The following is a 144,179-nucleotide window of genomic DNA, read 5'->3' as shown; positions in this document are numbered from 1 at the left end:
GGCATCAAAAAAACAGACAAAAGTATCCCCCTGAAGGAGCCTACATTCTATTTGGAAGAAGAAAATGAACAAATGAATGGATAAGTATATAACAGGGCAGGCAGTGATAAGTATTAATGAAACTAAGTAGTCTGAACAAGATAATGATATGGTAAAAGACACAAGAAAAAGGCCTCTCTGATAATGACCCCATTAGCTGAATTCTAAAGAGGTGAAGGCATCAGCCATGTAGTTACCTAACATGCAGCGCACACACGAGCTTGAGCAGGACACTGTGGATGGAGGGAAGGGACTGAGAAAAGCAAAGGTTAAAGGTTATATTGGGGAGATTGCATTTGACCAGGTTGTGTAGAATCTTGTAGAGTTTTATTGTACAGTTTTGAAATTTTATTCTCCTTTAAGTGGGAAGACATTGGAATGTTTTTGGTAAAAGAGTCAGGCCTGATTTGCATTTTATTAAAGTTGAGCTGATGTACTAAATAGAATAGGCTTGATACAAGTAGAGATTACTTGAACACTCAGGTGCTGATGTAGTCTGGGAATAGAGTTGATGGCAGGAGGTTGATAGCAAGTTTGTTTTCTGATTAATTTTTTCTGAGAGTCTGTGAAAAAAGGTCTATGGAAAAAAAAAAGTCGAAGACGAGTTCAAAATTTTGGTCAACTGTGAGACAGAGGGCCCCTGAGATAGAGAAGACTGTCCGAAGCAGACATCTGGGAAAAACAGTGGGAGCCCAGTCTGGGACATAGGAAATTTGCAATGCTTATCAGAAGTCCAGGGAGAGCTATCAAATACACAGTTGGATACAGGAATCACTAGTGAATATGTGTGATAATTAAAGCCACATTTCTAGATACAGTCACCAAGAAAATGAGAGCAAATAGAAAGAAGACAACCAAGAACTTACTCTGCTTCTGGTTCCCTCCCAACAATGTCAACCCCAAAGGCAGTAAAAAGGGAGACAGAAGTTTGAGAACATTTTCTCCAACAATGGGATATGCAGATACTGCCTTGAATCCCTTTGTGTGTTAGGGTATGGGGAAGCCAATTTTGAGGGTTGGAAGAATAAAAATAGAAAGGGAGATGTCAGAATTCTGCTCTTAATTTTCATCCAGTCCTGCCTTGGATGTCAGTGTGTTGTCGCTACACAGGAACAATTCCTCAATTCCCCTTCCTCCTCTTCTTGTTCTTGATAAACGTCCTAGAGCTGTCACTTAAATGTCTGGTGCAAATGAGGCTGTCTGAAAAACAGGTACGGACCACCAGACTTGGAGAGGTTTTTGCCTACCCTCCATTCCAAATCTAAAAGGTTGGTAGAATATGATTAAAGTAAAACTTTGAAGCATATTATTGTTATTCATTGTTATGTTATTTTTATTATATTTAATGTTTTATTTCCCCACATTTTTGTTTTAATGTAATTTTTCTGAAAAAAATATGTAGGTATATATTACTTCATTGTGATTTTTCTAAATTGCATTCTTCTTAGAAAGGCATTTCTATTCAGAAATTAAATGAAATCTTCATGTGTACCTATATTTTTTGCTTCCATTTTATGCATTTAAATCTTTAATCCTTTTGAAATTTATTTTCACACAAAGTACAACGTGAGATGTAGACTGAATTTTTTTTCCCATACAGCTTCCAAGTTTTTCCAGTACTATTTGAAAATACTCTAATCTCCAGTTTCTTATGGAGATTGTTGCTTTATCAAACATTATGTCCCAATTATACTAGAATTTCTACTTTGTTTCATTGATTACACCAGTTTTTATGTGTACCTACAAAACTGTTTTAATGATTACATTTCTTTGTATTTCCATATCCAGCCAAGATCCAGCCTCATTATTGTTTTTATGAAATGTTTGTTATTCTTGCCTGTATTTGTTTCCAAATTTATTGTCAAGTTTCTGATAAATAATTTTTGAAGTTCTGATTATGATTTTATTACAATCATTTGGAAAGAATCAACAGCCTGGACCATAGTTAACTGTTAACTGGTACAACAGAAACACAAATCAATTAGAATAGACAGGGAAAGTACCGTCTGGAAGCAGTTACCACTCTGTCTCAATGAAGTTAGGTAGTTTTCCTCACAGCTCCTTCACTTTTCTTTTTAAGATACCCCTTCTTTCCTCTACATGTTAAACAGTTTGTTATTTTTCACTCATGATATCTCCTGTTTGTTGCTTCCAGTAATTTTTGTGTATTTATCCTATGTCTAGTTTCTTGATGTCTCTTATTAATTCTAAGCATCCTTTACTTAATTTTCCATAGATTTATCTGTTTCTTTCTTTTACATAAAAAACTGCTTCATTTTGCATTTTAATTATCTAAACAGAACTTCCAGAATAGTGTTAAGTTCATGTATACTTTTAAATGGATATATGGGGATACAAGTGTAGCTGGTAATTTTTTGCTGAATAGAAAAGTAGAAGAGAATGGGATTCAGACTGCAGAAGGGAAATATTCCAGATCACTCAGACAGTTAGACCTTGACCTTGCTGTCCTAAGCCAGCCTCTGAGTGAAATAAACTAATCTCTATATTATTCTTCAACCCAGCAATTTAGGAATCACTCCAGAATCTTTGTATCTACCCAGTTTCAATCTGTCATCAATTTTTGTTTACTGTTATTTCCTAAATATTTTCCTCCTGACCTACCGGATTTCAACTAGATTCTCAACATATGTAATTAAAGTTATCACAATAGCTTCCTAACTAGTTTCACTATTTCCAATGAAAAATTTTCCTCCCTTCATCTTACACATTTCCAGTGTGGTATTCTTGCTAAGAGTCCTGACCTGTACATCAGTCTCTTGCTTAAAATCTCCAGTGGTATTCAAACACATACAGAGTAGCTCATCCTTAAACATAAACATCCTAAGTTCTGTAAGACTGGATTCATTTATCTCTTAACTCTCAGTTTCCCAACTTCTTCCCCTCTTTACCCTGTTCTTGTCATAATAAATTTACTGCACTTTCATGAAGACATGTGCTTTATCATACCAAAGCTTTTGAATATCCTTTTTCCCCTTCCTGGAATGCCTTCTATATATCTTCTCTATATTATAATAGCTCGTTTTTAGAGATGTAGGTTAAACATCATTGTAACAGGGAAGTATTTCCAGAAATCCTCCAGGCTGTATTAACAAGCCTCTTCAGGGCTCCGGCCATTCCCTCTCTGCTCTTTGGTCACAGCATTTATCACACTGTGTAAGAAAACTGCAGACTGGAAAGTTATTTTCTTTATTTCTCTCTCTCTCTTCCTCCCTCCAACCTCTCTGTCTTTCTGTCTCTCCCATGCTGTTTAGGACTTTACCTAACATCATTATTCTCAAAAAAGGTTTAGTTATTAGATATGATTCTCCATAATGTAGATTAAAAACTTGAGTTAAAAGAAGAGTAGGAATATGGTGGAAATCTAAACCATACACATAAATAAGAGTATAATTATGTATAACTATGTTGAGTTAGTAATTTGGTGTCCAATAATTTTGAACCAATAAGGAATTAACTATCCTAGCCTTAAAAGTGGTAGAAATGAAGACATTTGAAAATAAAGCAATGACATAAAATTAGGCAAATATGATTATACAACCACAGAGATGAGAAATCCCAAGGAAGAGACCCAGCACATTCAGTCATGTATCCTGGGATTTTGAAAAGCAGAAATTAAAAAGTTAAAATATAAGCAAAAACTTATATTTACATGAATTCACTTTGTCCTACTCTAAATTTCTTTCTTCTAGGTAAATGTTTATTTTAATCAATTACATTTTGTTTCATGTTTAATACAGATTAAACACACAAAAAAAATATGTTGAAAGGAGTCCTGCCATCAATAAACTCCAAATAAAATATGAAAATGGGAAATATTAATATCTGAGATGGATATTTTGAGATATTTAGATAATCTCTTTGTTTTATAAGCCCAAAAGGGAACAAAAATCATACTGGGGATACAAAACATGGAATAGCAAAGTTTATTTCCTTTTCTTTCCCAATTTCAACTTCCAATAGGATCTTAACCTCCCTTTAATGGAGTATCCAGAACAGTGCCTAATATATAGTAGACATTCAGTATATTCCATTGAATGAATACATGAATGATTGTTACTTTTTTTTTTCCTATTTTGGCCTTATTACTATTGAGAAAAATGGTACAATGGCCCAACTACTGACAGCCATGGTGCAGATTTAATTGCACAATATGTTGTAATTTTTTACTAATATTAATTCAAATGTCAGAGTTTTAAAGGAATCTCCTTCATATAAAATTCAGTGAATTACTGAATGTTTTCTTGAATAACAAAAAAAAATGGAGTTACACTATTGCTTTGAACTGGTGTATAACTGAATACAATGGGATTGATGGGATTAATACATAAATCAAGTAATATAGAAATCAAATGTACAAATGCATACAACCTGATTGTTTCTCCTACAACTCCTGAGTCATGATTAATAGCAAAATGAGTAAAGACAAAACAGTTCCTACAATTCGTGCCCACCCTCACATGGTTTCGGTGTCCTTGAGGAGCATCATGCCCTAGGGCTGGACTCAAGGTCAGATAGTGATTGTGTGTTGATCATGTGTTGAACCCCCTACTCAAAATTCTTTGGATGTTTGGGTTCATTTGCTCAATAAATATGAAGAGTGTCTTTTCAGCATTACTCTTGCGCTGTTACACCTTGAATCCCCTGTCTGGCCCTTCAGATTTTCCAGATGTCATCGCGTCTCCTCCCTTATCTGCGGGACAGAGGCAGGAAGGGGACCGACATGTGGCGCCCAAACAGGGACCCTTGAAACAGAGCAGAGAAGCTCCGAAAATCATCGATTCGGTAAGACTCCTGGGAAAGTGTATGTAGGGATAGGATCGAGACGTCAGGGACACTATAATGGACCAACATGAAACTAAAGCAGATAAACTGGAGGATTACTTAAAATTACTCCATGCCTTCCTAAAAACATCAGGAGTGAAAACTTCTAAAAAAGATTTTGCTCAGCTTCATAAATACATTAAAAAACATTGTTATTTGTTGCCGCCACAAGGAACCCTAAGACAGGCTGACTGGAGTAATGTATTAAGAGATTTCAAAAAGGCTCACAGACAGGGAAACATTACCCTGTACCTGTTTGGGTGGATCCATGGCCCCTCAATAAAGAAAAACTGGCAGCTTTACACACATTAGTTCAAGAACAGCTTCAGCTAGATAGATTAGAATTTTCCACAAACCCGCAGAATTCCCCTGTATTTGTTACAAAACAGAGTCCGGAAAATGGAGACTCTTGTATTACTTAAGACAAATTAATGCAGTCCTTAAACCTATGGGTCTTTTTCAAGAAGGCCTCCCTTCTCCAACTATGATTCTGAAAGACTGGGACATGGTTATCATTGATCTTAAAGATTGTTTTTCTTTACAATTCCTTTAACTGTGGCAGATAAGGAAAAGTTTGCTTTTACTGTACCCTCCTTAAATTTAGAAGCTCCTTCAGAAGGATTCCAATAGAAAGTACTTCCTCAAGGAATGTTAAACAGCCTACAGTTCCTCAAAATTATGTGCACAGGGCTCTCTTGTCCCCTCCTGGCATAAGCCAGGAGCTGTATGTCCTCTCACTGTATCTCTAAATAAAAGCCTCCCCTTAGCTCTCCTACCTTGACTGTTTGCTAAGTTCATTTATCAGCTCTGCAAACAAGAACCCCGGCATCATCTTTAGGGGTTCATCCAGGATAATTTCGAAGGTGAGTATCAGTACCCAAACCTGCCTTTTCTCTTGCTGTCCTTACAGAAGGAAGCCGTCTATGGCACACAGCATCGGGCGCTCGTCAGCCACTTAAATGGTACTAGCCCAGCTGCCAATCTCAGTCTTGAGCGACAGTGGATCCCCGGTCTCCCTTGGGAGCCGGGAAAGTCACCTGAGTGGAGGCCAGGATTCCCTTTCAGAGGCATCTCCTCGGATGCGAGGGACTGAAGAAGGTCATGGGCACCTGCGAGAGTCCAGGCTGAGGCTGCCCTTCAGCAGCTTCTCAAAGGGCTGCAGTCTGGATCAGGCCCGACAGCCCTTCTGGGTATCCACGAGGAGTGTCTGTCTCTCTGACTCCCAGCCTGCTGCTTCAGGCTGCCCTGGCCTGAAGTATACAGTATAATAAGATTATGCAGCTAAATATATTGTGATGCAAAGAAGGGAAATGGTCAAAAATCCCATAGACTACAATATGGAACTAGTTTTCTAAATTATTTTGGTGGAAATCTATTCTTATTGAGTTCATTATCTTCAAAAATTGGGAGGTTTTTAAACTAGACTCCCTGAAACAGAAGAAATTTATCTTCTGCAATACAGCCTGGCTTTAAATAACTAGTGCTAGAATTGTCCTTGCATTTCATTTCCAGCCCCCTGGACACACACAGTCCCTATCAGTTCAGAGCCTTTATCAGCCCTGTTAGTCTGGGGCCGTCTAAACCTTAACCCAGTGATGCAAACTGCTCTCCTTAAGAGTGTATTCTTGAAAACTGAGATACTTGTAGTGAAATAAGCTAAAAAGAAAGAAGGCAATTGGATATCAGTAACTCAAATCTCTGTATCAGTTTGTCTGTGTATATGTTCTTTTATGAAAAGTGATGCTAACTGCAATCATTATGTCTCAATCTGTATGTTTGTGTAAGTGTGTAAATGAAAAATATTTTTCTACCTCTGGATGGTACTATTAAAAATTGATTTAAAGACAAGTGTTTGTAAAAATTGGACATTCTAAAACTTCCAGAAAATTCTAATAAAAGATACTAAGCATTAATACTAATTTAAGTTAAACTGAAATGGACATGTCCTTATGGTTATCAGCTGCCTAGTTTACCTAAAATCATTGAAGTTGATGTTATCTGTTAAATCTTTCAAGAAAAAATGCTTAAAGAGAGTCTTGACTTTGTCTATTGTTTGGTAAAAGTTTTGTGAGCATACTTAGGAATAAGTAAACTAAATAAGTGTAGCAAGTAAACATCTTAGTAATAGTATGTTAATGTATTACAGTGTGTTACAGTGTGTATACCTACAAACAGCCTGAGAATCTTTGTAGTAACCTAAAACCTTTAAGTTTTGCTAAGTAGACACACTTTGTGCTTAGTGAGAGATTGTGCTGTAAAGCTCATAGTTACAGAAATTACAAAATGTGTTAATAAATTTGTCATTCTAAAGAATGGTAGTGTAACAGTTTACAATAGCCTACTTCTCAGTGTTCACTGAAACTTAAAGTTCCTAATGAATTTAAATTTTAATTAAAACTACTTGAAGTAATAAGGAAAACATTTCTGTCTGCTAAAAAATGTGTCTTTTGATAAAAGAAAGTAATTTTGTTCTAAAGTACAGCTATTTATTTAAAGAGGGAGAACACTGAATGTAAAAGGAAAGTTGTAGGAAGCTTGTGGAAAAATTGATACAGTCATGCTATGTGAAATTAAAGTAAAGGAGTCTCGATATCAAGTACACAGCAAAATTAGTATTTTGTTTTCAGTTAAAAAGACAAAGTTTTCTTAAACTGTTAAGAAGGCTTTTAATGTTGAAAGATTGCAAAAGGTTTTCTAATTGTTTTATCAAAGCAGTTTCTCATTCTTAAAGTCTCAGTGAATTATCTTGAGTATTTAAGAAAATAAGATCTTAATATTAAAAGGACTAAAAGCTCAACTTTGCTGACAACTGTGTAACCTTCTGTATTTGCCTTTGAGGTATTTTGTTGTCATTCTGGTTAAATGGATAAGTTGCTTCATGGCGACCTATAATCTTATTTAAGCAAGTGCCAAAGAAACTTTCTCATGACAACTTGCCAAAATCAAATTCAAAAAGGTACTTTTACCTCTAGTTAACTCTGATATTTTCCAGAGGGCCTCTGGAACATGTCAGAGAAATTTTTTCTCCTCATCAGGGAAAATATTTGGCTAATTTGGCTTATTTATCTCATATATATTTACCTGGAAAGCACTGTCAAAGGGAATGATGCTAAACTTTGTTACTGAATGTTTTGTGTTACAAAAATATCCAAATTTCCTTATGTCAACTGTCTTATAGTAAGCTCTCATCAGTTCTTTAACCATTGTCATTTGTAAGTCTTTTGTCATTTATAGTCACTGTTTTATTACTCCTAACTAGTAAAGAACTAGATTTCAGCAGAATAAGTATTGGTTACATAAGATTAAGTAAACTAAGGAAGATGATTTTGTGGCTTTTTGTTTCAAATGTTGCTGATGAGCTGACAACATTTAGTAAATGACTATCTTTATAAACAGATTTGAAACATTTATCTTTCTCTGTACCTGATCCCTCCAGAATTTAAAAACTTTCAGTGAATATTTTTATATTTCATGTTAGTATGTTTATTTGCATAAGTTCAATAAGAATCTGCTTTCCTTATAAGAGGATCAATTAAAAACACGGGTTATATTACCAAGGCTTTGACTGGAATGTCATACCTGAGAGACCCACGCATAAACTCAGATATAACCAGACAGCTTTAAAGAACTAAGGTTGACTTTATAAAGCCAACAAAACCCCTTTGAAGAACTGGCCTGGTACCTTGCTTACAGGGTTCCCAGCAGCCTTACCAGGTGAGTAAGGAAGGTCATTTTCTGGCAGGTGCAAGAACCTCCAGATGTCTTGCAGACCTTGAGAAGAGAGGAATTCACCCAAATCTACAGGTATGCAGGCAAAACCTGATGGCAAGTCTGGCTTGGCTTTCTGGCCTCAAGAGGCCTTTAAAAGTCCAATATGAAATTCCTTACAAAAGGTTCCAGCAAAGTACATTTAAAAGAGCCTATGTAATCAATTGCTCTTCTTGCTGCACTTATGCAAATAGTCAAGCCAAGTGTTCATTATTTTCTTAATCTAGTTACTTCTAATAAAAATGAGGATGATTTTAGAGAAAAGTATTGTTTCAATAATGCAGCCTTATCTATACTAAATCCCAATACTAGTCATTGGAACGTAGACTAGATCCAGAATTCTAGTTTCCCCAAAATACCTAGCTATGATTCTCCAGATGTTTTAGTTTTCTCCCATTATTTCAATTAAAATTTTACTGTTTCTAGTCCTCATATTCAGCCATACTTTCTTAATCTTGTCAAGTTGCTCCAAAAAGGAAAATTCAACTCCAGATGTTGCTTTAACCTAATATGATTTGTCCCATCTTGCCTAAAAGCCATAAAACTGCAAATAGAAATAGAAATGGAACCTGGAATAGAAGTACTAATCTTCCAAGGCCCTCTCAACTGACCAGTGATGGAGACCTAACTACGCTCCCTCTCAGCATGAAGCAGCCAGAATGGTCATCACCCCTTTTCCCTAGCAGCAGCTAGGGTCTCCATCTGTAGAGAGGGGAATGAGACAGGGACCATGGGCTTAGACAGAGTAGGGTGAGGGCCTCTGGATAAAGCAAGGCAGGATATATGCAGTCAGAGCAATGTAACTACATGCAAGAAGACCCCCTACCAAAACTCTGTTAAACATTAAGCTCTAGAGTCATTCTTCAGTGAGATCAGTTAAAGCTCAAAAGGTCAGGAGCAGCCTGGCCTAGAATGTTTGAGTGTTCTGCAAATAAAGAAGGGTATCTCAGCATAACCCATGACTTCACTGTAAACAGCCCTAGTAAACAGACAACCACCCAGCCCACCTTAGGGGCAGGGCAGGTGGTGCAAGTCCACACCCTAAGCCCTCTCTTCACATTATCAAGGTATACGTGGCATGGGATGCATCCTTCCTGCTGTAATAGATTAACCCGGAAATAGTCATGAAAGATTTCTCCGAGCTCTGCCTTCCGATTGTGTCGATAAATTGGAGCTTCTAGATCCCACCTCTGTTGCAGTTGCAGCTGCATTCATCCTGCCGGTTCCTGGACTTGTCGGTGGAATGCAAAAAGAGATATCTAAGCTGGCCTGTGTATACAATAAGACAATGAATCTGACTGCTTCTGCATTATCTGAACTCAGTCAAGAGCTATGAGAAGTGCGAGTTGCAGTGCTTCAGAATCGCTTTACTATAGACTGTCTGCTGTTAAAAGACCATATGGGATGTGAACAGTTTCCAGGAATGTGTTATTTTAATTTGTCTGATTTTCCTCAAACTATTCAAAATCAATTAGACAATATTCATCATCATATTATTAATAAGTTTTCACCAATGCCTGGGTTACCTAACTGGTTTTCTTGGTTTCATTGGATATGGCCAGTAATTGTAGGTCTGCTTTTGTTATATATCTGTATTCCTGTTCTGTTAATGTGTGTACATAATTTAATTAGTAGTTTGTTAAAACCTATACATGCTTACATTACTCTACAAGAAGTTGTGTCAAAGAGATAATCTCACATTTTCTTCCTTTGCTACTCTGTAGCTTTCCTTTTTCCTTCCTAATTATAGCCCTTTACTAGAATTCGTGCCTCATACTTGAGATTACAGTATATCATAATCCTTCCAGCTGGTAAAGATACCTCAAGATGTGCTGGGCATAGGAGCCACGGGGCATAAATCTGCAAAGAAGTAAAAAGCTAGCCTTTTCAAAGAATATTGCTTCTCTCTCACTTACCAACTTTACATCTCCCTGTATGGTCCTGGAAGATGGTTGGTTAGCCAGAGACGGGTAAGATTTCCTCAAGGGAGGAACAACCTAAGACAGGCACAGTTACAGGGGTGCCATCAGGTGAGAAATTGGAGGTCAACAGAAGTGAGGCTTATAACCTCACCACCCCCCACCAGTTTTGAGAGAAATCTTCTGCACCAGTGGCTGTTTTGTTTTCCTTGTCTAGCTCGGATCAATACCTTGTCTATAGGCACCTAATTGCCTACACTTGCTTTTCCACTACACTAAACTCTACTTTCCATTTTTATTTTACACCATGAGATTTAAAAGATAGAACTTTTAGTGGGAGGATACCTGTAGGAGGTCAACACCCTCCTAGTTCAGGAGTGGGGGCTAGACTTGAATGGTAGAATGCTCAGAAAAAGCCAGCGAAAAAGAATACTTCTGAGATGATAAATAAGATTATGCCATATATTATGCCATATAATCCAAGTCCTTTTTGGACTGTAGGTGTATGGTGGCCTTGAAAGGTACTTTCTCATACAATATCACATCATCATTGATATATTGTTAAAAAAATTTGTTGTTAATCCTAAGGATAATTAGATTATGGAGTTAAAGTGGAATCATATTGCTAGGCCTGATGACATTAAGAGGGTGGATAGGGCTCTGGTTAAAGGTCAAGAGCTTGGATTTACTATGTGGTAAGAGTGAGTTTGGTGGGTCATTATGTGTTGTCATGTAAGTAAAGGCTAACTAGTAGAGTAAATACGTATGCTTGAATGAGTGTGACTGTGAATTCAAGAATTGTAAGTAGGACTAAGATAATAAAAGTAGTTGTTGCTACAGTGAGATTAATTGATATTAGGGCTAGAGTTGTGCTTCCAATTAGATGTATTAGTAAATGACCTACAGTAATATTGGCAGTTAGTCGTACTGTGAGTGTTACAGGTTGAATAAATAGACTGATTGTTTCGATAATTACTAGCATGGGGATAAGGAGGGTTGGTGTACCTTGGGGTAGAAAGTGGGCTAGAGATGCTTTTGTTTTGTGCCAGAAGCCTGTAATTATGGTGGCTGCTCATAGGGGGACAGCTACGCCTAGGTTTATTGATAATTGGGTTGTAGCTGTGAATGAATGGGGTAGTAGGCCTAGAAGATTTGTGAATGCAATGAAGATAATTAGCGTTGTTAGTATTAGGGTTCAAGTTTGTCCTTTGTAGTTGTGGATGATTATTATTTGTTTAGATGTTTGTTGTAAAATTCATTGTTGAATAGATACGACATGATTATTAATCAATCATTTTGATGTTGGGAAAAGGATTATTGGGAATATAATAATTGTGACAATAGGGATTCCTATTATCACTGAGGTAATAAAAGAGGCAAATAGATTTTCATTCATTTCTTTTCTCAGGGGGTATAAATTTTATAATGTGATTTTATCATAGTTTCTGTATTATGGAGATAGTGGTGTTTAGAGATTTTTAATTGAAGTAGGATGAAGAGAGTTAGAATTATGGATGTAATTGTGGTAAATCATGTTGTGGTGTCTAATTGGGGCATATCATTAAGGTGAAGCATGTTTTCTGTCTCAAACTTAAAAGGTTAGTGCCACTAGCTTCTTAATGACTTACTGTATAGATGTAGTTTAGTTTTCGAATGTTTTTAGAGGTACTAGTTCAAGAAAGATTGGTATAAAGCTATGATTTGAACCACAGATTTCTGAGCATTGTCCATAGAATGGGCCTGGTCGGGTTGATTATTAAAGTTGTTTAATTTAGACATCCAGGAATAGTGTCTGTTTTTAGACCTAGAGATGGGACAGCTCAAGAGTGTAGAATGTCTTCAGATGAAATAAATATTCGGATAGTTATTTCTATGGGTAATACAAGTCAATTATCCACCTCTAAAAGTCGAAGTTCACCAGGCTTTAAGTCTTGGGTGGGAATTATATATGAGCCAAAACTTAGGTCTTCGTAGTCTGTGTACTCGTAGCTTCAGTACCATTGATAGTCCATTGTTTTTATGGTTAAAGAGGGGTTATTGATTTCATCTATTATGTAAAGGATGCATAAGGAGGGTAGGGCAATAAGGATTAAGATAATTGCAGGTAGGATGATTCAGATAGTTTCTACCTCTTGAGCATCTATTGTGTTTGTATGGGTAAGTTTAGTTGTTAGTATGAGAGAAATAATATATAGGACCAAGGAGCTAATTAAGAAGATGATTATTAGTGTGTGATCATGAAAATGAAACAGTTCTTCTATAATTGGGGATATGGCATCTTGAAAGCCTAGTTGGAGTGGATATGCCATAGAAGTATAAAGGATTTAAACCTATAACTTAACTTTGACAAAGTTATATAAATTTTACTAATACTTCAGTGATTGAGAGAGACATAAAGGTTATGATATTGGCTTGAAACCATTATTTGGGGTTCGATTCCTTCCTTGTTTTAACTAGGTTTACAAAAGTAGGCTCTTCAAATGTGTGTTAGGGTGGTGGACAATCATGTAGTCATTCGAGATTGGTATTTGTTGATTCTACTATGAGAACTTCTTGTTTAGAGGCAAATGCTTCTCAGACTATAAAAGCTACGAGTATAACAGCAGTTATTAAAATAAAAGATCCTATGGAAGACACAGTGTTTCATATTGTGTAAGCATCTGGGTAGTCAGAGTAACGTCCAGGTATTCCTGAGAGTCCAAGGAAATGTTGAGGAAAAAAGGTTATATTCATGCCTACAAACATAATTGTAAAGTGAATTATTGCTCATGTGCTGTTGAGAGTGTATCCTGAGAATAGTGGCAATCAGTGTACAAAGCCTCCTATGATAGCAAAAACTGCACCTATAGAGAGGACGTAGTGAAAGTGGGCTACTACGTAGTAGGTATCGTGAAGGACAATGTCTAGTGACGAGTTGGCTAATACAATGCCAGTTAAACCCCCTACTGTGAATAAAAAGATAAAGCCCAAAACTCATAATATAGCTGGGGCTCATTTTACTTTTCCTCCATGTAGAGTTGCCAGTCAACTAAATACTTTTACGCCTGTTGGGGTTGCAATAATCATAGTAGTTGACATAAAGTAGGCTTGTGTATCGACGTCTATTCCAACTGTAAATATACGGTGTGCTTATACAATAAAGCCTAGAAAATAAATGAATATTATTGCTCAAACTATGCCCATATATCCAAAAGGCTCTTTTTTTTTCCCGAGTAGTAAGTTACAATATGGAAGATTATTCCAAAGCCAGGGAGAATTAGAATGCATACTTCAGGATGACCAAAAAATCAGAATAAGTGTTGATGTAAGATAGGATCCCCTCCTCCGGCAGGGTCAAAAAAGGTTGTATTTAGATTGCGATCTGTTAAAAGTATAGTAATGCCAGCGGCTAGTACAGGCAGGGACAATAGTAGAAGTACGGCTGTGATTAGGACTGATCATACAAATAGTGGAATTTGATGTTGATTTATTGCAGGGGTTTTTATGTTAATAATGGTTGTAATAAAATTAATAGCTCCCAGAATTGATGAAATACATGCTAAGTGGAGAGAAAAAATAGTCAGATCTACTGATGCTCCAGTATGTGCTAGATTACCTGCTAAAGGAGGATATGCAGTTCAGCCAGTTCCAGCTCCAGCCTCGATTATGGAAGATGCTAGAAGTAGAAAGGAGGGGGGAAGCAGTCAGAAGCTTATATTGTTCGTACAAGGAAATGCTATATCAGGAACTCCAATTATTAAGGGCACTAGCCAACTTCCAAAGCCTCCAATTATGGTTGGTATTACTATAAAAAAGATTATCATGAATGCGTGTGTGGTGACAATTACATTATAGATTTGGTCGTTGCCTAGAAGGGTTCCCAGGTTGGCCTAGTTCAGCACAAAGTAGAAGGCTTAATGCAGTACCTACTATTCTGGCCCAAGCACCAAATAGGAGGTATAGTGTGCCAATATCTTTGTGATTTGTTGAAAACAATCAACGGTCAATGAACATAGGTAAGGTGGATGAGTAAGCATTAGACTAAATCTGAAGACAGGGGTAGAATCCTCTTCTTGCCAGGTTCTGAGGTGATTACTTATTGAATTGCAAATTCAAAGAAGCTGCTTCAACTCTGCTGAAACTTCTCCAGCCACTTTTTCTTTATGGCGGGAGAAGTAGATTGAAGCCAGTTGATTAGGGTTTTTAGCTGTTAACTAAAGTTTTGTGGGCTCATACCCCACCAGTCTAGCAAGGATTTAGCTTAATAAAAGTGCTGATTTGCATTTAGGTGATGTGGATTAAATTTCTACAGTCCTTAGCTCAAGGACTAAATAATTAATATTTGCTTAGAGCTTTGAAGGCTCTTGATCTGTGTAACCTAAGTCCCTAGTTTAGAACCGATATAATAGGGGTAACTGGTAATATCATTGTGGATAGAATGATTAGGGGTGAAGTTAGTTTTATAATTTTTGCTGTTTCAAATTGTCATTTTATTTTTGTGTTGTTAGTAGTTGGAAATATTGTTAGTGTGGAGTAGGCTAGGCGTACATAAAAATATAAGTTTAGTAGTGCTATTACTGCCATTATTGTTGGTAGTATTACCATGTTGTTTTTAGTGAGTTCTTGGATAATCATTCATTTGGGCATAAATCTGGTTAATGGGGGGAGGCCTCCGAGTGACAGTAGAATTAGGAGTGCAAAGACCGTGATTAGTGGTATTTTATTTGACAGGTGGGATAGGCATGGGTTGTTGTTGATGTATAATGGTATAATAGTACTGTAAACATGGATAGTGTTATTATAATGTAGATTAGAAGGTTTAGGATGGCAATGTCTGGGTTGTATGCTATAATTATTGTTATTCAGCCTATATGAGCAATTGAGGAATATGCTATGCTATGATTTTCCTTAGTTGGGTCTGATTTAAACGTCCTCAGTCCCCAATTAGGATTAAAAGTGTAGCTATGGTTGTAAGTATATTTATGTTGATTGTGGGTGTAATTTGATATAGAACTGAGATAGGTGCGATTTTTTGTCAGGTTAGAAGTAGTATGCCTGATGATAATGGGCTTCCTTGTGTTACTTCTGGCACTCAGATGTGGAATGGGGCTGTTCCTAATTTTATGGCTATGGCCACAGTGATAATGATCGATGGTATAGTATTGTATGCTTTTGTGATGGCCCATTGTCCAGAAGATATTAGATTAATGGTGATAGTTAATATTAGTAGCATAGATGCAGTGGCTTGAATTAGAAAATATTTTGTAGCTCCTTCTATGGCTCGTGGGTTAAAATTTTTTATTAAAATGGGAATTATGACTAGTATATTTATCTCAAAGCTGATTCAAATTATTAGTCAGTGAGAGCTAATTAGGACAAGTATAGTCCCTAGGAATAGGGTTATTAGTATAACGAATATAATGGGATTTATTAGTATGGATTTATTTTTGGGGTATGGGCTTGATAGCTTATTTAGCTGACCTTACTGTAGATTATGGTGTAATTTGGTAGCACAGAGATTTTTGAGTTCTCAGGTGTAGGTTCAATGCCTGTTTTTCTAGAAATAAGAGGATTTAAACCTCTATTGTTTACTCTATCAAAGTAATTCTTTTATCAGACATATTTCTTATGATTGAGGGGGGATGCTTGATATGGTGATTGGTATTGATATGTATAATGTCAGTGTCGATGGTAGAAAACTTTTTCATAATAAGTATATTAGTTGATCGTAGCGTAATCATGGGTAGGATGCTCGGATTCATAGGAATATGGTGGTTAGGGTGAGTGTTTTTACTACAAAGTTAGTTGTGTAAAGGCTTGGAGTACAGGGATCGTGAAAGGCTCCTATAAAAAGTGTTACTGAGAGGATATATTTATTATGATGATATTTGCATACTCAATTAAGAAGAAAAGTGCAAATGGGCCTGCTGCGTATTCTACATTCAAGCCTGAGACAAGTTCTGATTCTCCTTCTGTTAGGTCGAAGGGTGCTCAATTGGTTTCGGCTAGGGTTGAGATAAATCTCATTATGGCTAAAGGTCATGCGGGTACTAGTAACCATAATTTCTCTTGGGTAGTGATCAGGGTGGAGAGTGTAAAGGATCCACTTATTAATAGCAAAGATAATAAGATAATTGCTAGTGTTACTTCATATGAAATAGTTTGAGCTACTGTGCATAGCACCCCAATGAGGGCGTATTTAGAGTTGGAAGCTCATCCTGATCATAAAATAGAGTATACAGCAAGGCTTGATATAGCTAATATAAATAATACCCCTAGATTTATGTTAACTAGGGGGTGTGGTATTGGTAGTGGTACTCACATAGTTAGGGCACGTGCTAGTACTAGAATAGGTGCTATAATAAATATTGCAATTGAAGATGTTAGAGGTTGCACTAGTTCTTTAGTAAATAGTTTTACTGCATCAGCGATTGGTTGAAGTAGACCTCAAGGGCCTACAATGTTTGGGCCTTTTCGTAGTTGTATATAGCCTAGTATTTTACATTTTACTAGTGATAAGAAGGCGACAGCTAAGAGGATTGGGATAACTATTAGTAATATGTTGATGATGTACGTTAGTGCTAGGGAGAGGAGTTGAACCTCTGGTTATAAAAGTTTAAGTTTTATGCAATTACCATACTTTGCTACCTTAGCCAATCCTGAGCCTAGGACTGAAAGTTGTTGTGAATTAGCTAAATTGAGAAGGATCATTTATTAATTCGAGGGCATCTGTGTAAGCTAGGCCCTACTTCTCTTGTCCTTTCTTACTGGGAGAAGTGTATAAATAGATAGAAACTGACCTGGATTACTCCTGTCTGAACTCAGATCAAGTAGGACTTTAATCGTTGAACAAACCAACCATTAATAGCAGTTGCACCATTGGGATGTACTGATCCAACATCGAGGTCATAAACCCTATTTGTCGATATGGACTCTTGAATAGGATTGCGCTGTTATCCCTAGGTAACTTATTCCATTGATCAAGTGATTGGATCAATTAACGGATTATCTAGATTTGTTAGTCTGGATTTGACCACTCGTAGGTTGTTCTTTGTTCTGAGGTCACCCCAACCAAAACTGACAGCTTAGGTTATTAATTTTTATCTCTTTTAGAGTGGTATTGAATTAATTTTAAGCTGGTTAATTAAAGCTCCATAGGGTCTTCTCGTTTTATTATGTTATCCCCGCCTCTTCACAGGGAGGTCAATTTCACTGGTCACAGATGAGAGACAGTAAAGCCCTCGTTTAGCCATTCATACTAGTCCTTATTTAGAGAACAAGTGATTATGCTACCTTTGCAAGGTCAGGATACCACGGCCGTTTAATGTGGGTCACTGGGCAGGCAGTGCCTCTGATACTAGTTATGCCAGAGGTGATGTTTTTGGTAAACAGGTGGGGCTTGTGTTTGCCGAGTTCCTTTCATTTGTTTCAACCTTTCCTTTAAGTATGCACACCTGTGTTGGGTTAACAGTTCATTAAACAAAGTTTTATTTTTGAATTTAGTTTGTTTTGTTGTTAATTATCAGTGGATTATCTGTTCTGATACAAACTTGTGCAAGGCGATTTGTTTCTTGTTTCTCATACTAACAGTATTTCTTCTATTTGTTAATAGATTAGTCCAATATTAATTTAGGAGTTGATTTTGATTTTTGGTATTAGTCATGTTTTATTATTGAGCTTGGATGCTTTCTTAATTGGTGGCTGCTTTTAAGCCAACTATGGTTATTCTATTATTTACTCTCTAATTAAGATTTAATTCTGTTTCTAAAAAGCTGTACCTTTTTAGACTATACTTGAAAGTTACATTATAGTTTTTAGTCCTTTAGGTATATTTCAAGTTGAACTTAAATTCATTTTTTGGACAACCAGCTATCACCAGGCTCATTAGGCTTTTCATCTCAACCTGTAAGTCTTGTCACTATTTTACCACATAGATGAGTAGGTGATTTAAACTGCTCGCAGGTGTCTCGTCTGGTTATGGGGTTTCCGGCTTAAGTTCTCTTTGTTGGAGGTTTTTCTAGTTAGTTCATTATGCAAAAGGTATAGGTGGTAATCTTTGCTATTTTATACTGCAAATATATCTTTCATCTTACCCTTATGGTACTTCTTGTATAGCGCCACAGTACAATTTCTATCACCTATATTTTGATTTAGTAAATGCTTTGGTTTATAGATTTTTTAATTTTATATTTAATGTTAGGCTAGCGTTTGTTCAAAGTGAACATATTATTGAGATCTCCTGGGTGTAGACCAGATGCTTTATTTAAGCTACACTTTGATTGTCCAAGCACACTTTCCAGTATGCTTACCTTGTTGTGACTTGTCTCTTCTTATGCTTTAATATTTGCTTAATACGTTTAGTTGTATTTAAGGATTTGAAGAGGGTGATGGGCGGTGTGTGTGTGCTTTAGGGCTGGGATCCATTGAGTTTTCTATTCTTAGCTTACTACTAAATCCTTCTTTGGCCCTCATTTTCATGAGGGCATTCATTTGTATTCTATTTTAGAAAATGTAGCCCATTTCTTTCCAATCCATAGGCTACACCTTGACCTAACGTATTTATATTTTAATAGTCTTGCTTACTGTGCTTCCTTTTTAGGGTTTGCTGAAGATGGCGGTATATAGACTGTATTAGCGAGGATTGGTGAGGTTTATCGGGGTTTATCGATTATAGACAAGGCTCCTCTAGAAGGGTGTAAAGCACCACCAAGTCCTTTGAGTTTCAGGCTGTTGCTAGTAGTACTCTGGCAAATAATTTTGTTTGATGAATTATTTAAGTTTAGGGCTAAGCATAGTGGGTTATCTAATCCCAGTTTGGACCTTAGCTATCGTGTGTCAGTTTGATTAAAGTTACCTTCGTAATTTATTTTTACTATAACCATGGCTTTTTACAGTTTGGTCAAGGCTTAACTTTATTTAAGTTGAATGCAACTTAGCACGTTTTATGCCGATTTTTTATTAATCAGGGTCAATCGTATGACCACAGTGGCTGGCATGAAATTTACCAACCCAGCACAATATGACTAAGTCGAACTTTCATTTATGGCTTAATTTTTATCACTGCTGTCTCCAGTAGGGGTGTGGCTAAGCAAGGTGTTGTTAGCTACCTTATTGGCATGCTTGATACCAGCTCCTTTTGGTTTTATGTAACTTGAAGGGCATTTTCACTGGAAGGCGGATACTTGCCTGTGTAATTCTATTGAAAATTAATAAAAAGGCTGGGACCAAACCTATGTGTTTATGGAGTGTATGGACTCATCTAAGCACTTTCAGTGCTTTGCTTTAATTTTAAGCTACATTAACTTTAGTTTTAAAGTCTTTTATGAAAAGGTAAACTGTGTTAAAAAGCTTTCTGTTAGAAACTATCTGCTTGCTATAAAGAAAAGGGGGAAATGTGGGATTGATGGGATTAATACATAAATCAAGTAATATAGAATTCAGATGTACAAATGCATTTGATTTTTCTCCTACAACTCCTGAGGCATGGTCAATAACAGAATGAGTAAAGACAAAACAGTTCCTACAACTCGTGCCGGCCCTCACATGGTTTCGGTGTCCTTGAGGAGCATCACGTCCTAGGGCTGGACTCAACGTCAGATAATAACTGTGTGTTGGTCATGTGTTGAAACCCCTACTCAAAATTCTTTGGATGTTTGGGTTCATTTGCTTAATAAATATGGAGTGCCTTTTCGGCATGACTCTTGTGCTGTTACTCCGTGAGCCCCCCGGCTGGCCCTTTCAGGTAGGTCTTCGATGTCTCATCGCGTCTCCTCCCTTATCTGCAGGACAGAGGCAGGGAGGGGACCGACAGAATACACAAACACATATGTATCTACAATTTCAAAAATCACTTATTTGTACTATTTATCATTTTTTTAAATTCACTGCCCACTCATCAATTTTTTCCCTTGCACTTTATTCTTCTGTATTTTTATTTATGCTACTTTCCCTTCTTTCTGAAATGCTGTTTATAACCAAGCAGATTGGCATATTTCTACTTAAAGTTTCATCTCAACTATCACATCTCTGTGAAACTTGTCTTTCTTCTTGATTGCATAGCATTTTGTACTGCCTCTATAATATGAGTAATTATCTCAAAATCATATAAGTACTTTTCTATATATTTTACTATTCTTTGAGGGCAGAGAAAACAAAGTCTAGTACAAATAATGTTAACACTTCTAAATCCTTGATGAATGAAAAGTCTTAAAAAAATGCTTAGAACACTTACATGAACTACTTTCTGATGCTTGTTTGAATATCTGCTGTAGTATCTTAATGTAATTATCCAAACTTTTAGTTGAAATACCAGTTACTCAATCCTTCTTAACACAGCTCTTTCATAGTTATGCAGATTATAATAATTTTACCCATTTGAACCATGTTTCCCATTATTGTTTATTTTCTATCCTAACATAATCTTTGGGGTACTGGAATAAGTTTAACTCACCTTTTGAATGGATGTCTTTAAATATGTAAAGACAATTACACATATGCTACCAAAGTCTAGTTCCCTACTAATCTATAATTTCTAAATTAAAATCATTATCCCATTGCTCTTATTGAAACAAAAACCATAAAGCAACCTTAACCATTAAATAAGGCAGTTGTAAACCTACCAATTTGAATAACATAGATTGCACAATGAATATTTCTTTTAGCATCTGAACTGAATTAGACCCTGAAAACTTTGAGTGTGGCTCAGAGAACACATTTCTCTGCTAATACAGAAAAATACAATTATTTTCATGTCCCTCCACATGCTAACATGCAACTTAATTGAAAATCACCAAGAGGAAATAATGACCACATAATGTTGCTTTCAGTTAAACAAAAGCAATTTTAGATATAAAAAAAGAGCAAAATTACTAAACACTGTGTTTTCAAGACAAGTCTTGAAAATAAAAGACAAATTTTATTTTTCATGGTGTTTTCCTTGCTTCATACCAACATATGTGGAAAACTTGCAAATGTCATTAACTCTTGTTTTTGTCTGTCTTTAAATGACTGGATGGATTTAACTTTCAATGTTTGCAAACAAACCAACCTTTCTTGAAGTAATTCCAAGAAAGAAATTATGTAATCACAGAACATTCGGACCACTGGTCCATGACTCTCCAAAGCACTTCTACCTAATAGCTCCCCGGCTCAGCCGGTTCACCTGCTATGTTCTTTGTCTTTGCTCATATACAACTGGTGGACAGACTGATCCTGTCTATATTTTAAATTGTAACCTACCCAACCCTAACCATGCAAGCCTGACACCTGTTACTCTGTTCTACTCTTTCCTCATTAGCACTTACCACTTTTTTAACAAATATACACTTACTGTATATGTATATTTAATTACTCATTTACTTACTTATATTTATCTATCTCCATGTTAACCTAAAATGAAAGCTTCATGAAGCAACAGTTTTTATTTTATTCACTAATATACCCTCAAAATCTAAACAGTTTTGATGTAAAGATTGTGATTAATAAATATTTTAGAATAAACTCACCTTAATTTATTTTTGGTTGTGTTCACAGAAGAGCACAAGTGACAACTGGCCCCAGATATCAAAATCAACCATGCAGCTGGTCAGTATATTCTTTTCCTAATCTTGTCAAAAAACCATATAATTAGGACGATTTTTCCCGTTTTTGAATTTACCATAATGAAAGCGTAGATTGTTGAAAAATTAAATCTCACAGTTGTATGTTTACCAAATTGTCTTACTTGGAAACAATGAAAAAAAATGTGGATATCTTGTACTTATAACCAGGGTGAATACCCTATAAATTTAAATTATATATAATTATTTCAGGAATCATGAATTTTTAGGTGATTTATCACTCATAAGTGCTTCAATACATGACTCCTGGTAGAGAATAGTGGAGCAAATTATTGCTAAGTGACGTGTATTCAAATCTAAATAATCAGCCTAGGTCTGCTGTGTGTTATATTTACCCCAGCAAGCATAACCAAATGGTACACAGACTAACTGATACAGTACATCCAGATATCTACACACTACTATTTCAGAATACTACCATGACTTTCTTTGAAACCAGGTCTGCATCTTACAGTTTTTTCTCTATTTTTGTATATTCATGTTTACCAGTGTGCCAAAGAGGAAAGACAGACTTCCTAAGGAAATAAGGCAACTCAGAAATAATGATCATGACCTGTAACACAGTTTGATATAACTGCAATTCTTACTGGAAGAAAAGTGTCATAAAATGAATATACAGGCTTTTCTATAGACACATCCTTTTTATAGTCTTTTTCAAAAGAACTTTTGGTTTTGTCAAAGTTATGTACAAGTTTCTGAAAGGATACTATGGATTATAGAAAGAAAGATGATTAAATGTCAACATTTATATATTCCTTTAAACATTGTATAATGTTATAATACACATGATCTAATTTATTCTTTATAACTTTCCATGTCAGGTAGATTCATTGTATCTGCATTTTCCTTGTAACACAATTTTAAGATGACAGCAGGGAAATAAAAACCATGAAATATCAAGCAGCATTCTTCTTCCTTGATCTGTGTTCAATTTCATTTTTTACTATCTGTCAACAAAGTCACATGAATAAATAATTAAACTAAGTTTATTTAATGATCTTCAAAATCTACACATTTGAAGGTTTTCTCTACCAAAATTGTTTGATTGGTATTTAATGATTAAGAAGCCTCTCACAGAAACTGTATGTGTTTTGACTTTTGTACATGTCTGAAATCTCCAGAATGATCATAGACACCTGAAAGCAACAAGCAAAATATTTGGGAACCTCTATCTTAGACACCCCTGATTACTACTGAGTTGTAGTCTTTGGCTCTGTTCTACTTAAAGAAAGCTTTGGGGCTTCTACTTTGCAATTCAGTTGTGCTAATATTAACAATGAACCATTTACTGCTCAGCACAGAATTGTTTCTTACATAACATTGACAGACCAAAAGACAGCAATGATTATTTTTTAAGAACAGGAAACATGTAAACACAATATACACAAAAAAAAGCAGATCAATAAACATAAAAACCTCACACATAAAAGGGTGAGTTATATTCTATGGTGCATTTACATTTCATGATTTTATGTTGACATTTTCAATTGTATGAAGGTTTTAAAATAAGCAAGATTTGATGATAGCACATTTGCTTTTTAATGAGCTTAGGAAGGAATATAAAATCTTAAGGGAAGCAGAATATTACTTTCCTGTTTATAATCCCCATCAATTATGATTGAGAAGACTGTTTTCAGTGATTATATGTTATAGTCATACCCACATGATGTAACAGGGTAAATGACACAGAAAGGGTCATACTGTTTCACAGTAAAGAAAGTTTCATGTAATGTCCAACATGGTAGCATATCTCATCATCTTGCAAAAACTCTCAATGGTGAAATGATAGTCTCATGAGGGGATGTGGGTGTTTTTTCTGTATGTTACATATATTATTTACTGTAATCTTATGATAAAGTATGCTAGAGAAAAGGAAATGTTTTTAAGAAAAACAAGGAAAAGAAAATACTTTACAGCATTGTACAGTATATGTTGAAAAAGTCCACATATAAGTGGACCCATGCAGGTCTAACCTGTGTTGTTGAAGAGTCTACTGCATAATAGGATTTTTTTTTTGTCAGAGGATACACTCAGTTATTTCTGGAGGAAATAAAAACAAGGATACTTCCTTTAGGAAATTACCCATAAATTTAATGCAAAGAAAACAATTCAAAATAGCTATTTAAAGAATTTTTAAAGCGAAGTAAGACAAGTTCATACATCTTAGAAGTCACACATCGGAGCAATAATGTATGTATCTGGCTTATATGACTGCATGCAATATAGCATATATATATATACACACATGTATATGATTTATATCATATACATGTATATAATTCTATACACATATATATATTATTGATGAAAAGAAAACAGTGAAAAAGCTTCATTTGTTCGGTAAACCTTTTTTTTCATTTTGTTATCATTAATCTACAATTACATGAAGAACATTATGTTTACTAGGCTCTCCCCTACCCCAAGTCCCCCACACACACCCCATTACAGTCACTGTCCATCAGCATAGTAAGATGTTGTAGAATCACTACTTGTCTTCTCTGTGTTGCAGCTCTCCCCTTTCCCCCACCCCCCACATTATACATGCTAATCATTATACCCCTTCTTCTTCCCCACCCTTATCCCTCCGTACCCTCCCATTCTCCCCAGTCTCTTTCCCTTTGGTAACTCTTAGTCCATTCTTGGGTTCTGTGATTCTGCTGCTGTTTTGTTCCTTCAGTTTTTCTTTTGTTCTTATACTCCACAGATGGGTGAAATCATTTGGTATTTGTCTTTCTCCGCTTGGCTTATTTCACTGAGCATAATACCCTCTAGCTCCATTCATGTTGTTGCAAATTGTAGGATTTGTTTTCTTCTTATGGCTGAATAATATTCCATTGTGTATATGCACCACATCTTCTTTATCCATTCATCTACTAATGAACACTTAGGTTGCTTCCATTTCTCGGCTATTGTTTTACAGTTTCATGACTTACATTCAGGTCTTCGATCCATTTTGAATTTACTTTTGTATATGGGGTTAGACAGTGGTCCACTTTCATTCTCTTACATGTAGCTGTCCAGTTTTGCCAGCACCATCTGTTGAAGAGACTGTCATTTCCCCATTGTATGACCATGGCTCCTTTATCGAATATAAATTGACCATATATGTTTCAGTTAATGTCTGGAGTCTCTAATCTGTTCCACTGGTCTGTGGCTCTGTTCTTGTGCCAGTAACAAATTGTCTTGATTACTATGGCTTTGTAGTAGAGCTTGAAGTTGGGGAGTGAGAACCCCGCCACTTTATTCTTCTTTCTCAGGATTGCTTTGGCTATTCGGGGTCTTTGGTGTTTCCATATGAATTTTTGAACTATTTGTTCCAGTTCGTTGAAGAATGTTGTTGGTAATTTGATAGGGATTGCATCAAATCTGTATATTGCCTTGGGCAGGATGGCCATTTTGACGATATTAATTCTTCCTAGCCAAGAGCATGGGATGAGTTTCCATTTGTTAGTGTCCTCTTTAATTTCTCTTAAGAGTGACTTGTAGTTTTCAGGGTATAGGTCTTTCACTTCTTTGGTTAGGTTTATTCCTAGGTATTTTATTCTTTTTGATGCAATTGTGAATGGAATTGTTTTCCTGATTTCTCTTTTTATTGGCTCATTGTTAGTGTATAGGAAAGCCACAGATTTCTGTGTGTTAATTTTGTATCCTGCAACTTTGCTGTATTCCGATATCAGTTCTAGTAGTTTTGGAGTGGAGTCTTTAGGGTTTTTTATGTACAATATCATGTCATCTGCAAATAGTGACAGTTTAACTTCTTCTTTACCAATCTGGATTCCTTGTATTTCTTTGTTTTGTCTAATTGCCATGGCTAGGACCTCCAGTACTATGTTAAATAACAGTGGGGAGAGTGGGCATCCCTGTCTTGTTCCAGATCTCAGAGGAAAAGCTTTTAGCTTCTCACTGTTCAGTATGATGTTGGCTGTGGGTTTATTGTATATGGCCTTTATTATGTTGAGGTACTTGCCCTCTATACCCATTTTGCTGAGAGTTTTTATCATGAATGGATGTTGAATTCTGTCAAATGCTTTTTCTGCATCTATGGAGATGATCATGTGGTTTTTGTCTTTCTTTTTGTTGATGTGGTGGATGATGTTGATGGATTTTCGAATGTTGTACCATCCTTGCATCCCTGGGATGAATCCCACTTGGTCGTTGTGTATGATCCTTTTGATATATTTTTTAATTCGGTTTGATAATATTTTATTGAGTTGAGTATTTTTGCATCTACGTTCATCAGGGATATTGGTCTGTAATTTTCTTTTTTGGTGGGGTCTTTGCCTGGTTTTGGTGTTAGGGTGATGTTGGCTTCATAGAATGAGTTTGGGAGTATTCCCTCCTCTCCTATTTTTTTGGAAAACTTTAAGGAGAATGGGTATTATGTCTTCTCTTTATGTCTGATAAAATTCCGAGGTAAATCCATCTGCCCGAGGGGTTTTTTTCTTGGGTAGTTATTTGATTACCGCTTCAATTTCTTTGCTGGTAATTGGTTTGTTTAGATTTTGTGTTTCTTCCTTGGTCAGTCTTGGAAGGTTGTATTTTTCTAGGAAATTGTCCATTTCTTCTAGGTTTTCCAGCTTCTTAGCATATAGGTTTTCATAGTACTCTCTAATAATTCTTTGTATTTCTGTTGGGTCCATTGTGATGTTTCCTTTCTCATTTCTGATTCTGTTGATATGTGTTGATTCTCTTTTTCTCTTAATAAGTCTGGCTAGAGGCTTATCTATTTTCTTTATTTTCTCAAAGAACCAGCTCTAGGTTTCATTTTTTTTTTCTATTGTTTTATTCTTCTCAATTTTGTTTATTTCTTCTCTGATCTTTATTATGTTCCTCCTTCTGCTGACTGTGGGCCTCATTTGTGCTTCTTTTTCCAATTTTGATAATTGTGACATTAGACTATTCATTTGGGTTTGTTCTTCCTTCTTTAAATATGCCTGGATTGCTATATATTTTCCTCTTAAGACTGCTTTCGCTGCATCCCACAGAAGTTGGGGCTTTGTGTTATTGTTGTCATTTATATCCATATATTGCTGGATCTTCATTTTAATTTGGTTGTTGATCCATTGACTATTTAGAAGCGTGTTGTTATTCCTCCATGTATTTGTGAGCCTTTTTGCTTTCTTGGTACAATTTACTTCTACTTCTATACCTTTGTGGTCTGAAAAGTTGGTTGGTAGGATTTCAATCTTTTTGAATTTACTGAGGCTCTTTTTGTGGCCTAGTATGTGGTCTATTCTGGAGAATGTTCCATGTGCACTTGAGAAGAATGTGTATCCTGTTGTTTTTGGGTGTAGAGTTCTATAGATGTCTATTAGGTCCATCTGTTCTAGTGTGTTGTTCAGTGCCTCCGTGTCCTTACTTATTTTCTGTCTGGTGGATCTGTCCTTTGGAGTGAATGGTGTGTTGAAGTCCCCTAAAATGAATGCATTGCAGTCTATTTCCTCCTTTAGTTCTGTTAGTATTTGTTTCACATATGCTGGTGCTCCTGTGTTGGATGCATATATATTTATAATGGTTATATCCTCTTGTTGGACTGAGCCCTTTATCATTATGTAATGTCCTTCTTTATGTCTTGTTACTTTCTTTGTTTTGAAGTCCATTTTGTCTGATACTAGTACTGCAACAACTGCTTTTTTCTCCCTATTGTTTGCATGAAATATCTTTTTCCATCCCTTGACTTTTAGTCTGTACATGTCTTTGGATTTGAGGTGAGTCTCTTGTAAGCAGCACATAGATGGGTCTTGTTTTTTTATCCATTCAGTGTCTCTGTGTCTTTTGATTGGTGCATTCAGTCCATTTACATTTAGGGTGATTATTGATAGGTATGTACTTATTGCCATTTCAGGCTTTAGATTCGTGGTTACCAATGGTTCCAGGTTACTTTCCTTACTATCTAAGAGTCTAACTTAACTTACTTAGTATGCTGTTACAAACACAATCTAAAGGTTCTTTTCTATTTCTCCTCCTTTTCCTTCCTCCTTCGTTCTTTATTTATTACTTATCAAATTCTATACTTTTTCTCTATCCCTTGATTGACTTTGGGGATAGTCAATTTAATTTTGCATTTGCTTCACAATCAGCTGCTCTATCCTCCCTACTGTGGTTTTACTACCTCTGGTGACAGCTATCCAACCCTAGGAACACTTCCATCTATAGCAGTCCCTCCAATATAGACTGCAGAGATGGTTTGTGGGAGCTAAACTCTCTCAGCTTTTGCTTATCTGGAAATTGTTTAATCCCTCCTTCAAATTTAAATGATAATCTTGCCGGATAAAGTAATCTTGTTTCCAGGCCCTTCTGCTTCATGCCATTAAATACATCATGCCACTCCCTTCTGGCCTGTAAGGCTTCTGCTGAGAAGTCTGATGTTAGCCTGATGGGCTTTCCTTTGTATGTGATCTTATTTCTGCCTCTGGCTGATTTTAACAGTCTGTCCTTATCCTTGATCTTTCCCATTTTAATTACTGTGTGTCTTGGTGTTGTCTTCCTTGGGTCCCTTGTGTCGGAAGATCTGTGGATCTCCATGGCCTGAGAGACTATCTCCTTCCCCAGATTGGGAAAGTTTTCAGCAACTACCTCCTCAAAGACACTTTCTGTCCCTTTCTCTCTCTCTTCTTCTTCTGGTATCCCTATCATGCAAATATTGTTCCGCTTGGATTGGTCACACAGTTCTCTCAGTATTCTTTCATTTTTAGAGATCCTTTTTTCTCTCTGTGCCTCAGCTTCTTTGTATTCTTCTTCTCTAGTTTCTATTTTATTTATTGTCTCCTCCACCATATCCAACCTGCTTTTAATACCCTCCATCATGTTCTTTATTGATTGTATCTCTGACCTGAATTCATTCCTGAGTTCTTTGATGTCTTTCCATACCTCCATTAGGATGTTGATGATTTTTATTTTGAACTCCCTTTCAGGAAGAGTCACGAGGTCCATATCATTTAAATCTTTCTCGGGAGTTGTATTAACAATTTTACTCTGGACAATTTTACTATGTTCTACTGATGGTGTCCTTTGCTGTACAGAAGATTTTCAGCTTGATATAGTTGCACTTGTTCATTTTTGCTTTTTTTTCCCTTGCCTGGGGAGTTATATTCATGAAGAAGTTGCTCATGTTTATGTCCAAGAGATTTTTGCCTATGTTTTTTTCTAAGAGTTTTATGGTTTCATTACTTATATTCAGTTATTTGACACATTTTGAGTTTACTTTTGTGTATGGGGTTAGACAATGATCCCATTTCATTCTCTTACATATAGCTGTTCAGTTTTGCCAACACCAGTTGTTGATGAGACTGTCATTTCCCCATTGTATGTCCATGGCTCCTTTATCATATATTAATTAACCACATATGCTTGGGTTTATATCTGGGTTCTCTAGTCTGTTCCATTGGTCTATGGGTCTGTTCTTGTGCCAGTAGCAAGTTGTCTTGATTACTGTGGCTTTGTAGTAGAGCTTGAAGTCAGGGAGCATAATTCCCCCCACTTTATTCTTCCTTCTCAGGATTGTTTTGGCTATTTGGGGTATTTTGTAGTTCCATATGATTTTTAGAACTATTTACTCTAATTCATTGAAGAATGTTGTTGGTATTTTGATAGGGATTACATTGAATTTGTAGATTGCTTTAGGCAGAATGGCCATTTTGACAATATTAATTTTTCCTAGCCAAGAGCTCAGGATGTGTTTCCATTTATTGGAATCTTCTTTAATTTTTCTTATGAGTGTCTTCTAATTTTCAGAGTATAGATCTTTCTCCTCATTGTTTAGGTTTATTCCTAGGTACTTTATTCTTTGATGCAATTGTGAATGGAATTGTTTTCCTGATTTCTCTTTCTGCTAGTTCATTGTTAGTGTATAGGAAAGCAACAGATTTCTGTGTATTAATTTTGTATCCTGCAACTTTGCTGAACTGAGATATTAGATCTAGTAGTTTTGGAGTGGATTTTTCAGGGTTTTTTATGTACAATATCATGTCGTCTGCAAATGGACCATTTAATGTCAGTCCCTCCCTGCCTCTCACCCGCAGTCAAGGAAGGAGACACAATGAGATCGAGGATCTGAAAGGACCGGCCAGGTGGCTCGAGGCTTAACAGTGCAAGAGTGGTGTGAGAGGGCACCCTGCATATTTATTGAGCAACTACATGTTAACAACAATAGAATTCTATGTGGAGGACTTAATAGACAACCATTAACTAACTCTAAACTTAATCCTCAGCAGTCTCCAGTCTCCTGGGTCACAACATCTTACATGGTGTTGAAACAATACCACAGGCAATTATGTAACAGAAACTGTTTTAGTCTTGTTTGTTCTGTTCTTGATCACTTATCAGGAATTACAGGAAAAACAGTCAAGTCATATATGATCATACATTTGATTTCTGTACTTGATTTCTATATTAATCCCACATTTCCCCCTTATTTTTTAATAAAATATTTAAGTATTAGGTTGACATAATAAAGATTACAGTTTCTAATAGAAAGCTTTTCAACACAGTTTACCTTTTCATAAAAGATAATCTATCTTTTAAATCTCATGATGTAAAATAAAAATGGAAAGTAGAGTTTAGTGCAGTAGGAAGGCAAGTGTAGGCAGTCAGGTGCCTATAGACCAGGTATTGATCCGAGCTAGACAAGGGCAACAAAACAGCCACTGGTGTAGAAGACTTCTCTCAAAACTGGGGTGGGGGGGGTTAGGTTATAAGCCTCACCTCTGTTGTCCCCCAATTTCTCACCTGATGGCCCCCTGTGACTGTGCCAGTCTTAGGTTGTTCCTCCCTTGAGGAATCTTACCCGTCTCTGGCTAACCAGCCATCTTCTGGGACCATATAGGGGGATGTAAAGTTGGTGAGAGAGAAGCAATATTCTTTGAAAAGGTTAGCTTCTTACTTCTTTGCAGATTTATGCCCCGTGGCTCCTATGCCCAGCACTTGTCTTGACGTATCTTTACCAGCTGGAAGGATTATGATACATGGTAATTTTAAGTATGAGGCATGAATTCTAGTAAAGAGCTGTAATTAGGAAGGAAAAAGAAAAGTTATAGAAGTAGCAAAGGAAGAAAATATGAGAAGATTGATTATTTCTTTGACCTAACTTCTTGTAGAGTAATGTAAGCATGTATAGGTTTTAACAACCTACTAATTAAATTATGTACCCACATTAACAGAACAGGAATACAGATACATAACAAAAGCAGACGTACGTTTATAATTCCCATTGTTAGCAGTATCCTCCTTGATTCACTGAAATTCCCCTTCCTTCTCTTGGGAGTTTGGCTTCTGTTACTCTAGAGAATGTCATGATTTGTGGAGATAGGGGGTTTAAATCCCATAGCTGGAAATGCTCCTTGATTTATAAGTAGAAACAGTCTCACTACCTCAAGACAACTAGATTAAAAGTGTACAGGGCTACTAATGGCTAATATTAATTAGTACTTATCATGTGCTGTATATTTCCAAGGGCTCCTGTAACAAAGTATCATAGGCTGGGTGACTTCGCCAACAGAAACTGATTGTCTCACTGTTCTGGAGGCTAGGAGTCTTAGGTAAGGTGTTGGCAGGGCTGGTTCTTCTGAGGGCTGAGGGGAAAATATTTCTGGCATCGTGTCTAGTGTCTGGTGGTTTCTCAGCAATCTCTGTTGTTCCTTCACTCATAGGAGCATCCTCCTAGTCTCCACGATCATCCTCACAATATGTTCTCCTTGTGTTGGTGTTTCTGTGTCCTGACTTCCTTTTAAAACAACACTAGTCGTACTGGATTAGGGCCCACTGAAATGGCCTCATTCATATTAACTAATTACATCTGTAATGACCTGTCTCCAAATAAGATGACACTTTGAGCTACTGGGGGTTAGGACATATGAATTTTACTACTTCATTGCCTGTCTTTTATCTCCTTATATCATTTTTACTTCTCTTTCCCTTATATAGCACTTAAATTACTTGGGAGAAACTAATGAACACTAGCAGAAAAATTTTTATAATAACCCAATACTGTCACCTAGTGGTTAAAGTTTTAAAGCAGTTTCCAACTTGCTGGGAAGGTTGGATTGTGTGAAATGCTCAGTGGCCTTTCAGCTAATTATGCCATCATAGTCAAACAATTATGGATTTTGCTTGATCCTGCTTTGACCCAAACACACGGCATATAAGAAAGAGTGATAACAGAGCAGCACAAACGTTGAGTCACTGAAGGGATTTAAGTTTTGCTGATTAAAATATGTAACCCATCATTGAAAACCCTTGAGTACCTATTCTGTGATAATATATATTTAACAGCTTTATATTTATGATAACTATACCTGGTCTTATTCTGTTTTGAAAAACTGGTTTCTCCTGATTCCCTCGCTTTGATGACTGATTATAAATACTATTTCTTTCCACTGTTCACCTTGGGATTCAAAAATAACTCAAGAGTAGTTAGAAATTTCTAATCATGTACTGCTTTCTGAAAGAAAAGAGAGGGGCTGTACAGAAGAATTGGCTTTGTCAGCTTTTCCATCTCTGGTTGTGCAGTTTCCTAGGTTGTGTATGTTCCTAGGAGATCTGGAACATTTCCTAAAGTTTGCTGTCCACATTAGATATGTCATACAATTCACAAGTAATTTTGGCATAACATGCTCAGCAAAAAGCTAGAAAAAAATCATATTAAAATTAAATAATTTTAGAGCTGGAAGACACCTTAAAGTTTATATAGCCTAGATCATACCATCTTTTTTCACAGGGGAAACATGGGGAATCTTAGATGAAAGATTGAATTGACTTATGAGGGTGGTAGCCAAATCAGAAATTATTCATTGAGGCCTACTCTGATCTGTAAGGACATGGCCAAGGTGAGGTGTGGATGCTGTGCTGAGCCTGGAGAAGGGGTTCTGATCAACAGCTTTAACAGTGGTTCACTTTTGTCTTGGATCAAAGACTCTCAACAATACTGTCATGACAAACTGCCCTGCTCTCAACCACAACCATGTGACAAACTAGCACACTGAGTTGAGAGGCTAGGAGGCTGCAAGTAATGTTCCTCATACTTTTAGTACCACTGTTTGTAAATGCTCTCCCTTAAACAATTTCAAACTAAGAAAAATTGCAAGTACAGTGCAAAGAACTTTTTTTAATTGAGGTATCAGTGATATACAATCTTACAAAGGTTTCACATGAAAAACATTGTGGTTACTACATTCACCCATATTATCAAGTCCTCACCCCCCACGTCCCATTGTAAGCAGTATCCATCAGTGTAGTAAGGTGCTATAGAGTTAATACTCATCTTCTCTGTGCTATACTGTGACCCCCCCTATATTTTGCATGTTAATAATAATGCCCATCAATCACCTTCTCCCTCCCTCCCCACCCCCCCACCCCCTTCCCTTTGGTAACTGCTATGCCTTCTTGGAGTCAGTGAGTCTGCTGCTATTTTGTTTCTTCAGTTTTGCTTCATTGTTATACTCCACAAATGAGGGAAATCAGTTGGGACTTGTCTTTCTCTGCCTGGCTTATTTCACTGAGCATAATACTCTCTAACCCCATCCATATTGCTGCAAATGGTAGGATTTGTTTTCTTCTTATGACTGAATAGTATTCCATTGTGTATATGTAACACTTCTTGTTTATCCATTCATCTACTGATGGACACTTAGATTGCTTCCATTTCTTGGCTATTGTAAACAGTACTGCAGTAAACAGGGGTGCATATGTCTTTTTGAATCTGAGAACTTGTTTCCTTTGGGTAAATTCCTAGGAGTGGAATTCCTGGGTCAAATGGTATTTCTATTTTCAAATTTTTTGAGGAGCCTCCATATTGCTTTCCACAATGGTTAAACTAGTTTACATTCCCACCAGCAGTGTAGGAGGGTTCCCCTTTCTCTGCATCCTCGCCAGCATTTGTTGTTTCTTGTCTTTTGGTTGTTGTCCATCCTAACTGCTGTGAGGTGATATCTCATTGTGGTTTTAATATGCACTTCCATGATATTTAGCGATGTGGAGCATCTTTTCATGTGTCTGTTGGCCATCTGAATTTCTTCTTTGTAGAGTTGTCTGTTCATATCCTCCACCCATTTTTTAATTGGGTTATTTGCTTTTTGGGTGTTGAGGCATGTGAGTTCTTTATATATTTTGGATGTTAACCCCTTATCAGATATGTCATTTATGACTATGTTCTCCCATACTATAGGATGCCTTTTTGTTCTAGTGATAGTGTGCTTTGCTGTACAGAAGCTTTTAAGTTTGATGTAGTCCCATTCATTCATTTTTGCTTTTGTTTCCCTTGCCTGAGGGAGATGTGTGCAAGAAAAAGTTGCTCATGTTTAGGTGCAAGAGAGTTTTGCCTATGTTTCCTTCTAATAGTTTTATGATTTCATGACTTACATTCAGGTCTTTGATACATTTCAAGTTTTGTGTAAGAAGTTAGACAATAATCCAGTTTCATGCTCTTGCATGTAGCTGTCCAGTTTTGCCAACACCAGTTGTTGAAGAGGCTGTCATTTCCCTATTGTATGTCCATGGCTCCTTTATCACATGTTAATTGACCATATATGCTTGGGTTTATATTGGGGATCTCTAGTCTGTTCCATTAGTCTATGGGTCTGTTCTTGTGCCAGTACCAAATTATCTTGATTACTGTGGCTTTGCAGTAGAGCTTGAAGTTGGGAAGTGAGATCTCCCCTGCTCTATTCTTCCTTCTCAGGATTGCTTTGGCTATTCAGGGTATTTTGTGGTTCCATATGAATTTTAGAACTATTTGTTTCAGTTCGTTGAAGAATACTGTTGGTATTTTGATAGGGATTGCATTGAATCTGTAGATTTCTTTAGGCAGGATGGCCATTTTGACAATAATTCTTCCTATCCATGAGTACAGGGTGTATTTCCATTTATTGGTATCTTCTTTAATTTCTCTCATGAGTATCTTGTAGTTTTCAGGGTATAGGTCTTTCACTTGCTTCATTAGGTTTATTCCTCAGTATTTTATTATTTTTGATGCAATTGTGAATGGAATTGGTTTCCTGATTTATCTTTCTGCTAGTTCATCATTAATGTATAGGCATGTAACATATTTCTGTGTGTTACTTTTGTATCCTGCAACTTTGATGAATTCATATATTAGATCTATTCATTTTTGAATGGATTCTTCAGGGTTTTTTTTGTACAATATCATGTCATCTGCAAATAGTGACAGTTTGACTTCTTCTTTACCAATCTGGATGCCTTGTATTTCTTTGTTTTGTCTGATTGCCGTGGCTAGGACCTCCAGTACTATGTTGTAACAGTGGGAAGAGTGATCATCCCTGTCTTGTTCCTGATCTTAGAGGAAAAGCTTTCAGCTTCTTGCTGTTAAGTATGATGCTGGCTGTGGGTTTGTCATATATGGCCTTTATTATGTTGAGGTACTTGCCCTCTATACCCATTTTGTTGAGAGTTTTTATCATGAATGGATGTTGAATTTTGTCGAATGCTTTTTCAGCATCTAATAGAGATGATCATGTGGTTTTTGTCCTTTTTGTTGATGTGGTGGATGATGTTGATAGATTTTCGAATGTTGTACCATCCTTTCATCCCTGGGATAAATCCTACTTGGTCATGATGGATGATCTTTTTGATGTATTTTTAAAATCGATTTGCTAATATTTTGTTGAGTGTTTTTGCATCTATATTTATGATTTTTATTTTGAAATCTTTATCAAGAAGATTAGGGATATTAATCTGTAGTTTTCTTGTTTTGTGGTGTCTTTGCCTGGTTTTGGTATCAGAGTGATGCTGGCCTCATAGAATGAGTTTGGGAGTATCCCCTCCTCTTCTACTTTTTGGAAAACTTTAAGGAGGATGGCTATTAGTTCTTCATTGAATGTTTGATAAAATACAGCAGTAAAGCCATCTGGTACAGCAATTTTGTTCTTAGGTAGTTTTTTTAAATTACCAATTCAATTTCATTGCTGGTAATTGGACTGTTCAGGTTTTCTGTTTCTTTTCAGGGTCAGTCTTAGAAGGTTGTATTTTCTAGAAAATTGTCCATTTCTCCTAGGTTATCCAATTTGTTAGCATATAATTTTCAATAGTAGTCTCTAATAATTCTTTGCTTTTCTGTGGTGTCTATAGTATTTTTTCCTTTCTGATTTCTAAATTTTGTTCATATGTGTGCGCTCTCTTTTTTTTTTGATAAGTCTGGCTAGGAGTTTATCTATTTTGTTTATTTTCTCGAAGAACTAGCTGCTGGTTTCATTGATCTTTCTATTGTTTTATTCTCAATTATATTTATTTATGCTTTTATCTTTATTACGTCCCTCTTCTACTGACTTTGGGCCTCATTTGTTCCTCTTTTTTGAATTTCATTAATTGTGAGTTTAAACTGTTTATTTGAGATTGTTCTTCTTTCCTGAGGTAGTCCTGTATTGCAATATACTTCCTTCTTTGAATGGCTTTCACTGTGTCACACAGATTCTGGGGTGTTGAATTGTTGTTTTCATTGGTCTACATGTATTGCTTGATCTCTGTTTTTATTTGGTCACTGATCCATTGATTATTTAGGAGCATGTTGTTGAGCCTCCATATAGTTGTGGAATTTTTTGTTTCCTCTGCACAATTTATTTCTAGTTTCATACCTTTGTGGTCTGAGAAGCTGGTTGGTACAATTTCTACCCTGAATTTACTGAGGCTCTTTATATGGCCTAGTATGTAAGCTCTTCTTAAAAATGTTCAATATGCACTTGTATCCTGTTGCTTTTAGGTGGAATGGTCTATAGATGTCTGTTAGGTCCACCTGTTCTAATGTGTTGTTCAGTGCCTCTGTCTCCTTACTTATTTTCTGTCCATTGGAGTGAGTTGTGTGTTGAAGTCTCCTAAAATGAAGCATTACATCCATTTCCCCCTTTAATTCTGTTAATATTTGTTTCACATATTTAGGTGCTCCTTTATTGGGTGCATAGGCTTTTACAATGGTTATATCCTCTTGTTGGACTTACTCCTTTATCATTATGTAATGTCCTTCTTTGTCTCTTGTTACTTTCTTTGCTTTGAAGTCTATTTTGTCTGATACAAGTACTGCAAATCATGATGTTTTCTCCCTATTATTCGCATGAAATATCTTCTTTCATCCTTTCACTTTTAGTCTGTGTATGTCTTTGGGTTTGAGGTGAGTCTCTTGAAAGCAGCATATAGAAAGGTCTTGCTTTTTTATCCATTCTATTACTCTGTGTGTTTTGATTGGTGCATTCAGACCATTTGCATTTAGGATGGTTATCGATGATATATACTTATTGCCATTGCAGGCTTTAGATTCATGGTTACAAAAGGTTCAACAATAGCTTCTTTACTATCTAACAGTCTAACTTAACTCACTTATTATGCTATTTCAAACAGTCTACAGGGTTTTTTCTCTCTCTCTTCTTTTTCTTCCTCTTACAGTCTTTATGTATTAGGTGTTATATTCTGTACTTTTTGTGTATCCCTTGACTGACTTTGTAGGTAGTTGACTTAATTTTGCATTTGCTTAGTAATTAATTGATCTACTTCCTTTATTGTGGTTTTATTTTCTCTCGTGACAGATACTTAGCCTTAGGAGCACTTCCATCTACAGCAGTCCTTTAAAATACACTGTAGAGACAGTTTGTGGGAGGTAAATTCCCTCAACTTTTGCTTATGTGGAAATTGTTTAATCCCTGCTTTGAATTTAAATGATAATCTTTCTGGGTAGAGTATTCTTGGTTCAAAGCCCTTCTGTTTCATTGCATTAAGTATATCATGCCACACCCTTCTGGCCTTTAAAGTTTCTGCTGAGAAGTCTGATTATAGCCTGATTGGTTTTCCTTTTTTTCTTTCTCTGGGTGCTTTTAATCCTCTTTCCTTATCCTTGATCTTTGCCATTTTAATTATTATATGTCTTGGTGTTGCCTTCCTTGGGTCCCTTGTGTTGGGAGATCTGTGCACTTCCATGGTCTGAGAGAGTATTTCCTTCCCCAGATTGGGAAATTTTTAGCAATTATTTCCTTAAAGAGACTTTCTATTCCTTTTTCTCTCTTCTATTTCTGGTACCCCTATAATGCAAATATTGTTCAGTTTGGATTGGTCACACAGTTATTATTATTCTTTCATTTCTAGAGATCCTTTTTTCTCTCTGTGCCTCAGCTTCTTTGTATTCCTGTTCTCTAATTTCTATGTCATCTACTGTCTCCTCTACTTCTTCTAACCTCCATTGTATGTTTCATTTCAGATACTGTATTTTTCAAAGTTTCTCTTTCTTGAAGTCCTCCCTGAGATCTCGAATATTTTTACGTAACTCTGTGAGCATATTTATGATTTTTATTTTGAAATCTTTATCAAGAAGATTAGTGATTTCAATTTCACTTAGCTCTCTTTCTGGTGTTTGAGAGATTGTGGTTTGTGCAACGTCCTTTTGCCATGTCATATTTCTAATGATTAGTATGGAATAATGACTTTATGGAGGCACTGCCCTCTAGTGCCCATAAGCTATACTCTGTGGTGCTTCCCAGCACCTGGAGCAATGGAGGGGGTCACAGGTGAGTGGCACCGGTGCCTGCCAGGAGGAAAGAACTCTTTCCTGCTTCCTGGATGCAATGCCTGCCTCCACTGCCAGGGCCAGTGGGCTGAGCATGTAGGGAGGAACCTCTGCGTTACACCCCTGTAGCTGCTGTCGGTAGTGCTGCCCTCCAGCTGGCCTTGTGCAATGGTGGGGGCAGCAGGTTTATTAGCAGTTGCTGGCTGGGAGAAAGGAGCAACAGGCTATGTATCATGGTGGGCGGCCTCAGCACTACATTGCCAGCTGGGAGATAGAGCGCCTGAAGATCCTGGAAGTTCTGAACTTGTTGGGGTGTGTGGACTGGGATGATTTATTCCACCTGTCCTTTCTCCTAAGCAGTAAGCTTTGTGTAATCCTTGCCCCTTTAGCAGCCCTCTCACTTTAGGGAAGTCTTTCAAAGCACCCACCTTCCTTTTTTCCGGGAGCAGCTGGTTTGGAGTACCTGTTCTCCACGAGTAGCTAGAATCTGTCTCTGAGTATTCTGCCTGTCTTCTTTCCAGCCCCTCTAATCTCCAGAGCACCATGCAATGTGGGTTTGTGCTCCTGGAGCAGATCTCCAGGGGTGGGTGTTCAGCACTCCTGGGCTTCTGCTCTCTCTCTGCTCCATTTCTCTTCCTCCCACCTGTGAGCGGGGGTGAGGGAAGGACTTGTGTCCTGCCAGATCATGGCTTTGATACTTTACCATTTTCTGTGAAGTTTTCCCCATATGTAGTAGTCTGTCCCAGTCTTCAAGTTGCTCTTTCAGGTTTAGCTGTATTTGCAGATTTTCATGTTACATGTGATTTTGGGAGGAGGTTTCTGCCTCACTTCTCACACTGCCATCTTTTTCCCTGCCTCCCCCAAGAACTTTTTTCCCTCAGAGACATCTGAGAATGTTGCCACTCTGATGTCCCACCTTCACTTAACCCTCTAATGTGTATTTCCTATAAACAAGGATGTTCTCTTAGATAACCTCAGTACAGCTATCAAAATCAGGATGTTAACACAGATACATTATTACTGTCTAGTCCTGAGACCCCATCCAAGTTTTGCCAGATGTTCCAGCAATTTCAGTGACAAAGGATTTGGTTCACAATCAAGCAGTGACTTTAGTCATCATTTTTCTTCTTTGAGGACCAGGTTAGAGTAGTTCCATAGTCTTTCCTTGACTTTCTTTACCTTGAGACTTTAAAAGTCTGCAGTTATTTTATAGAATATCCATCAGTTTGTTTTGGTAGGATGCTTCCTCAGGATTAGATTTAGATTATGAATCTTTGGCAGAAATACATGTCATAGATGTGATGCTATGTTCATCTCACTGGATCCCATGAAGTGGTATAAATTTTGATTTGTCCCATTACTGATAATTTTCACATCAATCTTTTGACTAAGGTGGTATCTGCCTTTGTGATTAGTGTGCATTTTGTGGGTGAATTGCTTTGAAACTTCATACTTCATCAAAATTTCAATTTATCAATTAATTTTTTTATATCAGTGTGGACTCATGGTTTCCTATTTATCCAATGGGTTATAATGCTCACTATAATTATGTATTTTGATGGTCAAATTATCCCACATTTGATCACTATAAACTGGCTCTTATGATCCAGTGACATATCCCCATCTTCCTTGACTATGTCCTTGCTTTCTGGCAGACATGGCCTTCTTACCCACTCAGGCTGCACCCGAGCCAGATCTCTTCTCTGCTTGGACCCATTCCTCATCCTATTCAGGCCTAACACCCTATTCTGAACTACCAAGTCCCCTCACCAATCTGGACAGGGATGTCTATCTTTCTCTGACCTACCTATTGGCTTTTTGCGACTTACCTAAAGGCTTTAGGACTGAAGTGTTCAAGAACAGAAAGGAAGGAAAGGGAAGGGAAAGGGGAGGGAAAATAGAAAGAGATACATACAATTTAAAAAATTACAACAAACTCTCTTTCACTTACTTATATTCCAATGTTTCTTCATTCCCCACTAGGATGTAAGCTCCATGAGATGGTGCTAGTTTGTCTTATTTACCATTATATGCCTAGCACTTAGATTATTTCCTGACACAAAGTAGGCATGTTTTAAACTTTTTGAATAAATTAATGAATGAATGACGTGAGAAAAAATGATATTTATAGCTACTATGTTGGAAAATGTACAGAACCTACAACCCAACTTACCCAAGCCTTGACCTGAAACCTGGCTTGAGTGTCACACCCAGCACAGAACATGGCTCCTAGTAGATGCTCAGGAAGTTCTTTCTGAGTGGGCACACCCAAGGAGTTACCTGATATGTACATTTTACTTGCTGTGTGTGTCACAGTGAAAGAAAAAGCTGGCAACTATGGTTTTAAATGATGAAAGAGGTTTACTCAATTTTCATATGATAACAGGATGAATAGGTTCAATGTTCATTTGACACTTAACAAATGTTTGTTAAATAAATGAGGTGCTATCATCAGAGGTGGAAATGGAGTTGGATAAATTCAGGCTAGTAAATATGAGAAGGAAAACCAGAAATTAAATAATTTAAATGCTGGGTTAGACAGAAGGCAGAGATCTGTGGGTCTCAGTAGAGACAGACTAATGACAAAGAAAGATGCTGAAGGGTGTACTCTGATTATAGTTTAAAACCTCATTTCAAGATTTAGTGACATAAAGTAAATTACTAACATGATTTGCCAGCATCTGTCTACTTATTACTATGGTTCTTTCCTCCAAGGCAATAGGAATGCTTTTCAAATTAAAATAATTCATTTACCTCCCCCACCCAGGTGGAGCGTAAGAAAAAAGGTCCTACAGACTTTTAACCAGATGTATTTAGGCTATTTTTTACCAACCTGAAAAATGAATTGTTCATCCTTTCAATAAATACTGATGGTCTAGTCTGTGCAAAGGTGCTGTCTTAGGTGCAGGAGGTACAGCACCGGGGCAGGGAAGATCCCTACCTCCTTGGACTTTGCAGCCTGATAAAAGCCAGAGTAGAGAGAGACAGGGGAGGCCCAAGGACAGACTACAGAGCCAGGACATCTGAAGCAAAATGGAAAAGTCAGTGTTTTGGAGCAATGAATCAGTCCTTCAGAACACGTAGTCACTGCTTTTGCTTGAGATATTGTCGTTTCACAAAACACACTTCTCCAAAGCAGGCATGAATGTTTTTGTTATCCACCCTGTTCTCTGCCCCAGCATGGCAGGTGATTGGGCAATCATTATAATCCAGCTGCATCTGATGCTAGTTTGACCCAGACTATTTAACTGTGTAGAGTTTGGGGTTCCATATGTGAGGCAAAGTTATAAAACTCTTAAAAAATAGGATATATGAGGAAAGACTAAAGTAATAAGAGGGAGGTTGCTGGTGATATAAATAATAGCCTTCAGGACCTTCAAAGTGTAAGTGACTGATGTTAGGCCAAGAAAGTTTTCTCTGGATTTGAATTTAAAAGTGTTTGAAATAGACAAAAAAATATATTTAAAACAAAAAGGAAGAATTGTAATCATGATTAGTAGTAGTGTTATCTCCGCACTGCAGTAAAAGGAACACAAACAGAACAACATGCAACATTGGGCCTGGGAACACAAATCAGCCTAGAGGCCAAGACTCAAATTTAAGTTTAGTTTCTAAACTATTTTCAATTTGAATATGTCCAAGTTTGGATGTCAAGAGAAAGAAATAAAGGTCCCCTGAGGCCATGCAGAGGAAGAGCTATAGACACAGACTGACTAATGTACTGCTTCCTGCTTTTTATTTGACTTGCTATAAGAATTGCCATCCAATGGCCAGCATGCATGGGGTTTGAAAAGATCTGTAATTTCTGTCTCTTCGTGATTCTGTGCGCTGCTGTATAGAGCAAGAAAAACAAAACTAGAGATGGTTTTCCTGATTCCCACAGCCACAACCTGCCCTTGCCAATGAAAGCCCCAGTCCCTGAAAGTCAGACATAACCCATCAGTCGATGTTCATTTTCTACTGTGTGCCAGGGCAAGGTGCTTTCTCGGAAGGGTGACCTGGGTGAGAAGCTGGGATAAGGGATATACCCAAACCTGGGGACCCAACAGGAGCTAATGTGGATCACATGCTCACCCCCAGGGCCTGATCTGAGCATCTTCATAGAACTTGTAAGTATTTCTCTTATAGAAAATAAGAGAATTTTACTTCTCTTTTTTTTTCCATTCTTGTCAGTTCAAGTTTTTTCATGTGTCCTAATAACCATATATTTCATTTTCCACCCATCCAGACTCCTTGCTTCTCCCCAATCGGTCTTGGGAGAACACATAGATGTCACTGGTCACAAAGCAACTCTCCATGCTTGCCAGAGTCACAAAACCACTTTCGGATGGGTTCACAGCTCTGTTGTCATAGTCACAAGACATGTCATCGGGAATGGCTTCTCTTGAACACACTCGGAATGAAATGTTCTGCAGGTCTGGCCGGGTCTCAGCCAGATCAGCCTCGCTTTGTTTCTGTATGACCTTGTAGACCTCTAGGTCTGGGCTGTTTCCTTGGTGAGGAGAGGGCCAGATGGCATGCTGCCCCTTTGCTCTGGGGCCTGGCTGCTCCCATTTCCTAGGAGGAAGGAAAACCAGGGCTGAGTATTTTAGACAAGGGGATCAAGTTACCTCTATGCCTCCTGTGCAGACAGAAGGAAGTCATCCTTGCAGTCACTATGCTGTACTTCTCACCCACCTACACTTATAGGTCAGGGCTTGGGGTGGGGTGGGGTAACAAAACAGGAAACTGTTATGTTCACTGTGATGGTGTATTTATCACTCCCTGCTGCCAGAGCACAAGACAGAGGTGGTCATCCTGGGATCCCCAGATCCCCCAGAGGCCCATGGATAGAGCTGGATGGGGAAAAATATCACATTTTTAAAAACTTGTCTCTAAGAGAAGTCTAGCTTGTCTTCCAATTTGTGTAGAATAAGTAATATCTTTGACTTGGTCACCAATAGAAATTAGTATTTTCATATTACATCACTGTTATTATAGATGCCTTATAATAGTTTGCTTTCATCTCTATTTCAAAATTATGATCATTATACCCACCACTAAATAATGGAACATTAATAAAGAAGCACATGCATTACTGTATCACCTCTTCAGTTTTGGAAATATTTGGTAAATTGCGTATCAGCATAATTGCTTCCCTTACAATCCAGTGTATTCTGGGAAGAGGTCTATAAGTTTCATCAGACAGCTACAGGGATTTGTGGCACAAAAAGGGTTAAAACTTCCTGAGATGGACTCCTGCTTCAAAGTCATAATTCCCAAATCCTGGTGAGGTGCTAAATAGGTAGAGAAAGGGAGGAAAATCAGGAATGAATTGCAGGGTAAGCTTTTGGGAAATAGATTTGTAGCTTTTGAAATGGATTCGATTTTTAGATTAAAAGGAATTAACTAATAAAAATGGTCAAAGTAAGAGCTATCATTTTTGAGAGCTTACATATGCTTGTTCTGCATGTATTAATTGCTTTTATTTTTCTCCTAATAATCCTATAAGGAAGTTATTATTAAATGAAGTAGGGTCTACACTGGAATCTTACTAATTCATCTTAAATTGCTCATCTAAGATTTAAGTCAAATTTTAAATCAGACATTAGTTTTCCTGCTGTGAAATGGGCACACCGGCCTTCTTCTATGCATATCACATTGATGGGGAATAAATGGTAACTGAGAAGAGCTCTGGGTACCTAAAAAATGTTGGCACTTCATGGGCAAACAGAGATGCTCTAGGCTACTTAGTGTAGTTATTTTGTGGCAATCTACAATTGTGTATTCAAGTAAAGGAAAAGTCACTTTAAAGGATTTGGTTATTTCATTTTGAATAATATGATTTAGTTTCAGATGTTTGCCAGAATGCTTTAAAACAGTCATTTTTCATGTGGCTCATTATTCATTCCTTCACTTACCCAACAAAAAATTTTTGTTGTGAGAAAGTACATTTGTGAGTGCACTTTGCTGAATGATATGTGGATACACGGGAAGTGAATAACACAGATTCATCCCTCAAGTCATTTAAAATCTTCCACACAGAAAAACTAAAGAATGTTTAAGACGACTCTCTTAATTCCAGCTAAGCACAAATGCTTAGTACTTCTGAATACTCTGAGTCCATCAGAGATATTACTTTCAAATCTGCCATGGTGATTCTCTTGGAAAGGTCATGGCTTTTAATGAGTAAACAGGGCAATGTTGAAATCTTAGAGTTCAGAACTTACAAAGATTTACATGATGAAGGTTTTACTTGCCTCCTTCTACAGACCCAAACCCAACATACAACTGTGGTGACCACGAGGAGGAGGAGAAGGGGAATGCTGGGGATTAGGATGTAGGTAAGTTTCAAGGCAGCTTCTGAAAAGAAAAACGCACATTATTAGCATTATGTGCTCCAAAACAGGCTTAAAAAAGCATAATCAGCACAAAGTATTCCAAGGAGCACATTCCTAGAAGGAGATAGATATACTGTTACTCAGCTAGCAAAGTCCCCTAGTTTTAATAAATGAGGATTTTCTACCTGTCCTATTACCCTAACCACTAGAGAAAAGAAGTTTAGATTTTGTGGTCTCTCGTAAAATATCAGAAGGGCACTTCTGTTAACTAAAATTTTTTTTCAGAGGGAAGAGATTCTCTCTTTTCTTGTTCTTCCTCTCCCTTAATAAAGCAGAGGCTGCTGGATGGCACGATGTCTTGATTCTAAGGACAGAAGTGGTGGTCTCAAGGTGGGATTGGAGAGAGGGAGGGAAATGAAGCAAGCTGGAAATCTCAGTGTTTATTACCAAGAAAGACAAGGTCTCGGGAATCCCATGCATCAGACTGTAGACCCTTCCCAACATTTCTAAGGCTGATTGGATCCAACAGGGCCATGAGCAGGGACTGTGGGTCTACTGTTCTGCCCTGTCTTCTCCTCTACAACTTAGAATCTTAGGAATCAAGGATTGGGGACTGACCCCTTTCCTGTTCTCACTGGTCCAAGGTTTCCAACCAGGCAGAGGGTGTTGCTTGTCTTTCTGTTAGGTTGCAAACCTGATGACCACAACAAACAACCAAAAAAGAAGAAACCTACTCTGACCACCACCAGAATAACAATGACCAATAAAAATGCCACCCACCTCTGTGTAGTACTTTGTACTTTTTTCAAATCACTTTTGCATATTATTTTTGTTGTATAATAATTTGACTGGTCTTCGTCCCTGGTTTATGGGACAGAGGCTCTAAATCTTTGGAATTTCTCAGGAGTGACTTTTTGTTTTAATTTTTTTTTTAAGGTATGATTGATACACACTCTTATGAGGTTTCACATGCAAAAACTATGTGGTTACTACATTTAATCATATTATCAAGTTCCCACCCATACTCCAATGCAGTCACTGTCCAACAGTGCAGCAAGTTGCCACAGATCCACTATGTGCCTTCTCTGCGCTATACTGTTCTCCCCGCGATGGCCCCCACCATGTGTACTAAACATAATACCCCTCAATCCCCTTCTCCCTCCCTCCCTGCCCACCTTCCCCCACCCCTTCCCTTTGGTAACCACTAGCTCATTCTTGGAGTCGGAGTCTGCTGCCATTTTGTTCCTTCAGTTTTGCTTCATTGTTATACTCCACAAATGAGGGAAATCATTTGGCATTTGTCTTTCTCCACCTGGCTTATTTCACTGAGCATAATGTCCTCCAGCTCCATCCATGTTGTCGCAAATGGTAGGATTTGTTTGTTTCTTATGACCGAATAGTATTCCATTGTGTATATGTACCACATCTTCTTTATCCATTCATCTACTGATGAATACTTAGGTTGCTTCCATATCTTGGCTATTGTAAAAAGTGCTGCCATAAACAGAGGGATGCATATGTCTTTTTGAATCACAGAGGTTGTATTCTTTGGGTAAATTCCAAGGAGTGGAATTCCAGGGTCAAATGGCATTTCTATTTTCAGTTTTTTGAGGAACCTCCATACTGCTTTCCACAATGGTTAAACTAGTTTACATTCCCACCAGCAGTGTAGGAGGGTTCTCCTTTCTCCGCATCCTCACCAGCATTTGTTGTTCTTAGCCTTTTAAATGCTGGCCATCCTCACTGGTGTGAAGTGATATCTCATTGTTGTTTGAATTTGCACTTCAAATTCAATGATTTGATGTGATGTGGAGCATCTTTTCATATGTCTGTTGGCCATCTGAATTTCTTCTTTGAAGAACTGTCTCTTCATATCCTCTGCCCATTTGTTAATCGGGTTATTTGCTTTTTGGGTGTTGAGGCATGTAAGTTCCTTATATATTTTGGATGTTAACCCCTTGTCAGATATGTTATTTACAAATATATTCTCCCATACTGTAGGATGCCTTTTTGTTCTGTTGACGGTGTCCTTTGCCATACAGAAACTTTTTAGTTTGATGTAGTCCCATGAGTTCATTTTTGCTTTTGTTTCCTTTGCTTGAGGAGATGCATTCAGGAAGAAGTTGTTCATGCTTATATTCAGGAGATGTTTGCCTTTGTTGTCTTCTAAGAGTTTTATGATTTCATGACTTTCATTCAAGTCTTTAATCCATTTAGAGTTTACTTTTGTGTATGGGGTTAAGCAATAATCCAGTTTCATTGTCTTGCATGTAGCTGTCCAGTTTTGCCAACACCAGCTGTTGAAGAGGCTGTCATTTCCCCACTGTATGTCCATGGCTCCTTTATCATATATTAATTGACCATATATGGTTGGGTTTATATCAGGACTCTCTAGTCTGTCCCATTGGTCTATGGGTCTGTTCTTGTGCTAGTACCAAATTGTTTTGATTACTGTGGCTTTGTAGTAGAGCTTGAAGTTGGGGAGCATAATTCCCCCTGCTTTATTCTTCCTTCTCAGGATTGCTTTGGCTATTCGAGGTCTTTTGTGGTTCCATAGGAATTTTAGGATGATTTTCTCTAGTTCGTTGAAGAATGCCACTGGTATTTTGACAGGAATTGCATTGAATTTATAGATTGCTTTAGGCAGGATAGCCATTTTGACGATATTAATTCTTCCTATCCATGAGCATGGGATGTGTTTCCATTTATTGGTATCTTCTTTAATTTCTCTCATGAGTGTCTTGTGGTTTTCAGAGTATAGGTCTTTCACTTCCTTGTTTAGGTTTATTCCTAGGTACTTTATTATTTTGATGCAATTGTGAATGGAATTGTTTTCCTGATTTCTCTCTCTGCTAATTCATTGTTACTGTATAGGAATGCCACAGATTTCTGTGTATTAATTTTGTGTCCTGCAACTTTGCTGAATTCAGATATTAGATCTAGTAGTTTGGGAGTGGATTCTTTAAGGTTTTTATGTACAATATCATATCATCTGCAAACAGGGAGAGTTTAACTTCTTCCTTGCCAATCTGGATGCATTTTATTTCTTTGTGTTGTCTGATTGCCATGGGTAGGACCTCCAGTACTATGTTGAATAGAAGTGGGGAAAGTGGACATCCTTGTGTTGCTCCTGATCTTAAAGGAAAGGATTTCAGCTTCTCACTGCTAAGTATGATACTGGCTGAACGTTTGTCACATATGGCCTTTATTACATTGAGGTACTTGCCCTCTATACCCATTTTGTTGAGAGTTTTTATCATGAATGGATGTTGAATTTTGTCAAATGCTTTTTCAGCATCTATGGAGATGATCGTGTCGTTTTTGTCCTTCTTTTCATTGATGTGGTGGATGATGCTGATGGATTTTCAAATGCTGTACCATCCTTGCATCCCTGGAATAAATCCTACTTGATCCTGATGGATGATCTTTTTGATGTATTTTTGAATTTGGTTAGCTAATATTTTGTTGAGTATTTTTGCATCTATGTTCATCAGGGATATTGGTATTTTCTTTTCTTTGCGGTGTCTCTCCCTGGTTTTTGTATTAGAGTGACACAGAATGAGTTTGGAAGTTTTCCCTCTTCTTCTACTCTTTGGAAAACTTTAAGGAGGATGGGTTTTAGGTCTTCACTAAATGTTTGATAAAATTCAGTAGTGAAGCCATCTGGTTCAGGGATTTTGTTCTTTGGTAGTTTTTTGATTACCAGTTTGATTTCGTTGCTGGTAATTGGTCTGTTCAGATTTTCTGTTTCTTCCTTGGTCAGCCTTGGAAGGTTGTATTTTTCTAGAAAGTTGTCCATTTCTTCTAGGTTATCCAGTTTGTTACCACATAAATTTCATAGTATTCTCTAATAATTCTTTGTATTTCTGTGGTGTCCATAGTTATTTTTCCTTTCTCATTTCTGATTCTGTTTATGTGTGTAGACTCTCTTTTTCTCTTGATAAGTCTGCCTAGTGGTTTATCTATTTTGTTTCTTTTCTCAAAGAACCAGCTCTTGCTTTCATTGATTCTTTCTATTGTTTTATTCTTCTCGATTTTATTTATTTCTGCTCTAATCTTTATTATGTTCCTCCTTCTACTGACTTTGGGCCTCATTTGTTGTTCTTTTTCTAGTTTCATTAATTTTGAGTTTAGACAGCTTATATGGGATTGTTCTTCTTTCCTGAGGTAGGCCTGTATTGCAATATACTTTCCTCTTAGCATGGTCTTGGCTGAGTCCCACAGATTTTGTGGTGTTGAATTATTGTTGTTATTTGTCTGCATATATTGTTTGATCTCTGTTTTTATTTGTTCATTGATCCACTGGTTATTGAGGAGCATGTTGTGAAGCCTCCATGTGTTTGTGGGATTTTTCATTTTCTTTGCATAATTTATTTCTAGTTTCATACCTTTGTGGTCTGAGAAACTGGTTGGTACAATTTCAATCTTTTTGAATTTACCAAGGCTCTTTTTGTGGCCTAGTATATGATCTATTCTTGAAAATGTTCCATGTGCACTTGAGAAAAATGAGTATTCTGCTGCTTTGGGGTGTAGAGTTCTGTAGATGTCTGTTAGGTCCATCTGTTCTAATGTGTTGTTCAGTGCCTCTTTGTCCTTACTTATTTTCTGTCTGGTTGATCTCTCCTTCAGAGTGAGTGGAGTGTTGAAGTCTCCTAGAATGAATGCATTGCATTCTATTTCCCCTTTTAATTCTGTTAGTATTTGTTTCACACATGTTGGTGCTCCTGTGTTGGAAGCATAGATATTTATAATGGTTATATCTTCTTGTTGGGTTGACACCTTGATCATTATGTAATGTCCTTCTTTGTCTCTTTGACTTTCTTTGTTTTGAAGCCTATTTTGTCTGATACAAGTACTGCAACTCCTGCTTTTTTCTGTCTATTCATTGCATGAAATGTCTTTTTCCATCCCTTCACTTTTAGTGTATGTATGTCTTTGGGTTTAAAGTGAGTCTCTTGTAGGCAGCATATAGATGGGTCTTGTTTTTTTATCCATTCAGTGACTCTATGCCTTTTGATTGGTGCATTCAGTCCATTTACATTTAGTGTGATTATTGATAGGTATGTACTTATTGCCATTGCAGACTTTAGATTTGTGGTTACCAAAGGTTCAAGGTTAACTTCTTTACTATCTAAGAGTCTAATTTAACTCACTTAATATGCTATTACAAACACAATCTAAGGGTTCTTTTCTTTTTCTCCTCCTTTATCTTCCTCCTCCAATCTTTATATATTCAGTATTATATTCTGTACTCTTTGTCTATCCCTTGATTGACTTTGGGGATAGTTAATTTATTTTTGCATTTGCTTAGTAATTAGCTGTTCTACTTTCTTTACTGTGGTTTTATTTCCTCTGGTGACAGCTATTAAACCTTAGGAACACTTCCATCTACAGTCGTCCCTCCAAAATAGACTGTAGGGATGATTTGTGGGAGGTAAATTCTCTCAGCTTTGGCTTATCTTGAAATTGTTTAATCCTTCCTTCAAATTTAAATGATAATCTTGCCAGATAAAGTAATCTTGGTTCCAGGCCCTCCTGCTTAAATATATCATGCCACTCCCTTCTAGCCTGTAAGGTTTCTGCTGAGAAGGCAGGAGTGACTTTCTTATTCATGAGACCCTCAGTCGGTATCAGAGTTTAGGCTGATGAGATGTCTCAGGAAAGGGGCCTAGAGATGGAGCTCAGTTATACAAACAATTATCAAGTCACTCATGCCTAGGTAATGAAACCTCAACAAAATCTCTGTGTAACAAGGCTCAGTGGAGCTTTCTGGTTGGTGAACACACTGACTTGTCAGGCGAGTGGTGCATCTGACTCCACAGGGCAAAGACATGGAAGGTCTCCAGATCTAACCCTATGTGTTTCTCCATTTGGCTGCTCCTGGGTCCTTTGTAATAAAATATAGTCATAAGTATAGTGTTTTCCTGAGTTCTGTGATTGTTCTAGTGAATTATCACACCTGCGGGGTTGTGGGCACCCCCTGAATTTGTAGCCAGTTAATCAGAAGTGCAGGTGACTTGGGGACCCTCCCTCAGCTTGTGGCTGAGGTCTGTCATGAGGGCGGTCTTGTTGCCAACTGAGCCCTTAACCTGTGGGGTCTGTGTTAACGCAGAGTGTCTAGTGTCAGAATTGAATTGCAGTATTGCAATATCCTATTTCATTTTATGGACACAGTAATGCTCTCAGGTAAGTGAGAAAAATATTATTACTTCCATTATGCAAATGATCAAACTGAAGATAATGATCTGGTTTTTAAAAATTGCCCAGTGACAAAAACCCAGATCTCCCTCTTGAAACTCCAGGTGAGAGTTGAGGTTGAAAGTCCATTAGCACTACAATTTATCACCCCATTTTTAAAATATTTTATGATTTAACTCTTAAAATGTTTTTGCCCATTTCCTCTATTTGTTTCACAAGTGAACGTTAACCATGCTGTCATTCACTACAGCCTGGGTCTTTCTCCCACTTCTCTACATCCATTTTCCTCAGGATCTCTCACCCCCACCGAGCCATGACTTCTGGGTGGCTCCCAAGGCTCTGCTTTCACACTAGTTTTTCACCTCCTGTCTGGTCTAATCTCTCCCATTGTCTCAGGATAGCTCCATTTGCATACTTCTCTGATAAAATCTAACACTTAATGCAGTTTCTGAAAAGTCACAAATGCCCTGCTAGTTCCACTTTTAAGTGGCTATGGGAAAGGACAAAAATGGAATGTAACCACAGTTGACTTGTGATTGGGAGTGTTCCATTACCTGCATTTCCCTGGACACATCTGTCCATACCTTTGTTTTCTTTAAACGTTTCTTTGTCATCTTCTTTCTCTGTGTCTTCTGGAAGTATGGGTATTGCTGGCTCTGTTTTTTCCCCTGGAGAGAGACACATGGACCTGAGAACCTGGGGAAAAGCAGCATAATCCAAATATTCTCTGAGGTCCCACCAGGTTCAAGGTGGAAGGCCAAAAAGCAATAGCAATCTGACCAGTGCCATGTATAAACATAGAAAAGCAAAGAGTTGAATTTGTTGGTCTAGAGGTTCAATTGTTTTCATTTTTCTGGTGAGACTCATTGCCAAGAATCATGCACTGAAATGACAAGCAAGTAGCTGGCACTGAGGCCTATAAAATGCTGAAGAGCCAAGGGGAAGGGTCAATGACTCACTTCTCAGACCAGAATTTATCACTTTGGCTTCTTGTCTCATTAGATGAATTATTCCTTTCATATTGTCAATGATGACAAGTAATATCCCAAACTGAATTTGCAGTTGTTGCTTTTCAGCTTTGAGAGAAGTAAGCAATGTTAGACAGTGAGATTAATGAAGTACCTGTCAAGGCCAGATGTGGCATATACCTGTCCAAATGGTCTAGGTTAACATCAATGGTCTCTCTGTTGAATAATCTGGTCTACTGAACATGATTCTAGGCTTATGAAGAGGGGCTGTGAAACAGCCCAAATTAACCCAAATCTCAAATAACAGGCTTACCTCCAGGCCTTGTAGGAGCTGTTGGTTTCTCTAGCAGAAACAAAAATGAAAATGATTACTAAATTTGTACCATCTGAATTAAATTGACCAGAACATAGCATCCATTTATTTGCTCATTCAGTCATCCAATAAACTGCATTCAGTGTTACTAGATGCCAGAAACTGGGTTAGTAAGTCAAAAGAGTCACTTCTGCACAAAGATTAGCCCTCCCCCAGCAGCTGCTTATGAAATTAGAAAGTTGAGAATTCAATCACATAACTTGGGAGCAGACTCATTACCACTGGAATATTTGCAAATGAAATTGTTCTTCACGTTGCATCGGTCATCATTCCACTGGAACATGTAGGGGCCACCAGTGCCAGCAGGTGCAGACGGCTGATGGTACATGACCACACAGACCTCACTGCCACAGGAAGGCTCATCCACATACCAGTTCCTGTAAGAAAGGGAACAAGAATGGAGGCAACTGGAGAAGAATGCCCAAAGATTTCAAAGCCTTTGTTTTCCCATCAAGTTCCATTGAGCCATGAACTTAAGATTCTGCTTCAGAACATGATACAGAGAGAGAGGAACAGAAGTACTTCCAATAAGTAGATCTGCATGCTTTCTAATATGGACATCACAATCACTCATCTGACATTTGCCATGACCTCTATGCAGGGAGGAATATACTACCATATGATGTCTGCAAAGTATCATGAGAAAAAGCAGCTAGCCCAGCCAGTTTTGATCTTCTTAGTTCTTTCTTGCTTTTTGCTAAGTTTTGTTCCTCTTTTTTAGAAATCAGATGCACTGAGAAGAGGTATGGTTTATCTCATCCAGATCTTGCCCTGAACGCATCTCCCTGTGCTTTTCAACAGTCATTGCTGCTTTCCTAGCCCTGGGATTAGATGGGATTCAAGCATAAGAGCAAGCCTTCAGAAATGCAGAGGCTGTCAAAGAAGGTGAGTGTGTGAGAACAAAAGCAGTAGTCTTTTTTCAGTTTTTCAGTTGTTTCCACTTCATCAGGCTAATGAACCCCTCTGTCAGTTTCTACTGCTAGATTTCTTGTCTTTGTCTCCCTAGTTTTTTGAAAAGATGAATTAGCAGCCTCAGCAGTACTTGGAATTATATGGTGCTGCCACCCGGTTGGCTATATGGGTGCCAGGTTAAGGACTTGGATTCCAGAGTCTGAATGCTGTGAGCACCCACTCCATGTGTTAACTTGGGGCTGGCATTTGTAGTCTGCTGGTTACACATCTAAGTTCTTTCCTTCTGAGGCTCAAGTACTTCCCTGATGTTCAGGTTGTCTAGCTGGGCCCTGCTGCTCTGCCTAGCTCTTGTCAGAGCCCCTCGTTGTCAGAGCCCCTCATTATGAGATAGCTATGAGACAGGGCTCCTCACAGGACCCTGGAATGGCTCTGCTTGATTGCTGTGTTGCTGTCTACCAAAAGGAAAATCCTTTGTTCATCCACTTGATAATTGCTGAGCTTGCAACACTGCTTGGATGCTATGCCGGGACAGCTGGAGGCCCTGACTGGGGCTGGGCTCTGTACCTCATTAGTAACCTCCAGGCCATTTTCCAAACATTGGTGGACCACCTGCCTTGACTTGCCTTGTTTTCCTCCCACACTGGCTTCATGTTATTTAATTTCACAGATGATGGAATAGATGGAATATTAGGCCTGGCACCTAGTTTCTGGACCCAAGTCAGATTTTAGACTCAGAACTCCTGATAGAAGGACAGGCCAGGTTCCCAGGAGGAAGGATCCTGCAACACCATTACAGGTTTATATGGGAATAAGGTCCCCTGTTTTGTCCCACAGAAACCTATGACCATTTACTAAAGTATACACTGGGGAAAGGGGAATATCCAAGTATTACAAGTACCATTGGATATGGGTACAAGTTGATATTGATACCCAAAGACTTGAAGTATCATCAACGCTACTTATTAGAGTGGGAGCATACTGAGGCCAATTGTTAAGTGGACTTCTGGCCTAGGATCAGCTCACAGTGTAACTCATCCAATGGTCATTCCCTAGTCCCTGGAATAGACATATTTGGCAGTTGGTATAGTCCCACATTGGTTCCTTTGCCTGTGGGGTAAGACCTGTAATAGTGGAGAAGGCCAAGTGGAAGCTTCTGAAACTGCAGTCTTCCCCACCTTCTCCAAAACAGTTAATAAGAATCAATACCTTATCCATGGGAAGATAACAGAAATCAGTACCACCCTTAAAGATTTAGAGAACACATCATATACCCTATCATATCTCTATTTAATTCACCAATCTGGCTTCTGCAAAAACCAGGCAGTTCCTGGTGGATGATACTAGAGCATAAACTCAACCAAGTAGAAGCCTCAGTTATAGCTGCTGTGCCATAAATGGTATCTTTGCTCAACAAATAAGGTTAACATGTCCTTGGGTACCTTGTATACAGATCTGGTGAACACGTTCTTTTCCATTTGTATCAGAAAGAGAATCAGAAATAGTTTGCATTCACTTGGAATGGACAACCACATATATTTATGGTCTTGCTTCAGAAATATATTAATTTTTCAACCTTCGGTCATAATCTTGTGTAAAGAGACCTGGATTGCATTGACATCTCAGAGAAAATGACACTGGTCTTCTATATTGCTGACATCATGCTAACTGAACCAGATGATCAAGAAGTAGGTAATACTTTGGAGGCCTTAGTAAAAGTCATGTACTATACAGGGTTAGAGATAAATCCCGTGAAGTTTCAGGAGCCTTCTACTTCATGAAAATGCGTAGGTGTCTAGTGATATGGGAAATTCCAGACATCCCTTTCAAATTAAAGGACAAACTATTTCATTTTGCAGTAATTTGAAATATTCAACAATAATTTGAAGAAGGAAGAACAGCAATTTGTAGGCTTCCTTGGCTTCTAGAGGCAGCATGTCTTACAACTGGGAATATCGCTCTGGCCCATATACCAGTTGACACAAAAGACAGCCAGCTTTGCCTGAGGTCCAGGGTAGAAATGGATTCTGAAGCAGGTCTAGGCTGTGGTGCAAGAAGACTTGCACTGGGACATACAATCCAGCAGAACCTGTTATTAGAAGTATCAGTGGTGGAAAAAATGCCTATAGAATTTGTGACAAGCCTGAGGTGCTCAAGATAGCAGTGTAAGAAAGGTGGTGGAAATCTTCTCCCAAAACCATATATATTTTGAAAATATAGCAAATACAACTATTCCTAAAAGAGAGACCAGAAGATACAGTACAACAGCCAGGCTACATCAACATCTCCGAGAACTCAGCATCCCTTGCAAAGGGTAAGATACAAAGCTGTGACCTGGTGGGACCCAAGCACACCCCCCACCCCAGCTCACTGACAGGAGGAAAAGAATCATAGTGGGGAGGGAGTGGAAGCACAGGACTATTAAATAACCAGCCCTAGTAATCTGCACTGGGAGCACAGACACACATTGCATGGTGTGCTGGATATTTGAGAAACAGAAAAGTAAAATCTGAAATGGAGTCTGTGAGCGGGTCCCCACAGATGGCTCCCCTGGGACAAATTAAAAGAGGGTGCTTTTTAAAAGTCTTAAAGGGATACGTGTATAACAGGTGGACAAAATCTTCCTGGTACACTCAGCCCAGCAGGCTGGGAATCTTAAGGAATTTAAGGTGCCCTAACCCCCTAGGGGGCAACACAGCTCCAAAGCCCCTCATGGCCATAAGCAGCCTGCCATTCATTACCCCCCGCCAGCACTGCAACCAAAGTGGCAGACCTGCCATTGCTGTGGAACATCTGGGGAGCAGCCCTGCCCACAGCAACCACACAGAGTCTTCTCCCAGTGTGCAGCTAACTGGGCCAGACCCAGAGGCTGCTGCCAGCATGCAACTGCCCGGCACAGACAGAGGAAGCCAGCACAAAGACCAGCAAGCACAAAGGGACCCCGTTCTCACAGAAGAACACATGCTGCACACCTGTGAACCCTGGCAGGGTTTAGGCTGTCCCGAGGGCTGCCTTGCCCATGGAAGCTCAGGGAATTAACTGAGAGACTGCTCCCTGTGTGTGGGTAACTGGCACAGGCAGTGTAGAAGGGCAAGGTGACCAACAAGCAGGGAGCGACTTTGTTCTCCCAGCTGACACATGCGCCAATTGCCGGTGAAGACTTCTATCACCATGAAAAGGCAGAAGAACCTGCTGCAGTCCAAAATCACTCAAACAATGCCAGAGAGAGGGCCTGGCGAGATAGATATAACCAATCTTCCTGAAAAAGAATTAAAAAAACAAGTCATAACCATGCTGATGGAGCTGTAGAGAAATATGCAAAAGCTAAGGAATGAAGTCCAGAGGGAGATAACAGAAATGAAACAATCTCTGGAAGTCCTTAAGAACAGACTGGATGAGGTGCAAGAGACTGTTAATTGAATAGAAATCAGAGAATAGGAACACAAAGAATCTGAGGCAGAGAAAGATAAAAGGATCTCCAGGAATGAAAGAATATCAAGAGAACTGTGTGACCAATCCAAACAGAACAATATACACATAATAGTGGTACCAGATGAAGAAGAGAGAGAAAAAGGGATAGAAAATATCTTTGAAGAAATAATTGCTGAAAAATTCCTCAAGCTGGAGAAGGAAATAGTCCCTCAGACCACAGGAGCCCACAGATCTCCCAACAGAAGGGACCCAAGGAGGAAAACACCAAGACACATAATAATTAAAATGGCAAAGATCAAGGACAAGGACAGGGAACTAAAAGCAGACAGAGAGAGAAAAAAGTTCACCTACAAAGGAAAACACATCAGCCTATCATCAGACTTCTCAACAGAAACCTTATTGGCTAAAAGAGAATGGCATGATATATTTAATGCAATGAAACAGAAGGGCCTCAAACCAAAAATACTTTATCCATCAAGATTATCATTTAAATTTGAAGGAAGGATTAAACAATTTCCAGATAAGCAAAAGTTGAGGGAATTTGCCTCCCACAAACCACCTCTACAGGGTATTTTAAAGGGTCTGCTCTAGATGGAAGTACCCTAAGACTAAACAGATGTCACCAGAGAAAATAAAATCACATCAAAGAAAGCAGACCAACCAAATACTAACTAAAGGCAAAAAATAAAATCAGCTTTCCAAAAAAGCAGTCAAGGGAAACACAAGAGTACATAAAAAAAACACCTAACATATAAAGAGTGGAGGAGGAAGAAAAAGAAGGGAGAGAAATAAGGAATCATCAGACTGTGATTATAATAGCATAATAAGTGAGTTGAAGTTAGATGGTTAGATAGTAAAGAAGCTACCCTTGAACCTTTGGTAACCACGAATCCAAACCCCGCAATGACAATAAGTACATATCTATTGATAACCACCCTAAATGTAAATGGACTGAATGCACTAATCAAAAGACACAGAGTAATAGAATGGAAAAAAAGCAGGACCCAGGGGGCAGAGCCAAGATGGCGGTGTGAGTAGAGCAGTGGAAATCTCCTCCCAAAACCACATATATCTATGAAAATATAGCAAAGACAACTCTTCCTAGAATGGAGACCAGAGGACACAGGACAACATCCAGACCACATCCACACCTGCAAGAACCCAGAGCCTCGTGAAGGGGGTAAGATACAAGCCCCAGCCCTGTGGGAACCAAGGGCCCCTCCCCCCAACTCCTGGCAGGAGTAGAGGAGACTGAGCGAAGAGGGAGAGGGAGCCCAGGACTGCTGAACAACCAGCCCAAGGCATCTGGAACAGAGCGCAGACACAGTGCCTGCACGGGGCTCTGGATACTAGGGAAACAGGGCAGCAGGACCGGTGAGTGGGTGCCTGAGGCCGACGACGGAGAACAAAGAAATGGGAGGGGCCTTTTTTTTTTTCTCTTTTTTTTTGGCAAGTGCTTTTTGGAAGTCTTAAAGGGACATGGACCCCAATACTAGGGAAACAGGGCAGCAAGACCAGGGAGCAGATGCCTGAGGCCGGAGCCTGAGGACAAAGAAAATTAAGCAGTTTTTTTGTTTTTTGTTCTTTATTTTTAATTATTTATTTATTTGTGTTTTTTGTTGTTGTTGTTGTTGTTGTTTTGGTTTGGCAAATGCTTTTTGGAAGTCTTAAAGGGGCAGGGCGGGACACTTAGTCCAGAGGCATGGAATCTGGGGATATCTGGGCACCCTAAGCCTCTGGGCAGCAGGGAGCATGGAGACCCCTTACGGAGATAAATAGCCTCCCAGCTGCTCCCTCTCCAACAGGGCTCCACCACTTTGGAGCAGAAGCCCGAGCCAGGCCATGCCCACAGCAACAGCGGAGATTAACTCCACAGCAGCCGGGCAGGAAGCAGAAACCCTGTCTGCGCGCAGCTGCCCAGCACAAGCCACTAGAGGCCGCTGTTCTCCCAGGAGAGGAGGGCCACAAACCAACAAGAAGGGAAGTTCTTCCAGCCGTCACTCGTCCCAGTTCTGCAAACTATTCCTATCACCATGAAAAGGCAAAGCTACAGGAAGACAAAGATCACAGAGACAACACCAGAGAAGGACACAAACCTAACCAGTCTTTCTGAAAAAGAAATATCAAAATAAAAATCATAAACATGCTGACGAAGATGCAGAGAAATATACAAGAGCTAAGGGATGAAGTCTGGAGGGAGATTACAGACGCCTGGAAAGAGATTACAGAAATGAAACAAAATATGGAAGGATTTATGAGCAGAATGGATAAGATGCAAGAGGCCATTGATGGAATAGAAATCAGAGAACAGGAACGCACAGAAGCTGACATAGAGAGAGATAAAAGGATCTCCAGGAATGAATCAATATTAAGAGAAATGTGTGAGCAATCCAAAAGGAAAAATATCCGTATTATAGGGGTACCAGAAGAAGAAAAGAGAGGAAAAGGGATAGAAAGTGTCTTTGAAGAAATAATTGCTGAAAACTTCCCCAAACTGGGGGAGGAAATAATCGAACAGACCACGGAAATACACAGAACCCCCAACAGAAAAGATCCAAGGAGGACAACACCAAGACACATAATAATTAAAATGGCAAGGATCAAGGACAAGGAAAGAGTTTTAAAGGCAGCTAGAGAGAAAAAGGTCACCTATAAAGGAAAACCCATCAGGCTATCATCAGACTTCTCGACAGAAACCCTACAGGCCAGAAGAGAATGGCATGATATATTTAATACAATGAAACAGAAGGGCCTTGAACCAAGGATACTGTATCCAGCACGACTATCATTTAAATATGAGGGTGGGATTAAACAATTTGCAGACAAGCAAAAGCTGAGGGAATTTGCTTCCCACAAACCACTTCTACAGGGCATCTTACAGGGACTGCTCTAGATGGGAGCACTCCTAGAAAGAGCAGAGAACAAAACACCCAACATATGAATAAAGGAGGAGGAGGAATAAGAAGGAAGAGAAGAAAAGAATCTCCAGACAGTGTATATAACAGCTCAATAAGCGAGCTAAGTTAGGCAGTAAGATACTAAAGAGGCTAACATTGAACCTTTGGTAACCACGAATTTAAAGCCTGCAATGGCAATGAGTACATATCACTCAATAGGCACCCTAAATGTAAATGGACTTAATGCACCAATCAAAAGACACAGAGTAAAAGAATGGATAAAAAAGCAAGACCCATCTATATGCTGCTTACAAGAAACTCACCTCAAACCCAAAGACATGCACAGACTAAAAGTCAAGGGATGGAAAAACATATTTCAGGCAAACAACAGCGAGAAGAAAGCAGGGGTTGCAGTACTAATATCAGACAAAATAGACTTCAAAACAAAGAAAGTAACAAGAGAAAAGAAGGACACTACATAATGATAAAGGGCTCAGTCCAACAAGAGGATATAACCATTCTAAATATATATGCACCCAACACAGGAACACCAGCATATGTGAAACAAATACCAACAGAACTAAAGGGGGAAACAGACTGCAATGCATTCATTTTAGGAGAATTCTACACACCACTCACCCCAAAGGATAGATTCACCGGGCAGAAAATAAGTAATGACACGGAAGCCCTGAACAACAAAGTAGAACAGATGGACCTAAGAGACATCTATAGAACTCTACATCCAAAAGCAACAGGATATACATTCTTCTCAAGTGCACATGGAACATTCTCCAAAATAGACCACATACTAGCCCACAAAAAGAGTCTCATTAAATTCCAAAATATTGAAATTCTACCAACTAATTTTTCAGAACACAAAGGTATAAAACTAGATATAAATTCTACAAAGAAAACAAAAAGGCTCACAAACACATGGAGGCTTAACAATATGCTTCTAAATAATCAATGGATCAATGAACAAATCAAAATAGAGATCAAGGAATATATAGAAACAAATGACAACAACAATACAAAGCCCCAACTTCTGTGGGACGCAGCGAAAGCAGTCTTAAGAGGAAAGTATATAGCGATCCAGGCACACTTGCAGAAGGAAGAACAATCCCAAATGAATAGTCTAACATCACAATTATGGAAACTGGAAAAAGAAGAACAAATTCAGCCTAAGGTCAGCAGAAGGAGGGACATAATAAAGATCAGAGAAGAAATAAACAAAATTGAGAAGAATAAAACAATAGCAAAAATCAACAAAACCAAGAGCTGGTTCTTTGAGAAAATAAACAAAATAGATAAGCCTCTAGCCAAACTTATTAAGAGAAAAAGAGAATCAACAGAAATCAACAGGAACAGAAATGAGAATGGAAAAATCACGACAGACTCCACAGAAATCCAAAGAATTATTAAAGACTACTATGAAAACCTACATGCCAACAAGCTGGAAAAGCTAGAAGAAATGGACAACTTCCAAGACTGACCAAGGAAGAAACACAAAAGTTAAACAAACCAATTACGAGCAAAGAAATTGAAACGGTGATCAAAAAACTACCCAAGAACAAAACCCCCGGGCTGGAAGGATTTACCTTGGAATTTTATCAGACACACAGAGTAGACATAATACCCATTCTCCTTAAAGTTTTCCAAAAAATAGAAGAGGAGGGAATACTCCCAAACTCATTCTAGGACACCAACATCACCCTAATACCAAAACCAGGCAAAGACCCCACAAAAAAAGAAAAGTACAGACCAATATCCCTGATGAATGTAGATGCAAAAATACTCAATAAAATATTAGCAAACCGAATTCAACAGTATATCAAAAGGATCATACACCATGACCAAGTGGGATTCATCCCAGGGATGCAAGGATGGTACAACATTCAAAAATCCATCAACATCATCCACCACATCAACAAAAAGAAAGACAAAAACCACATGATCATCTCCATAGATGCTGAAAAAGCATTTGACAAAATTCAACATCCATTCATGATAAAAACTCTCAGCAAAATGGGAATAGAGGGCAAGTACCTTAACATAATAAAGGCCATCTATGATAAACCCACAGCCAACATTATATTGAACAGTGAGAAGCTGAAAGCTTTTCCTCTGAGATCGGGAACTAGACAGGGATGCCCACTCTCCCCACTGTTATTTAACATAGTACTGGAGGTCCCAGCCACAGCCATCAGACAAAACAAAGAAATACAAGGAATCCAGATTGGTAAAGAAGAAGTTAAACTGTCACTATTTGCAGATGATATGATGTTGTACATAAAAAACCCTTAAGACTCCACCCCGAACTACTAGAACTGATATTCAAATATAGCAAAGTTGCAGGATACAAAATTAACACACAGAAATCTGTGGCTTTCCTATACACTAACAATGAACCAATAGAAAGAGAAATCAGGAAAACAACTCCATTCACAATTCCATCAAAAAGAATAAAATACCTAGGAATAAACCTAACCAAAGAAGTGAAAGACCTATTCCCTGAAAACTACAAGTCACTCTTAAGAGAAATTAAAGGGGACATTAACAAATGGAAACTCATCCCACGCTCATGGCTAGGAATAATTAATATCGTCAAAATGGCCATCCTGCCCAAAGCAATATACAGATTTGATGCAATCCCTATGAAACTACCAGCAACATTCTTCAATGAACTGGAACAAATAATTCAAAAATTCATAAGGAAACACCAAAGACCCTGAATAGCCAAAGCAATCCTGAGAAAGAAGAATAAAGTAGGGGGGATCTCACCCCCCAACTTCAAGCTCTACTACAAAGCCATAGTAAACAAGACAATTTGGTACTGGCACAAGAACAGAGCCACAGACCAGTGGAACAGACTAGAGACTCCAGACATTAACCCAGATATATATGGTCAATTAATATTTGATAAAGGAGCCATGGACATACAATGGGGAAATGATAGTCTCTTCAACAGATGGTGCTGGCAAAACTGGACAGCTACATGTAGGAGAATGAAACTGGACCATTGTCTAACCCCATATACAAAAGTAAATTCAAAATGGATCAAAGACCTGAATGTAAGCCATGACACCATAAAACTCCTAGAAAAAAACATAGGCAAAAACCTCTTAGACATAAACATGAGTGACCTCTTCTTGAACATATCTCCCTGGGCAAGGAAAACAACAGCAAAAATGAACAAGTGGGACCAAATTAAGCTGAAAAGCTCCTGTACAGCAAAAGACACCATCAATAGAATAAAAAGGAACCCTATAGTATGGGAGAATATATTTGAAAATGACAGATCTGATAAAGACTTGACATCCAAAATATATAAAGAGCTCACCCACCTCAACAAATAAAAAACAAACAATCCACTTAAAAAATGGGCAGAAAAACTGAACAGACAGTTCTCCAAAAAAGAAATACAGATGGCCAACAGACACATGAAAAGATGTTCCACATCGCTAATTATCAGAGAAATGCAAATTAAAGCTACAATGAGATATCACCTCACACCAGTAAGGATGGCTACCATCCAAAAGACAAACAACAACAAATGTTGGTGAGGCTTTGGAGAATGGGGAACCCTCCTACACTGCTGGTGGGAATGTAAGTTAGTTCAACCATTGTGGAAAGCAGTATGGAGGTTCCTCAAAATGCTCAAAATAAACTTACCATTTGACCCAGGAATTCCACTCCTAGGAATTTACCCTAAGAACGCAGCACTCAAGTTTGATAAAGACAGATGCACCCCTATGTTTATCCCAGCACTATTTACAATAGCCAAGAATTGGAAGCAACCCAAGTGTCCATCAGTAGATGATTGGATAAAGAAAATGTGGTACATATACACAATGGAATATTACTCAGCCATAGGAAGAAAACAAATCCTACCATTTGCAACAACATGGATGGAGCTAGAGGGTATTATGCTCAGTGAAATAAGCCAAGTGGAGAAAGAGAAATACCAAATGATTTCACTCATCTGTGGAGTATAAGAACAAAGGAAAAACTGAAAGAAGAAAACAGCAGCAGAATCACAGAACCCAAGAATGGACTAACAGGTACCAAAGGGAAAGGGACTGGGGAGGATGGGTGGGTAGGGAGGGATAAGGGGGGGAGAAAAAAGGGGGTATTATGATTAGCATGCATAATGGGGGGGTGGGAGAAAGGGGAGGGCTGTGCAACACAGAGAAGACAAGTAGTGATTCTACAACATTTTGCTATGCTGATGGACAGTGACTGTCAAGGGGTTTATAGGGGGACCTGGTATAGGGGAGAGCCTAGTAAACATAATATTCTTCATGTAATTGTAGATTAATGATAACAAAAAAAAAGAAAAGGGGATTACTCCCTGATAAGATAAAACTAACTGTAAATCAATGATTAATGCATGCTTTAAATATCCTTAATTTTGATCATTTAAAGGGTGTCAGATGATCAGCTATGGAAATACATTTTTCTGATAATATTCCTTTCTCTTAAAAAAAAAAAAAGCAGTTCCTGTGTGGTGACCTCCAATAAGTTCTTCACAATGGTATAAAGAGCTTATCAAAGTGTGGGCAAAGGGTCTGTTTGTGTTTATACAGAGGATCAAAGCCCAATTTGGCTACCCAGAAAATGAAATAAGATACGATATGAAGAAGAAGTTCCAACATCAACATACTCTGGAAGTGTCATTAGAGAAGGGATCATCAAAAAATGTCAACAAAGATCCTGGCACTGCTGCAGTAGTAGCTGCATTCATCCCACTGGTTCCTGGACTTGCCATGGGAATGAAGAAGGAGATATCTAAGCTGGCCTGTGCATACAGTAAAACAACAAATTTGACTGGATCTATACTGTTGGAACTCAACCAAGAATTAGGAGAAGTGCAAGTTGCAGCACTCCAAAATCTTGAGACTACAGACTATCTACTGTTAAAAGAACATATGGGATGTGAACAGTCCCCAGGAATGGGTTGTTTTAAATTGTCTGATTTTTCTCAAACTATTCAAATTCAGTTAGACAATATCCATCATATCATACATAAGTTTTCACAAATGCTTAGGGTGTCTAACTGGTTTTCTTGGTTTCACTGGAGATGGCTTGTAATTGTAGGTCTGCTTTGGTTATGTAACTGTATTCCTATTATATTAATGTGTGTGCACAATTTAATTAGTAGTTTAAAACCTATACATGCTGAAGTTACTCTACAAGAAGATATGTCAAAGAAATAACCAATCTTCCCATGTTTTCTTCCATCTGTTACTTCTGTAGCTTTTCTTCTTCCTTCCTAATTACAACCCTTAAATAGAATTCGTGCCTCACATCGAATTTACTGAGTATCATAATTCTTCCAAGTGGTAAAGATACCTCAAGACAAATGCTGGGCATAGAAGCCACAGAGCATAAATCTGCAAAAAAGTAAAAAGCTAACCTTTTCAAAGAATATTGCTTCTCTCTCACTTACCAACTTTACATTTCCCTGTATGGCTCCAGAAGATGACTGGTTAGCCAGAGATGGGTAAGATCAATCCCTCAAGGGAGGAACAACCTAAGACAGGCACAGTCACAGGGGGGCCATCAGGTGAGAACTTGGGGATCAACAGAGGTGAGGCTTAGAACCTCACCCCCCCTGTTTTGAGAGAAATCTTCTGCATCCGTGGATATTTTGTTGCCCTTGTCTAGCTTGGATTAATACTTAGCTTATAGGCACACACCTGATCATCTACATTTGCTCTCTTACAGCACTAAACTATGTTTTCTACCTTTATCTTGCATCTACCTACCACTTCAGCATTTTATTAAAAATAATAATAATAATAATAAGGGAGAAATGTTGGATTCACATGTAAATCAAGTATAAAAATCAAACGAATAATCATAATTGACATGATTGTTTGTAGTTCATAATGCGTGATCAAAACTGAAAGTTTCTGTGATGACTGCCCTTGCACTGTTCACCATGTAAGAACTTATTCACTATGTAAGAATTTGCTCACCATGTACGAACTTGTTCGTTGTGCTTCAGAAGATCAGAGACTGATGAGAATCAGGCTTGGGGTGGATTAATGATTGTGCATTGAGTCCCGTGTACAGAATTTTATTGTCGTTAACTGTTAACAACCATTTGATCAATAAATATGAGAGATGCCCTCTCAAAAAAAAAAAAAGCAGAACCCATCTCTCTGCTGCTTACAAGTGACTCACCTCAAACCCAAAGATATGCACAGACTAAAAGTAAAAGGATGGAAAAAGATATTTCATGCAGACAATAGGGAGAAAAAAAACACGTGTTGCAGTACTTGTATCAGACAAAATAGACTTCAAAACAAAAAAAGTAACAAGAGATAAAGAAGGACATTACATAATGATAAAGGGGTCAGTCCAACAAGAGGATATAATCGTTACAAATATCTACGCACCCAACACAGAAGCACTGACATATGTGAAACAAATACAAACAGAATTAAAGGAGGAAATAGAATGCAATGCATTCCTTTTAGGAGACTTCAGCACACCACTCACTCCAAAGGACAGATCCACCAGACAGAAAATAAGTAAGGACACAGAGGCACTGAACAACACATTAGAACAGATGGACCAAACTGACATCCACAGAACTCTACACCCAAAAGCAGCAGGATACCCATTCTTCTCAAGTGCACACAGAACATTTTCCAGAGTAGACCACATACTAGGCCACAAAAAAAGCCTCAGTAGTGCTTGCTTCAGCAGCACATATACTAAAATTGGAATGATACAGAGAAGACTACCATGGCCCCTGCGCAAGGATGACATGCAAATTCATGAAGCATTCCATATTTTAGAATACTCCCAAACTCATTCTACAAGTCTAACATCACTCTAATACCAAAACCAGGCAAAGACACCACAAAAAAAGAAAATTACAGACCAATATCCCTGATGAACATAAATGCAAAAATACTCAACAAAACATTAGCAAACTGAATTCAAAAATACATCAAGAGGATCATATACCATGGCCAAGTGGGATTCATCTCAGGGATGCAAGGAAGGTACAACATTAAAAAATCTATCAACGTCATCCACCACATCAACAAAAAGAAGGACAAAAACCACATGATAATCTCCATTAATGCTGAGAAAGCATTTGACCAAATTCAAAATTCATTCATGATGAAAACTCCCAACAAAGTGGGTATAGAGGGCAAGTACCTCAACTTATATGACAAACCTACAGCCAATATCATATTTAACAGTGAGAAGCTGAAAACTTTTCACCTAAGATCAGGAACAAGACAAGGATGTCCACTCTCTCAAGTTTTGTTCAACATAGTACTGAAGGTCCTAGCCACAGCAATCAGACAAAACAAAGAAATAAAAGGCATCCAGATTGGTAAGGAAGAAGTAAAACTGTCTCTGTTTGCAGATGACATGATATTGTACATAAAAAACCCTAAAGAATCCACTCCAAAACTACTAGAACTAATATCTGAATTCAGCAAAGTTTCAGGATACAAAATTAATACATAGAAATCTGTTGCATTCCTATACACTAATGATGAACTAGCAGAAAGAGAAATCAGGAAAACAATTCCATTCACAGTTGCATCAAAAAGAATAAAATACTTTTATTAGGAATTTAAAATAGGACTAAACCTAACCAAGGAAGTGAAAGCACTATACTCTGAAAACTACAAGACACTCTTAAGAGAAATTAAGGAGGACACTAATAAATGGAAATTCATCCCATACTCTTGGCTAGGAAGAATTAATAATGTCAAAATGGCCATCATGCCTAAAGTAATCTACAGATTCAATGCAATTGTTATCAAAGTAACAACAGCAGTCTTCAACGAACTAGAGCAAATAGTTCTAAAGTTCATATGGAACCACAAAAGACCCCAAATAGCCAAAGCAATGCTGAGGAGGAAGAATAAAGCAGGGGGAACCTTGCTTCCCATCTTTAAGCTCTACTACAAAGCCACAGTAATCCAGACAATTTGGTACTGGCACAAGAACACACCCACAGACAAGTAGAACAGAATAGAGAGTGCAGATATTAACCCAAGCATATATGGTGAATTAATATATGATAAAGGGGCCATGGCTATACTATGGGGAAATGACAGCCTCTTCAACAGCTGGTGTTGGCAAAACTGGACAGCTACATATAAGAGAATGAAATGGGATCATTGTTTAACCCTATACACAAAAGTAAACTCAAAATGGATCAAAGACCTGAATGTAATTCATGAAACCATAAAACTCTTAGAAAAAAACATAGGCAAAAATCTCTTGGACATAAACATGAGCAACTTCTTCATGAACATATCTTCCCAGGCAAGGGAAACAAAAACAAAACTGAACAAATGGGACTATATCAAACTGAAAAGCTTCTGTACAAAAAGGACACCATCAATAGAACAAAAAGGCATCCTACAGTATGGGAGAATATATTCATAAATGACATATCCGATAAAGGGTTAACATCCAAATTATATAAAGAGGTCATGCACCTCAACAAACAAAAAGCAAGTAATCCAATTTAAAAAACCATAAAACTCTTAGAAAAAAACATAGAGGAGCTGAACAGACACTTCTCCAAAGAAGAAATTCAGATGGCCAACAGGCACATGAAAAGATGCTCCACATTGCTAATCATTAGAAAAATGGAAACTGAAACCACAATGAGATATCACCTCACACCAGTTAGGATGGCCAACATCCAAAGAACAAACAACAACAAATATTGGTGAGGTTGTGGAGAAAGGGCAACCCTCCTACACTGCTGGTGGGAATGTTAATTAGTTCAACCATTGTGGAAAGCAGTATGGAGGTCCCTCAAAAAACTCAAAATAGAAATACCATTTGACCCAGGAATCCCTTAGGAATTTACCCTAAGAATGCAGCAGCCCAGTTTGAAAAAGGTGTATGCACCCCTATGTTTATCACAGCATTATTTACAATAGCCAAGAAATGGAAGCAACCTAAGTGTCCATCAGTAGATGAATGGATAAAGAAGATGTGGTACATATACACAATGGAATATTATTCAGCCATAAGAAGAAAACAAATCCTACCATTTGCAACAACGTGGATGGAGCTACAGGGTATTATGCTCAGTGAAATAAGCCTGGTGGAGAAAGACAAGTACCAAATGATTTCACTCATATGTGGTATATATAAAAAAGAATAAACTGAAGGAACAAAACAGCAGCAGATGCATAGAACCCAAAGAATGGACTAACAGTTAAGAAAGGGAGAGAGACCAGGAGGGTTGGTTGGAAGGGGGGGATAAGGGGGAAAAAGGGGCATTATGATTAGCACACATGATGTAGTGGGGAGGCCACGGTGAGAGCAGTGCAACACAGAGATGACAAGTAGTGATTCTACGGCATCTTAGTATGCTGATGGACAGTGACTGTAATGGGGTGTTGGGTGGGGACTTGATAATGGGGGAGTCTAGTAACTGTGAAGTTGCTCATGTAGTTGTACATTAATGATACCAAAATAAAAATTAAATTAAATTAACCAAAAATAAAAAGAATTTGTGACAAGCCCTAATGAGAGAGTCACAGTAGAGATTTCTAGGACACTTTAGCAAGGCCATGACATTCATAGCTCTGAAATAATCATCTTTGCAGAACATCTCCTGGTTTGTTACTAGGCACGGAGCACCAAGAGACCATGCCATTCAACTTGTCCATCATGAGTAAGGTAACTGTCAGACATACCTAGTCACAGGCTGGACAGGCCTGAAATTAGTCCATTATAAAACAGAAGAGGTATATCCAGGATCAAAGGGCACCGTATAAACAAGTAGAACAGACTTCTGTGGCACCTACCTCAGTCGTAGCAGAGCCTGTCCCTCAGCTGACACCATGGCAGCATAAGGGAATCCTATGACTAGCTGACAGAGGCAGTCTGGGTCTCGTTCATGGATAGGTCAGCCAAATGGACAATAGCGGCACCAAGCCACACTCAGAGGTGGCCTTTAAAGATCAGGTGGCACTGGGGCATCCCCAAAATGGCCAGAGCTTAGTTGTTGCTCCAAGTTAACTATGCTGTATGGAAAGAGAAGTTACTGGGGGTTAGCATATATAGGGACTCTGGTAAGGCAAAGAGCTTGGCCAGTGGATCAGGAGTCCAAAAGGAGACAGAGTGGAAGCCTGGGGACAAGGGGCTCTTGGATAGAGTGCTGTGAATAGATATATGTGAATAGGCATACATTTGTATAAGAATCTATCATATATGTTAAAGCCCACCAAACCATTCTGCATGGAAGAGGCACTAAACAATCAGGGAGACAAAATAACCCAGCCAGTTGATGTCAGCCAGCCTATTTTCAGCCACCCCAGTGCTAGTGCAGTAGAACACTCCAGGGTAGCCATGGTGGCAAGATGGAGGCTATGGAAGAGCTCAACGGTATCTGTTCCCACTCACCAAGGTGATCTAGTAACTGCCAAGCATCCAACTTGCCAGCAATAGAGACCAAAGCTGAGTCCCTGGAAGAGCACCAAGTCTAGGAGACCAGCCTGGCATTGGTAGCAAGGTGACTACCCTGGACTCCTTCCATTCTGAAAGAGACATTGATTCACTTTAATAAGAACAGACATACAATCTGGGTATGGATAGTCAGTACTACTACCCAAAGGCTCACACACTGTTTGATCTACCAGCACAGGATCCCAAATAATGTATCAGAACAAGGGACCTGCTTTATAACAAAGGAGGTATGGGAGTAGGCACCTGGCCCGGGGATTTACTAATCACATCACAACTTGCACCATCCTGGAGCTGCCAACCTGACAGAGCGTTGGAAGAGCTTGTTGAAAACAAAGATGAAGCACTAGCTTAGAGGCAATATTTTGTTGCCTCTAATGGGGCATCACCCTCCAAGATGCAGTGCATAATTTGAATCCATGACTTCTGTTTGGTCCTGTGTCCCCACAAGTAAGAATATATGGGTTTGGGAGCCAAGAGATGGTGCAGAAGTAGCTTTGCTTACCATCACTAGTGGCAACTGACTTGAGGAATTTGCACTTGTCTCTGCAACATTGGGTTCTGCGGATTTAGAGGTCCTGGTACACAAAGGGGGAATACTTCCACCAGAAGAAACAGCAGGAGTCTTACTGAAATGAACTATGAGCCATGGCTGCCACTTCGGCATGCTGGGATCCCTGTGTCCAGGCACCAGCCAGCAAGAAGAGAAGCCATTATCTTCACAGGAAGTAAGTGACCTCAGTCATGAGGAGGAGGTAGCTCTCCTACAGACATGGAGAAATGTGTTTGGCACCCAGCTTATTTACATGGGTACCTACTGGTGCTCAGGTGCCCTGTTTTGAAGGTAAATGGAGAACTGTAATTATTCCACCCTAAGAAGAGCAAGGTGAGGGGGCCTCACACTCCTCAGGGAGGGTCCAGACATTGCCACTTATGCTCGCTGAGCAGAGGGCAAGGGGAATCTCGAGGGAATGGCAGAGGAGGGAGGTCAGGATCAGCTGTGGCCCCAGGACCAGCTGCAGTGGTGCGGAGTGTAGTTCACCCTACTAACCTTCCTTTTTCAAGTCTCTCCCAGGAAGAGAGGCCCATGAGAACCCTGGAGGAGCTACTCCTGGAACTTAGATGAAGTGGATCTGATTAGTAACAAGTGGACTTTTATGGACACTGATGCTATTGTAAATGTAACAGGTAAAAAAGATGTATTTTAATCTTCATTCTTTTGATTGGTAATAAGTTAAATTTTTTCTTCCATATGATTGTTTACTAGTTAGGTTTTCTGTTATGTGAACTGCCTGCTCAGGTCTTTTGCCTCTTTTTCTTTTGCGGCTTCATTGACTAATATAAATTCTTTATCGTGAAAAGTTAGTAACTGTTAAATTTGTGACAACATTTTTCCAGTTTTATGTCTGCCTTTTAATTTTGGTATTTTTTGACGTTTGACATGTCACTGCATTTCCTAGGGGGGATGGTGGCAAAGCCATCATGCCAGTGTGGGGTGTGAAGTAGTAGGTCTTGATGTTGTGGATTCACCAGGGTCCTCCAGTCTGCAGGCTTCCATAAGGCCCATCTTGTCCAACCCAGAGAATTAGATCCTGGCTCTGATATTTTGCCCATCACTACAATTCCCTGCGGTTTGGAGTCCTGTGTTGAGTTTTAGCCCCACAGACATTCAATCTCTCACTGGGGTTCTAATGCAAATGGCCAGACAGCCAGAACCCTTGACTTCCAGCCCTGCATGCCATTGAAACCATGCCACTGGGACACATCCACCCGAACAGAGCTCTTTGGGTACGAGTTGGGCCCAGACCAAAGCTGGTGCACCACCTTCGCCAGATTGCTTCGGTCGGTGGCTGTCCCGGTGCTGCTCTTCCCCCGGGGCTTTGACTTGCTGCTCTCCTCCCCACTGATTGGGCATCATGGATTAGTCATCTTCACTCTGCTGACTGATAATGAGTTTGAACTTTGCTTCCAAATGGTATTTTTTAGTTATGTCAAGTGGGTTAGCTGTTGCGGGTTCCCCAACTTACCTGAAGGTTGAAGGGCTGCCATCCGTCCAAGCATAAAGGTCCTGGCAGGCTGTGCTATTGCTTTGTTTCTCCTCCTGCCTTCTGAGCCCAATCCAAAAGTCGCCATCTGATGCCAGGAGGTTTTCAATGAACTTTTCTATCAGTCTCTGCTCATCTTCAGACTCTATGCTGACTAGCTGGCCCCCAGCCCTCCTGCAGGCTGCTCTGGCTTCCTCAAAGTCCAGTCTTCGAGAAGTATCGTGGAAGTAAATGACTTGATAACAAGGCCTCTGTGTCCCTCCCCAGCAGACTGGCTGTCCTAGAGAAAAAAGAAGCCAATCTATTTTAGTGCCCCCCAATTTATACCAGGGCAGGGATGGGATGAGGCACCTCAATGTAGCTGTCCCTGTGCAGGAACTCTGATCACTCATCAGTGGGCTGTTATCATGTCATTTAGACCCTCAGAGCAAAGTAACACGCCTTCCAGTGTGGGGATGCAGTGATTTAAACCTGGGTGCCTATTTCACCCATCTCATCACTCCTTTCCCCTTTGGCATCCACCAGTCAGTTCTCTGTGTTTATGAGGCTGTTTCTGTTTGTTTTGTTGGTTTGTTCATTTGTTTTTTAGACATGTTTATTTTTAGTGCACTAAGATTTGTGCATTTTATTGTTGTGTACCTCAGTTAAAAAGCAAAACAAAACTGGTGCTTATGTTGTGCAGGGTCTCAATGTTTTGTTTGTTCCATTACAGTTTCTTGCAAAATAGGCATTTTTGACTATTCTTTAAAAGAGAGGTAGATGAAGATTTGTGGTTTCACTTAAAGGCCCACAAATGACACTGTGATGCCATTAGGGAGCCTAGGGGGCAGTGTGTTTTAAAATGAGTTATCTCTGGTGGCTCCTTCAGGTAAGAGAGGTGTTCTGAAGTCAGCGTGGGCTCCTCTGCCCTGGAACCCTGTGCATATGTAGCAAGACTGAGAATTCACCTCATCTGTGCTATAAACAGAAGCTAAAAGCATTAGATCCATGGGGTTTTTTGCTACTGGTCTTGCCTAAAGACAAGTTAAGGTTTACGAAACTATTACTATGTTGCATGAATATGCTAAGGGCTTTTACATTTACATAAATACTTTACCTCATTAAACTCTCATAGTAATAATCTCCTCATGTAGATATTGTTTACATCCCATTTTACAGATGAGAAAAGTGAAGCTTAGAGAAATTTAGTAATTTGGCTAAAGTCACATAGCATTGCCTGAGTCAGAACCCAGGTCTAATTATGAAGGTAAGTCTGTAACCACTGAACTATGCTGCCCACTCCCCATATCAGTCCGGGTTCAGGTTTCCCTGGGAGCCCGTGTAATGTACCTTATCTGACTGACACCAGAACGCTGAAGACCATGTCAGACAAATGGATGGGATTCTACTGAGAAATGAATAACAAACTGTTCACTAGTACATACCACCCAACTTGCCTGAACCCTTGCTGTACTTGATCATTGTTCAATCAACATGTATCGTGTGTCCCCTCTGTAGCTGGCACTGTGCTAAGTGTGGGGAATACAAAAACAAGTGTTAGTTCCTAGCCCACAGGAGGACACAGCATCTGTTTTTGGACCTAAACATACAAGTAAAAACCAAATCTCAACAAGGGGAGTCCGTTGCAATGAAAGAGCCAAATTGTGGGCAGTAGGTACGAATTTCTGCCACAGAGAGAGGGGTGAAGAATTTTGACTTGGGAACATCTAACCAGCCTTCATGGAATGTTGTCATTTCTGAACTTGTTTTGCAGCTGTGCAGGGAACCAGATAGCATTCATTATTCCCAATACTGTCCAGAATTCAGGGCAAAGGGCACAGACCGTTAATTACATTTTCAGTGCCAGATGGTACAGAGCACAGATAATACAGAAAGCTCCTGTGAATCCTCATTTCTATTTCTTCTTTCATCACTTTCGTAAAGAAATTTTCAATAAGCAATGAGTTATAAAAGTTTTGCATCTTCTCTTTCTCTGTCATTCTTCTGCTATTGCTAAAAAAGAGAAACTCTAACAGGGCTGGTCCATCAGTAAATTAGGAGGCTGCAAAAGTGGAAATTCTCAATAAGGAGGTGTTCCAGAGAGACTGAGGACCACTGCTCAGAGGGATTTTGGCTGGGATGCTGCCTGGGGAGAAGGCTGGGCTAGCCTAGCTTTAAAGAGTCCTTAAATGGTAGCTCCAAATGATGCAGCAGGGGAGAAAAGAGTACCAGGAACCCCCAACCTGGCTGCCAGCATAACATAAACTGGAGCTGAATTTAATGACAGTCCCCACTTTTCCACCATAGGATTATCAAAGGAAAACAGAACACCTTAAACAAGTTTCCTGTGTGGTCAAGCCTGGCCACCCAACAAAGTCAGCGAGTGTCAGAGACAGTCAGAGCTGGAGGGCTGCCAAGGCTACATCTGGTTCCCCTGCCTTGAGCAAGTGTCTTCCTCTTCTCATTTTCAGGAAAAGGAAGGGCAGGAGGGCCTGCTGTTCCCCACGACCTAGGACAGAGCCCATGCAGACCTAATCCAAGCAGCTTAACATCTCACACAGCCTGTCCTCTGCGGCGTGGCACCCCACCTCATCCGGAAACCAACTTTAGATTCTTTGAATCAGCTTCGATATCACGGATGACGGAGTGGAGGTTTTCATTCACTTCCCCAACCTTTGGCCAATCTGTCCCCGCTTGCGAAAGAGGCACGTACATCCCCCCTACCCGCCCACCCCCCAACCACCAACATGCAGAACAAAGGTAAGAGGCAAGAAGCCAAAGCACTGTACCTCCTCTGAGGTCCAGGTCCAAGGCTGCAGTGACACGACAGGGGGAAGGAAGCAGAAAGAGTCATTCCCGAGTCAGGCGGGGCTTGTCCCGCTCTAGTAACTAGACTTCGTTCTCGAGCTCTAAGCGCTCTCATTCCAGGGCTGGATCCAGCCATCCTCCCCCAAGACGAGACCAGGAAGAATTGGCCAGGTTCGCAACGCACGGCAGATTCAGAATCCCTACTGCACCGCCACCTCTGGGGCAGAACACTTCAGTGGGCAGCACAACGGAGTTGGTGAGGCCGCCCTGAGTGGGGGTCCCCGGACTACTGCTTGGCTCCCGTTATTTGCAGATTGCCCCTGCCCCACCTAGCCTACGTCCTCCGAACTCCCGTAACCCTGACTGCACTTCCAGAGTTCCAGGACCTGCAGGGAACCGGCGCCGGTCTCCGGCGCGGGGCGGGGGCAGGGGGCGGAAGGACTGAGCCATTCGTGGAGCAGGGGGCACGCGGAGGGCCGCTGAAGAGGCAGGGTGGTCCTGAGGACCGTCAGCAGCGGCTGGGGTGCAGTGGGTGCAGCGGGTGCAGCGGCAGAGCCTGACGGGGAACCGGCCCCCGCCCCATAGCGCATACTCACCGCTCCGCAGGCGTCCGGTCGCGCGCCGGGGCCCCACCAGCAGCGACACAAGCAGCGCGGCGCGCAGCACGGCTCGCGGCTGCATGGCCAGGCTCGGGCGGGCAGACCGGCACCAGCGTGCACAACTGCAAGGGCCGCAGCACCATCTCCTGAGGACTGACGAATTTGGCACCCTGAGGAAGCGTCGAAGGCGCCGAGCCAGCCCGTCGCCCCTCCACCCACCGGGACGTCACTGATGGGAGGGCAACCCTTCGCTGGTCCGCCCCCCAGTGGCCTCCTACAGTGTGCCTGGAGTCAGACACCCGGTTCGCCTGAGGATAGTGAGCAGAAGTGGGGAGTCAGCTCCCCACCCCACTCCAAGCTTCCCAGGGAGATCCTGCACTTGCCAAGGGCACAGAACGGAGGAAAATCCCAATCTGGCCTCTCTGAAATCTGAGAAGAGAGCACTGTGGCTAAAAACAGGACTGCATCTCACCCATACCTCTTGGGCAAAGCCAAACTCACCCAGAGCCCTAGGTTCTGCAGTGTCGCCAGTGGGAGAGGCGAGTCACTGGGACTATCGGGGACTTGGTAGGCCACAGTTCTGGTGCTTGGAGCTACACCTGAGAAAGGAATGCTGGATGCAAAGAACAGATGCTTAAGTAGGCAGTGTGCCTATTGGCCAAGCCAGTGATGGGATGGTGTGGATAATGCCCCGAGAAAGTGGCTAAATTGGAGTTCTGGCTAGAGGAGAGTAGCTCTAACCTGAAGGTAAAAGAAATAGTACTGCTTTTTGCAGGGCAGGTGTTGGGAGGTGGGGTGATTGTTCAGCCTTGGATTGGTGTTAGAAAGAGATGAGTCTTTTGGGTAAAACTGTAATATTTCCTGAATATCTTGCCTGGCTTTAGTATATCTGCATACCAATAGGCGTTTCCCAGGGGTGGAGAGAAAAGTTCGTCTCTATATCAATGGGTAATTACGTGGGCAACTGAGGGCTTATCCGAACCTGAGAGGTTAGGGGGAGGTCGTGGCTTGCTTCTGCTGGAGCAGGAAAGAGACAGCCCTGGACCGCAGTTTGTAAGCAATAAACGGGTTTTAAACTTTATTTCTCCCTTTGACCAATTCGGGTTTTAGAGGTATTTTGCCCCTGGATTTCCTCTCTCCGGAGTTACAAGCCCTCCTGGGAAAGAATGGTCCCTTTTGATCTTTAAAGCATTCCCTACCAACTCATCACAATGTGTCCCCTCTTCTAAACACCCATTATAGCGGTGTTTTACATTTGCTTCTTATAACCAACAAAATGTTTTCAAATATATTCAAATGACAAAGTGAACCTCATGTACAAAAACTAAGTGCCAGAAGGTAGATATGATTTCCTTGCCTTTTCCCTGAATATCATGCTTTTGTGAAGTATTGCAGAAGCCCCATCTGGGCCACTGAATTCTGGGTTTTGGTCTCAGCTTGACCCACTGCAGCTCTAGACAAACAGGCCTGAATACAGGGTGGATGGGGTGGGGATCTAATTCAGTATTAGCTGATAATGTAGAGAAGCACTGCTACTGCAGAAAACAGCAGCATCAGTGGAATGAAGATTGACATTTATGCTATACTCTCTTACAGCCCACCCTTATGTCCTAATTAGAATATTTCATGTCCAATATACATTTTTTTTCTAGAAATTCCTGGTTTTCAAAACAAAGAGAGAACTGCTATGGTGAAAAGGAGCACTTGAGTTTACATCTGATATTCTGTTTCCAAACCTGTTTTTCTTCACTTAATGTCTGTGTGGCCTTCAGCAATTCCTTTTGCTTAAGTTTCAATTAACTCTTGGTAACAACACTAAAAGTTACCTTAAGAGTTCTGTGAAGGTTTGATAAAGCGAATAGACATGTAACTGTGCAGATAGTTGGGCATTTAACATCAATTGAAATGAATTTATTTACAATTTAGAGAAGCTGTTACCTTGGCTCAAATAATTAAATTGTGCCCTGAGTTCTCCCTTTGACACTCAGGCCCTTGCTCCAGATGTAGTTAAGATACACAGTCAATCTCATGGGGAAGATTACAATAAGAATCCCACTTCTTCAAATGGCTTTGTATCTACACCCTCTATGGTGTGACTTTGCAGTTCCTCTTACTAAAGAATCAGAATATCCGGCCTCTAGTTTTTGTGTTTGACCATGTGACTTGTTTAACGATGAGCCAGAAGCTTCTGAACCTAGACGGCAGAAGGCCTCACACGTTTTTGTTTGTTCTCTTCCATCTCTCTGCCACCATCTCAGAGGCACATAGCTCAGATATCCCAAAGGTCCGTGTGTAGCCCAAAGAAGGTGATCCATGGAGCATATCTGCCTCAATCAACAGACATGTAGTGAGAAGCAGACCTGCCCTTGGTGGTGTGGCCTGAAGCAGAGCTGTTCTGACAGACCTACATCAGCCAAACCCATGGTTAACCTGCAGATGTGTGAGCAATAATATTGTTTTAGATCATTTGTTATATGGCGGTATTGCGGCAGTACCCACCCATTACACCTGCTAATGCGGAGTGCTGTCACCAGGGCAAGGCTGGTTGCCAAGGAAGCTGGCAAAGTAGAATTTTTCCTGGTAAAATTATCTTAGTCCAGGATCTAATACTTAGTTTGACAAGCCCAAACCAAACGTAAGAGACTAATATGTTTACAGATTGAGAGACACAATTGTCAGATAAAGCTGAGGTAGTAGAGAGACATGGGACAACTACCATGGTTAATTTTTCCTGCCTATGATGAAAAATACTGAGATATAAATAGTATAGTTAGAACAGAAGGGACTCCATTTTAAGGCTAAGATTCCTTTTAAAAAGCAGGGAGTTACATGGTAAGATTCCTAATATATTTTATGGTAATTAGCTAACAACTGACCCTATCTTAAGGCAGAGCAAGCAGTTCTAAACTTTCCACTGCTTGAGGGTTACCATTATTTTGGAGAAGAACAGGATCAATAAATTCCCTGTGTTAAGTTTACCTTACAGAATATCTAGAGGACTGACTATGGGTGATGACATAATGTCTCTCACTGAGATAGATATCTTGAGACCACATGTCAAGTCTATGCTCTCTTGGCCCTTTACCTGATTCTTGAAATCCTTAAAAGACACAAACCCTAAGCCTTTAAGGGTACCTCATCTGAGGCTGCCCACACTCCCTTTTCTTTGCTTGTGTACTTTGCCTTAAATAAAACCTTCTTGCTGCTTAGCTTATTGCATTTTGTCCATTTTGTCTCCACACTCTTCCAATCCTGTTAGGAGATTAATGGGAGACCTCTTTCCCAGGGGTAAGCATCTTTGTTACTTTGTTATTTCATTCAATTTTCCAGACTTAAGAACAAGTCTTCAGTCTCTCTGTCCTACTTCTGGACAGTAGGGAAAGGCTACTCAGATCTCTGATTTGGGCTTGCAAGTTTCCATCACCTGGGTGACCCAGATGTGACTGCAGCTATACTATTATGCCCTTTACTAGCCTGCCCTAAAATCTCCTTTCTTTGCTTTGGGTAAATTCTCAACACATAATCTCACTCCATCCAGTGCTCTGTGGCTCCCCCAAATCTGCAGATTCAAGTGAACACTGGATGACAGTTGACTCTGGCTTTAGGGGGTGGCAAGGGATTTGCCCTATGCTTAGCAGGAGTTCAGTGCACTTCCCTTTTCTCCCTCTGTTCTTCCTTGCTCTCTGCTGCCTGCACAGTTGCTGCCATCCACTACTAGTCTCTCTTTAATGAATTCCTTCCTTACCTATACTCATCCATCCCATTCATGAATTCTTCTTCAATCAGAGTCAAGAACCCTCCCTTTTCTGGAGTGAGGTTTCACCAAGTGTGCAGAGTGAGACCACCCAGATGCAGCGGCCTAGCAGCAGAGCGATGTCTGCATTAGCTTGTTGAGGACATACTCTCCCTCTGGGCACTGAAAAGTTTTCTCAGTGGGCATAAAATCAGAAGAGAAGAAATTAAGTTATATATTTTGAAAGGTTAGGCTTTGATAGCCTGCTGTGTCCATCTTTACAACAGATGTATATCTGCTTGGCAGACAAATATATCACCCTGATAGGGCACCTTTCAGTCTTGATAGTGCTGAGATATGCCCAATTTACATTCTAGATTTCCCTTTTCTAGGTTTGACTACCTTATTCTGTTCAAAACATTCTTCTCCAAATAGTGTTGTTGCAGAAACTGCTAGTTGTTCACTAACATCCATTCTCTACTTCTTTTAGTGATAGAGTCCTGAATTTTAACTAGACAGATGACCTCCCCAGCTCTCTTTTAAAGACTTACTATCCCAGGCACCCTTGCCATTTGGTATGATCTTGTGATTAAGTTCTGACCAGTGGGGCAAATACTTCACCTTCCCTTTTCCAATATATACCAAATGGATTGACCTTTGAAAGTGAGGGAGGTTGGCACTGGGATTACGACATGTGTTAAAGAAATGAGAATGCTAAACCAGCTCTTCACATAATTAGAAGGAATTCATTTCTAACTTCAGACATATTCCAGAAACTGAATAAGCCAAATTTTGGGAACTGGATTTTTTTTAACAGCAAGAAGACTTGAAAGTTTTCAGGACTGCCCTTTCAACACTATTGCCTTATTGATTGTTTTTTACTGGTGGTCTGCAATTTGGGACACATAAAGCTCCTGTTTTTGTTTATCTGATACTCATAATATAGATCAAATAAAAACAGTTCTAGAAATACCCTTCAAATGAAAACAAGATAAATAGGAGGTTGAGAAAGTATATTAGACAGATGATTACAGATGTGGAGTCAATTACTGTAGTATCCAATAAGTAAAATAGACACAAGTTTTCAATAACCAGTAGTCTGCATATTTACCTTTTATTTCTTTGTCTGTTTTAACTAAGAGATCCCAATTACCCTAACATAAGAGCAGGTTGTTTCAAAGGTAAAGACCTAAGTGAACCATCTTCTACAACGTGTCAATCAGATTAGTCCAAAGCTTTGACATCTTCCTGGTCTTCTTTATCAGACTCTGATATCATGTTCCTGTTGATGATAATAAGAATCAGTTCCAGTACACAGAACTCTGTGGTTGTTGTGCATGGAAACAACTTTTGAAAGTCTCCCCAGTAAAGATTTACTGTCAGATTATGACTACCCACTAGATTTTGCAACTAAGTATAAACTTGTATGTGGGAGAAGTGGTCGTTATACTGCTAAGTGTGATTTGAAGGGCGTGGGAAAATATGCTGCTTCCCACCCTCAATATATTTTGCTCACCCCAGAGCCAAACTTCTGAGCTTTCATCATTCATAACCGGTTTCTTTGCATTACCCATTGTTCCTTCTAGTCAGCCCTCTTTTAAAATGTAAACATTCCTGGGGTGGATAATAAACCTATTGACACTAAAACCTTACTATGAACAAACTTTCTAGTTACTTATTTTTGACAGAAGTGACCTGGAATATCCTAAGATCTGTTGGAGGAGGGATGTTAAGGGTGTATCTGTATATATATATGGAGGTGCTTTTGGGCAGCCAGGAAAGGATGTGGGGGGAAAAGAGGGCAAAATTAAAGTATTCTATAAGTGTGTCTAAACTACTAAAATTTAAAAGATGTTTATAAGTTTATGAACAGTATAGTATAAAAACATCATTTTCTAAATTAGCTAATACTGACCTACATAATGTTGTGAACTTTAATTTTTTGTTACAAATATTTTCTGAATTTCTACATTTAGGCAGTGTACTAGGCACTTTGAGAGCTCTCATGGAGCTTACCACATAGTCATAGACAAGTCAAAAGTATATGAAAAGTTAAATAACTGAAGAGATAATAAGATCTGAATAATTATAAAATATGGGTACAAAGTAGTGAGTGATTAGTTTTCAAAAGCATGCAATAGACAGTAACTGTATGAGAAGCTCAGAGAAAGAAGATGTCACAGAGAAATGGATTAAAATTTAAGGCTGCAGTAACAGAGGAAAGAAAATGGGCAAGCTGACAAAAAAAAGTAAGCAACCATTTAAACCAGTAAAGGGAATTATCTGCTCAAGCTGTGAAATAATATTTTATTCTTAGGTGAATCAACATGGTTAACAGCAAGAATGTTCTGATCATTCCTATAAAAATATGCACAGAAATCTAAGGTATCCTGACATATCTGCTGATGCTATTCAAGTGGAACTTTTCATTCTTTATTTGAATCATGCAAATTAATCTTTCAATTAGCCTAGTTTGCTCCACCCTTAAATGCAAAGTCAAGTTATTTGGTTAAAAAGCAAGACATTAAGTTGCTGAGCACTGTGTAGACAATGTAAATAGGTGATTAAATGATTATTTTTCATTTTTTTCAGATGTTTTTAAATTAGCATAGACATATTCATTTTTCTTTAAGAGTATTATTTTGATAATATTAAAGGGAGTTAACCTCACTACTAATAAGAATAAAATTCGAATACTTTGTTATATCCTGAATATATAGTATGTGAATAAATATTCATCATGGTAATGTTAAGTTAGCCACATTGGTTTTCAGTCATAAAACAAAAATGGAGAGGTTTTTCAATAGTGATTATTTAATGATTGACTGGTTTCCTTTAAAGTCTTCTAGACTATGTGCCTGGTCCTGTTCTAATATTATTCTAAGGCTAAGGCTATTCACGCATCATTGTGAGGCTAAAGCCATTACTATGTGAATTCAGGTTTAGCAATGTTAGGTGTGCCTTTGGTGGTATGAGAGCTGATATCTAGAAGACCTGCTGACTTGCTAAGTGAAAGGCTGGAGGCACCGGAGGGAGGGGTGAGCACGTCAGATGAGCTCAGCCCTCACCATAAGGAAAGCGGGCAGCTAAGTCCCCAACCCCAGCATAGTAAGGGAAAGAGACCAACAGATTCCGGCCTGATGACGTGCCTTAGGCTAGCCAATCCTCGCGCCACTGTAGACCCCTGCCCCTAACTTCTTTACAAACTCACTGCCTGCCCTGCTGGGCGCGACTTCTCCGGCCTGTGACTAACCAGACCGGCGAACATCGCCCGGGATTGCGCCCTATTAAACTTTTGGCTCCTTTGTTGCCTTCTCGCTTGGTCATTTCAGCTCGATTTTACCTTACACTAAGTATGGTGAGGCTAGTTGTAGGTAGGGGAGAGGGAAGTGGAGAGGGTGTGATGGCAGATAAGGAGGTGCATAGAGATTCAAGGTGCATAGAGATTCTGCTCTCCTGTTTGCACCAATTTATGCTTAAAGATTGAGCAGATATGCAAATGGGCACATTATTCAAAGCAAAATATCTCTTGATATGGTGTGTGGGTTTTAGATTTGAGGGTAGGGGGCAAAATGAGTGAAAAAAAAGAAGTACTTCTCTACAGGAAAATGAAAAAGGTAAAATTTTTGACAGAAGTAAACTTACTTTGCTTTGTGTACTTTGGTCTTTGGTTTATAAGGAAGGGAAATCAGTTCTTTCTAAAAAACAAAACAAAACAGAAATAATTTTTACTTCCTGCACTGACTGATATTTAATTACTTAAAAGTAATCTGAGGTAAAATTATCAAAGAGTACATAGACTAGCTTCTTAAATCTGGAGACTGTAGGGTCAGTAATGTTCCAGATAGGAAATCTGAGGTTCATTCAGGGGAATGGGTGTGTGGATAAAATTGTAATATTCCACCTGGCTTTAGTGCATCTGGTTATGAACAGGCATTCCTAAGGGGAGGAGAGAAGTAATTCATTTCCATATCAGTGGGTAATGACCTGGGCTTATCTGAACCTGAGAGGTTGGGGAGGGAACTCAGCTTGCTTCTGGCAGAGCAGGAGAGAGACAGCCTGGACTGCAGTTTGTAAGCAATAAGTGGATTTTAAACTTTATTTCTCCTTTGACTGTTTTAGGTTTCAGCTAGGTATTTTGCCCCGAATTTCCTCTCCCCAGAGTTAGAGGCTGTTTGTACATCCATAAGTTTATTGGGTGTTCTTGTTATTCTTAAGTTTGTTTCTCTTATTTTAACATTTGTTTTTGTATAATCTAGGCAAGATCCATCATTGTAAAACAAATAGCAGTGAAGTAGCCCATGTTAATATTCTACAGCTTTATAATAGGTGACAATACGCCACTGACAGTAACTCCTCATTTCTATGCCAGCAGAACTGCACACTCTGTTATCTTTGGCTAGATATCTTTGGTGTGATGGTCTTCGATCTATCAAGGATTGCCAAATTATTTGATGTCCATACCCTGCCCCCACTCTGGTACAGAGAGGGCTCTGGACCATGGGTATCTAGATTTATTTAAGGGGTCAATCTATAAAGCCTCTAATAATTTTCCATAGTTCACCCCTGCAGATAAAGTTAGAGGAATGCCTTGTTATCAGTCTTACTGAGATCCTTTCTTCTCTTTGTTTTCTTAAGAGTTGGAGAATCTCATCTCTTCTTTTAACCTGTTAAAAAGGGGAAGAAAAGTAGGTGAGTCTTTTGACACATAATAAAGCTTTTGTCTGTAGAGGGTAGATTTTTTTCCATTTTTCTTCTTGTATACTTTGACAGAATTTAAAATACTTTTTTCCATGATAGATTTGTTGTAAGTCCAGGGAGAGGAAATCCGGGGGCAAAATACCTCTAAAAACTGAAATCAAAGGGAGAAATAAAGTTTAAAACCTGTTTATTGCTTACAAACTGCAGTCCAGGGCCGTCTTTCCCCTCTGCTCCTAAAGAAGCAAGCAAGCAAGCCCCTCCCTTTAAACTCAGGTTCAGACACAGGGTTGAACTTCTCTTCAACCCTGAGGATATGCAAATACACTAGAGCCAGGAGAGATAGTCTGGAAATGTTACTGTTTTACCCACATTTGTACTTTTTATTTGTAACACAATTCAGTTTTTATTAGTTTGCTGTTTCACAAAATAATTTGATTTTGATACTAAATGGATGGGCTTTTTTTTACTAATAATAACTAACTTTAATTAAGACTTTACTACATGGACTATGTAAGAACTTTATATCCTTTATGTCATTATTTTCTTATAATACTTGTAAGTTTGACACCACTTGTATTTGCCCTGTGTTGCAGATAAGGAACTAAAGCTTACCAAGGTTGTATAACCTACCCAAGCTATTAAGTGGCAGAACTGGATTCAACCCAGGTCTGTTTGACAACAAACCCCAAGCTATTGACCACTACACTCAATTGGCATTAAATGGTTAGGAACCTCAGAGAGCATGCACACCTGAGTCCATGACAAGAGTGCACCTCCTAGAAGCTTGCATGTGGAACAGACCCTTGTTCTCTCATCTACCTTACATACCTAGAAATGCACCTTGTCAGGAAAGTTTTCCTAAGCGTAAAAAAACTATTTTAGTGAAGGCATGAAGATTTATCAAGATGTAGACTATATATAAAGAGAGGAAACTATAGCCACAATATTTTTTTTCATAGAACCCAGTTATGCTCAGGTTTGGAGATAGCCAAGCAGAAAATTGCATATGGAGTATTTAAGAACAAAAGAAATCCCTGAGAATCTGACAAATAAAATTTGTAGCTTCAAATGACCAAATACAATTAAAGAAGCTCTATTCAGATCAAGACTAGAAACAAACAAAACAAACTGAGGATAGATAGAATAGATTTGTCATAGTCAGGTAAAAATTCTAAGTCATCCATCCACCCATCCATCCATCTATTCAAAATTGTTGAGCACCGTACTATTTTCCTAGAGCTATTGTAACAAAGTACCATAAACTGGGTGGTTTAAAACAACAGATATTTATTGTCTCATAGTTCTGGAGGCTAGAATTCCATGATCAAGGTGTTGGAAGGACTATGCTCTCTCTGAAACCTGCAGGGAAATGCATCCTTGCTTCTTCCTAGCTTCTGATAGTTGGCTGGCAGTCTGCGGTGTTCCTGGTCTTGCAGCTGAATGACTCTAATCTCAGCCTTTATTGTCACACTGCCTTTTCCCTGTGTGTTTCTTTCATCACAATGCTCTCTTATAGAGACACCAGTCATATTGGATTAGGGGCCCACCCTACTCCAGTATTAATTTATCTTAACTAATTTACTCTACAACGACTCCATTTCCAAATAAGGTCACATATTGACCTACTAGGGGTTAGGACTTCAACATATCTCTTTTGGGCGACACACTTCAATCCATAAAAACACCTACAATGTAACATTACTGTGCTCGGGGATGTCTGCAAGTTGATTGCAAACCTTTGGAGGAAAAGACACACAGAAATGGTTTTATATATGTGCTACAATGACGTTAGTCTAGGGTACAATTAGAGAACTAAGAGGGACCCTTAATTCATACTAGGGTGTGTAGTTATCTATTGGGAGGACTCCAAGAAGATATCTCAAAGGAGACAAGCTTACATCTAAAAGTGACAGTCACCAGATAACAATAGAGACAGGATGGGGATGAAAGATTTTGAGGTAGAGGAAACAGGGTTTATAAAGCCCTAGGGGCTGCTGCATCATTGAGCAGTTCCTCAGGATGATTCTTCAGTCCTGATGGCTGCAAAAGAAGCTGCAAATCTTACAGCATGCTCCACTGGGACACAGGAGAGAAGCCCCTGCTGGGGCAGGCGGAGCCAGCAGCTGGGCCAGGTACACTGGGGCCCTGACTTTGTATCATTTTGTTCAAGTCACATGAGTTTTGACTTTTATAAGCCTACAAAGTTACAATTTTATTTATTATGGGATAAGATTTCTACTTTTTATTTGAATTTTAGTTATATATGAAAGTTGTTGGGGAAAAACTCAAGATTCTTTTAAAAACTAAGCTAAATTTCACAATACCTGTCAACTTGATATGGATTGAACAAAATATGTCTGTAGATAAGACCTGGTATATTTTCAATATAGGTATTTACTGTTAGTTTCTTTTCTAACTTTTTCGTTACACATGTACTCTTCTGGAATTAATTGCTCCCATACAGTGATTACATAGCACTTTATTCCTTATTAAGGTATTGATCTTACTTTTGCTACTATATTTTGTTTGCTACTATATTTATTTCCAAGACTTACTCATCTTTTTACCTTCCTGAAGCTTAGCAGTGCCTTGTATATGATACTCAATGAATTTTTGTTAAATTGATTGATTCCGAATGCCTGAATGGAATCATTGTACTAATACAAAATTATTAGCCTAAATAAAAAAGAAAAAAAGGAAAGGAAAGGGGAGGGGGAGGGAGGAGGAAAGAAGAAAGAAGAAAGAAAGAAGCCCTGGAAAGTGAAATTAAACAATGGCTAGGTTTAGATTTTAAAATTCCCTATGAAAAGAACTATGTGATTCTTTTCTGTGTATGTATTGGGTAGTCATAGGCAAGTTATGTTGTCATCTAAGCAGACAAACATTCAGTTACAAGAACCTAAAATAATGGAATTAAAAAAAAATTTTTTGAAGAGATATTTGTTTATTCCATGATCAGTACAAGACCAAATGCATGTTCGCCATTTGAGAGTCAAACCAGTCAGTGACTCTGGAGTTTGGCACCCTAAGGTGCCAGTCTCATGGTTGTAGAGTGAGTTCTCAGGAGATGTATTGCCTCACTAAGGGCTCCAGTGATGATTTTTATTTTTTTAAGTGGGGGAAACAGCAGCTGGCTGGGCTGGTAGGCTGGGCGCCTAGTGGGGAGCCTCTGCCTCAGTGTGTGAACCCTGGCCCTGGGCTCACCTTATCCCCTGGCTTTTCCTTTCCTGGGAAAAACAACTCAAACACATTTTATTGATGTTAAAAAATAATTCACTTTTTTTCTTTTGATTTCTGCTCTTTTTTTTTAATTGTAGTGTTTTTTGGCATTAAATCAGTTTTATAATACTGTGTAATGCACCAGAAACAAAGCTTTCAAATATGATTTACTTTCTGCTTCCTGGACATGTTTCCTGAGAATGAATAACAAAACTACTGTAAGCAACTGTGTCATCAAATAAAAGCAATGAGGACTATTCTAATAAATCTCGGCCTTGATAACTAAATAAATTCTGTAGCAGAGAAAATCCTTACAGTAATTTGCCTTATTAGTAGGAATAAACTACTTACTTGTTAATTTCATAACAAAGAAATAATCATTTCTAATCACATTGTTTCAGTTGTGCTTCTTAATGGAATGCTATATCTATATATAAGACATTTTAATCATGTACGTTATTCTTAATACTATATGAGGGCCAAAATTTATGTTTATAATATTTTAGTATAATATGTATTTTCTTATACTCATACATTTTATTTATAGTATACTTATCTACTATTCTTGAAAAATAAATTATGGAATATAAATTGATTCTAGGAAATTAGGATATGATAATATATAAATTTAATATCTCAGAGATGGTTATTGCATTCTAGTGTCACTTCAGGAATTAAATTGCTTAGTCTCTCTTTTTGGCTTTTCAGAGCCAAACAACTTGAGTATTAACATAGATTTGTGGAGTTGAATACATTTGGGTTTGAATCCCAAATTCTGCTATTAATGGCAGATACTATTAATGACAAATAGTATCTTAACAATCTCTCTTGGTTCCTCCTTTCTTCTCAACAACTGTAATCATTAGCCCACAGTTAGCCCACAGTTTAAAGGTCTGTGATCCTGGGCAAATCAAAGAACCCCTTCTTTGAGTCTTAGATTTCTCATCTCTGAGGAAGATTGTTGTAAAAATTTGAGATAATACAAACAGTGCTTAACATAATGTATTGTATATGGTAGATATTTAATAATTGGTAGCTATTATTATTATTATTATGAGAAAAAATTTTTATTTCAAATGCTTTCAAAATGTGGAAGAGTATGAAAGAGGAGAAGGGTGGATTGGCCACCTTCTCTGTACCAGTATGGAGGGCAACTGGTGATTCCACCTCTGACCTATCAATGAATTGGCGGATTGAATTGAAAGGAAGAAAGGAGAAATAAGGAGGGTTATATATGATATTATTTGGCTTAAATTATTCAGAGCAATCCCTCTGTCTAAAAATTCCCTAATGTATTATAAACCTTCTCTTTAATCTTCAGTTATTTAAAAAACTCTTAATGAACACCAGATTTTAAAAGAAAGGCCCTTCTCAAGACCTGGTTCTCATATGAAAAATGCATTTCTTCCTTGGATTATTACTGAAATTTTTTTACTGAAATATTCATAAAAAATAGCATATGGTAGTGTTTATCTGATTACCTATCTACATGACCAAAAAAAATTTTCTCCTATCATAGTATAAAAAGTGAACTACTGAATTTAATCTTAAGAATATCTTAGAAGAGTATTGAATTGATTTCCAAAATCAACTCTCTGCTTAGTAACCTGGCAACCATCCCAATACTTAGAGAATCTAGAAACCCTTGAAACCAGTATGGTACAGAAGTTAAGCACCTTGATTCCATTCAGATGGACCCAGATCAAGCTGTCTTTACTATATTTTAGCTGTGTGTCCTTGAAAATGTCACTTACATGTTTTAGTTTCAGCTTCCTCAGTGAGGTATCATCATTATTACCTCTTTACAGATAGAAGGAATTCAACTACATAAAAATTAACCACTTTTTTTCAGTTTAACTAAATAGTAAGTGGCAGAGCCACAGATTCAAACTCATTCCCCGTTCTGTTTGACTCTGTCTTCTGCTTCTTTTGCTACTTTGAACAAATACTAGGCATTTTGGGGCACTTGCACACACACACATAGTAACAGATAGTTTCTTCATTGAATTTTAATTTTGAAAACAAAGAATTAATTAGGGTTAACCATGGTGAAGGAGACAAATATAATCTGCTTTCATAGAAAAAAATGTATTTTAGTAGAAAATGTGTGCTATGGGAATACACAGCAGGGGGAGTTAATTCAGTTTGAGGCCAACTTTGATCAGTTAATTTGCTTAATTTATGGTATACCATGTATATAACATATGATATGGAATATCACTTTGCAAAATGTAGATAGAGGGTAATGAATAGTTGAATGTGGTGTTTTTAAAATGATAATCTTCCTTAAAATCTCATTTAATATACATTAAATATTTATGATAGGATTTTTATTATAAGTTAACTATCAAATGGGAATTGCATTCCAAATTAAGAGTGTTACCTAAACAGAACCAAGGTTCTGTGGTTTAACAGAGGTTAAGATAATCTGTTTTTTTCTTGAGGCTCCAGAATTTAATTTTTAATCCTATACCAATGATTGGGAGTTGACCATCCATAAAAGTACTAGAGAATTTTAGTTCTTATTCTACAGCGTCTTAATCCTTAGTATGTTCCATTTCTCTTCTATGTTAGAACTGCAATCTTGAGGAAGGTGAGAATTACCTTGCATCAGTAATACCATGCATCAGTAAAAAGTCTCACATCTGGGTTTAATTCCAGAAGGTATGTACCTCTTAGATTGTTAATTTTGATAACAGAATGCACCAATTATGAATTTATGAATTTACTGTTATTCCCTGTGCCTACTAATTAAAACCTGCCATGTAGATTTTAAATTTATACCTACTATAATAATAAGATACAGAACTGTTGAACCTTAAATGACTTACTATACACTTCAAAAGATAGCCTAAATAACCAGTGAAAAGGCATTTTCCAGCACTAATCTGATTTTGCAAGGTAAACTGAACAGCAGTAATGTATGGGAGTGGATGGAAAATGTTAGAGGATTATTAATTGGGAGAAGGGGGAATGCTGACTTGCAGGAAAAAGATGCATATCTAAGCACTTTTCCATACCTCTTGGAAATTGCTTGTTCCTGGCTCAACTCCCAGCTCTGACATTCATAATTTTCATTTAAAAAATACAAGCTTACTAAAATGAGAAAAACATATCAGTCATTATATAAGAGAGAGTCAATACAATTTTTCTAAATCTAGATTTCAGTAAAATGTGAATTTATCTGTTGTGAAGAGAAATTCTTTCTTGGTTCTGTTACATACTTTTTCTTAGTTCTCTTAGACATACTTTAATGGAAACCAATAATTACCTGAAGAGCATAGCTCTTATTTTAAGACTTTACACTATGGTTAGTATTGGTTATTTGGTTGTGCGATAGGACAGATGAAAATCTCATTCCCAAGAAGTGTATCTGGGATGTTCTATAGATTGAATAATTTCCTTCTAAAAATCTTCAGTTCATATTCAGTCAATTTTAAATTTTGTTTCTAGATGGACATTCCCCAATATGTCATGCACGTATATTTTATATACTTTAAAATACTGCTCTGATCTCTTCTTTCAGCAAATGAATTATTTATAATTCTTTTCATAAAGAGATAATCAACTAAAGAGCTTTCTTAAAGGTGGTGAAACTAAAAAGCAAAGTAGTTTTATGGTTTCAAAGAATTACCTGAGTATTCATTTATTATATTTTCAAACTATTTTAAAACTCTCAAAGGAAGAATAATGGTTCAGTATACTACTATATGCTTTCCTTTATGGACAGAGGAAGCCATTTAATCTTGACAGACTCAATTGTTTTTTATTTTCTGCCATGGATATCCATCACAGAAATAGTAGCTGTAATTAATAGCATTTTATCCACTGATCAAAGCATTTATAATGTATACCTGGAAAATATTCCAAAATGGAGGATAACACTAAAGTTTTTAAGAAGTTCAACAACTGAAAAATCACTTGTCAGTTGGAGGGAAAAGCATAAGGTACTTTTAGGAGAGATGCAAAATAAATTTTTAGATTTTCATTAATTTTAAAGAGAAAACATTTAAGTGAATTGATGGGAAGTATTTTTTCCCATTTTAAAATAAAAATTATAACCAGGAATTTACTTATCAATGTATATGTTCAAACCATGTATAAGATTCTCTTAAAAGACCATTGTAAATATTTTATTGGTTAAAAAGAAACTCACACTCCCATTTAGTTTTTCCTATGAAGCTAAAAATTCTTTAATGGTGGTGAAAGCAATGCAGATAAACTACTATAGATTTAGAAGAAGAGAAATGATTCTATATTTTAATATTTACAGGGAGTCACATTTCCTCTCATCATATATAGTCCCATAAGATAAATACAAAATGGAGAAGAGAAGTGATGTGCTAAAATGGTCCTAAAGCAGACCTGCAAACAAATTAGTTTTAAGGAGTATTCTTGCAAAAATTACCAGCCTAGAAAAATTTGCCAGATGGATATATACAGAAAAGGCTAAACAAAATGGAAATATCACTGCAGAGCATATGTTCACTCATTAATTAATTCAATCATGCATTTATTTATTCAACCAACAAATATTTACTGAGTTTCAATAACTGGAAAGGCAGTAGGGTTAAGCAAATAGGAAATTACCTCTGCTCTCATAGAGGAAAAGAATTAACATTTGTTAAGGGCAAACTACGGCCAGATGTTTCACATATATGAACTCTGTGAGCTGGTTATTTTTATCATTTCTTCTTTTATACCTAAGGAAGCTAGTTTCACAGGGGTAGATGGACTGTTCAAGGTCACATATAATAAGAGACAGAGTTAGACTTCTAAACTTTGTCTCCAAGGTCCACTACACCATGGTGCCTATAATCTAGCAGGAAAGACAGAAACATACACAATTACCTACAACACAGAACAAAAACTATGATAAATACTATACGAGAGGTGTAAGTGGCTTGCTATAGGAGCACAAAGAAGGAAGCTGTTCATTCTGCTAGTGTCTAGGTCATTCCTGGAAAGCTTCACATAGAAGTTGGCATTTGAGCTAGGCCTTGAAGGTAAATGGGGAAAAGCATGCCAGGTAGAGACATACAAGTAAGTGCATTGTAGGTCGAAGAAACAGCTTATGGTCCCACAGGGCTGGAAACAGTGTATCTCATGCTTGCTTTATATATATTACAGTTCTGAATTTTAGAATATTTGACAGCATACCTGAACAATGCCATGGCCAGCAATCATTACCATGCAATGAATCTCATAGGCTTTGGAGTTAGAATATAGGCTTTGAATGTAGGCTCTACTACTTACCGACTTTTAAGCGTTGTTTGATTAGATAGTGGATAATCATCATGAGGCTATTTTAAAGAGAATATGAGTTGATATATTTAAATTGCTTGATATATATATATATGGCACATGGTATGCACTAAATTGGCTGTTATGAATACTATGTTACAATAATATCTGAGGATATCTATAAAGCATTCAGTTATTGCAGGATTCTCTTGGTTATCTTTTGCACCATGGCATTGTTTGAATAAAACCCTACTGTGCAGTACTGACTGAGCTCTCCTATATACTCACAAGGTACAGTTTCAGTAACATTCTCTTTCTTCCCTGCTGGCTTGCTGTTCTGTTAGGCCTCTTTTACTCTCAACAAACTGTACAATTTGGCATACATCACAAAATAATATATGTGTTTAGGTTTAGAAAAAATATATTTTATCCATTCATTTCAATTGTACATATTGGGAAGGGTTCACAGTGTGCCCTAGCTTAGTGGTTGAGAACCAGTTGTATAGAGTAGGCTTCACTGGGGGTGGGGGGATGTATAGGGAAAGGAGGAGAGTGGCAGAAGTCAGGTTATGGTCACATTGGAAAGGAACTTGAATAGCATGCTGAGGTGTTTGGTCTTGATCCTCCAGAAATGGAGAGCCATGGGAAAAAAGGAAAGTAGGTGGATGGACTGAATTGTGTCACACCCCTGCACCGCAGCTCCTATGTTGAAGCCCTAAACCTCAGGGTAACTGCATTTGGAGACAAGGTCTTTAGAGAGGTAATGAAGGCTAACTGAGGTCATAAAGGTGGGGCCCTAATACAGTAGGATTAGTGCCCTTATGAGGAGACACTAGAGTTCTCTGCCTCTGCCATATGAGGACAGTCAGCAGGTGGCCATCTGCAAGCTGAGAAGAGAGGCTTCATCAGAAACTAACTCTAATGGCACTTTGATCTCAAATTTTCAGCCTCCAGAACTGTGAGAAAATAAAATTCTGTTGTTTAAACCTACTCTGTGTATTTTCTAACAGCAGCCCTAACAGACTAATTAATATCATAAGAGAGCAGCATAATTGGATTTAGGGTTCTAGGACAGTAACTAGTATGGTAAGGAACACTGGTTTCCATATTCTTTGGCCAACTCTATTTGAAACTCAGCTCCTTTGGGAAGATTTCTTGATTCCCTAAGTTTGATTCTGGTGTCCTTCAGTCTGTCCCCATAGTATTATGTTCATACATCTATCATAATAAAATGAATCATAATTTTTGGCTTTAATTGAATGTCTCCCACACCAGACTGTAAACTCCTTGAGATTAGGGACCATTTTATCTTTGCATCCCCAGCATTTACTGCAGCACTTAGCACACAGCAGGTTCTCAAAAAATATCTGTGGAAGAAAGTAACTAATAATGGAAGAACCTGAGGCAGGAAACCAGTTCTAAGATTACTAACATAATAGAACATTAATAGAACATCCAATCTGTAACTCATGCCATATTGTCTTGTTTGAGAAAAGATGATAAAAATTGGTAATAATTTGTCTCTAACCTTTTATTTCTAATCCCTTTAACATATTAAAAAGTGCTGAAGAAGTTGACTTTTAATGATTTTTATATCACTGAAAATTAGGCTCCTCCCTCCATTTAAGTCCTGGTATAAATATACAATACCTAATATCCTCAAGAGAGAAGAAAATGCTGACTGGACTATTTCTAATCACTGAATTTGTTTGGAGGAATCACCAATTGTCTACAGAATGAATTAATGTGATAAGCAAACTCAAGTGCATTGTTCTGTAATTTATGTAGAATTCCCGATAAGTCTTTCCGTGTTTGCCAATATAGCCAATGATTAAAGACACAGGCCAAAATGAATCCTCTCTGTTTGCTTTTAATAGTGCAGAAACAGTTACAGGAATGGAATTTATCCATTAACCAAACAGAATGTTTCTGTAAGTCGCTGTATTAATTGCTGAGTTAAAGGCTGTGCTTGCATCATGAAAAGCAAACAAGGGACGTTGTCAAAAAATAATGTGTTCAGTTGATTTGAAAACACCAGTGTGTTTAATTTTAGCTTTTAGTCAAAATGTTCTCCCAAACAGATTCATTTGCCTGGTCATTTAATTTTGACCTATGAAGGTATTCAAATTTGACCTATTTGATTTTTCCAGTTTTCATAAGATTTCTGTTCTTAGAATAGTGTATATGGTCTGCAGCCTTACTGGATGAAAGTAGTAAATCTATCTTTCCTCATTTCCCTCTGATTCTATTGCTCCTGTACATCTTTGGCCTTTCCCAGAGACTGAGATTAGTCAAAGTCAATAGGATTTCTTAATCTTCAATTAAAATTCTAATAAGGATTTACTTACTGTTCAAGCTGACACACCAGGGGTAGGAAGTTTTTATATACTTGTATTAAAAAAAAGAATAACTGGGATTATTTAGAAAATAGTGAAATTTTAATTAAACTCAGATGACCTTTTGAATTAGTCACCTACCTTTTGGAGATACTTTTTTTTCTCTTCAGATTCCTGAATTGTTGGGGTTTCAGCAATGACATTGGTGCTCTCTAAAGGAAACAAAGTCAAATATGAACTGAAATAATTTTATCACGAGTTTACAATAATGTTGACATAAAATTGGATAAGGGTTAAAAGGTAGTACATAGACTAGGAAGGCTAACACAACAGCTGTTTCGAAACCTTATAAACCAGATTTATAAATAGTTGGAGACTGAATCAGATAGCCATGGCTGCAGGGAACCTCTGATCTGTGTAGAATGTGAGTAAGCCTGAGTCTAGAGACAAGAAAAGGTCTCAAAAGAGAACACATGTGCAGCTATCAGAGATTCCAACTGCTGCATTCCCATTTAACATGTTTTAGGGCTTTAGACCTTTTTCTCTGGATAAATAGGTTGGTACCTGAGGCAGGATCCTGGTATCCAATTCAGAAAGTTATGCTGAACTGTAAAGTTGCATCCTTATACTTATTACCTATTTGCTGAAGAATGTAGGAACCAGGATGTTGAAAGGTATAAATTTGATACTTACTGGTTTTTTCAAGGGGATAAGACTGGAAGTAACTTTTCTCTAAAAAAAATAGAAAAAAGAAGAAATTATTGGAAGAACCACAGCATTAAATGTATTTAAGCCTTTAATATGTATAAAAATCACACAATTTTCATAATAGCAAAATAAATTTCCACATCTAATGTCTAACTAAGGTCTTACAGGTCAGGGAACTTGGGTTCCTAATGAGACTGCCTTCAACTTTCTTTAGGGTTTTCATGTTTGCATTCTATTATGTAAACAACCAACCTTCATATCTTTTCAGCCAACATATAACATTTCCACAGATTATTCTACATGGTGTAGCCAAACAGATGCCATAACCTAAGGGATACTTTTACAATGTACATTTAGATGTGACAAAAAGAACACGCATCCTCTTTGGGTGGAAGCATTGCCCAGAAGGTTCAGTAACTGTTTGTACAGGGTTTCAGACACAGGAAATGAAAGACTATCTTATAATTAGGTTCGGCAATTCTCCTGAAAGAGGCTCCATTATTTCTCAGGTTGGTTGTGATGGAAGTAGGAATCATTGACTGGAGGCAGATACTCACCAGGCATGCTGCTCCTAAAGGACCGTGCCACAGGCAGACGCTGACTGCTGCCTCTGAGCAGCACCAGCTGAGATTCTTGATGAGGATACATTGATGCCGCCATCCAGAACTGCTTAGCCAAGTTGGCATCCCGTTCTGAAGAGCCGGCGAACACCAGTAATCCCTGGTGGCAAATTACACAGGACTTCCTAGGGCTGCTAGGATTGCTGCTGGGCCTCGTGTCCATGGCAACTCAGGACGCTTCTCCAGCTGCCCTTTCCCTCTCCTAGCTCTGTCCCTCAGAGAACCACCAAATTGACACCAACCACTGCTGGAAGCTCTTCTTTTCCTGGGTAGTTGGGGTCCAGTGCGTGCTTGTGGGGCATCTGAAGCCCACTTCTGCAGTGATCACAGACGGATCCAAGTCTTGGAGTCGAGAGAAGTCAAAACATCAACTTTGGGGTGTGTCTCGTCCTGTTGGGGTCAGTGAAGAAGGTGATTAAAGTGGGGGGCACTTTAATCTCTTATGTCCCCAGTCAGCCCTCTACCTGCCCACCCAGCTTCCTTCCCCACAAATATATCTAAAGCTTTCAGTTCCTTAGCCCCACCGCCCCAATACCCGGTTCCACACCAGACTGCTGTAGCTCAGCACCATTTGGAAGTTCTGGGCCTGCATTTGTTGGAGAATTCAGAAAGTCAGCTAATATCCTAGTTTATGGGAGCTAGAGGCCTGAATTGGGCCTGACACGTTCCTGTGTATTTGTTTCCTGTGTTTGTTACACATTTTTCCCTCCTGAATCCTTCAAGACACATCTTACAACAGAAGCTGGACTTCACTGTAACTGCATTTACTAAGGCAGTTACACCAAATTCACTAAATAAACTGCAATTACTAATCAGTACCACTAAAAGCTGACTAGACTTCAATCAACAGTTGTAAATGGTTACTCGAAAGAAGGGATATATCTGACAAGTGGACTCAGTCCCTTCATGAAAAATAAATTTATGAATTTTGTTAATGTATTCTTATAAAAATATTAACAAGGGCATGTGAATAGCTTAAATTTTGTTAATCTAGGAATAATTTAAGCATTTCAGCAACAGGAAAGTTGTAATTACTGCAGCAGGAATTCAGATGGACATCATAAAGCCAATTTAGGAAAGGAAATGGACACATGGTAACAACCACAATTAATGACCTTATAGCACTTTATTCTTTCAAAGTATTAATACAGTCTTACAGAAAGATACTTCAAAACTTGATAATCACAAGTCTATACAATAACATAGGTCAGTTAAGGAAAAAAATCCTATTCTCCAATATATCTGAGCCTGAAGGAAAATAAAATATTATATACAAAGATATACATATATGTTATATATTTAGCAGCTAAAATATTTCTTTCTTGGCTGAGTTATTGACAGGCAATGGGCAATATTAGCAGAGTTCAATCCACCCCTTCTCCCCCAAACACAGTCATCTTGCACAGGCAGCTCATTTGGGTGAATTCCCAGGTCTTTTTACCTGGCCGTGTGGTTAGTGATTGGTACTACCATCAATCAGCTAACTACACTGCCTAGTAACGAGACTCACAGAAAAAGTTTTGCTTTTCCCCACAAACAGCTGTCTCAAGTTGGTGCCCTATATATTGTGTTAGGCAAATAATCGGTTCAATTGTAGCTCACTTTAGCTGAGAGGTTGTGAATACCCTACTAAATAATGAAAAATAGGCACAATGAGTCACAGCACACAACATTAAACGTTACGGGGCTCTTCCCAGCAGTTTAAATATTATTTTACCACGAAAGCCATTAACTCCACAGATTTCGCTTTCTTTACATGGGATTGCATAATCTTGCTTTTACTCCTAGAGAGAGTTAACAGCCGCCGCCAGTGTGTGCAGTTCACTCGCGTGCTGACAGCGTGCTCGGCGAGAGCCAGTACGCGGAAGAAATGCTGATACCGAAAATCTCAAAACACAGCTTCCTCCTCCCGAACGCTCGGGGCCTGGGGCGGCCGTTGGCCGGGGCGGCGGGTGATGCTGTGCCTTGTTTTGATGGCAGTGGAGTTAGTGATTGTCTGCACCAGAGTACAATCAGCTAATTACACTGCCTACAAACCGAGCACCGGACGCCCGCGGGCTGCTGCTCCGGGATGGTCCGCAGGGCCAACGCGGTGTCCCCGAGCGGAGCGAACGCGAACCCGGGGCCTGCCTTGGTCCCACATTTCGCCCGGGCTTCCGCCCGGCAGTGCCTGAGCGCAAGAGGCCCGAGGGGACGCCCCCCTACCCCGGACTCTGGGCATCTTCGCTGGCCCCTGCTGGACTCGCTTCGCACACCTGGCGTGGCCCAGCCCGCGGGCAGCGCCCCAGGGGGTCCTGCAGCCCCGGGGCCCGGCCCCCGCCCCCGTACTCCCCCTCACGTCCCGGCCCTTTCCCGGGCCATTCACTTTCGCGGGCCCGCTCCCACCTCCTTCCCTCCCGCTCCGGCCCGTCCCGGAAAACTTCTGTCCGGCTCCCGGCCCAAACCCGGGCCTGCCCTCTCCCGCCCGCGCGCCCCGCGGCCGTGGCGGGTCACCAACCGCCCTCGGAACCCCGCAGGGCGGAGGGGCGGGGCGGGCAGAGGGGGTGGGGAGAGGGGGCTGCTGGGGGGCCCCTGCGGGAAGAAGCCCCGGAGGGCGAGGCGTAGATTCTTGAGAGGCTTTGCTTCCAGTTATGGCAGAAGGGACAAAGAGCTTCTCCCCTTCTCAGGAAGCCCCACAAGCCCACCCAGATTTCATGTCCGTCCCCGGCGGGGAAAGCGTCTTGCCAGGTGCCAAACTATAGGCTCAAAATTCCCAGGTGGAGATGGGCCTGGGGCGCCTGGGGCGCCTGTGGCCAGCGGGTCACCTCGCCTTCCTCTTGGGCTCCTCGGTCCCTCGGAGCGCCGTGCCCTGGGGCGGCAGGCGGGATCTTCTGCTCCAGCGGCGAGTCAGCCAGCTTTGCGGGCAGATCATAGTGCGGCCCTTTTGAGATCAGGGCCACAATTTTGTACTTTTAAAGTCAGCTTTAGGGAAAACTGTTCTTACTCTCAGTACGTATTTATTTAAATATGTTCACATATTTATGTTCAGCCCCTAAGGTCATTCATTTTTCCCTCCATATGTACTTGCAATCTTGGTCTTAACACCAAGTGAACACACATTATTTACCATTCAAGACAGTATATAATAAATTACTAAACCAGGTAGAAATAGAAAGGGGTAGGGGTAGGGCATCCATGAGAAATGTAACTGGTCGGTGAAGGTTCAAGGAGGAGTTGACAGTTAAGTCCTCCAAGCAAGACTAAATTTGGATATTCAGGGAGAGGGCTGTGGAGGCTAACGAAATGGAACAGCATCTTGTGACCAGTCACATTTTCTTAGTCACGCAGTTCCACATCTGATGATACAGATGTGTTTCTGTGTGTATTTGGAGTAGATTTGGCACAGAGGACAGTTTCAGAAGATTTCTGGGACACCTCTACTAATAATTCTTTCCTCTAGTTACTCCTTCCCCTCTTTTCCTTCAGTGTAGGGATCAGGAGAGGATAAAGCATATTTTCTGATTACACACTCTGTCGAACTCAATTAGAAGTAGCCCCCTGGTCCTCAATAGGGTCTTCATGCATCCGGTATAGGGCTCTCGTTGTTGACCTCAAAAGCTTAGTTTTAAATTGTTTACCGCAGATGAAAACTTCCCAGGTACAGACTGATTCCCTAAACCCAGCAAGTGGTTTCACAGATGCCACACTGGTAACATGGATAGAAGCAGGTAATTTAGATCAATACAAATTCCAAACTCACACTGTTTAAAACACCAGAACAACTTCCCAAGGATGAATTTGAGATGTAGCATTATTTTTGAATATGGAAGCACATTTTTTCACATGCATCATTTGTCCTGTGAACACCAAAGTGAAAATAAGATACCAAAGAGAAGTATAAAGTGTACAGTATAGGAAATGTTAGTTGTAAAAATTAACTTGTAAAGTTAAATTGCAAACAGCAGGTCATAAGTAATTATAATTTGTATTCATCTTATCTTTGGGAGAGGCACAATGTTGTACAACACATTGCATCAATCTCTCACACTCCTTTAAATGCACAATATACCAAAGCATACCAGGCAACACACTGAGATCAGAGCTAATTAACCTGTGAGCTCTCTAGAGCTAACTATAGAACCAATTTTGTTTTTTATAGTTAAATACACACATATAAATAAATTCAGGAATGAAATAGCCTCCATTCCATTAACAATATGCAGTCTTACAAGTCTTGGTTGGCACATAGGTACAAAACAGTTCTGTTCTTTCAAATTGTTAGTCATTTTTACTCAATACAACATTTAAAACCTCTTCTTGATTGATGATTCATGATTATTAGTTGCATCTTACATGTCTTACCTGAGCTGGATTGCTGCCACCCAAGGCAATAGTTGCAGTAGATGAGTTGAAATTTATGCTTTTAAAAGTTATCTTCAAAGATAATAAAAAATAAAATTCACATGTAAAAGCCTTCAAGGCCCATTGTTTTTTTAAATGAGGTTTACTTTGCAGACAGTACAAATAAAAAAGTAATATAAGGAGAAAAAAATGTGTGTGGCCTAGTTCTGTTTAAGAAACCAGAATGCTTGTTCTTAGGGTTGCTGTTGGTTTGGCCTGCAGTTACTAGAGAAACTCCAAGGATCTCATTCCCTTTATGGTTCATGTCTAGGCATGCCTGGAGACCAGGGAGACCCATGATTTAATCTAAGTAAGAATGCTTGTGGTATTCTAAAGGCCCAAAGAGAAGGTCACATTTGTTTTAGACAGCACCAGGAAGGTAGCTTTCAGGACAATTGTTAAGTGTTTCATTTAATTTCTGGGCTTTTAGTGATTAGGGTGATGAGGAAGGAGTACTGAGGAGAGGAGGTGAGAGTGGTGATTAGGAGGAAACCAAGAAAAGTATAGAAAACAAATACCTTCAGTTTTAGCTTTGGCAAATTAATATTGGCCTAATTTCCCACCCCTTCCCTCGTTAAGACTAGAGTGATGGGAGTTGGGAATTACAGAAGATGGAGACAACTTACTCTCTCAACACATTCAAACACACCACCTGAACATTTCTTATTTTCCATATCCAATCTTTTTTTTTAATTTTTAAGTCAGCTTTATTGAGATGTAATTTATAAAGTATGAAATACACCCATTTTAATTTTGTAATTAAATGAGTTTTGACAAATGTATATATACAGTCATGTAACACCATCATCACCAAGATACCGACATTTTACTCACCCACAAAATCCTCCTGTTTGCCTCTGTATTCACTCCTCCTTCCCCACCCAGACCTCTGGCAATCACGGATCTGTTTTCCTTCATTAAAAATTGTGACTTTTCTATAATTTCATATAAATGGGATCATACAGAATGTAGGTTTTTAAATCTGGATTATGTCAGCAGCATAATGCATTTGAGGTTCATCTATGTTGTCGTGAGTACTAGTAATATTGCTGTAATAGTTCTGCATGGTATAGCTATGCCACCATTTGTTTATCAGTTCACCCACTGATGAACATTTGGGTTGTTTCCAGCTTTTGGCTATTATGGATAAAACTGCCAGGACATTTGTGGACATATTTCTAGTCATATGGTGAGGATATACCTAATTTTATAAGAAACTGACAAACTATTTTGCAAAGTGGTTAAACCATTTTGTATTCCTATCATTAATAAATGAGAGTTCCAGTTGCTCCATATTCTAACCTATACATGGTATTGTTAGTTATTTTGAATTTAGCCATTCTAGTAGTATGTAGTGGTACCTCAATGTACATTTTTTTTGTATCATTAATATAAAAGCACATGAGCAACATTGTGGTTACTAGATTCCCCCCCATTATCAAGTCTCCACCGCTTATTTTCCATATCTGTTGATAGAAAGGAAGAAGTGAAGAATCAGAGTTACTGAAAATTATTGGAGTTAACCTTTTTTAAAATGCACAACCATGTTTTGATTTCTATATAGATCAGTAAATGTTAGATTACCTTATTAACATTCATGATCCTGAACTAGTTTATATGTTGAAGCAAGACTAGATTGAGGTCAGTCCAGTACCTATGAAGAACTAAAAATCAATGGATCTGTTTAATTATAAGAAGAGATTTTCTTTCTAGCTAAGATGAACTGCCAGCAGTTTTCATAATTTTATGTTTTTGATTCCTTCATTGTACTCTTGTTGGCAAGAGTCCAGATTCTTAATTAGCTTCTTATTTATATTTATTGATTAATCAAAACCGGTTGCTTTCAATATGAAAATATTAAATAAATTTGTCTTTTAGTAAATCAGTAACAATATAAAAAATAGGCTTTATAATTAAAATTTCTTGAGCTCTTGCTGTGACTTCAGTAAAAGGAGCAAATGTCACATATTCACCATCTTTAGAGAACACAGTCTATGGGTTTATGGTCTAGTTGGACAGAGATAATTTGTATACACAGATAATATAGTTATAGCATATTGGTTATATTAATTATAGCATACTAATGTATAAATATAATTTACACATAATTTAATATTTATTATGTTAATTATATAAGTACTAACATGGTTAGGTTAATAGATGCTTCAAGACTGAATGCTAATGTAAGTTTCATTATTACCAGCATTAAGGAAAAAGAAAAGGAAAATCATCAAAGATTGGGACACAGAGAAGGCTATATGGAAACCATGGGATCAAAGTGAGTCTAGAAAGAAAATTAGGACATAGATAAAGAGTGAAGATAGAGAGTGGGTGTTCTTGGCAGGAGGAGCAACTTGTGAAAGAAAAATGAAGCAAATCCATGGAGACTGTAATATGCAGTGTCACTGGGAGAGTGTGTCCCTCTTGGGGAAATAAAGATTAGAGGGACAGGTAAGTGGGGGACAGATCCCCCACTTTTATGATTTATATGATGTGTTGTTTTATGTGGGATAGACTAAAAGAGAAAAAAACAGAGGAGACTGCAAGAACATTTAAGAGATTATTTTAATAGCCTAGGTATGAAGTGATATAGACAAGATGGTATGATCAAGAGAGACTTCAAAGGAAACTTCACAGGACTTGGTGACTAGTTCACGTGAAGAGAACAAGATTAACTTCCAGGTTACAATGACAAATAGAGGCACATCTAACCAGAGGATAATGATGATATGTTTGGGTTTATCCACGTTCGGTTTTAGGCAATGGAAGAACATTGTGGTGGAGTTGATATATAGAGCTGGAACACTGGAAAGAGGTCAGAACTGAAAGGAGAGATTTAGTAGTTTTTAAAGATTTAGTAGTAAAAATCACAAGGACAAGAGAGATCTTCAAGAGAGGTACACTGTCTTATTTTTCATTGGCCCTCCAGAACCTGCTATAGTTCCCCCAGAACAGAGTAGGTGACTAACTGAAATGGGGTTTTTCTTGAACAAGAATAGAATGAGGAAAGAAAAAGGCTTGGAACCAAATGGGAATTTGGATATGCTGAGAGTATCTATGTCTACTTATTCTTGTTTTTATTTCTACTCTTCCCATTTGGCACTTAAGCCTAGGTGGATTTTCTAATATCATATTCTAGGTGGCGTTTATATTATTTAGTTTAAAAATAATTATGTCACTCTCATTTGTTACCTTTATTTCCTCTATACCCATGGAATATATCTCAAGGACTGCATTATGCTTACTTTTAAAAAAGTTCATATTGCTGCTCCCATTCTTAACTCATCTATGGCTTGTTTAAATCTGAAGTTCAAATCCTATTTTCTGGGTAAAATTTTCTTTGGTGACTTTAGGTCATCTTGCTCTTTCCCTTTAACTCTTTTTGCATTAAATATATTCACTCTATAATTAATATCTTTAATTAGTAAGAGAGTATTATTCCCTAACACTCTAATTGCATCTTTGAAATCAGCATTTTATTATAATAGAGAATGCTAACATATATAACACATTTATTATATTAGTACAAAATACTGTATGTATATATATATTTACACCTTGAATTATCTGTAGTGGGCTTCTTGGTTGCCAACTTGATATAATATTTTCATTTTCTTCTAAAATCAAGAAGACAAATGTAGAATCAGATTTTCAAAATTTACCTTTACTGATGAACCGTAGGGCTTGAAGATACTTTAGTGATCAAGTTGGATTCCCTCATATTAAAGTGAAGAAAAGCAATTCTGGAAACTTACTTGTAAAAGGTCATTTTGGTTATTTTCATATTTTAAACCATTTGGTTCTCTGTTATGGGCTTAATAAGAAGGTAAGATATGTCTGGTGCTCCCCCTTAGTTCTGTTCTTCGTCCTCATTCCCAAAGCCCAGTCTTGTTTCCCCCATTTTCTGTGATACCTCCTCCAGGCTTCCTCCCTTCTTCAAAATGTCTCCAGACAAAACATCATCCTTTTGTTCTACAAAAGATAAGTCATCTGACATTTTCCTTTTTTATTTTAACTAAAGCTCAATTGGTACAAAATATTATATTAGTTTCAGGTGTACAACATAGTGATTCAGCAATTATAAACATTATGAAATGTTCACCATAAGTGTAGTTACCATCTGTCACTTATTTGACATTTTCAAAAGGAAATCCTGGAAAGACAATGCCTTAAGAGAATAAATGTCTTATAATGAGTATTTTAGACATTATGTAAAACAATGAAAGAGTTGTTTTTTGTCTTCAAATTTCAGCATCATTTTCTATTCTATTTAAATATGAGGCTGGCCCAGACTAGATCTGCTAGATTCTAATATCCTTTCAATGAGCATTACCACCTCAGTGTTTAATTGCCATTGAAAACTCAGTATACCTCAATCAGAGTGAACTACTGTTCTTTTTATACTGGCTTTTCTTAAGAACTTAAGAATTATTTGAATGATAATATTGTCTTGGTTACTAATGCTTGAAACTTGCAGTGTTTTGAGTATCCTATTTCTCAAACTCTGCATCCAAATAGTCACTTGTGTACATAACTGATTTCCTTCTCTAGATTACAAACCTCTTGAAAAGAAAGGGTTTTTTTTAACATCATGGCACTTAGCAGTGTCTAATGTGTGGTAGGTGAGTAAACAGTCACTGAGCGAATGTTAATTAAACAGAAGGTATAGTTGTCATTAATGTGTAGGAGGTGATTTAAACAAGTTGTTTACATTTACCATAAACCAGTAACTGAAGGAAGTCTTGTGTGATGTTTAGTTTCTATTTGATTATTCTTTCCTGAAATCTAAGTACATTGTTATTCTACTGTTCTATTAATAACATCCAAGGCCTGCCTGGGCATGTTGCAGAAAATAGTGCAAGGAGAGAGTTCAAAGTCTCATCAGCTAATGTGTTTCATCAACTCAAAGTGCAATATAACAGTATGTCATCTGGGAAGGTGAAATAATAAAAGAATTATTAAGAACCTGGCACCATTTTAATATTGCAAATGCAAACACTGACCATTTGAAAAGGAAAAATTTGAGTATGTGCTAATGCATATGTTACTGTAGTTATAAGTAAATTTTATTTCAACAATATGCAAGTGAATTCCCTGATTTTCAATTTGTTACTTCTAACACAAATTACAACAATAATCTTTGCAAAAGTTATCCCAGCAAAGGCTAGAAAAGATGAGAGTGATACAAATTTTTCATAATAAGATACTACTAAGCAATAAAGATTGTAAAATAAATGTAAAATCTTCCTTATATTATAGCTAGGAGATATCTATCTTAATATTTGTTTTCTACCTTCACTGCATGTTAGAATCACTTGGGGAGATTTAAAAAATTCTGATGCCCAGGGTGCATTCCATCCCAATTAAATCGGAATGTCTGGGGGTAGGAGTAAGACATCTGTACTTGTAAGAGATACTCAGATGACCCCAAAGTGCGGCAGTTTGGGAATCCCTGCAGTTAAGTAAGGGTAATAAGAAATATATCATGTAAAGCTGAAATAAATAAGATTCTGTGAAAGTGGAAGATCATTAAGGCCCTAGTTGCACCTTTATTTATTTTGTATGTTCTGAGAATATAGTAGATAATTAACTATTTACTGAATTGAATTGAATGAGCCTTATTAAATCCTGTTATTACTAGATATCATGGTGCTCAACACCTCTGTTTCCATAGTCCTTATGCTGTTATTTCTCATACCTCTTAAGCATCAAAGATATTACAGTAGCCAGTGTAACTTCCAATATTTGATTTCATCTCAGTTCCTTCATGGTGAAGGTTTTCCCGGATGTACCACTCCAGCACGGCAGCAGCCGTCACATTCATATTCTTCTATTACTAGCAATGAAGTCTGTATGCCATCCAGCAGGTGAGTAATCCATCTCCAAAATCCCATTTTAGAGTCTGCTTCCTTAAAACATTCCTGGTACAAACTGTCTTATATTGGGTTCCTCAGAAACAGACTCTGAGATGGGGACTGCAGTTTACTGGGGAGTCCTCTTGAGAGATACACCCATAAGGGAGTGAGACAGGACTGGTCAGAGGGAGAGGTAGACAAGGGGTGTGGGGGCACTGGAGGCCTCAGCCTCTCTTATGGGGAGCTCCACAGATGGGATGGCCCTTCAGAGTTGTTTCGAATTGAGGCAAGGGGGCCTGGTTTTTGCATCCCCAAGTTAGCCACTCAATGGCTGCAGGCTACTCCTTTACCATGAGGTCATTTCTGAGAGCAATTCCCAATGAGAAATGCGGCTATGAGCCTTCAGTACTGGATGATTCCAGCAGCTGGGGATGGTCGTGCTGATCTAGAAGAGGGGGACTGGTGGAAGGACCTCAGTGTTCAAGATGGCTTACCGTTGGCCAATGGGAGCTCTTTGTGTAAGCTCTTAGGTCTTTTGACAGGACCCTTTGGTTTTGCATAGCTTCTGTGCTTCTGGTATGATACATCCCAGGCTCATCTAATACATTACCTTAACTAGAACTGTAATCAGCCATTTCTCCAAAAAATCATTTTTAATTGAGAAATGGTATTTAGAGATCGCAAAATGAGTGTTAGGATTGTTTGTCGGTTCTAAGTTTTTTCAATGGACAGAACTAAAACCTTTAAAAAACTGATATATAGTTGATATGCAATATTATATTGGTTTCAGGTGAACAACATGGTGATTCAGCAATTATACACATTACAAAAAGCTCACAATAAGTGTACTTATACATATTTTTAAAGAGAAAAAATCTCAAGTTCATATTAATATTGCCATTCCAAATTTACCATTACAGGATTTATACTTAATTTTTTTGATTTTACATTTACCCTTTTTTCCTTACGTTGAAAATCTCAGTTCATAACATTAAATATTTGTATTACCTTATTCTAATTCTGTGTGTGTATGTGTATAATAGTTTCAAAATAGTAATACTAATATTACCATAAACAGGCTACAGAATAACATTTAAAAAATATATCCTTGAAGGTCCCCCTAGAATATATTTCAATGTGTTCTAGTGTCATCAAGATTTTGTCTTTATCCTATTCAACTTGTTTATTCATTACTTGTAACAGGAAGACATATTCTTGTCGAATTTACGGAATAACAGGCAGCCAAAAAAGGTAAGAGAATTTATTGGATGACAAAATTGGGATCACAAATAATCTCAGTTCCCTATAGTGGTGGTCTAAATTTAACATAATGAAATATGATAGGTATAGCTGTAATATGTAGTTGTTTTATATGCCACTTAAGTCACAAAATGCTAGGAAAGATTTATAATAAAATGATAAATATAAACATGTTTATTAATAAGAAAGACTAACACTTTTTGAGCTCTCACTGTATACCAGGCAATCTGCTAAATGCTTCATGTAATTTTGTAATTTAACCTTGGCAAGAACCTCATGGGACAATAATAGTAGTATGGTAATTGTACCAGTAGTAGTGGTAATAATATCTAACATTTATAGAGTATTTACTGAGTACCAGGGACTGTTCTAGGCATTTTACACTTAAAACTCGTAAACCCTACTCGGCCCTGGGCAAGTTCGCTATGGATTCAATGTGACCAAAGAAATGACAGTAAAACGTTCTTGGGGTGAAAGGTTATATCCAACTTTATTTCTATGGTGGCAGGTCAGTCACTAGAATCCCATCCACTCAGAGCAAGTCTGCTTGCAGCAAGCCAGTCTCTGCCTCTGGGCCTCTCTGTCCTCACAGCAGTCCTCTGGGCCTCTGTCCCTGGCACTGCCACAACTCCAGCCTCTGCTCTGCTCTCTTGCAGCCTTGCAGCCATGCCACCATGTGGCCCAGAGGCCTGGGAGGAGCTCTTTATATAGAGTCAATAACAACATATTGCCCACACTTGTGCAGTGAGCAAGCTGACCAGGGCCAGGTGAGAATCCTGGCCACAGGAACTTTCATTTCATCCACAGTGAGGAAATTGAGGCACAGAGCAGTTAAATAACTTGCTAAGGTCACACAATAGCTAGGATCCAAATCAGAGAGTCTGATTCTTATCCCTTCTTACAGATAATATTTTGAAGATTAGAGAGGTTGAGAAACCTCCTCAAGTTTCTCATAAGCTAAGGATTGGGAATCAATGCCAGATGCTTGATTTTATAGCTGATAATTCTTAACTTCTCTGCTATATTGCCTTCCTGTAACAAACGCTAGGCACACTGTAGAACAGGTGCTTTAATACATTGTGATTGTAATCTTGATAACAACCCTTGCAGATTGCTATTGCCCCTTCCATTTCACAGTCAGGAAACAGTTTAAGAGCTTAAGCAAACTGCTCTAGGTTACACAAATAGTGAGTGGTAAAGTTGTAATTCACATTCAGGTCTGTCTAATGCCAAAGCCCATATTCTTAAACATTATACTGTGCGGAAGGGAAAGACGTGACAGACAGGAGTATTAGTGAGAAAGACTACATGGAAGCTCAGTGAGAGGCAGTGGTATGATAAAGACTGCCCCCTGAGGTTGCATTCTAGACACAGAGTATTTAAAGCAAGGGAGGTGACAGCCCCACTCTGTTCTGTAATGGCAGAGCACACCTGGAGCATTGAGTGTGATTCTGGGCTCCATACTTTGAAAGGTGAGAGCTGGGCATTGTGAAGTATCCCAGTAACTAGTCTATAGAAACACCTGTTAAAAAGCTGTGACTAGTTCCCAAAAGAGAAGAGTCGAAAAATACCTAGTGTTTGGAGTGTCATGTAGGGTTAGATACAATTTGTATAGTTCCAGTGGGAAAAACTAGGCTGGATGCATAGAGAACTACAGAGGTAGATTTGGCTCCTCATAGGCAGGAAGGACTGTCTGGTATTTGGAGCTTTTTAGAAATGAAATGGGCTTTCTTGTAACAGAATGAATTTGTTTCACTACAAAGAACCCGAATGACCACTTACCATGGGTTTAAAGACTGATATGTCAGGTGTGGGGTTCTTAAAACTTTAGTGGGTGAAAGAATCACCTGGGGACCCTTGTTAAATACTGATTCCAAGGCCTTAAATTTAGAAGCATTTATTCAGTAGATCTGGGATGAAGTCCAAGAATCTTCATTTTTAACAAGCAACCCAGTGATTCCAAATGTGATCATTAAGTGACCTACAGTTTGAGAACCAGTGAGACTAGATTAACTCTGAGATCTCTTCCACTTATTTTACAAATAAACATTTTAGCGAAAATGTTTGTAGTCAACATAATGATTGCTCAAAGAAAGTTGTCTTTTTATAAAAGATCCAATACAAACTCTTTTAATACTTTGACAGAGTTAGAGATGAAATTATTGGAATGTAGATTATTAGGATATGGAAGGAGAAGACTTGATTCTCAATCTGTCATAAAAGATATGACTCTAGTAGCAAAAAAGAAGATACAAATCCAGTTTGAAAATCTTTAACCAGTTTAAATAAAGAATTCACTTTACCTCCATGCCAAGGAGTAATCTGATGAGGGACCTGGGAAAAGCTGCCTGATTATTCTAAAGGACAGCACCTGTGTGAGGCTAAATACCTCTCAGGCTTGGGGAGGGAGGGGTCCCAAGATTATATAAGCTTCAGCCTTAAACTGACAAAACAGGTGTGGGGGACAGCGTCTTTTAACTCTGGCCCACTTTCTGTGGTGGCTAAAGAGCTTTTGCTGGTGAGTATAATATATGTCTTAGTTAACCTTAACTTTTACTTAAAGGGCGCAACCTGAGAGCCACATTTTAGAACCACTGTATCCTGAAATGTTTTTGTTCTTTGTAAAATGTTCTTAAAAAGTAGTACTTGGTATAGTTTACTGTCCCATATCAGGGCTTTTTAAATTTAAGTTGCATGATTATGTTTCATTTCTCTCCTAAGTGTATTAAAGTTTTAAAAAGATGGGTTTTTTCTTTGAAAATTGTTAAAAACTGGCTAGTTGAGGAATTGGTGTGTTTGGCTCTTTGTTGAGCAATAGTACTGATGTGCTTATTTAGTTCATTAAGGACTGGCAAATGATTTATGTTTTAAACTTAAGGTATATAAAATTTCCAAATGGCAATTATGTATTAATAAGTTAGAGTCTTGTTTCTATTTAATTTTTTTTAACTCTCTTCTAATGGTTGCAGACCTCATAGGTTTTTCTTGAATCATGAGAGATGAAATTGCAACAACTGTTTTCTTTGTCACAAGATTGGTGAAAAAACATGATAAACTTAGTAAACAGCAAATAGAAGACTTTGCAGAAAAGCTGATGACAATCTTGTTTGAAACGTACAGAAGCCACTGGCACTCTGACTGCCCTTCTAAAGGGCAAGCCTTCAGGTGAGAGCTAGTGTTTGGTATAGCAAAGGGGCTAACAAGCAAGCCGTAACCACCGGCGATGATTCTGCTGATGGTCTGTGAGTAACAAAAATTTTATGGGCTCACATTTATTTGTTGGAATGTGGGCTTGAAGAAAGAAGTACAGTAAGTGACAGTGTAGTTGAAAACTCTGGAGCAAATCCCCTTATGTGAGGTGTATTTAACAATTCCTAATTTGAGTTTACCATGAACGATAGGCAGTGAGCATTCAGTGAATTAATTGTGTGACTTAGTGATGCAACCCACATGCTGAGTCACTGTGTAAAAAGTCGATGTTTTACTCTTACTTGTAAAACTGTGGAGGGTTGGGAGGGGTCCGGGAAAGGAGGGGTGAGGTGGGAGCTATGTTTATTGGAGCAGTTTGCCTACAACATGATTCTCATACTAAGCCCCTGTTGTCATACCTTTGTTTCCCTTTTCTTGTTTTTTAAGGTGTATCAGGATAAACAATAATCAGAATAAAGATCCCATTCTAGAAAGGGCTTGTGCTGAAAGTAATGTGGACTTTTCTCACCTGGGACTTCCAAAGGAGATGACCATATGGGTGGATCCCTTTGAAGTGTGCTGTAGGTGAGTGATCTCATTGGAGTTACAGTTTGTGTGCTCTGTGATCCCTGGAAACCTGAAGTTGTTTAGTCCGACACATACACCTCTGTGAAAGACAACGCTCCAAAGCCCTGTGTTAGCACTGAGGGCACTGGTCAGGATTTTAGATGGAAACTTTGTTAGACAACACAGACTTCCATTAGGAGTGGATGGAGTGGGAAGCACAAAGATTTTGCTTAGTATTTGGAATTTGACTTTAATCACTGCACACTATTGCCATCTGTGGTACTGTTTCCCCTGAGAGTTTCAGCCCTGGGCAAGTTCACTGTGGTTTTGGTGACCAAGAAATGACAATAGAATGTTCTTAGGGTGAAAGGTTTTATATCCAGCTTTATTCTCCTGGTTATAGGTGGAACACTAGAATCACGTCTGCATCCAGCAGTCTGCAGGTCCATAAACCACCTGCCTCTGCCCAGAGCACCGGGCAGAGCTCTTTATATAGTAACTCAGTCAATAACAGCTTATTGCCTACAGGTGTGGAAGCAGCAGCCTAGCCGCAGGCCAGTTACATCATCAAGTAGTTCAGGGTCAGGAGAGGATCCTGGCCAGAGAAACTTCCATTTTCCCCACAAGTATACAACATCTAAGTGTTATAGGCAATGTTATGGAGAAAAGGAGCTAACAACCATCAGGTAATTCAGTCCACTAGTTGAATCAAAAAAACGAATCTTTCTCTTTTTCTGAGTAATTAACCAAGGTAACTATTACAGCATACCCACTAACTATGACTGTGGTAGCTGAAGGTCATGAAGTCTCTCAGTTTGCTTTGCTGTCAAGCCATTTCAGTTTTTTAAAATAATTTTTTATAAATTAGTGAGTTTCTCCAGAAAAATTTAGAGACAAAACTTGAGAAAAGTTGAATCCCTAATGAATACTTTTTCTTTTTCTGCTTTAGGTATGGTGAGAAAAATCATCCATTTACAATAGCTTCTTTTAAAGGCAGATGTGAGGAAAGGGAACACCCCCAGCAGATCAGCTGTGCCATCAGCAGAGCCGCCTCGGGCCGCCCCGCCGGTGCTGCCTCCAATGAGGAAAGTTGTGACAAAGAGCCTCGGATGATTCCCAAAGTCAGCAACCCAAAGAGTGTTTACCAGGTAAAGCGTGTCCCAGTTCTTCTCTGCACTTTATTTTTTCCTACTCTGAAAAGACTGTACGTACTGCAAAAGCAAGAAACAAACAAGTAGAAACACGGAAACAATCCGTGAAGATTAAAATCACAGTATTAACATTCTGGAAACTGTTCCTGTTTACTGGGCTGGGTGCTCAGGATCTACCCAGTCTCTGTAGTCCCATTTTTCCATCTAATATTTAAACATATATAAGTTTCCTTTCACTTATATTCTGTCAGAATTAAATATTAAAATTAGTGGGCTTTTTTACCAACAGAAAATGACATACTACTTGTAGAAAATTTGGAGTATTAATGGTCAAAGGTCTGTAATCCCATCACCAGAGCAGTTTTTCTTCAAAAAAAACAAGTTTTTTAAACAACTCTTAGAAAGATATGCATATCTATATATTGGAAATAGGTTTCATGAAACTTACCCTTCTTGATACAATGCCCCTGACACTTCTATTAAATTAACTTGGTTTCATGACCCACTAACAGTGGCAACCCATAACATGTATATACTTGTTTGCTTTCTTAATCACTTACGTATTAACATGTTAAAACAATTTAAATACTTAACATTTTAGTGTTCATTTGCTTTGATGTCAATTTACTAAGCTAATCTATTATTGATAGTCATCTAGATTGTTTACACACTGTTGTGATATAAAAAGGCTAATAACTTATAATAATGTCTGAATTTAAGTTATTTCTGGAGATTTGGGTCTCAGATATGAAATTACGGGGCCATTGGGTATGGACACCCTACTGTTCTTAATACATGACCAAAGTACATCCCAGAAAGTTTATCTGTAGTCTGACCAGCGGTATGTGAAACTGTTTTATCACTTTTCCTAAAATATTCTCACTTAAAAATAACTTGCTAAAAATCCTATCTTATAGATAATAATTTAAGTAGACATTAAACAAAAATCTCCATGTGCCCAAATGTTTTGGATAATTTCTCATGAATTTTCTCTTCTCACATTTATCATTTGAGGTCCTAAGGTATTATTTATTATAGACTCTTCAAATATTAGGAATATTTTATATTCCTTGTTATATTATTGGCAAATATTTTTTTTCTCTAGCTTGTTTAGTTTTTTAAACTGCATATATAGTTTATATAAAATCCTATATGTATTAAAGTTTAAAATTGTGCAGTGAAATATTTGCCCTTAATTGTATTCTTATGTTTAGAAAAATCTTCTTGCATCTATGGATCAGATCTACAGCCAGCTATATTCTTTTAGAGCAATGTCCTTCTGGAGCGTGGCCAGCAAAACACCTCCATTAGTCATCTGGAATGTTTAAAATGAGTATTTCTAGCCTTAGAGATCATGACAAGACAGTGTGGGGTTGGGCTGGCATTGGGGTGGGACTGGGGAGAACCCAGCAATACATACAAACTGGGGTAACTGTGCTTTAAAATAGTTTAGTTGGATTAAAGAATTAATTTTGCTAAAAGATGCAACATGGCTTACTTAATACTTCCCCAAATGCTAGCCAATTTTCCAAAGATGTTAACTTTGATTTCTATTCATTTGTACTTCCTATGCTTTTGAAAGGCTTAGCTTCTGAGTTATGGGTTTGTATTTAGTCCTTAGAGCTAGCTTACTAGTTTACAAAAGATCTTCACATCCCCTTTTCTACCTTTTTTTTGTTAACAGGTTGAAAACTTGCAACAGCCCTTTCAATCTTGGTTCCAAATTCCCCGCAAAATGAATATGACAGCTGTTGGCCATATGAGCCTCCTAGGAAATGCTTATCATGCATTGCATAAGAACCCTAAAGGTCACAGGACTGCTACCATACGCAGGGGGGACAGGTACCACTGGGTGAGCACAAAGCGCTAGTGTGGGGAGGGGCACTCAGTGGGGCAGAGCTCAGAGGAGCAGCTCTATTTTCTCTAGCACGAAAATAAGTCTAAGGTTCAGAGGCCCATGAAACAGAAAAAATAACCACATACGGGACTAGGGTGCATAATGGCAAATCCTCTCACACAGATCATGACTATGTTCTTACCTGAACTTTTAATTCTTAATTTTATGTGAAGTTTTATGTAACACTAATGAATGTACCCCATAAGTTAATAGAATGAAGATTTTGACTTGTGATAAGATTCAATAAGTTATGAAAAGTAATAATTTAAATAAACATACTGTGTTTTTAATCTTTCTAGTCCAGGTTTTTGTATGAAAGTTTTTTTAAATTTATTTTGGTATCATCTACAATTACATGAGTAACATTATGTTTACTAGGCTCTTCCCATCATCAAGCCCCCCCCCCATACCCCATTACAGTCACTGTCCATCAGCGTAGTAAGATGCTGTAGAATCACTACTTGTCTTCCCCATGCTCCACCCCTAAATTATGTCTGCTAATCATAGTGCCCCCTTTTTTCCCCTTATCCCTCCCTTCCCACCCATCCTCCCCAGTCCCTTTCCCTTTGGTAACTGTTAGTCCATAGTTTGTGTTTCTTCACTAGTTATCAAAAAAAAAGTAGAACCTCATTTAGTGAAGCATGATACTCATAATGTAGTATTCTGGTTCTACTTTATTACCTGCCATCACTGTTCCATTTCGCAAGGCCAATGAGAGCTATTTTAAAGTTGCTGTTTAAGGTACAAAATTCCCTTGTTTGTATATCTTTTTAAAAATTTGGAACCTGTTAATAGATTTAATTAAGACTTATTTTATAAAAGTGATACATGCTCATTACAGAGAATTCAAGCTCAGTAGAGAAACACCGCCACTAAGAAAAAAAAAATCCATACCATCCAGCCAGAAACCATTAACATTAAATGGTGACTATCTTACTAGTCATCCCATGTGTATTACAGCTGTAAGAACTGATACATAATTTAGTAAGAAAACCATTCTATAGCTGCTACTTGTTAAATATTTGAATTTAATTTTACTTGAATTTTATCACAATGAAGAAACCTAAAGTGAAATATTCATAAGCCTTTCTACAACAAAGTATTTTATATCCTGAAAGATTTCTCTGGGGTTTTTCTAAAAAAAAGGAAAGGGAAACATCAGGAAGCTGCAACCATCTTTACATTTTTTTTCAATCTTAGATAGTATTGATTATTTGATGATATGCAAGCTGCAGAAATTAGCATTCTTTTTTTTCCTTGTCTCTTATTTTGCATGTCATGTTTAGTGTCAAGGTTTAACATTTACATTCTATCCTAAAAAATTATTCATACACTTGTTTTTTCTCAGTTCCACATTTAAACTGATTCAATACTCACCAATAATCTTTTCTTTAAATGAAGTATATTTTGATTCATTTTTAGTTAGCTGCATTTTTTTTTAAAGCAGCTTTCTCACAAATGGCTCATAAGACTTAAAATCTGTGAGTTCATTTATGCCTGATATTTACCTCTGTCTTCTTATATTTGAAGGACAACTTGACTGAGTATTAAAATCTGAGGTCCTACTTTCTTCCCCTTAGAACTACACAGACATCACACTGACCTAATGTTTTTGCCATTGTAAGTTGCTGTGGAGTGATGAGACCAGCTTGACTGCTCCCACTCCACGTCACTCGCCCCATATCCATTCATTTTAGGGACACCAACTCTCTTTATGCTGGGTCATTTTTTGGTCTGTCATAACTTATTTATCTGATTGCTTTATATCTTTCCTTAATCTTTTTTTTTTAAACCATGATTGTCTTAAACTTTCTTTTTGCCATTTTGATTCTCACAGTCCTGCCTAGTTTCTCCTATTTCTGTCTTACCGATTCCATAATGATGTTATTTTGGATTTCACTTAGTGACTTTCTCTGTTGGTGTTGGTCACATGTACAATTTCTTGGACTGGAAAATAAAAGAGAACTCTGTAAAATAGTTACTATATGTAAAATATAACATAATAATTAGCTGTGACAGAAGAATGGATTTCTAAGAACCTTTGCACAGAGGGTTTTATTAACAAAGTGTCTCTTGAAGTTTGTGAGATTGGTTTTTAAAAATCTCCCTGCCAACAGAGATGATAAATCTGTGGCACCGAATTACCACTCTTGTACACCATGCTCATGATGGACATTGCTTATCAGTCACAATATTGTTATTTGGGTGAAGGGATTGCCTCAAAAATCTATGCATGCAGTTCTAGAGATGCCCATTAAAATAAATTGTTTCATGTTGGTACTTGGAGAAATCAGTTTCATCACCATTCCAGGATTTGGCCCAGAGGGAGCCATCCATGAATGTTAGTGTCCTGGGTAATTCTTTAGAGTTTCTCATGTGGCTCTGAAGCAAAAGTATAGGGGAAAATACAGTGGACTGTATGTTTTTTACTGTGGTTAAAAGTAGTCAATACAGTTGAAAAGCCTCCCTCCCAAAATAAATGAATACTGTATCTATTAGTGTATCAGTATGATAACCAAATTAGATCTTCCTAATCGGCACTTTGAAATTTTCTATATACTACTATTATTTCTTTAAAAAAAACTTTTTGAGAGAATTGTAGAAACACATGCAGTTAAGAAATAAAGAGATCCTATGTAACCTTTACTCAGTTTCCACCAAAGGTAACATTTTTCAAATCTATGCTGTAATATCACAACTACATACTCATATTGATGTGATCAAGATACAGAGCATTTCCATCACCATAAGGATCCCTCATGCTGCCCTTTTACAGTCACCACTTCCCTTCCACTCTCATCCCTTTCTTAACCTCTTGGCAACCACCAATCTCCTCGTTTCTTTAATTTTGTGATCTTAAGAATGTTATAAATTGAATCATACTATATATATTGGGATTGACTTTTTTTTTTAACTAAGCATAGTTCTCTGGAGATTCATCTAGATTGGGTGCATGTAGCAGTACTTTGTTTCTTATTATTGCCGAGTAGTATTCCATTGTATGGATATACCATATTTGTTAACCATTTACCTATCAAGGGGTGACAATGGGGTTGTTTCTGTTGGGGGATTAAGAAAAAATATGTAAACAGACTTTTTTTCTCTGGGATAATTTTCTGGGTCATATGGTAGATGCATATTTAGTTCTTAAAGAAACTGCCAAACTGTTTTACAAAGTAGCTGTACCATTTTATATTCCCACCACCAATGTATGAGTGATCTAGTTTCTCCATTTCTGTGCCAGCCTTGGGTGTTGTCATTACACACTTATCTGAATGGCTAAAATAAAAAAAGTCATCTCATTATAGCTTTAATTTACATTTCCCAGATGGCTAGTGATGTTGGACATTTTTTCATGTGCTTGTTTACCATCTGTATATCTTCTTGGTGAATGTCTCTGTGCATATCTTCTGGTCATATTTTTAATGGAGTGTTTGCTTTTTTTGTCCTTAATCATTGAGTTTTCAGAGTTCTTTTATATTATAGGTACTGGTCCCTTGTCAGATATGTAGTTGAAAGTATTTTCTTCCAGGTTGCAGCTTGTATTTTTATCCTCTTAATAGGGTCTTTTGCAGAGTAATAGTTTTTAATTTTAATTATATCTAATTCATTAGTTTTTCCTTTTATGGATTGTGCTTCAGTGTCAAGTCTAACATTTATTTCTTTGGCCAGCCCTAGATCTGAAAATTTTGTTTTTCTTTTCTTCCTAAAAGTTTTATACTTTTAGACCTAAATGATCCATTTTAAGTTAAATTTTGTGTGAGCTATGAGACTTCTGAAGTTTGTTTGTTTGTTTTCTGTGAATATTTACTTACTCTAGCACCATTTGCTGAAAATGTGATTTCTCCTTCATGGAACTGCTTTTGTGTTTTTATGAAAACTCAGACATAAATATATGGATCTGTTTCTGTCTTCTTTGTTCTGTTCTATTGATCTATGTCTTTATTTTTCCACCAATACCACTTGATTACTGTAACTGTTTAAGTCTTGAGATTGGGTAGATTGATTCTTCCCAGTTTATTCTTCTTTTAAAAAATGTTTCAGCTATTCTAGTTCCTTTCCTTTCCATAAAAAACTTTGGAATAATCTTGTCTATACCTGTGAAAAAAAGCTTGATGAGATTTTGAAAGGAATTACTTTAAATTAAAAAAGGATTGCTTTAGATCAGTTTGGAGAGAATTGACATCTCTACTATGATGAGTCTTCTAACCCAAGAATACAATATGTCTCTCCATTTATTTAGATTATCTTTGATTTGTTTCATCAACATTTTATAGTTTTTAGCATATAAGTCCTACACAGGAACTTTAGATTTATACCTAAGAATTTCATTTTTTTTAGTAATTATACTTGGTGCTGTGTTTTTTAATTTTGGTATCCATGTGTTCATTGGTAATATAAATACTTTTTCTGTATCACTTGATATGACTATGTAATATTTCTACTTTAGCCTGTTAGTATGTGGATTACACTGATTTTTATTTGAATATTGACCCACCTTTACATCCATGGAATTAAAGCCCACTTGACTGTGGTGTATAATTCTTTTTATATATTGTTGAATTTTATCTGCTAATATTTTAAGGATTTTTGCATCTATACTCACAATATATGTTGTTCTACAGTTTTCTTTTTTGTACTGTCTTTAATTTTGGCATCAGGGTAATAATATAAATATACTATAAATATATATAAATATACTTTATATCTCAAAAAATAAATTAGGAACTGATCCCTCTTTTATTTTCTGGAAGAGGTTTTATATAATTGGTGTTAATTTTGTTTTTAAAGGTTTGGTGGAATTATATGGTAAAACCATCTGGTCCTGCAGTTTCCTTCTTTGGGAGTATTAAGATTATGAATTAATTTTTTTCTATCGGGGTACATATAATAAAATGTACAAATCTTAGTGTACAACTCAATGAATTTTGACATGTGTATACACTCATGTCACCATCTCCAAATTAAGATATTAAACATTCTCACTAATTTCCCCCCTTCACCTATCTCAGCACACCCCCACCCCATCCCCCTATGACCACCACCAGTCTGTTCTCTGTGTCCATTTGTTTGTTCCCATTTCATTTGTTTAGTTTTTTAAAGATTTCCCATGTAAGTGAAATCATATGGTGTTTGTCTGTCTCTGTCTTATTTCATTTATAATATTCTATAGGCTCATTCACATTGTTGCAAATAGCAAGATTTCATGAATTCAATTTCTATAATAGTCTAATTAAATTATTTCTAAATTAAATAGTTACAGGGCTATTCAAAAGATCCATTTTATATTGTGTGAGTTGTGGTAATTTGTGTTTTCTGAGGAATTGGTCTATTTTACCTGTCAAATTTATGTGTATAGCGTTCTTCATAATCTTTGTTATTATCCTTTTGATGTCTGCAGGGTTTATAGTGATATGCCTGTACATTTGTTCCCGATATTGGTAATTTGTGTCTTCTCTCTCTTTTTTATTGTTAGTCTTGCTAGAGGTTTGTCAATTTTATTTACCGTCCCCAAAAAACAGCTCTTTGTTTTATTGCCTCTTTTTTCCCTATTGCTTTTCTCTTTTCAATTTCACTGATTCATCTCTTTATTATTTCCTTCCTTCTGCTTCCTTTGGGTTTACTTTGCTCTTCTTTTTCTAAGTTCTTGATGTGAGACTGAGATTATTTATATGACACTTTTCCTTTGTTCTAGTTTATCCACTTAGTGCCATACATTTCCCTCACAGCAGAATAGAAACCTGAATTCCCTTTATGTCTCGTTATCTTCCTCCATTTATAATATAATTGTATTAAATACTTTCTCTACATATTTAGAGGCACATCAGACAGTGTTATAATTTTTACTTCAACTGCCAAACATAATTTAGAAAAGTCAAGAAGAGAAGGAAAGTCTGTTGTATTTATTCACATTTTGCTTACTATATTCTTCCTTCCTGGTGTTCCAAGACTTTTTCTTTGGTTTCTTTTCTTTTTAGAGAATTTCCTTTAGCTTTTCTTTTAAGGGAGGTTGGCTTGTGACATATTTTTCATTTTCTTCATCTGTGAATGCATTGTTTTTTCTTTTCATTCCTGAATAATATTTTCACTGGATACAGAATTCTGGATTATAGCTCTTTTCTTTCAGCAATAGAAAAATGTTGTGCCACTTATTCCTGACTTCTGTGGTTTCTAATGAGAAATCTGCTGTCATTCAATTTTTTTCCTTGATAGGTAAGGTGTCATTTTTCTCTGGCTGCTTTAAAAAATTTTTTATTTCTGCTTTTACTTTGTAGGAGTTTAATATTGATGTGTCTTTGTGTGGATTTATTTGGGTTTATCCTGTTTGGAATTCACTCAGCAACTTGAATCCATAGTTTTATGTCTCTTTCCAAATTTGAGGAGTTTTCAGAGTACTTTTACAACCTGCTTTTTTGAGATTTGGCTGACTTGTATGCTAATGTATGCTGTACTTGAATGTATAGACTTGAGGCTCTACACATTCATCTGTTTACTCTTCTTCCTCTCTGTTGTTCAGAGTGAGTAATTTCTTTTCTTCTATCTAAAAATCCGCAGACTTTCTTCCCCTGTCCCCATCCCCACCATCCCTTTTTTACTGTTGAGCCCAACCAGTGAGCTTTTTATTTTGTTTTTTATATTTTTTCAGTTCTAAAATTTCCATTTGATTCTTCCTTGTCTTCTATCTCTTTGCTGTGACTTTATAGTTTCTTGCTGAGACTTTCCATTTATTCATTCATTTCAAGCATGTTCATAATTGCTTGTTCAAACTTTTTATAATGGCTCCTTTAAACCCTGTCATATAATTCTAATATCTTTGTCATCTTGGTGTTGGGACCTATTTATTGTCTTTTTTCACTTGGTTTTGTATATCTTCCTGGTTCTTAGTGTGATAAGTGATATCTTGATATAAACCTGTACATTCTTTATATTATAAGACTTGTAATCTTACTTAAACTTTGTCTTAGCTATTTCCTTTGACACTATTCTAGTGGTGGGGAGCACTGTGTATTGTGTTATTATTTCCTGGTGGGAGAGAAAAGTTCAGGTTCCCTATTTGGCCTCCATGATACCTAAGAAAGGGGTTTCTCACACCTGCTGGATAGGTATGGGAATTCCAGCTCCCTACATGGCTTCCAAAAACACTATGTCAAGGGTGGTCTCATTACTGATGGACAATGGTGAGAATGCTGATTCCCCATGTGGCTGCGGCTGGTGCCATTGCAGCAGGAAGGTGGTGGCGAGGGGACCCGTTACTGCTGTATGTCAGTCCAGATTGCTCATGAGGTCTCCACTGACACCATGGGATACAGGGGTGCTCTTACTGCCCTATGGAGGTGGAAAGAAGAAAATTCCCAGCTTTCTGCTCAGTCTTCAGTAACATCAACCCAGGAGGAGGTTGGGGGGTGCCTTGCATAGCCAGGCAAAAGTAGAAGTTTAGACTCCCCACTCAAATTTTGCTGGTTTGGGTAGAGCCAGTTTTTTCTGTGTTTGGCTGGAATAAAGCAGTTATTGTTTAAAAGTTTTCTATATTGCTAGGCTGTCCCTTTCTTACTTTTTTGACTGGAGGAAGCAGACTTTGGGCAGCCTTTTATGGTCTGTGCCTATTGGTGTTTATGTGTTGCTGTTTTCTTTATTTCCAAGTCTGGAATAAAGAGGGAAAAAGAGAATCTGTGGAGTGTACTGCCATACCCTGCCTTGAGTTTTGAAATCTCTGGCTAGTCTATTTTCTTCTCTACACTTTTCAGAATCTTATTTGTTTTTGTATATAATGCCCAGGAATTTAAGTTGTACTTAATAGGAGGAGTAGGGAAAAGTATGCCTACTCCATTTCCCTGTAAGCAGAAGTCTATGTATCACTTTTGTAATAAAAAAAAATATTCTTAAAGCAATTAAGTATTATATTTCTGGGAAAGTTTTTTTCTTAATATTTGGTATAATATGGCTTCTATGTCTATTGAAGTTTTTTTATTTTTCTGGTCAGTGGGGTGTGCATGCGTGTGTATGTGTATATACACAAGTTAATTCCTTAAAGATAATTAGAATCTCAAAACTTAAAAAGAAACTTGCTGCTGATTCAAATCAGCCATAAACACACATAATGCAGTAATAAAGGGAACATGATTCCTGCCTTGTAATCTGTGGCATTTCCATTAAAAAACATGTGATCACTAAAAGCCTGAAGCTGGTAGTGTATTAATGAAATCCAATGGAAGGCCCAAAAAGTCCACCCGAAAGTTCACAGGGTCATGTTTCAGTGGGTGCCCCTCTCAGCCAAGAATGAGGAATAAAGAAGATCTTTCACTTCTGCTTGACATTTTCTTTGCCACCTTTCTCAGAGGCCCTGGAGTCATGACCTAACTATCCTAAATAGTCTTGTCTGTTTGGTTTAATTAATCTTCACTCTGCTTTCTGGGAAATACATTTCATAATTTATGTGAGTAGCTAAATAAAGTTCTCAAGGGGAACACTCTCTATCTGATATATCAAACTAAAATTTACCTTCTTCTTGAAGTACTGGAGAAGACTTTAATCTTATGAATTTGTTATGCATTGATTTGGGTGGGGAGGTGCTTTATTTAAGAATTCCCAGTTCATGAAACAATAGTTGCCTCATAGTCCATTCTTATGGCAACTACCATTTGATGGGTGTCTGTGTTATGAAGGTAGCAGATGATTTTAACTGAGGTAGTAACTAATGAAATAGTTTTAAGGCTGACAAATTTGGTGCTTATTCTGCCTGATGGCTAATCTAATGTTTTAAGATGATTAGGTGATCAGGTTCTAACAGCAAAGAAATGATAACTCAAGTGTCAGTGTAAGATGGGAGAAATGGAAGAGTTAGATGTAGTGAGTTGATTCTGAGCAGATCTTCCCTATGGCCTGATCTCAAACTCCTTCTAAAACCTTAATTGTAAATTTTCTTATCTCACAGTCTCATGGTGTTTTTATTTTATTTTCCCTAAAGTAATTTGCCATTAGTATTTTGGCAGGATTTAGAGTTAAATCCTCAGCTGTGTAATACATATCTTAATTATGGCAAAAGACGTACAGTGCTAAAAATGTTCCCTATGAGATGGACACTGAATCCACCGAGGAGCCGAGGAGTTATCATTCATGATCTATCCACATGGCATTTGTTTAAATAGAAGTTTTCTTTACCAGCGTGCCTTCCTTGCATTGTTTAAGACACTCAGTAAAATTGTTTTATTGAATTGGTCATTGATCCATTGATTATTTAGGAGCGTGTTGTTTAGCCTCCATGTGTTTGTGAGCCTTTTTGCTTTCTTTGAACAGTTTATTTCTAGTTTAATGCCTTTGTGGTCTGAAAAGTTGGTTGGTAGGGTTTCAATCTTTTGGAATTTACTGAGGCTCTTTTTGTGTCCTAGTATGTGGTCTATTCTGGAGAATGTTCCATGTGCACTTGAGAAGAATGTGTATCCTGTTGCTTTTGGATGTAGAGTTCTGTAGATGTCTATTAGGTCCATCTGTTCTAGTGTGTTGTTCAGTGCCTCTGTGTCCTTACTTATTTTCTGTCTGGTGGATCTGTCCTTTGGAGTGAGTGGTGTGTTGAAGTCTCCTAGAATGAATGCATTGCATTCTATTTCCTCCTTTAGTTCTATTAATATTTGTTTCAGGTATGTTGGTGCTCCTGTATTGGGTGCATATATATTTATAGTGGTTATATCCTCTTGATGGACTGAGCCCTTTATCATTATGTAATGTCCTTCTTTGTCTTTTGTTACTTTCTTTATTTTGAAGTCTGTTTTGTCTGATACCAGAATTGCAACACCTGCTTTCTTCTCTCTGTTGTTTGCTTGAAATATCTTTTTCCATCCCTTGACTTTAAGTCTGTGCGCGTCTTTGGGTTTGAGGTGAGTCTCTTGTAAGCAGCATATGGATGGATCTTGCTTTTTTATCCATTCTATTACTCTGTGTCTTTTGATTGGTGCATTCAGTCCATTTACATTTAGGGTGATTATTGAAAGGTATGAATTTATTGCCATTGCAGGCTTTAAGTTTGTGGTTACCAAAGGTTTAGGGTGAGCTTCTTTACTATCTTACTGTCTAACTTAACTCGCTTGTTGAGCTATTATAAACACAGTCTGATGATTCTTTATTTCTCTCACTTCTTATTCCTCCTTCTCCCTTCTTCATATGTTGGGTGTTTTGTTCTGTGCTCTTTTTAGGAGTGCTCCCATCTAGAGCAGTCCCTGTAGGATGCCCTGTAGAGGTGGTTTGTGGGAGGCAAATTCCCTCAAGTTTTGCTTGTCTGGGAATTATTTAATCCCTCCTTCATATTTAAATGATATTCGTGCTGGATACAGTAGTCTTGGTTAGAGGCCCTTCTGTTTCATTGCATTAAGTATATCATGCCATTCTCTTCTGGCCTATAGCGTTTCTGTTGAGAAGTCTGATGATAGCCTGATGGGTTTTCCTTTGTAGGTAACCTTTTTTTTCTCTCTGGCTGCCTGTAATACTTTGTCCTTGTCTTTGATCTTTGCCATTTTAATTATTATGTGTCTTGGTGTTGCCCTCCTTGGATCCCTTGTCATGGGAATTCTGTGTACCTCTGTGGTCTGAGAGGCCATTTCTTCCCCTAGTTTGGGGAAATTTTCAGCAATTATTTATTCAAAGACATTTTCTATCCCCTTTTCTCTCTCTACTTCTTCTGGAATACCTATAATTCTTATATTGTTCCTTTTTGATTGGTCACTCAGCTCTCTTAAAATTCTTTCATTCCTGGAGAATTCTCTCTTTTATCTCTCTCTGCATCAGCTTCTCTGCATTCCTGTTCTCTGTTTTCTAGTCCATTAATGGTCTCTTGCATCTCGTCCATTCTGTTTTGAAGTCCTTCCAGAGCTTGTTTTATTTCTGAATTCTCCTTCCTTAGTTCTTGCATATTTCTCTGCAAGTCCATCAGCATGGTTATGACTTTTGTTTTGAATTCTTTTTCAGGAAGACTGGCTAAATCTATCTCCCCAGATTCCTTCTCAGGGGAAGATGTAGCAGATGCCGAAGCTGTCTGGCTTAGTCTTGTCTGGATCATATTTTTTTGCCTTTTCATGTTGACAGGTGCTATTGACTGTCAGCTGGGAGGGCCAAAATTTTCACTTGCTACTGGCCTTTCTTTACTGGGACAACTGCGACCCCTAGTGGCTTGTGTTGGGTAATTGCGTGTAGAGTGGGTCTTTGTGTCTTGCCTGGCCGGAAGGGAGAGATTTCCCTTTCTGTGGGCGGAATTTGTCTCAGGCTGCTTCTCTGCTTTCGCAGCGCCCGGTGGGGTAATGGATGGGGGGGCTGCTTGACTGTTTGCCTCCGTGAGGGGTCTCAGAGCTGTTGCCCAGGGGGTTAGTGCACCCAGTTTTCCCTGTATTTTCCAGCTGCTGTACTGTGACCTGGGTTGTTTCCGTCAAGCTGTTAAGTCCCTGTCCCTTTAAGACTTTCAAAAAGCCCCCGCTTTTCTTTGTCACAGGGGCACCAGCTTCGGCACCCACTCAGAGGTCTTACTGCCCTCCGCCCACGCACTGTGTCTGCGCTCTGGTGCGGGTGGCTGGGGCTGGGTGTTCGGCAGTCCTGGGCTCCGTCTCCCTCCCGCTCTGCCTATTCTTCTCCCGCCGGGAGCTGGGGGGAGGGGCGCTCGGGTCCCGCCGGGCCGGGGCTTGTATCTTACCCCTTTCACCAGTCGCTGGGTTCTCGCTGGTGTAGCTGCAGTCTGGCCACTGTCCTGCGTCTTCTGGTCTCTCTTTTAGGACTAGTTGTGTTTGTTGTATTTTCAAAAGTATATATGTTTTTGGGAGGAGATTCCCACTGTCCTACTCACGCCGCCATGTTGGCTCCACCGCCAAATTGTTTTATTGAAAAAAAAATCCCTTTTGCTACTCACTTGGAGCACAATAAAGAGAATTATCCATGTAAAAAGCAGCTTGAATTGCTGGCATTGGATTCATAATAAGAGCTGGCTTTAGATTTGGAGTTTGTATTTTTAAAAAACTTGTTTGCTCACATTGAATGCATGCAGTAGCTGTATCTCTCCTGAGCAGCTTTCAGATCCACACTGAAATTTCAGCTTCAGATGATTGCTTACCTTTTGAGGTGTTCTAACTGGGGCCTTCAAAGTGAATTTTGCATGTGGCCCATATTTTATGTACTCTCATTTCAGTTCACCCAATATTGTGAAAATATATCTGACTACTTTGTGTGACTTGGTAACTAATGATTTTAGATAAATCAGTCAGCCTGATGAGTCATAATAACAAAATTTTTGTTTCTAGAAAGACATTCAATCAGTATCTTTAAATAGTGAATATTTTAATAAGATATGTTGTCTAATGATCTTTTAGCCACAGTGAAAAAAAACATCAGCAAGTTCCTTATCTTCTGTGCCAAATATTAGCCATTGTTATGGTACATATCCAGCTAAGATTCTACATTTATGTAATTTATACATGAATATTATAGGTATTCCAAAAAATTCTCTTATCAGCATTATTGGATATTGTATTGACTTATTTAATACCTTTTAATCATGCAGACTGAAATGAAATCACCATTTTCTTTCTAGATCTAAAATTGAAACAAGAAGAAATATATGTAATTTTATAAAAAGGCATTCTATAGAATGAGGAAAAATCACTGCAGAATAAAGAATTGTACAAATGAATTAAATAGTCAAGCCAATGGAAAATGGGCAAAATACTTGAACGGGCACTTCTCAAGATAGGGTGTTCAAATGGTGTGTCAATACATACACTGTCACAGTAGTCATCAGGGAAGTGTGATTAGAGTCACACAGCCAGAAGAACAGATAAAATAAAGAAACAAAATACTAAGTGCTAATAGAGATGGAGAGTGACCAGAACTCTTATCCACTGCCAGTGGCATTACATATTTATACAGTCACTTTAGAATTTGATTGGTAGTGTCTATTAAAGTTGAACATATCTATACCCTAAGGTCCAGAATTCCAGTTCTAAGTAATACCTGACTAGGTATAGTCACATATAGTCAACAAAAGGTACACAAGACTATTTGTAATAACCACAACAGGGAAAATAGCAAATGTGCCTTAGTACTAGACAGAATAAATTTTGACATATCCACATAATCCACATAATGGAATGTTTTACAGCAAAAAGAATCAACAAACCATAACTACATGCAACAATGTGGATAAACCTCACAAACATGAAGCTGAGCAAAATAAGTGATAAAGTAATTCATATTTTATGATTCTATTTATACAAAACTTATGAATAAACAAAAACTGATGTTTGAAGTCAGATTAGAGGTTACTCTCGGGGGCTAAGTTACTGGAGGGAGGAGACGTGGGTGCTTCTGTGCAGCTAGTAATGTATTTATTGATCTAGTTGCTGCTTATATGGGAATGTTCACTTGGATAATTCATGAGGTGTACATTTATGATATGTGCACTTTTAAAAGCTCTCTTCCATTTTAGTAAAGTTTTAAGAATAAACTTAGACATTGTTGATAACTTTAAATAAAATGGACCAGGGCCCATGGCTGGAGTCAGTGCCTGCTTATTTCTCTAGGTTGATAGTTTCTGATCTTGATATCAACATGTTAGGGCACCATTCTACATGAGAAAAATGATATTTGGGGGGTTTCTTTTTGTTATTTATGCACATCCCTTATAAAATATTAGTGTTGGTGATTTGGAACAAAAATAGTTGTGAGTTTTTAAAGATATAACATTTTAAATTCTTGTAATTAAAAACAACCTTTTATAAAATGTGATAGGTATCATTATAGTGTAGTGGAAGAAACCCTGAACGCGAAGGCAGTGGACCTCAGTTCGAGTATTTTTTGTCCTCTTCCAGCTGGGTGAACTAGAGCAAGTCTGAGTCTCAGTTCCTGCTCTCTAGGATTAATAATTCACCTGCCTGAAGGTAGAGGATTAAACTCTGTGATCTCTTGAGTCCTTTTTAGCTCTGAAGTCTAAGACCTGCCATCTGTTAGTACCGGGAAAGCTCTTAAAGTAATGATGTAACTTATTTATACCACCATTAATTTCCAATCCTTTACTCTGCTGACATGTCAATTATAATATAACCCCAGACACAATGAAAAGTTTCAAGGTGTATAGCAAAGTTCAATATCAGTGCCACAGATTATAAAGACATCTTACTTTATCTTCACCCACAAGCTGATCTCTTGGTTTTCCTGGGATTTATTGCTCTGTGGTGAGGATGCTTTTCAGGAAAAGTTCCATATTAGTGAAGAGGAGATCTTTGCTTTTCTTAATATACTACAAAAAGTATGGAGGACACACTTAATACCTTTGCTTTCATTTCTTTTAAGTACTCTTGGAACTTCTTACGCATAATATAGACCTAAGAGTATTATGTAAAATTCTGCTTTTAAAATAAAATGAGGCCTCTTCATAGATGGTGGTTGGCAGAGGACTAACAACTGTCTAGCTCCACAACTGTCTCTGTTTTGGGAAAGTTATTTTTAACAGTACCAAGCCTCAGTTTTCTCATCTGTAAGTTAAGAATAGATGTAGTATCTTCCTTATAAGGGCATGGAAAAGATTAAATGAGATAATGCATATAATACTCAGCAGAACATCTGGCACATGGCAAATATATAATCAATGTTTGCTATTATCTACCTTATTGTTAGCTCTGGTTAGATGGGAATATTTCAGTATATAGTATCAGAGTTCATATAAGCCGGTTCATTAAGTTAGCATAGTGAGAGCCTACTTATGAGCCTGGCACATGGGCTACACCGGGAAACAAACACCTCTGCCCTCATGGAGCTTACATTTTAATGGGAATAAAAACAATAAACAATCATTATAAGTACATTACGCAATATATTAGAAAGTGATATAGGAGAAAAACAAGTAGAGCAGAGTAAGGAGGAGCTGATGAAAGAGGGCTGCAAATTAAGATGGGCTAGTCAGGGTTGTGTCTTTGAGAAGGTCGAACAAAGACATGAAGGAGGCAAAGGAGGAAAACATTCTCCTACTCCTTAGACCAGGGTTTTTCAACTTCAGTGCTACTGACATTTTGGGATGGATAAGTTTTTGTTGTGGAGGTTTTCCTAGGTATTGTAGTTAATAGAAGCATCCCATCCTCTGAGCAGAACGATAAAAAATGTCTCCAGACATTGCCATATGTCCTATAGAGGAAGAAATTGATCCTGGTTGAGAATTGCTGCCTTAGAGGAAGGAGCGTTGTAGGCAGATGGAACCCTTCAGAGGGGGTATACCTGGTGTGTTTGAAGAACAGCAAGGAGGAAAGTGTGTTTGGGTGAATGAGAAGAGGAGTAGAGTAGTAGGTGAGGGGGGCAGGAGACAAGGGGACTTGGCTTCTTTGACTTTCACTCTAAATTAATTTGGGGGCCACAGCAGGATTTTTACCAGATCCAATTTTCATTTTAAAAGGCTCATTCTTACTACTCTGAAGTGAGAAGAGACTTCAGAAAGGCACAGCTGGACTCTGGGGGACCAGGGAGTATTATTGTAATCCAGGCAAGAGATGTTGGTGGCTTGCACCAGCCTGGTAGCAGTGTAGATGATAAGAATAGTCAGATTATGGATATTCTGTGCAGGCAGAGCAACAGGATTTCTGGATGGACCAGTTAGAGGTGTAACAGAGAGAGAGAGAGAGAGGCTTCAGTGAAGACTTTGGCATGAAAAACTATCCGTTGAGATGAGGAAGGTTTGTAGTGGAGCAGGTTTGAAAAGAAGATTGGTTTGGAGTATGCTGAGTTTGAGATACTTACTAGACATCCAAGTAGAGATGGCTGGTAGGCAGTTAGATCTATGATTTGAGTTAGAGATTGGTTTGGGGCTGAGAAAAAAAAAATTGAGAATACTTGACAAACAGTCTTTAAAGCTAGAAGACTGGATGAGATTTCCAAGGACAGTGAGTGTAGACAGAGAAGAGATGAGGACAGGACTGAATCCTGGCCCTCCAACGTTAAGAGGCCAGGGAGAAGAGGAGAGACAGCAAAGGGTACAGAACAGCCAGAGAGGTAGGAGGAAAACCAGCAGAAGCTGGCGGGGAGCCAAGTGAGGCAGACATATTGAAGAAGAAGTGATCAGGTGTGTCAAATGCTTCCATTACATGAGGAGAGAGAACTGGCCATTCTCTGCTTTGTGGGAGCCGGCCTGACAGAATCCTGTGACCCGGATGGGTGCTATTGCTATCACCATCCCAGACCACAGTATGAATCTCTGACTCAGTGACTAATGGAAACTGATTACAGAGCAAAGTATATGAAATGTTTACTTAGGAATCAGAAGATCTAGAAGTCATTTTCAGCTTTACCAGTACAAACAACTTCATGATTTGGGACAAATTGTTTAATCTCTCCTTAAATATGAAATGTGATTAAAAATGTGTATATTACCTGTTTTGTAGGACTGCTGGGTAGATCAAATGAAACTATATGTAAACAAGTGCCTTGAAATTGATGAAGTTTTATATAAATATGATAGAGACATGTTTTTGTTTATAACTCAAGAATGAATTGACCATTAATGGACAATGAGCTTTACAAGACCATAGATTTAAATTTTATGATTTTTTAATACTTAAAAAGATGGATGATAACATTCTTATAAAGGTGCTTTAAATAACACAGTATTAAGAATATCATTGTCAAGTTTGCACAGAAAACAGCACAGTGTAAGTTTGCATTAATAGGCTATAATTTAGACATCTAAATTTAGTCTCTGAGTCACAGTGAATTTTATGGATGGAATTCTGCTTACTTATTGATAATATGTTAGTGGGACATAAGTTAAGTAACTGAGGAGCCACATTTGCAGTTCCCATGACTGAAAGAGCTGGGTACCCATTGTCTGCCCTGTAGAATACAAGATTTTAAAAAAATATTGTCATATGTGGTTTGAAAAGCAGGCCAATTGTCAAACAAACAGTGATTGGAAGATATCTCGGGATGCCAGAAATGCCTGAAAAGGTCAGATACTGAGACATTCATTCTGTGAAGTCAGTGTTCATCAATATCAAATGCTGCCAAAGTTCAAGTTCTTTACCTCTTGCGGTGATTCTGACATCAAGTGAGACTCACACTCCCTTTCAAGGAGCCACAAGGGCCTTGTTCTCTTGCAGAGATGCACCGCTCTCCCAGCAGTGTGGTGCTCACGTTTTGGTCAGGCCTCCTGTCCTGGGCAGCTGCTGACATTTGCAGTGTGATAGAAAATGCTTCCCTGAAATAGGCCTTCAACCCCTGGTGAAGAGAAAATGAGGGGGGCAGATCAGTTCAATTTTAGGTAATTACTGTTAAAGCTTTAAATAATAGTTGAAAGAAAAATGGGGATTGGTATTTTCCTCTTTACTTATTCTCACCATGGGTTATTATTGTCATTAGCAATTCTGGTGAGGTTTTTGTTTGGACAAGGAAATATGCACAGAAAGCTGTGATGTCTTTCTCACGGGAAGACCACTTCTTTCTGAATTTTACAGAGTGGTGAGTGCATTTTGTTACATGCTGCCACAGGAAATTTGATGAGGAAAGTCTCCTCCCTGGCCAGGCAGTAGGTACCAGAGGCTACTAATGGGACTTAAGTAGATTTGAAATGTTACAGAGCTTAAAGCATTTATTATCCTGGGGAATGGCATCTGAGTCACAGAGAAGTAGAAGCAAAAAGCCCTGTGCATGTTATACATACCTTGTAAAATGACCTCAGAAAGGCAGCATTAGAGTCTTGGTAGAGGCCCTCGGCAGCAGTGTGGGCCAGGCAGCAGGTCAGCAGCAGAAGAGAGCTCCCCACACATGCCAAAGACTCTCCCGGCGAACAGTGTGTTCTCAGCACTCTGAGTGAGAAAATAGTGCCTCTTTCTTTTTCTAGTTTCATATGCTCTGAAATAACTCCTGGAATCATGAAGTCAGAGACTCCTTGAGCTTAATGGAAATTTACTGAAGGGATGATTCAGATGACAAGGGAAAAGTTGTTTTAGTTCAACTTTCTGAATAAATCATTTTCTCCACTGTCTCCCAATTTGTCTGCTACCCTCATCTTTCAGAAAATAAACTATTGGAAATTCAGAGCAAGTTTACTCATGTATCTCTGGTTTTTATCAGTATCTTCCAATCACTGTTTCTTTTTAAGTAGTGTTTCTCAAACTTCAGTGTGAATGAAAATCACAAGGGAATGAATCTGTTTTGGGGGACCATCCCAGAATTTCTGGTTCTGTGCATTTTAGGTGGGGTTTCAGCATTTCCATTTTTACCAAGCTCCCCAGATGGTTGATACATGAGGTCCAAGGGCTGCAGTTTGAGAATCATTGCCAAAGAGGTCTCTCAGGCTTTCTTTGTCTGTTATGCCTTTAATTATAATCAAGTTTTCAAATCTCCTGTCTTGCCTAATTGATTTGAAATAACTTCCTTGTTCACTTTCTTTAGAGGAAATACATTGACATGGAAAACCCTTAGGTGATTTGGAATCAGTCTGAGATTTGTCCCTGGAACTGGTTGTGGTTGGCAACACAGAATAGTGGTTAAAAAATTAGGCTGGTGGTCAAATACACCTGGATTTGAGTTTCAGCCTTTGCTAGCACTATATTCTTGGGCAAATTATGTGGCTTCTGTGGGCCTCAATTTCCTAATTCATAAAATATAGATAACAAGAGTATCCACCACATAGGGCTGGGTTGCTGTAAGCTGTAAGTGAGATAATGCAGGTAAGGAACATGGCCAAGACCTGACACACAGTTCTCAATGAATCCTGAGTTTGTTTCCCCATCAGTAAAATGGGATTAAATTCTTGCCTGTTTCGTAGATTGCTTTGAGGATCAAGTGAAATAATGCTTGGATGGTACTATAGGTGAGTAATTTTTGGTCTTATTATTTAAATCCCCTAACAAATTACAGTCAAGTAGAAACCATTTCCTTGTCCTCACACATTGATTAGTAGTTCTTCCAATGTACTGTCATCAGTGTTTAAGGTCTTTGTATAATGGCTTAGAATTACCACCAAGACACTGCCTACCTACATATTTGAGGAAATTCCAGGACAGGAATATGTTACCCTTTCAGTAGAAAGATGCTGATTGTGCAGGATTTCCTGAAGCTGGAACCATGACTCAAGGAAAATACCAGTCTGGAAGCATCAACTTTGATAATGACAGAGATTCACTAATGGGCACAAAGCCATTATGATTCTTTAGGCACAAGCCAGGACACATTCATTTCACTAATTAGAGAAAGCTCTTACATGGTGACGTTTATTATGCCTTAGCTAAATGACTAATTTCTTACTAAAGGAGGAATAAAATATGTCAGGACTTGAGATAGAAAAATGTTTTATGACATTTGTTCTTTCTGCTTCTATCTTATTAGACCCTAGAATTCTACAAAGTTGAATCTGGGACTGAAATTGCAGCACCTGATAGAAGAAGGAAACTTGGAAGGGATTGTCTGAAGCTTCCATGGCAGGAAGATGAAAAGCGATCTGCAGGGTGATTTCTGGAGTCTGAAAAGAATAAAAAAACTGAAAACAAAATCCATCCTTCTGCTAAAAAACTCTCATGCAGCTCAGCTACATAGCACCAACCAAATTAATGGGATATAAATGCATTGGAACATCAATTTAAATTTATTTATTTAAAATAAATTAAAAAATAGGACAGGTAGATACAGAAAAGAGGAAGGAGTATTTATCTATTTGATATTTATGCTAACTACAAGAATTAATTTACTACTTTTTCTAAAAGTGGTAGGCTGTGTACAGAGTCGCAGTCAGGCACGAGGGCCCTGGAACCATGGCACCCGGATTCCGAGCTGGCTCCACTCTTCTGGTTGTGTGATCCTGGGTAAGTTAACTCAATCAATTTGTATCATTCCTCCTCAATTGTAAATGAGAAAAAATAGGATGTATGTCATAGGGTTTTTGTGAAGATTCAGTGAGTTAATTCATATAAATTAGTAGAACATTTTCTGGCATTTACAACGTGCTTAATACATTTTACTTAATATTACTATCATTTGAGAGATTAGACTTTAGATGGGTAAAATGACTTCTATCAGTTCCTTTAAAGAAGAGACTAGAAAGTTCCCTGTTCAGGTGCTTAACCTAGGGAATACCCCCGCACCTCTAAGCCTCCTCCCTGATTGCCCTGATTTTCTTGGCTTCATGGATGGCTGCTCCGCGTCAAGGCCAGAGGGCAGACTGACCTAAAGCTGGGGGATAAGCAGGTCCAGTATGGAGAGGCCGTACTGGTAAACCACAAACTCCCTGGCAGAAAGGTCTGTGGATTGCACCATTAGCAGCTCTTCCTTCTGCATTATCTGAGGTTTGGGGAGATTCTGCAAAAAGCTTTTTGGAACTATAGAGATCTCTTGATCTTTATATATTAATAAAAGCAGTAACAATGACAGTATAATTCATCTCAGCAAAAGGCGCATTTGCATCGGTCCTTCCATCCATCCGTCTTCCTGTGCTTTGCATGCCTTGTGCCTCAGGCTTTCCTGCCAGTCTTCATGGAAAAGCAACTGAATCTCAGTCAATAGACATGGAGGTGCCAGAATGACAGAATGAGGTTCCAGAAAAGATAGCAACAGATTTCCTTCTATTGTTCCACAGGGTTGTTTGGAGCATGAGTGACTTATGCAGAACAGTGTCTGGTACACACTAAGCACACAGAAAATGTTAGCTGTGTTAACAATCTTACTTCCCCACAAAATTGTCTCTGATGGTTGGTCTGTAAACATTTTCTATTGTCTTTTCATTCCTGAGAGGGCAAAAAAGGCTTGGGTAGCATATTATAGGGAAGAATGCTGAACTAGCACTCAGAAGACCTGAGTTCTGGTCTGGGTTTAAGACCCTGGGAAAGTTCACTTAACTTCTTTGGCATCAGTTCTCTCACCTAATTTTTTTAAAAGAAGAAGTTAATAATCTCCCATTGTTTTACAGAATTAGAGTTTGCTATACTACAAGTAATCCAGACAATGTATATAAAACTGCTTTCAACATTATAAGTCAATATAATTATAAGACAATGATGGTTGAAATAGTGTGGGAACTCTCAAAGGAGGGCCACCTCTCAGCCCATATTCTTTTTAGTTTCCCCCAAAGGGAGACATAATTAATACTAAGATTGGTCAAGTTCTGAGGTCAGCAAACTTTTTCTGTAAAGGGTCAGAAAGTAAATATTTTAGGCTTTGCCAGCCATGAGGCAAAGGTGGGGTTCAAATTTAGTGTTCCCTCTTATTATGGTAGAAGTGTGTCCTCATTCTCCTACAAAGCCTTCCCTTGCTTCTTTGATCTGCCTTCCTGGGAACTCACAAGAATATGCTGCATGTCTTTTGCACAGTCTTTATAGTGTTGGAAAATTTTTCTTCTGGGGAAGCAAATTAAGAGCACAGGCTCTGGGATAAGACTCCTTGGGATTGAATTCCAACTGAACTCCTCATTAGCAGTATTTTTCTGACTACTTGATCTATTCAGAGGCTTGTTTCTTTATCTATAAAATGAGTAACAGTACACTTTTCATGATTTGTTGTAAAGATTACATAAGCTAACATATCCAGAGGTTCAGAATAGCACATGACATAAAGTACTCCACAGAAATGTTATTCTTCTTTTGACTTTTTTTTCAGTCATTTATAAATGTGAAGCCCTGCTTAGCTTGTGGGCTGTACACAGACAGACAGCAGTCTGGTTGGCCTATGGGCCACAGTTCGCTGACCCCTGCTCACATTTAGGGATGTTCATGGGACTGAGCTTATCGGTGGCCTGCATTATGGCCAACTGAGAAGTATAGACTCATTTCCTTTGAATCCTCTTCCACTTGGGAGATGGGTGAGTTGAAACAGACCTGACTCTTCAGGCAGGCTGGCCACATTCTCTTTTGACTTTCGGTTTCAAGGGGTGGTGTTGGTGAAGTGACTGGGAGTCCCTTTTGGGGCAAGATCTCTCTCATGGTCTTCTCTCTCTCTCTGTGTCTCCTCAAACTTCTTCAGGAATTCCCCTTTGGGAATCAGTCAAGTTATTATTACCATAAGACTTTGATTACTATTTATTATTCCTTATATGGAAAAACCCTTTGGGAATCTTAGGATGGTGATGGGGAGAAAAAGATGTCTGGTAACGTGGGATTCTGGATTTCCTGGTTCCTAGGGGTTATGCCACTGAATACCTCTAGTGCAACATGATAATTCTCAATAGGGGCCCCCAGGGAAAGGAGGTTACCGCATCCTGAAACTCAATGGTGAAGTGCGGAACCAGCTGAAACGCAGGGCATGGGAGGCCTCGATTACTTTTCTCAATGACCTTCTTTCTCTTTGCTCCTGCTTCTGTCCCAGCCCATCCACTGCTCTTTGGATTCACCTATCGCTGGATATTTCATTGTCCTGAAGAGCCACACCTGATGGTATGGAAGGATGTGCCATACCTCCTGGGACAGTTCCAGATGTGTGGGCTCTGATGCCTGCTCTGCCACGGTCACGTCTCCTCCTCCTGCTCCCGCGGCCGGTCAGCTGCTTGCCTGAGCTTTTCCTTTGCCTCTCCTAAACTCTGCAGGACTTTCTGCATGCCCAGCATCACCTGTGCCTCTTATTCCCACTCTTCTTTGTTTGCTGCAAGGGGCAGAGAAAAGGGCCACATGACATTGGCTATCTCTGGCATAGGGAGAAGACATGGTGTGTTGGAGACAGGGGAACCCATCAGGTCAGAGCAGGGCTTGGCTGGAAGTCTGGGAGACAAGCACATTCAGAGGGCAGGAGCGACTGCCCGTGGGGCGGCTGTGGGTGTGAGCACCCTCCCAGGGAATTCCTGCGCTGGGGACGGTCCCAGGGGCTGCCCTCTCACCTCGAGAGAGCAGGCCCTACCCTGGGCCCTGCTCAATGCTCGGGGCCCTGGCTCTCTCTCCGTCTCCGGAAGGCGGCCGGACTCCGGCACAGCACCGGTCTCCGGGGCAGCTCTCGGCTGCACAGGACAGGAAGCCCAGAGACATGGAGCACGCACTGGGGGGCTGGGCCGGGCCCCTCGCGCTGGCCCCTCCTTCTCCTGCTTCATCCTGCCGGGACAGTCAGGAGTGACCAGAATCTACTGCCTGGGGCTGGGGAGTCTTGGGGCTGTCGGCCCTGAGACGGGATCTGTTTGAGCCGTCAGCTGGGGAGACAGGGGCTCCACATTTCCAGAAGGAACCTGTGCATGTGGGCAGATGGCGGGAGGGGGCCATGGACTCGTGTCTCTGGGGCTCACCTGCTGCCCAGTGTCTCTGCCTCGATGAGATAGAGAGAGGAGCTCCTGGCGCAGGTTCCCCAGGTGCTCTGTGAGCTGGACCTCTTCCTGTTCTCAGTGGTGCCAGTACTGCTCCCGGGCTCTTAGCTCCTTCTCCGGGATGTCCAGCTACAACATCCAGCTTGTTTGGGGCTCATATACTTTTCCCCACAACCTGGGGTCTGGCTGAAGATCCCCAAAGTTTCTCAAGACACGGGATTCCCCCACCTCTGGGCATCCATGACTAAGCTTGAAGAGGCATCTCTGACTTGGTTGTAGATGGAAAAATGATAACCATGCACCTTCTTCAAGCTCCCAGTACCCCACTCCCTCCTTCTCACACTGGGATACCCCCAGAGTCACATATCCACTGCCCCCACCTTTCCCCTGGGAGGCCATGGGAAAGGGCATGTGGCAGTGGGACATCACCTCTTCATACTCATATGTGAAACTATCGGTTGGGGCTAAAATTTAAAATCTTGGCTTCTGATGAGAATCTTTTATAACATATCCATCTTTGCTTCTGAACCTGCAACCACGCTGAGAATGTACCAGAGCACCTAAATCATTTTCACTTTCGTGGGGACGTGCCAGCAGCTGAATCACTGCACTAACCTCCTGACGGGGCTTCCTGATCCAGTCTGGCCCTGTTCTCATCTATCCTCTGCCAGAGGGAACTTTCTAGAATGCTGATTACATACACATGCACATAATTATAAAAATGTCTGGAAGGAGATCTGCCAACCTGTTAATAGCGGCTGAGTTTGGTAGGAGAGGCTGGAAGAGAGGCGAGTAGCGGCATCTGGGTAGGGGAGCTCCATGGGGACCGGTGGTGGATGAAGTGAGAAGAACAGGAGGGGGAAGGAGTTTGAGCTGCTTCTTTATATACATTAGAAAGTGTATGATTATGAGTAATTAATTTTCTTTTTGTATTGTTCCAAATTTTCTAAATTTAAGTATTAAAAATATTCATACCTGATCATATCACATATCTACTTGGACTTCAGTGGCTCCAATGGCTTCCATGACATGTCACATTTCCTGCCTGTAGCCCAGCATCCAGGGGTGCTCGTGGTCTGCTTCCTGCCTTCCCCGCCAGCCCCGCCCTCTGCCTTTGCCCCCTGCCCTCCTCGTCCTCCTGGAGCACTGGGGCTCTTGCACCTGCCGGCTTTGCCCTTGTCCCCTGAGGTCTTTCACTGACTCCATCAGGTTCCAGCCCAAGTGTTGCCTTCTTAGAGAAGCCTTCCTTGAACTTTCCTCCATGTGACAGATGCCCCTCCTCTGTCCTCCTGTAACACCTTATAAATCATGGTCGGCGTTGGAGCCCACAGCTGGCCAGCTTCCTGAGGATAGGAGCCCTGCCCAGCTGTCTTAGCAACTCAACACTTTGCCAGTGTCTGAAACCTAGAAGATACTTGATATGCAGTTGCTGAATGAATGAAGCAATGAATTAACTCCTCCTACGTACCAGACCAGGATCTCTCACTCCGCATGGCAGAGCCTCCGGCACCTGGACAATGGGCACCACTACTCTGGCAGAGGGATCTGCTTCAGCACCAATGACAGGACCAGGTTCCCCAGTCAAGGTGTCTATGGCATGAGCCCCAACTGAGATTGGGACAAGATCTGTGGGATGACAAGCCCATCGCTGGCTTTAGTAAGCAGAGATGTGAGAAAGAAAGGAGGGCCAGTCATGGGAAGAAAGAGACATGTCTGGAAGGGAGTCAAAGGAGCCCTTTGACCCCTTTCACCCTTTGAGGGGCTCTGAGCCAGGTCAGAAGGCTTCCTGGGGCTGCGGACCCGGAGGTGAGGGGGTAGTGAGCCCCTGTAGTGCTGGTTTTTGAAAGGACCTAATTTTCTCAATGGGTGATAAATGACCTGAGGTCCTGGGGTTCTGGAATCTCTAAGCACGTTTAGTTTCAGTCTCAGCAGCCCTAGTGGGAGCATCAGAATGATCCCATTCTTTGGCTCATGGGTGAAAGTACTGGGGACACCATCCTAGGCTTCGCAGGGATTTCCCTCCTGGGGCTAAGTTACATTCCTGATCTCCCTTGGGCTTTCACAGGCCCCAAGTTCTCTCCTACCTTTGCTGTTGGCATCTTCCATTGAGCCTGCCCGGGGCATGGCATCCCCAGAATTTCCATCACTCTTCATGCCCGGGATGGGCACCATGAACCCTGAGCCCACAAGGTCTGGGATCTCCATCCATACAGGACCGGGACCCACAGCTCTGTGCCGGGTAGCACATCATTCCTAACAAAGGGGCAGGGAGCACAGAGAGGAGGAGTTGAGGGTTAAGTGCCACACCAAGGGTTTTTCTAGGCTCCGAGGGCCCTGCCCTTCACTAGAGAGGCTTCCCTGCAGAGATTGTACTTGTTTCCTTTGGGACCCAGCTTAGCATTTTGAATTCAGAAGGGAAGAATCAAGTGGCATCAGGAATTTTGGGAAACTGAGAACAATTTCCAGGCCACACTAAAAAGGTGGAAGAAAAGGGGACAAATATTCTTGGGCACCTACCATGTACCGGAGTTTAACCTAAGAACTCAATATAAATTACATTCAATTCAGTTCTAGAACTCAATCTCTCAAGGATATACTATTTTAGGGGTTTAATAACTTGCCCAACATCAGAGAGTTAGTAAATGGTGGCACAGGCCCTCAAACTAAGGTCAGTTTTGACTCCAAACCCCGGCTCTTTTTTGTCACACTATGGACAGAAGCTTCTAGAAAGAGTGAGTGATAGACCCTCCAGGAAGATGCCAATTGTACTTTCTTTCCCTGCCTTTCCTTGCATTGGTGCTGTGGCAGAGTTAAGGGGTCAGGTGGGCTCCTTTTCTTAGTTTACTGATGGGGAGTTGAAGGTGTTGCAGGAATAAAAGTGAGAAGATAGCTGGGGACTCAGGAGGCTCAGGCTCTAGGCCTGGCTGTGCAGCTAACTGGCTGTGGGACCCTGGGTGGGGTAGGCCCTTAACTCCCTGTAGATTCCTCAATATAAAACAAGTGTCTTACATGGTATGGTGTTTGGAGGTCCTGTGAAATAGCAAGTGAATATACACTTTGCAAATATAAAGTGTGCAAGACCCAGTGGAATTGGCAAAAGATGAAAGGACAGAGGTTAAAAGCCAAGCATTCATGAGGTCAGGCATGAAGACATTGAGTCCCTTCTCTCCCCACTTGGTCACAAGTATGCATGACCAGTGGGGCTGTAGTCCTGTGTCTGAGTTTACAGGCTGAGGACCTGGTCATTCTGGGCCTAGAATTTCAGGGTGTGAGAGCCTTAGCTCAGCCTGGCATGTATCCATCCTCTGCCACCGGCCTTGATGTCATGTGCTGTCTCCAGCTGTCTCTCCAGTCTCTGAGCCTGCTGCAGGATGTGGTGCAGACTCAAGGCTGGTGCCTGTCTCCTGTCTTTGATGGGAGCCTCCAAGAGCCTCTGGGCTCTGGACCCTGGCCTCTCCTGATACCGATGGAGCACTGTGGTCACTTGCTTGTGGACCCTCAGCACATGGGCATCCAGCAGAGCCTGTGACCCTCCCATATGGGGCGATGTCTGGCCTTCCTGTCAGGAAGCTCCCTGGAGCCAGACTATCTTCCGCTCAGTGCCTCCACAAAGCTGTCACCAGGCAGCGTGATAGTCCCAGAGGCATCTTGCCGCCCACCCAGTGCAAGCCCCTGACCTGGAGGCAAAAACCCAAGAAGGTGAGGGTGGGAAGGGACCAGACAGAGGTGCAGGGAGATGAGGCCTGAGGGAGACTAGGGCCTGCGGACAGAGTGAGTGACAGGACTGAGGACGGGGAGTTGTGGGATGGGGGACAGGAAGGGGAAGGAGGAGGGAGAGGGGTAGAAGATGGTGGTGGCAGGTGGGGAAACTCCTTCTTGGATGGAAACCCCCACTGACTTTGATTGCAGAACCACTCGGCTCCCCGTCCCCTCCTGGGGCACCGTGCTGGAGCTGGGGGAGGAGAAGGGCTCCCTGGGCTTCCAGAAGGGAAAGGCATGGTAAGGGAGGGGTGAGGGGGGGGGGGACAGACAGGACCGGGGGTAGTTTGCAGCCTGGACCAGAACATGGAGGGTCTAGAGGGCACAGGGGGGATTGGGAGGCCAGGCCAGGCCAGGCAGGGAGAGGGAGGGGAGGTGACGTGAGGACTGCACTGGAGCTGCTGGGAGATCTGTTTTCATCCAACCTGGCTTCCAGGATTGGTGGGATGCCTCCTGTGACTGGATCCTCCATGGGGCCCCCAACTCTAGGGAGACCAAAGTCTTGGTGAGGGGATTGCAGTATGTCCCCCCAAGGAGCGAGCCACTGCCTTGTTTGAGGGTGCAGAGTCACAGCCAGCACTAGCACCTCAATGCCAGTTATGGGGTCTGTCATGAGAGCCCCCAGCTGTGATGTCCTTCTGGGCTGCAGGACAGGCAGGCAGGTGGCTGGAGGGGAGCCTGTGGCAGGACAGGTCGGGTAGGGCACACAGGGGAAGATGGCAGCTTCTGATGTTCAGGTGGCCCCTGGGCAGGGAGACAGGGAGGTGCAGGCGCCCTTGGCAGGCCAGTGGAGCTCCTTCCTCCAGCCGCCCCTCTCACAGCCCTCTCTGTGGCAGACAGGAAGCAGGGAAGGTGAGCAGGTGCTCGCTGCTCGGCTGCTTGCCCAGCCGCACAGCCCAAGGAGTGGGTCCAGAGGGTTTGCCCCACAGGGCCCCAGTGAGCCCCGGGCTGGGTGGGTCGGGGCGACCTGGAGGTCGGGGTCTCACTGGAACTGGAGTCAGACGTGGGTATCAGGGCAGCTCCCTGCAGACCACATCCCCAGTTTCCAGCCTCAGGCAGCACCCGCCCGGTGTGCAGGTGGACAGAGTAGCCAGGTGGTATGGACCCTGCAGGGCCACTGGCTGGCGGCATCGCACAGCTGGGGGCAGGGACCATGAGCTTGGTGGGGGGGGTTCGCACTGATTTCATCGGCACCCACTTGAGGGCCCGCTGAGGCTGTGGGGAAGCAGATACTTGCTCCACTCTGGCGTGGGCCTGTGGGGCAGGCTAGGGGCTCCCTTGCCTGGTAACTGTCAGGAGTTGGCACTAACTCCTCCCTGACCCCAGCAGCAAGTGCTCCCTGAGCTCAGGGGATCTGGTCTTTTGCCGAATCCAGGGCAGGACTCCACATTCAAGACGTGACACTAAGATACCATCCCATTGCAGGTTGGCAGCGAGTGGAGGGGCCTTTGGAAACGGTGGTGACAACCTATGGGGTGACATATGGGGCTGGGGGCTCCCAGAACTCAGCATGCCCACCAAGTCCCCGAGAAGATACTTCTCCCCCTCTTCCTGTCCCGGCAAGTCTAGCCTTCCCGGATCACGGCCTTTTGTGCTCTCCTGTCAGGCCTTCACTCTAAGGAAATGCTACCTGACATGTAAAGCTATTCTTTGTGGTGGTTTTGTTCGTTTCTTCCTCTGATCTTCCTCTTCCCCATGTCTCAGGCTCCCTTGTCTGCAACACAGACATTGGTGCAGGGCACTGCCCAGGAAGCTCCTCCCAACCCTGGGGGTTTCCACTTCCTGTCACCCTCCTCCTGTACTCTACCCCTGCAGGGGGCATGGGGGGTGGGACTCAAGTTTCTGCAGGGCCTGTTGCCTGAATGTAGGGCCCACTTTCCTGGCTGAGGCTGAGCAGGGCTCACCTGGCTGCAGCAGCTCTGCCCAGGGCCAGTGCCCAGGAAGCCCCAGGCCTTCTGGCGGTGGCCCTCCTGCAGCACAGCCTAGGACAGGCGGCCCAGCACAGTGTCCAGCTGGGGGACTTCCCTGCGGGGGCATGGGGGAGGGTTCACTGGGGGAGGGGCAATGAAGGATGGGAAAGGACACTTTGGTGTGACCACTGCTGGCAGCCCATGGTTCACCCCTCCCGGAGTCCAGATCTCACTAAGCCTGACTTGATGCACCAGGTACATGCCCTTCTGGGTTCTGCCCAGCCGGGGGGCACTTTGCTGGCCTGGAGCCTGTCTGTGCCTTCAGTAGCCGCTGAGCCTCCATCAGTGCTGAGCAGAAAGAGGCCTGCTGCTCCTGCCTTGCATGAAGGTCTTGGCAAAGGAGCTTCAGTTGGTGGCTATGGCTTGTAGCATACTTGCCTGACAGGTGCCCCCTCCACCTGGCCACTTCCTCTTCAGCCTTGATGGCTGCCTCAGCAGCCTGGGATCAAAGCCATCCCTGCCTGCTCGCCTGCAGAGGCTACAGCTGACAGGGACAGCAGCCCTGGGGACTGGACACCCAGCTTCCCCTGGGAGGTCTGGAGTATTCTGGGCAACCATGGCATCCGTGGCAGAAGGAGTGGGAAATCCTCAGGGGCGGGAGTGGGGAGTGGCCTGAAACCCAGGGCCTGGGGGATAGAACAGTTGGGAAAGGGCCGCTGGGCCTAGGCCTCCCTGAGGGAGAGAGTAGCATTTGGGCACAGGGACCAGATG

The 144,179-nt window shown here is 39.3% G+C and overlaps 3 protein-coding genes, 1 long non-coding RNA gene, 1 other non-coding gene and 1 pseudogene across 8 annotated transcripts; 2 read left to right on the top strand and 4 right to left on the bottom strand.

The window, feature by feature from the left end:
- Positions 1-12,989: 12,989 nt before the first annotated feature.
- LOC118917641 (cytochrome c oxidase subunit 1-like) lies at positions 12,990-14,561 on the bottom strand (annotated as a pseudogene).
- A 27,813-nt stretch (positions 14,562-42,374) lies between these two features.
- Positions 42,375-75,935, bottom strand: LAYN (layilin). 4 transcript variants are annotated; one of them, XM_036895704.2, is made up of 7 exons: positions 75,656-75,935; positions 72,255-72,552; positions 52,739-52,896; positions 52,460-52,489; positions 51,763-51,846; positions 44,900-45,002; positions 42,375-43,217 (listed from the first exon to the last, which is right to left on the bottom strand). In XM_036895704.2, exons 1-7 carry the CDS (start codon positions 75,738-75,740, stop codon positions 42,854-42,856), a joined length of 1,122 nt encoding a protein of 373 aa, XP_036751599.2. In that variant the 5' UTR covers positions 75,741-75,935; the 3' UTR covers positions 42,375-42,853. The 4 variants fall into 4 exon arrangements, with proteins under 4 accessions (XP_036751599.2, XP_036751598.2, XP_036751601.2 ...); XM_036895703.2 differs by having other exon boundaries at positions 44,870-45,002; positions 75,656-75,930; XM_036895706.2 differs by lacking the exon at positions 51,763-51,846 and having other exon boundaries at positions 44,870-45,002; positions 75,656-75,934.
- Positions 66,459-66,565, top strand: LOC118917673 (U6 spliceosomal RNA). The gene has a single exon (XR_005026878.2). It is a non-coding gene; the product is annotated as a U6 spliceosomal RNA (small nuclear RNA).
- Positions 75,936-80,490: 4,555 nt separating the features above from the next.
- HOATZ (HOATZ cilia and flagella associated protein) lies at positions 80,491-100,848 on the bottom strand. The gene is made up of 7 exons (XM_036895718.2): positions 100,561-100,848; positions 96,157-96,609; positions 95,585-95,623; positions 95,033-95,103; positions 83,999-84,058; positions 83,037-83,089; positions 80,491-80,673 (listed from the first exon to the last, which is right to left on the bottom strand). Exons 2-7 carry the CDS (start codon positions 96,380-96,382, stop codon positions 80,616-80,618), a joined length of 507 nt encoding a protein of 168 aa, XP_036751613.1. The 5' UTR covers positions 96,383-96,609; positions 100,561-100,848; the 3' UTR covers positions 80,491-80,615.
- A 9,749-nt stretch (positions 100,849-110,597) lies between these two features.
- Positions 110,598-114,757, top strand: BTG4 (BTG anti-proliferation factor 4). Its single transcript, XM_036895698.2, has 4 exons — positions 110,598-110,879; positions 111,351-111,488; positions 112,420-112,618; positions 114,306-114,757. Exons 1-4 carry the CDS (start codon positions 110,707-110,709, stop codon positions 114,489-114,491), a joined length of 696 nt encoding a protein of 231 aa, XP_036751593.1. The 5' UTR covers positions 110,598-110,706; the 3' UTR covers positions 114,492-114,757.
- Positions 112,579-137,123, bottom strand: LOC118917652 (uncharacterized). The gene is made up of 8 exons (XR_005026870.2): positions 136,910-137,123; positions 133,903-133,989; positions 132,187-132,331; positions 131,551-131,735; positions 128,665-128,784; positions 127,036-127,082; positions 116,387-116,465; positions 112,579-112,681 (listed from the first exon to the last, which is right to left on the bottom strand). It is a non-coding gene; the product is annotated as an uncharacterized LOC118917652 (long non-coding RNA).
- Between the last annotated feature and the right edge of the window lie 7,056 nt (positions 137,124-144,179).

This window comes from Manis pentadactyla, chromosome 13, assembly GCF_030020395.1.
Source record: "Manis pentadactyla isolate mManPen7 chromosome 13, mManPen7.hap1, whole genome shotgun sequence".
Lineage (NCBI taxonomy): Eukaryota > Metazoa > Chordata > Mammalia > Pholidota > Manidae > Manis > Manis pentadactyla.
The sequence above is the reverse complement of the archived record's forward strand: the minus strand, read 5'-3'. Positions and strand labels throughout refer to the sequence as shown.

Bases quoted from the DNA above. Each gene is read 5' to 3' on its own strand.
- LAYN (XM_036895703.2), bottom strand. From the start codon at position 75,740: ATGCAGCCGCGAGCCGTGCTGCGCGCCGCGCTGCTTGTGTCGCTGCTG. The intron at 52,897-72,254 runs GTAAGTTGGGGA...CCTTTCTTACAG, and splicing joins GGCAGCCCTTCAACCTTCAG to GAACTGGTATGTGGATGAGC. The intron at 51,847-52,459 runs GTAAGCCTGTTA...GTCTCTCTCCAG, and splicing joins AGCTCCTACAAGGCCTGGAG to GGGAAAAAACAGAGCCAGCA.
- HOATZ (XM_036895718.2), bottom strand. From the start codon at position 96,382: ATGGACACGAGGCCCAGCAGCAATCCTAGCAGCCCTAGGAAGTCCTGT. The intron at 84,059-95,032 runs GTAGGTGACTAA...CCTTTTTAACAG, and splicing joins AAAAAAAGTATCTCCAAAAG to GTTAAAAGAAGAGATGAGAT. The intron at 83,090-83,998 runs GTAAGACTGATA...TTTGTTTTTTAG, and splicing joins AAAGAGAAGAAAGGATCTCA to AAAGAACTGATTTCCCTTCC.
- BTG4 (XM_036895698.2), top strand. From the start codon at position 110,707: ATGAGAGATGAAATTGCAACAACTGTTTTCTTTGTCACAAGATTGGTG. The intron at 111,489-112,419 runs GTGAGTGATCTC...TTTCTGCTTTAG, and splicing joins CCCTTTGAAGTGTGCTGTAG to GTATGGTGAGAAAAATCATC. The intron at 112,619-114,305 runs GTAAAGCGTGTC...TTTTGTTAACAG, and splicing joins ACCCAAAGAGTGTTTACCAG to GTTGAAAACTTGCAACAGCC.